Source organism: Rhinatrema bivittatum, chromosome 12, assembly GCF_901001135.1.
Source record: "Rhinatrema bivittatum chromosome 12, aRhiBiv1.1, whole genome shotgun sequence".
Lineage (NCBI taxonomy): Eukaryota > Metazoa > Chordata > Amphibia > Gymnophiona > Rhinatrematidae > Rhinatrema > Rhinatrema bivittatum.
Window position 1 is genome coordinate 29,557,515 of NC_042626.1, and position 121,896 is coordinate 29,679,410.

Sequence of the window (121,896 nt, forward strand, 5' to 3'; positions counted from 1 at the left end):
AAATAAACTAATAAGGATTAAAAATCCCATACTCTTTATAGCTGGGAACTTTTGATTCCTATCACCCTGAGATTGCCATGGATCAGGTAGGCATAGGGGTGCACACAAACGTTTTTCTCTCTTCTATAATAATCATACACTCTAACACACATGTTCATTCTCAAATACTTGTTCTCATGCTGACACACTTGCACGCTGACTCACAAACTCACTCATAATCTCACTCATGCACACTCACATGCACTCTTGCATATGCCCACTGATACACACGTGTTCTCACGCTCTCACACTGGCTCACAGACTCACACATGCACTCGTGCATGCTCACTGACTCACACATGCACTCATGCTCTCACACATGCTCACTCACATACATTCTTGCATGCGCCCACTGCCACACACGTGCTCAAACTCCCACTGGCTCAAATAGGTATTCAGTGCCTTACTCTCACTCTGACTAAGTTAAAAAAAATCTTTTACTTATTTTTTCATTGGTGGTCAGGGGATACTCAGAATAGGGTCTAGGTAGGTGCCCTGTTGCTGCTTCAGCAGGTAGTGATGATCCCTAACTGTAGGAGCTTTTTTTTTTTTTTTTTGTAGCTGTCACGCCAGGAGCAATGGGAAGTGCTCAGCCATGGAGAGGTAGACCCAGGAGGTTTGTGCCTTCGATTCTCTGGCAGAGGAGACTCGAGCGCAGGCGAGGCAGAGCAAAGCAGGTGTGGGGGAGGCAGCGGGAGTACTTCCCATTGCCACGGTGGTGGTAGGGGCTGAAAGGAGAATAGAGAGAGCAGGTCCCTGGAGCTGCCCTACCTCTGCCGTCGGGGAGCTGAAAAAATACAAAAAACTGCTGCAGGATCTGGTGGGGGCAACCAGTTGAGCAGCTCCCGTCTTTGGCCCTGCGGGCCTGGGCTCCTGCTGCAACCTGCCACAATTGTCTTCGATCTCTCTGGTGGTCCACAGCTCATTTCTTTGGCTGCGACGGCATGGAAGTCAGAGGCAGGCCTCCAGAGGAAGCGGCCAGTGTGTTTCCCGCTGCCGCAGTCCTGCGTGGGGGAAGGAGCGCAGGGAGCAGGTCCCAGGCCCATGTGCTGTCTCTCTGCTGAAAATGAAAAGGCAGCCTTGAGCGGAGAGAAGAGCTGCTCCGGGGTGGTGTTGGGCACAGCAACTCCACAGGCATGGGGGCCACTGTGACCACCACTAACTACGTGATTGGACTGACTGGCACACTGGGGCATGCCCAAACCCGATAGGCCAATCCGCCCCTGGCTGCCACATAGCCAGATAATTTGATGTTTATTTGACTATCTGGCTGCTTCCCGCTGCCAGATAGATGGATAAGTCAGTATTTATCTGGCTAGATGGTGACGGCGGCTGCCACCACTTACCCGCCCAGACATTCTTTCCCCTTTTTAATTAATTTTTCTGAAATGCTGAAAACTTAACCCCAGCCCTGACCCAGGCGTTATGTTTCCGGCGCTGAAGAAGGCGCGCTGGCCCGATGCAGTCTCTCTGCATCAGGAAGTAATACTCCATGCCCTCATGGGATTTCCCTGAGAGGGTGCTAAGTATTACTCTCTTTGAGGTTCGCACATTTCCTGCGCGCAAAACTCCTTCCTGCATCGGGAGTAAGTTTTGCCCGCAGAAAAGGCAAACGCAAATGCAGGCCAAAAGGTGCGCAGAACGCACCTTTCTGCATCGACCCCTCAGTGCTGTGGAACCAGCTGCAGTTCTTCCTTAAATACCTCAACCTTCGCCACAGGCGGTGAGAGGGAGGGGACACAGAATAACCAGCACAGAGGGAAGGATTGCTCAAGGGAACAGCTCTCATACTTATTTATATATACATCAATATATCAATGTACGCATGACTGTTTTATTATTTGTATGGACAGAAACCTCTGCACAGATTAGGAAGATGCATGTTCAAAGATTTTTAAGGTAGATTTTTATTAGCAGGAAAGAAGACACTTCTTTGCTTTCCAGAATTACAGAGGATCTATTTTTCCAAATAACATGCTGTGTGCGGTCTGGAGGTGGGGAGGGAAGTCTGTGAATCAGTTTTCTTCCCTCCTCCTCCCGCTCACTCATATAGCAAACATACATACTAGCAAGGACATCTGTTCAGAGCACGTTACAGCTTCCTTCTGACTGTGAGCCTGCCTCGATCGACCCTTCCTTTTTAGCCTTGACAAGGTCTTTTAGATACTGCAGCGCATACCCAGGTGCAGTAACCACATCAACAACTTTGATCCTGCTGGGGTCCCAGATGCAATCTTCCTCTAACCCGCTGGACACCATCCCGCAGCCAGGAGGCACCCAGGCAGTGTCATAACCATGGTCATGCCACGTTTTCTGAAGTGGGTGATCCTGTCTGTCTATCTTCTTCACTCTCCCCACATTAACTCTTAGCTTCAATACCACACATTCGTGGGGCCTGTTCAAGGGGTATCTTTTAGCTTTCGCTATATCCCTGCTGACGTAGACCCCTCGGCCCAACATGCCTTTTTCTGATGATTGTCTGAAGCCGTTCTGGATGATTGATGTGGCAGCGTCAACGGTGGTTCCATGGAACATCACATAGATCTTTCCATCAGTGGGTTGCTCATAGCTCTGAAGGGAGGCTTCTATAAAGAAAGGCGAGTCCTCTTCAGCCCACATTGTTTGATTGGAAATGTGTGTGAAGTTAATTGGGTTCTCTTTTGTAAAATAGAAAAAAAACAATAAAAGTGTGAAACAGACAACATTATCAAAAGGCATAATCTATTATATTCATAAGTTTAGTGTATTTAGTTATTACCTCATTATTGAAATACTGTCTAGATTTTGTGGAAAACCATTAAATAAGAACAGAACAGAAGACCCCTGACTTGGGGAGGATAACAATGTATAGAAGGCTGCTTGTCCCAAAAGAAGAAGAAAGTCAAAGAAGGAAGTTTTGTCAACCCAGGGTTCCAAAGAATTTGAGGAAAATGAGATGGAATTCCTGACACAGATTGCGACAGTCCAGTTGCTCTGACCCCCAGGATCGATAAATCCTCAGGGCCTGAGATTTCTTTCTAGGCTCTGTAAGATGGGGCAGAGGATAGGTTAAGCAGGTCGTACCACTCTGTTTAGTTACACTGACAGATAGATTGTAGTATCTATGTAAAAGTGAAACAAAAGGAGTAAGCTGGCGTGTTTTAGGTGAAAGAAAGTACCTTGCTTATTACTGTTATGTTTAGGGGTAGGGGTTACACATGGGTTAAGCGCTCCAAAGGAGGGAATTGCTTTGATATTGATATAAGGAGGGGAGAGTCCCTGGAAGGGAGTGCATGGTGATGGTGGCTTGGATGTTTGTGTTAGAGGGTTATTGTGTTAATGGGGTACTGTATCTCATACTAGGGTTTGGGGCTTGGAAAGTTTGTATAAGGGGTTGACTGGGCCATACGATGAGGAGGGGATTTATGTGTTTATTTGTTTAAATTTAGGTTCAATGATTATATCTGGATCCGGTTTCCTGCAGAACATTTGGGACACTTTTGCAGATTTTGGAGGGAGACCTTATACACCTGAGATAGAATATTTGCTGCAGGAGATTGTGAAATTCCTAAAGAGTTAGGATTTTAAGTGAGGCAGATAAGGTGACTTTGGAGACTAAGGTCTGCATTCAAGAGGTGGAATGGGCCATTGTCACTATTTCAGGGAAGAGTCCTGCTGAGGATGGTTTCACCATCATGATCTACAAGAGCTCTGTGCTTCTTTTAGCTCCTAAATTAGCAGATATCTTCAACAAAGTTGCTGGGGGCTCAATTGCCAGAATACGTGAGATGTGCAACAATCCCTAAAGAAGGGAAAGACCCAATGGACTGTTCCTCTGAAAATCCTATTTTGTTACTTAATAATGATGCTAAGATCTTAGTAAAAGTGTTGGCAAATAGACTTAAAGAATATCTTACCTCAGCTGATATACCCGGATCAGACAAGTTTAGTATCTGGCAGGCAAAGGGCTGAAAAAGTGAGAAGGACTATTAACCTTACTCATATGATTAAACATCAACCTTTAGATACAATTCTCATGGCATGAACGCATTGAATGGTGTTATCTGTTCTACATTTTAACTAGGTTTCGGTTTGGGGATCATTTCTCAACCTGGAATAAGAGCATGTATTCCCAACTGGAGGCGCAAGTTCATGTTAATGGTCATGTTTTCAAAATCCTTTACTTGGAGGCTGCCCACTCTCTTTTTTATTCTTTTTGCACTAGGACTTCAGCTCATAGCATCCAAAATTAGGCTGCAAAATGATCTCAGGGGGTTTGGTACTAAATCAGGGATTGAACATCAAATAGCATTATTTGCTGATGACATCTTATTATATAGTAGTAACCCATGCTCCTTGTTGCCAGCCATTGTGGCTACAATTGAGTGTTTATAAAATCAGGTTATAAAAGAGATGGAAATTTTAGAACTAAATATGAAGAAAGAGGTAAAGGAAGATCTACTTAAAACCTACCACTTTAAATGGTCATGGGATTTCATGGGGTAAATATTTCCAGAAAATGAGTCTATATTCTCTGAACTTTGCACCGCTCTTGAGGAAGCTGGAAGAAGACGTGGACGTGTGGTCCTCTTATTCAATATTGTGGCTGGGTAGAATTGCCTCCATTAAAATTAATGTTTACCTAGGGTACTGTTTCTTTTCTAAAATGCTCCCCATTAAGCTTACAAATGTATTCTTCTTACCTTGAACTTAATGATGATATCTAAATGTATATGGCAAAGGAAGAAGCGTAGAATACCTCGGAAAGTGCTAACTGCACCCAAAGATTCAGGGGAGAGTTCTCCCAGATTTTAAGCTCTATCAGACAGCGATACATTTGGAAAGCAAACCTGCGTGGCTTGTCTGTCCAGAGGAAAAACATTGGGTCTGGCAGGAGCTAGACTGGGCTACAGAGCAGGGGTGGAAGCTGTCTCCCTGGGTGTCACTTGAGGGCTTTATTAATAGTTGGCACACATCTTTTGTTTGGCCTTATTGTGGACACATTTATTTGGAATAAGGTACTTATTATTAGTACACAGATTTCATCAATTCCTTCCCCATTGTCTCCCCTCTGGGACAGCCAAGACTTTCCAGAGTATTTTAACACACGAGTCTTTATGGTTGGAGGGCTCTACAGTTTAAGAGGGTCCAGACAGATGTTCAATATTGTAAATATTGTTTCCATTCACCAGCTGCAAAGAATAGGGGATGTTGATAAGCTACTGAAGTTCCAGTATTTACAACTTAAAGGCTTCCCGACTTGGATGTCCATTAGAGATATTTTTGCAGTAGGGGGTTGTCTGTTTTTGAGGAGTTAGCATATGGTCCTTTTCAAAGCAAAGGACTAATATAAGAAATATATTGCTTTGTGCTATCAAAGAAGAGGATCTGCTTAAGAAAATAAAGATGAAATGGGAAGATATTTTGGGGAAGGGAATAACAGATTTCAGTTGGGGAGAATTTTTGGTCGATTTAAAAAGGGTAATTCCATATGTGTCACTACACAGGAAATTGGGTATAACATCCTGTAGCAATGGTATTATGCCCCGGAGAAATTAAAAACGACGGGTCTAATACTTGATATGATTGTGGGGAAAAAAACATCTTTTCCATATATGGTGGTCTTGTCCCGAGGTTTAATTTGTCATTAAATCCAATTAGGTGAGTCACTGGGGAATTTTCCTCTGGTTAGGGAGGGGGTTATTAGTGTAGCTAATCATTTGTTAGTCGCAGCAAGGCAAAACGTCGCCTGTCACTGGAGCTCAACTTCCGCTCCTTCCCTGATTGCCTGGTGAAAGCTGCTTTGGCAGGTGTGAATAATGGAATTCATCACCTTTCAAATGTGGGATGTGTACCCCCAAGGAACCCAAAATATGGCAACTTTTTCATACCAAAATAAATGTTCTTTTATTATCAGTGGTTTAATAAAAAGATGTGTGGTCTGGCATATTTGAAAACTGCTTAGTTAAAAAGTATCCAGAGTGCATATGGGCATAATAGGAAGGGTGAAATTTGTTCTCATTGATGTTTTTTATGATCAGTTGTGTTACTTGCAGCTTTGTATTAATTATATTGATGTTTCCTGTAATTCTTCTGGCATTGTAATGCATTCTGTTCAATAAACATTTCAGTTTTAAAAAATCGCTTTTATGCACATAAAATCTTTTGACAATGCAGCCGCTTTGAGTGAAGTTTCAAAAGAGTTGTACACATAAAAGTAATCACTAAATGTGATGCAACTCCAGCATTGCTCTGTGCTTTCACCGCAAGGGTTAAGGGAAACTGAATTCAAACAGCATCTGAGGGCCCTGACTTTTACGGTCTGCTAAACTGATAAGCATGGGAGTAACCTGCACAGTGCAGCAGATACTGGCATAAGCTTATTGGGCAGACTGGGTGCATCATTTGGTCTTTTTCCGCTAACATTTCTATGTTTCTGTGCATAAATCCTTTCAAAAATTACCTCCAACGAGTCAACAAATGTACAGGAAACTTGCGATCTGAGCATTCACGGGCCGTGCACCTCTACCCCACTCCTCCGTTATACATTACTGGGTTTTGCTTTTAAAACAGGCATGGCAATTTACCAAAATACAATTTACAAAAACCTTTCTCCAGTGATACTGCCCTCTCATATAGACTGTTATTTAAATGTACTACATATTCCTGCTGCTAGCAGAGATAATTTTGAAAAAATGAAAGATAAAACTCACCAGTGAGGAAAGATGAACTCTGGCTGAGGTGGGGAGAGGTTCTGGTCTTTTATAGCAAAGAGAAAAAGTTTCGGTTTCATTGCTCCTGCCCCCATCAACATCCTGTCTGATTTTTTTTTTTTTTTTCCTTTTACAGTCAACCAGAGTTATAAGTTCTGTTTTCCTCTAAGCGTGTATCAGAAAGGTAAACATTGGATAGCAGAAATGCAGATGTTCTTATCCACCACTGCAGCAAACTACACATTTCTCCATTCAATAAATAATTAAAAAAAACCAAAACTGAATTTAGAAATGATTACACAGCCCCCCTCCCCTGCCAGGGAAACGAGGGCCCTCGAGACAGCAGATCCCTCAACTCTGTGCAGCAATTAGGATGACATAGGGCCTTTCATCCAGACAGGATCCCCAAATACTTTGCTCTCAACCAAAGGGAGGGAGAAAGAATTAGCCAGAAAAACAACTAATTTGTGCTTATATATTGTTCTTAGGATAAATACAATGTTTGGTTTTCATGCTAAGCTCCTAGAAAAGCCCTGCGAACTTTTCCAAGTGCTGGTACCGTCTGCTCTTGGCTTTAACATATCCGCTTTTCTTGGGATAGAGCTGGGACGAGCCTGCCATGTTTAAACTTGCTTAGTATCTTGGTTGTGAGTAATAATTATTTTCTTGTTTTCCTCTCTTTCGTAGTCTTAGAGTTGTTTAGGGAAATGCAGCATTTGTTATGACTTGGGGAGGGGGGGTTGTTATAATAAATTATGGTGTATGTGTATATATATATATATATTTTATTAATGAGCTATAATTTTTCCATTTCCCCATGAGAGTTTACAGATGCAAACTCCCCTGACCGCAGGAAAAATAACTGAATATGAAACTTCCAAAGGAGGGAATAGGGAAATATTTCAGGTGGAGCACGCAGGCCCTTGCAATGTACGTTTCCCCGCATGCTCCTCTCTCAATGTTCTTCCGTCCTGCTCTGCAGGGAGCACCTCTGAGGGCGAGAGGGGTCATTTAGTCTCCATCTCTGTGCAGTCTTTGCCTCTCTCCTGAGACTGCTGACAGTAGAGGCAATTCGTGCAAAATTGCTATGAACTTTTTATGATGGGGATGGCTTTTCACTGTAAACAGGATTGAGATCAACAGCTCATTTCATACAGACTGCTACCTCGGTTTCAGGTGCTAATGACTGTCAATCTCTGCTACCCACCTTGAACCAGATTTGAACCAGGGAACTAGAGGTTAAAAAACAAAACAAAAAAAAAGGCTCAGTAGCCATGTTTCAGTTCCTATCCTGCAGAACAAGTGTGCGCTATACATAAGGAGAAAATACCCAAGCCGAGAGCATGACCTGACATAATAACCTCATGCTCCTGATGTTTTATTTGCTTCGACTACCCTGGTTTCTGGAAGCACTTGGTAGCATAAAGCTGAGCTGGAAATGGTTTAATTTCTGTAAATCCAAAGTGCACATTTTCAGCTTACGTGTTAAAGAAAAACTATTCAGTTTCACTTCTTCACAAGGCACCACCCTAGAGGCTGAATCGCAAACATTCAGATCCAGATTAGCTTCTGCCACATGCTTCAGCAGTAAGGTGCGTTGGCATACAGCAGGAGCAGGTGAGGCAGTGTGTAAACCAGCACCTGATATGGGCCACTGTTGGTTAAGGTTGCCAACTGGCCAGTTTGTGTCTGGCCTGGCTGGTTTCTATTACCAGAAGCCAGCAGCAGTCGGCAGGACCTTTAAATCAGCAGCATAGCTGTTAGCAATCCTGCCTCCCAGCTCTCTCTCTGCATAAATCCTCTCCCAACTTTCTGTACCCATGTTTTCAGCTTTATCTCACCTGGGATGGGATACAGCTGTAGGATTGGATTTGTTGCTATCAGAAGAAACAGCTGCAGTCACAGAGCATGAGCTGCTCTCTAGGAATAACTTTCATTCAGTGATGTGCTGGAGGGGGTTTCCATGATACCCTGCTTCAATTATTTTACAGAAAAGGATGCAATAGGTAGTAATGAAAGTTCCTTGCTAAGAAGCTGGTAGCACATCCCAGCTTGAACTCATAACCAAGAGCACCCATGAGCCAATGGTTGCATTTGTGCCCCACCCTTCCCCATCTTTTTCCTGTACATTTCAGTGTATAAAATTGGAAGTTACTCACAGGCCGATGCAGTAAAAATTGTGGGCAAGTGGGCGCTCTCCCGGCGCGCGCACAGGCCAGCGGGTTTGACAGCCGAAGCTCAATTTTGCCGGCGTCGGTTCTCAAACCCGCTGATAGCCACAGATTCGGAAACCGGACGCCGGCAAAATTGAGCGTCCAGTTTTCAACCCACGAGCTGCGGACCGATTTTTATATATATATTTTTAAAATTATTTGTAACTTTTGGGGCCTCCGACTTAATATCGCCATGATGTTAAGTCAGAGGGTGCACAGAAAAGCAGTTTTTACTGTTTTTCTGTGCACTTTCCTGATGCCGGCAGAAATTAACGCCTACCTTTGGGTAGGCGCTAATTTCTAAAAGTAAAATGTGTGGCTTGGCTGCACATTTTACTTACTGAATCGCGCGGGAATAACTAATAAGGCCATCAACATGCATTTGCATGTTGTGGGCGCTATTAGTTTCCGGGGGTTGGACACGCATTTTCGACGTGCTATTACCCCTACTGAATAAGGGGTAAAGCTAGCGCGTCAAAAATGCGGGTCCAAACGCGGGTTTACAGTGCGCTCCAGTGGAGCGCACTGTACTGTATCGGCCTAATAGGTAGGTTATTTGGATACCGGTCTGGCCCATTTTAGGTGTTCAGATCAAAATTGGGTGTGTGTAGCAGGGATCCCCACACACCCAGGAGAATCACTATCAAGCAGAAATGACTCAGAACTCTTCTGTTGCAGCATGCAAGGATACTTTACTTGGGAAAAAGAGAGAGAAAAATAATAAACATTATATACATAGTTACATGGTTCTGTATATTGAGACTGTGCTGGTGTGACCAAAGCCAATAAGTATCAAGAAAAGTTGGAGACTCGAGTCACTAATAAAGGTTGCATCCTTTCTAGGTAACTGTTACAGTCCCACCCCCTCCCATGCAACAACAGGTGACAAAGTTGGGGATTGTTAATCCCTTGATTTCTCAACTAGAAGATGACGTTTTGTTACTCATTCTTCAACACCCCTCTCAATTGATGGAATGGTCAACTTTTGAGACCCGCATTCTCCATGACATCCCTGAGGCAGTCTCTGGTGGAAACTACTCAACTTTCCATAGTTTGTCCTCTTGGAGAGAGTTTTTATTTCTTGTCCCATTCCCCGTCTCACTTCTGGGAGGTCTTTGCATGTCCTCTCAGGTTGACTTTTCTGGTATTTCTTAGTTTGCATTCTGTACAGGAGTCTGTGAGCACTATGCCCTTCACTGGCCGGGTAGATCCTCACAGTACCTCTATGAACTTGTTGCGACTGTCGATGCCCGTTATCTCCACTCCACCCACCTTACCTCTTTTGCGACTCCCTCTTTGGTTGATGGAAGTTTGGCTGCTGTGGCATCATCTTGCCGTTCTCCTCCAGCGTCCCCGGACCAGCTAGACGCTGCCTTCCGCCATGTTCTCCTGAAGCCTAAGGGTGCACGCGCAGCACGGCTCTGACTCAAGTACCAGCTGTGGCGCGAACCTCAGGGGCGTCCCTCTGGGATGACGTCATCTTCACCGGATACTTAAGGTCTTCTGTTTTGCTAGCTATTCGAGTTAGCAAAGGGTTAGGTACAGGTTAATGTTCCATACGTTTAGCTAGCTTCCTCCAGGTATCGCTGTGGATGGGATTCGCTCTCCGCATACCTTGCTACTCTGCCTCCTCGGACTTTACCAGGGATACCCTCTCCTTGGGGGCGTCGCAGTCTGGAACTGGTACTCGCTCCTCGAGGGCCCACGTTCCCAGACCTGCTACCGAATACGACGTCTGCCAGGAAGTCACCACTGCCTACAACACCAGTGAGTTACCATCTCTCTCTCAGAGCTTTCCCTGGAACCAGGTACTCGCTCCTCAAGGGCCTACTTCATTCCAGCCTCTGGGCTGCCTCAAGAGACTATTGTGTGAGTGTTACCATCAAGATTCTGTTCCTGAACTCTGCATACCCTGCCTACTCACTATATTCAGTTTCTCTACAGCTCTGCCATTCTGGGATCGCTGTTCCAGTATCTGAGGGACTACAGCCCAGCCCAGCTCACTACAGCCACCTCTGGTGGTTCACTATACAGTTTAATAAAAGATCTAGTGTGTGTCTGTCTCCCAATTCTGAGCCTGACTGGTGGCCCCTCTTGGGATCTTCCCCCATGGGCGTGGTCATCTGCCACCGGCCCAAGGATCCACCCACAATTATCACAAATAATAACAGGACGCCATCCCCACAGTGTCATATAGACTATCTGAAAACTCCTCCTTCTTTGTCTCAGCTGATTGCTCCACATTCTCGTCTAACTTTCACATCTGCAGTGACATGCAGTTGTTCTGCAGCTTCACCTTGGTTGGCACTAATGGTGACACCTGATTGTTCTTTGGCTTCACCTTGACCCATGTTGGTAGTGGTGCTCATGGTAACTATCTGCTCAGAGCTTGTTGTAGTCATGATTTTTGGCAAGGGTACCTCACCAACATGCACATTCTGGAATAATTTCATCTGGTCTGTAGCAAGAAGTCGGGCTGTGTTCCCAGTCTTGTTCCTGTATCCCAACAGTGTGCACTTGGTGGTTTTGCCTGTCATCTTGAAGAGCTTTCTTTTCAGGATGTATGTATAGGTCTTGCAGTCAAATATTCTCAGGTGATTTATGCAAAGTTTTTTACCATGCTACATTTTGTGTAGTATCACCTCATTGGCAGGAAATTCTACAGATAATTCACAGTCATTAGTGCCTCTCCTCTGAACTTTTCAGGAAGGTTAGCATCTAGCAGCATGTTCTTTGCCATATTTACCAGTGTGTGGTTCTTGCTTTCTGCTACATCATCCTGTTTGGGAATGTAGGACACTGTAGTCTAATACTCATTCTCTTGTCTCTTGAGGTACGCTTGAGTGTCTTTGTTCACATACTCTCCTCCGTTGGCCATAAAGACGGTTCCCGGTTTACACTGGAAATCATTGCTTGTTGCTGCCACATACTCCTTGAGTTTCACCTTTTTTTCACTTTTGTGACTCAGGAAGTAAGTCTTTGTGTACCTGGAGTAATTATCAATGAAGATCAGAAAATATCTGTTTTTAGAAGGGGTTGTTGTCTTTATATGTCAACATAGATCACTGTGGATTAGCTCCAATGGCTGACTTGCTCTGCTGTAGCTTGTAGCTGGCAGTGATGCACATGTTGCACAGTGATGCACATGTTGCTCAGACCGGTTAGCCTCACTTCGGTGGTGGGAAAAGTAATGGAGTCACTGTTGAAAGAGAGAATAGTGAACTATCTACAGTCGGGAGAATTGATGGACCAGAGGCAGCATGGATTCACCAGAGGAAGATCCTGTCAGACAAACCTGATTGACTTTTTTGACTGGGTAACCAAGGAATTGGATCGAGGAAGAGCGCTCGATATCATATACTTGGATTTCAGCAAAGCTTTTGATACGGTTCCGCACAGGAGACTGGTGAATAAAACGAGAAGCTTGGGAGTGAGTGCCGAGGTGGTGACCTGGATTGCAAATTGGTTGACGGACAGAAGACAATGTGTGATGGTAAATGGAACCTTCTCTGAAGAGAGAGCGATTTTAAGTGGTGTACCGCAAGGATCGGTGTTGGGACCGGTCCTGTTCAATATCTTTGTGAGCGACATTGCGGACGGGATAGAAGGTAAGGTTTGTCTTTTTGCGGATGACACAAAGATTTGCAACAGAGTGGACACGCCGGAAGGAGTGGAGAGAATGAGACGAGATCTAAGGAAACTGGAAGAGTGGTCGAAGATATGGCAGCTGAGATTCAATGCCAAGAAGTGCAAAGTCATGCATATGGGGAGTGGAAATCCGAATGAACTGTATTCGATGGGCGGGGAAAGGCTGATGTGCACGGAGCAGGAGAGGGACCTTGGGGTGATGGTGTCTAATGATCTGAAATTGGCGAAACAATGCGACAAGGCGATAGCTAAAGCCAGAAGAATGCTGGGCTGCATAGAGAGAGGAATATCGAGTAAGAAAAGGGAAGTGATTATTCCCTTGTACAGGTCCTTGGTGAGGCCTCACCTGGAGTACTGTGTTCAGTTCTGGAGACCGTATCTTCAAAAAGACAAAGACAAGATGGAGGCGGTACAGAGAAGGGCGACCAGGAAGGTGGAGGATCTTCATCGGATGACGTACGAGGAGAGATTGAAGAATCTAAATATGTACACCCTGGAGGAAAGGAGGAGCAGAGGTGACATGATACAGACTTTCAGATACTTGAAAGGTGTTAATGATCAAAAGACAACGACAAACCTTTTCCGTAGGAAACAAATCACCAGAACCAGGGGTCACAATTTGAAGCTCCAGGGAGGAAGATTCAGAACCAATGTCAGGAAGTATTTCTTCACGGAGAGGGTGGTGGATGCCTGGAATGCCCTTCCTGAGGATGTGGTGAAGACCAGAACTGTGAAGGACTTCAAAGGGGCGTGGGATAAACACTGTGGATCCATAAAGTCAAGAGGCCGCCAATGAAGAGTGGGTGACTCGCCAGAATGAGGGCTACTGCCTGGAGTCAATACCCTTATTAAATAAACATACACATGCTTACTGTGACTCCAACATCGCTCTAAGCTTCAACAGCAAGAGGAAATGTGGAAAAAAGGATTCACACTCACAAAGAGGGGAGTAGTTGGCTTGTTACGGCGGTTACTACCCCAAATCAAATAAGTCTGATACTTCACTTTCAATGCATATACAGCATAGTTCTCTGATTCAACGGCAGGGGAGAAGAAAAACCGATACTTCACACATCCAGCAGAGCTCTCTGCTTCAACGGCAGGGGAGAAAATGAGGGTTTGCACTCACAAAACGGGGAGTAGCTGGCTTGTTACGGCGGTTACTACCCCAAACCAAATGTGCCTGATACTTCACTTTCGATGCACATCCAGCATGGCTCTCTGCTTCAACAGCATGGGAGAAGACTGATACTTCACGCGTATCCAGCATAGCTCCCTGCTTCAACGGCAGGGGAGAAGAAAAACAACCAATAAGGGCTGTATAACATAGGCTGGGTAAAACAAATAAGCATGGGTGTAGCTTGCTTATTGCGGCGGCTACTACCCCGAACTAATCAAGCTAGATATTTCACTTGGATGCAGCTCCATCACTGCTCTCTACATTAAAACTGGGGGTGGAAGGGAAATAGAACCAAGAGCTAAGAGAAACAGATAAGTATGAGACAAAAAATGTGTGAAGTTGCTGGGCAGACTGGATGGGCCATTTGGTCTTCTTCTGCCGTCATTTCTATGTTTCTATGTTTCTATTTCAGACAGCACATGCAAGTCAATGTCTCTGTGTATGGGGATATCTTTAAATCCACCAACATCTGCTAGCACAGCAAGTCATGTATTGTATCTGAGCCTTTGCAATGTCGAACCCACACATAAGAATTGTTCTAAATGTGAACACTGCTTTTTAGAATCCCTGAAGCAAAAGATGCTTTAAGTAGAGCTCTCCAAGGTCCCTGAAGCAGACAATTGATGTTGAGACACGGCCGATATCGGGCAGGCGGCTTTGACTCATGGTGAAAGTCAACAACAGTTGGGTGGTCTTTGGCCCACATTACAGAAGCAGATAAGTACTGATCTTGAGAAACGTGTATGTCACATGGGAGTCGGGTTGACTGCCAGAGAGAGTGGAAATTTAAGAATTAAAAATAAAAAAATATAAATAAATAAAAGTTTTGAGAAAAATATATAAAAGAGTTGTTTTGAGAATAAAGATGGCAGCCATAAAAAGGTATAATCACATGATGGTTATTACATGTATATGGCTACTGCACATTACCACACATCATAAAGCTCCCTAGAAGTGGTTAGTAGTTGATAATATTTTAAGGTGGCGAACTGAGGTTTGGTTGTTGGTAGTTCAGTTTAGTTACAGCTGCTCTGAAATCTATACTGGAAGCCAGGCTCTCTGAATTAATTAATTCTCTTTTTGTTCTACTCACAGTTTCTTTGCCTCCGCTGAGTACCTGCTTTGCTCTGTAGCTTGTAGCAGCTTTCAGTATATCTGTGGATCAGCACAGCTTGGTTCAGAGCCTCTTCTGTAGGTCCACAGCCATCCCTGGGCCTATAACCTGTAGGTTTTTGTAGTACCAGTCTGGCCCATTCTTGTTGTTCAGGCTGAGAAGCAGGTATTTGCAACAGGAACTCCATACCTCCAGGAGAAACACTTACTGTGAAGCAAAAACAACTCAGTACTCTACTGTTGCAACGTGCAAGAATATTGGGAAACTGGAATAGAAAAATTTCAAAAATCCTACCCACATTGATCTTTCTAACACATGCAGTCATAACTAGAAATTAATGATACCTTCATAAATCAAAATGACCCAGTTAGAAGATCATTGCTTCAATTTCATGGCCAACATTGTTTTTATAGCAATATCTGTCCAGGTCACTTCTTATATTTAATAGAGTACCAATATACAAAGCGGTTCCCAATATAACAATGACAAATATAATTGGACCATCATAATAAGCACTACTTCTTTGCTTTATCCATAATCATCGGTCCTTACAATGTTCATTTTTTCTTTTTTCTGTTTTTTTTGTTGCAAATAAAAAAAAAATTTTTAAATATGTGCACAAACTTATCTTATATGCTGCAATTAGGTGCCGGGGATATTCATCATTTTTTTAAAGCAGCATTTCTCAATCATCCATTTTGAGACCTCCTTCGATGAAGCCGCTATCTCAGTTTGCAGACACATTTCTTTGACTACATTCCACAACTTCCAGCATATATACTGGATTCAGCTCACATCAGTATAATTTTAGAACAATACAAGGGGCCAATGAAGAGCTTACATCTGGTGACAATTGATATCACAGCATTATACACAAGCATAATCCCAAAAAGAGGTATGAGAAGTGGCAAAGAAAACATTGATACCAAGAGCAACTTTACAATTGGTTCCTAATGAATTTTTTATAGAATTGGTTTCAATAGCTCTACAAGAAAACTTTTCTTAGTTTCAACCGAATCCACTATAAACAAATTAAAGGCAATGCAATGGGGGCCTTTATGGCCCCTGATTTAGCCAACCTCTATGTAGAGGATTCTGAAAAGAAGTGGTTACCAGTTTGCGTGTATCAAGGAAATATCCAACTCTGAAAATGTTATATTAATACCAATGACTGCAATATACCAAACAAGTCCTCTTATTGCTCACACAGTCAAAAGATTCAACTAATTAAGATGCAGATTAAATGACCATCATACTTCGGTATATTGCAGACATTGCTTTCACGACTTACCAACAGTTCCATCACTGCGCGGCATTTATAGTAATGTTATGTTGATGACATTCTTATGCTTTGGGCAGGGGAAGTGGAAGATTTAGAGAAATGTTTATCTTGGCTTAAACCTTGTGATAAAAACTTGCACTTCACATCAACATCCAGTAAGGAAAGTGTGTCCTTCTTGGATATACAGCTTTCTCTTACTGACTAGGGTTTCCAATTTTCCACCCATCGAAAGAAAACAGATTGGAGTTTTCCCCCAAGACATCACTGTGATAATCTCCCATTAGGATAATTTCTAGTTGAAATGCCTCTGCTCTACAGATGAAGAGTTTAAGGATCAATCAGTAGAGATGAAATGATGTTTTCTACAACGAGGCTATCCAAATCACATGATCAAAAAGGCTTCTTAAAGAGTAAGATGGGCTAACGAACAACTGCTTCTGACTACAGCCTCTAAAGAAATTGAACAGCAGATCATCTGTGTTACTTTTTTCATTGCTTGTAAATAAGAGGTAAAAGGTATTAGAAAACACTGGCAGGTTCCAAGTATACATCGTATTTCAAGAGCCACCCATTTTTCCATGAGCCATGCAAGAAATCTCCGCAATCAGCTAGTCCTTTCAGCTTACCATAAATGGGAACCCAGCATACCATCAAATCAACCACAAGGGCACTTTCCATGTGGCCACTGTAACCTTTGTGAGAAGACGGTGCAAGGATCAGAACTTAGATTGCCTAATCGGAAACTATTTAAGTTTTACTAACAACTATGCTTTGTGGGGCCCTTATGGCTTGATCTATATTGGTAAAACAACCCAGATGTTTTGTACATGAATACAAGAACATCAGAGCTGTATTTGCTGTCATAAGGAAGAATCACTGGTTGTGGCACATTGGTTAGCAGCATCCTACACTGCAGATGATGTACGAGCAGCTAATTTGAATTCAACTGCAATGCTGTCCTAGAGGTGGGATTTTGACATGCACCATTTTCAGTCAGAACAGCACTTTATTTACAACTGGGGCACAGTTTCCCCTCAAAGATTAAACAAAGAAATAGTATGGCCACTTTTATTAATTCACCACAGTTACATAGTGCTCAGTGTATAGGTTATGATTGACATCTAGGTTAAGTAGCCAGCAGCCAAAGGGCAAATAGTGACATCCTCAAGGAGCGTAGCTTCATTTGGTCCACTTAGCTGCCCTTAAAATGAGGTAAGATGCCAAAGATCTGACCAAAATGGCAACCATGTGAAAGAAGCAAATTACTTCATAAGAATTGTGGTATAACTTTGTTCCGGATTAAAGATCTGATACATTTATGTGATATATGTCTATGTGTTCAGTACACTCTCTAGCCCCTGAAGCATATGACATTTGTCAAAACGCTGCCAGTGTTGGGCACAATACACTAAGCAGGACATTACAACTGAACAAGTGTGATAAAGATAAGTGCAACACATAAATCTAGCTTGCAAAATGTTTAAGTGGCATCGAGAGAGTTTCTAATATAAAAGTGAAACTAATAATGAAAAAATTGTCTCATAAAAATGATTTTATTTGCATAAAAAACTCAAAACAGAAAAATTCAGAAACATAGCAACACTGTACAATGCTGGAGTTTTGGTTCTAGCCAAAGGTGTGGCTGCTGCCTTAGTGTACCAGACAAAGTTAACCATTAAAGCTTTAACAACCCCCTTTTTTGTGGTATTTCCTGTTATATTAGGAACAACGTTGTACATTGGCAAAATTGTTTTTAATCAATGATCTCAATAACTTGTTTTTAAACTGTTGTTGATGCAATAAAACCAGTACTTTCCTCACTATAATAAAGTAATATCTGATCTGTATCTCCACTTCAGTAGTATTCAAACTTCAATGCTCATTTTGTCAAAAGAAACTAAGTTTTCTCCATGAATTCCAACCCTCCGACTTGGCTTATGTGTTTCAAGTCGCATCTTCTTATGTCACTGCTGGTTTAAATATCCACCAATGACATGATCATTTATTTATGTAGGTGTTTAATATACCGTCGTTCCAAAAGAAGATCACAGCGGTTTATAATACATATTCTTAGACAGTATTTACTAACTGGGTCAATGATCATGTTTTGGGTCAACATAACATCAGGAAGGAAATCAAAGATGTATTCAGACATTTTCTAGACTAATGTAACATTGTTTACAAATTCTAATTTTCCTAGCATTACGCTTTACTTAATTCCATTCTTATTGCTCATTCTACTAAGTATGTGTCTGGTACTGATGGAGAAGCACGCCGTTGTTCACATGTGTATACATCATTGCAGGAAATCTCCTCATTTAAATCATATGGATATTTATGGTAAATACAGTAGCTCCACTCTGCCTTGCTGCTGTTCTGTTATTGTTTGGGATAGTTGTAGGTGGATCCTTGGGCTGGTGGGAGATGACTACGCCCCCAGGGGAAGATCCCGAGAGGGACCACCGGTTAGGCTCAGAATTTGGAGACAGGCACACACTAGTTCTTTTATTAAACAATATATTGAACCACCAGAGGTGGCAGTAGTGAGCTGGAAGCGCCCGGCTGGGCTGTAGTCCCTCAGATACTGGAACAGTGATCCCAGGATGGCAAAGCTGTAGAGAAACTAAATATAGTGAGTAGGCAGGGTATGCAGAGTTCAGGAACAGAACCTTGATGGTAACACTCAAACAATAGTCTCTTAGATGCAGCCCAGGAGCTGGAATGAATTAGGCCCTCAAGGAGCGAGTACCTGGTTCCAGGGAAGGCTCTGAGAGAGAGATGGTAACTCACTGATGTAGTAGGTAGCGATGATATCCTGGCAGAAGTGGTATTCAGTAGCGAGTCCGGGAATGTGGGCCCTCGAGGAACGAGTACCGGTTCCAGACTGTGACCTGAAAAGCAAAAAAAAGAGTGAGGCCCCCGAGGAGCGGATACCCCTGGTAAAGTCCGAGGAGGCAGAGTAGCTAGGTATGCGGAGAGCGAATCCCATCCGCAGCGATACCTGGAGGAAGCTAGCTAAACGTATGGAACATTAACCTGTACCTAAACCTTTGCTAACTCGAATAGCTAGCAAAACGAAAGACCTTAAGTATTCGTTGAGGATGACGTCATCCCAGAGGGACGCCCCTGAGGTTCGCACCACAGCTGGTACTTCAGTTGGGGCCGCGCCGTGTGCCTCTAGGCCCTTGGAGAACATGGTGGAGTGCAGCGTCTAGCCGGTCCGGGGACGCCGGAGGAGGTCGGCAAGATGATGCCACGGCAGCCAAACTTCCATCAAGCACAGAGGGAGTCGCCAAAGCGGTAAGGTGGGCAGAGTGGAGATGTTGGGCAGCGATGGTCGCAACATGTTCCACTTATGTTACACCTTGGGGGGTCTTTTTGAAACTCAGGCTTGTTGCCATACCACAGACTTTACACCTTGGGGGTCTTTCTGCCACTTCTCCTTGCTGCCATACCACAGATTTTACACCTTTGGTTGTTTTTGCCACTGTGAGTGGCTACATTTCACCTGTCATCATGTTTTTGGTCTTCATGACACGCTTTCTCCCTCGGTTAGTGTCTGGGGGGTTTTATGCACAATTGCTGCTTTGTTCTCCCTTCATGGTGCCTTAGGATGTTTATGTCACTCTTGGTGGCAGTTTGCTCTTCCGGGTTACCTTTGGCGACTCATGCAAAGGTTATCGGTATGCTTGCTTGAAGCCATGGGGTGTTCTAAACGCTCTTACTGCTCTGATGGTGCCTTAGAGAATTCCTGACACTGCTGGTACCCTTTTGCCCCTTTATGGTGCCGTAGGCTACTATGCTACTTTTAGTGACACTTTCCTTGGAGTTCTCTTCTTCCTTCTGATTTTGTCTCCCCAAAGTTTCATTGATTAGAAAAACCCAATTTTGAGGCTCAGAATGGGCTTCATTACTTCCCCCATCAACTCTAATGGCAAACAAATGAATCAAACAAATCATTTGATTTTGTTTGAAACTAATGAAATGAATGGAGGTGACCTATGAAATGAATGAATGAACCAAAATGAAAATTTTGTCTCTGCACATCCCTACAATTTTCAAAACAAAGGCCACCTGAATCAGATTCTCAAGAATGAAGGGGTAGACTTTTAAAGAAGTGCACGCGCTTCCCAGCGCGCATTCATGGATGTGGTGATTTTATAACATGCGCACGCTGTTATCAAATACGAGGGCTGCACGCACAAGGGGGGGAACATTAATGCAAATTTTGTGTGGCGATGCATCCCGGCCTTCCCTAGTACCCTCCCAGTCTGCTCCAATTAAGGAACGGACTGGGAGGGAACCTCCCTTCCCCTTCCCCTTTCCTCCCCACCCCCTAAATTGTACCTTTTTTCTTTTTTTTTGTTTGTCTTCCAACTTACTTTAGGACCCGACCTGTAGTAAGTTGTGCGCGCCGGCAGCCGGGATAGCCATGAATGGTGCTGTCCTGGCATGCCCTCATGCCCGCCCCTTCAAAGAGGCCAGCCAGTTCTGTACGTAACAGGGGTTATGCGCGTAGCCGGGCTCCTTTCAAAATGCACGTGGTGCGCGCAAGGCCCGGCCACACGCGTAACTCCTGTTTTTAACGCACGCAACCTTTTGAAAATCTACCAGTAAGAGTTCATGATCAGCTGCATCATTTTGCCTGGTTTCAGTGAAACTGAGAGAGGTTTCTTTAATTTCTTCCCCGTCTCTTTTTGCAATTAAGACAGACATATGCAAGGTATCGAGTCAATAATTATCCCAAAGTATTTCACCTCTCCACCCCATCTAACATTTGACATTAAGCCTTATTTTCAAAAAGCGAAATGAGTTTGTTCCTTATTGTTACATTAATGTGTAATCCGGGCTCTGAATCTTTTCATTTACATAAAGATTGTCAATAGTTTCATTCTTTTCATTGAATTACAACTTTTTCCCACTGACTGAACCCACTCTTTCACAAATGATAGCATTGAATTTGCAAATGAGGTTGTAAAAAGGAGGCAGCAAAAGCAAAACAACTGTTTATTGAGGCAAATAAACCAGCCAGATCTTATCCTCTTCCTCATAGCCTTTCTGTGAACCAATTGTTGTGTTCTATGGCTGCGGGCGACTGCAGCCACGCCCCCCTACCTCACCACAACGGCGACCCAACGCGGCAACCTCAGGGGAGACGTCTGTTCTCGGTGCCCGTTGTTCCCGCACACCGGTGCGGGCCTCCGGGTTGGCTGCCGGGTCGGGAGCCATCCCTGCTCCTCCCTTGCGGCATTAGGCAGCTCTCCTCCGCGGCCCGATCCAAGATGGCCGCTGTCATCTTAGGCATGAGGCCGCACCTCCTTCTGAGATTTAAAGGGACCTCGCCCCTTTAAGTAACCACAGCTGAATCCTATGAGCCAGAGCAGAGGAAGTATATAAGGAGACTTCCTCTGCCTCTTCTTTGACTTGGCAACGTCCTTCCAGCATTGTTTGAGTCTGCTTGCTTCGGTGAGTCTTCTTGTGTTTCGGACCCTTGCTTCTTGGTTCCTGTCTCGTCTTGGTGATTCTTGGTGTGTGACTTTGGACTGGCAAGCGGCGATCCCTTGGTGTGTGACCTCGGACTGGTAAGCGACGACCCTCTGGCACTTGACCTTGGACTTCTTCTGAACCATTGTCTCCAAGGGCCCACCTGAGTCCCAGCGGTCCGGGTCCCTACGGGCTCCTCCTGGGGGGACCGCGGACTTCCAGTGGTGAAGACACAGTTCCTCTCCTTGATGTCACGACTCTTCGTCTGCCTCCACAACCGCCTCAGTCTCCAGTGCCGAGGGTCAGCTAGTCGCATCTTCTGCTCTGCCTCGCCACCCAACGGGAGAACCTTTGGATCCACCTCCTCAGGTCTACCATCCTCCCGTCGGTCCAAGGGTTCACAAGCCTGAGCATAACACCAATTGTTGGTCAATAATTGGGTTCTCTTTCTGAATTTGCCAATGGGCAGCTGACTCTCTATTTTGAAATACTGTCAATGCTTTTATCAAAGCATTTTTTCATTTAGATGGCACCGCTGGACATTCCTTTTCAAAGTAAGGAAGTCAATGTCTTGGCCTGCCAAGGCCAGATGTATTTTAACATCCTGCTGTCAGTGTGCAGATAGTGTCTCCAACCAGTCACCCTCACCTGATTCCTGCTCATTGCTTTTATGGCCTCCACTTGTAATTCATTGCCCTTGATGACTTCCTGGGGATCCATTTTTATCCAATTCTTATGGCATTGTACTGTCCACCACCTCATGTAGAAATCTTATTAGTCTGTAAGCTCTATTGAGCAGAGACTTTCTCTTTTGTGTGTTTGTACAGTGCTGTGTATGTCAAGTAATGTTATAGAAATCTTAAGTACTAGGAATGTAGAGGAGACGTGCTGATGTAATGGGGCCATGCAATTACTCAGTGTATCTACCAGATGGCAGCAGTGAGGGCCACATTCATGATGAGAGCAGTTCAGGAGAGCGAGATCCAGTTTTCAGTCAACTGTTGAAGGGGGGAATGGTGGCATGGTGGACTGCAGTGTGAAAAGGACTCGGGGAAGGCAGTGGGGATGGGTGAAGGGCATAGGAGGGTTCAGTGAAGACGCTTCATCAGCTCACAAAGATGGCACTGAGGGCTGCTTGTTGGGAAGGGTGCACTGTCACTTAGACATATACACATGTTCATAGCCAGATTCTTTCCCTGTCTCACATAGTCATATTTCTGCTCTGTAATGGAGACACATAAGTAGATTTCATCTCTGACATTCACACACACAGTCATTGTTTCTCACATATACATGCACAGACAAATTCCCTGTGGCACTCACACACACCCACATCCTCTTACACTCAAGATACTAACGTAGAAACACACATGCAAATAAATTTAACCCTGGTTAGGGTCTCCAGAAGGAGTATTAGATTTGTTCTTCCCAAAAAGATCAATCAGTTAGATGATAGAGAGATCTGTACACCCATTGATCTGCAGAGTGCAAGTTCTTTCCTGTGAAGGATGGGCTTTTGGGAGCTTCCCTGAGGTGGTGGTGCAGTGATGGTGGTGCAGTCAAAAACTGAACTGGAAACCGCAGCAAGCAGTGCATTAATGCAAAACAGAATCGCCATCTTTCCTCATAAAATATCAAACACATTAAAAAAAATATTGAACTTCAACCATAAAAGTAAAACCATACTAAAAAAGAATAAATATTTCAAAACAGCTGACAAATAGAACATCCAATCATTGGGAACCAGTAAAATATTCTAAAACAGACAACATATTTAATAACATCTAATAATGTAAACTAATAAGGATTAAAAATCCCATACTCTTTATAGCTGGGAACTTTTGATTCCTATCACCCTGAAATTGCCATGGATCAGGCAGGTATAGGGGTGCACACAAGCTCTTTTCTCTCTTCTATATATACACACTCTCTAACACACATGTTCATTCTCATACATAGTCTGTCATATGCGCCATCACAAACATGTGTTCTCACACTCACACACTGGCTCACTGATTCACACATGCACTCATGCTCTCACACATGCTCACTCACATACATTCTTGCATGCGCCCACTGCCACACACGTGCTCAACATCCCACTGTCTCAAAAAGGTATTCAGTGACTTACTCTCACTCTGACTAAGTTAAAAAAAATCTTTTACTTATTTCTTCATTGGTGGTCAGGGGATACTCAGAATAGGGTCTAGGTAGGTGCCCTGTTGCTGCTTCAGCAGGTAGTGATGATCCCTAACTGTAGGGGCTTTTTTTTTTTTTTTGTAGCTGTCACGCCAGGAGCAAGGGAAAGTGCTCAGCCACGGAGAGGTAGCCCCAGGAGGTTTGTGCCTTTGATTCTCTGGCAGAGGAGACTCGCACACAGGCGAGGCAGAGCAAAGCAGGTGTGGTAAAGGCAGCGGGAGTACTTCCTATTGCCACGGTGGTGGTAGGGGCTGAAAGGAGAATAGAGAGAGCAGGCCCATGGAGCTGCCCTACCTCTGCAGTAGGGGAGCTGAAAAAATACCTAAAACTGCTGCAGGATCTGTTGGGGGCCACCCGTTGAGCAGCTCCCATCTTCGGCCCTGCAGGCCTGGGCTCCTGGCTGCCGCATAGTTTAATAAACACCAAATTATCTGGCTATATGGCACTGGGAAGCAGCTTCCGATAGCCGGATAAATCGATATTTATCCAGCTATCTGGCACGGCTCACCACTACAGAGTTGGATAAAGTACTTATCCAGCTGTGTAGCAGTGATGTGCCGGAGAGCTGAATAAGTGCAATCTAAGTCTGTACTTATCTGGCTAGATGGTGACGGCGGCTGCCACCACTTACCCGCCCAGACATTTTTTCCCCTTTTTAATTAATTTTTCTGTAGTGCTGAAAACTTAACTCCAGCCTTGACCCAGGCGTTATGTTTCCGGCGCTGAAGAAGGCGAGCTGGCCCGATGCAGTCTCTCTGCATCAGGAAGTAATACTCCATGCCCTCATGGGATTTCCCTGAGAGGGTGCTAAGTATTACTCTCCTTGAGGTTCGCACATTTCCTGCGCGCAAAACTCCTTCCTGCATCGGGAGTAAGTTTTGCCCGCAGAAAAGGCAAACGCAAACGCAGGCCAAAAGGTGCGCAGAACGCACCTTTCTGCATCGACCCCTCAGTGCTGTGGAACCAGCTGCAGTTCTTCCTTAAATACCTCAACCTTCGCCACAGGCGGTGAGAGGGAGGGGACACAGAATAACCAGCACAGAGGGAAGGATTGCTCAAGGGAACAGCTCTCATACTTATTTACATATATACATCAATATATCAATGTACACATGACTGTTTTATTATTTGTATGGACAGAAACCTCTGCCCAAATTAGGAAGATGCATGTTCAAAGAATTTTAAGGTAGATTTTTATTAGCAGGAAAGAAGACACTTCTTTGCTTTCCAGAATTACAGAGGATCTATTTTTCCAAATAACATGCGCTATGCGGTCTGGAGGTGGAAAGGGAAGTCTGTGAATCAGTTTTCTTCCCTCTTCCTCCCGCTCACTCATATAGCAAACATACATACTAGCAAGGACATCTGTTCAAAACATGTAATAGTTTCCATATGACTGGGAACCGGCCACGTTCCACCCTTGCTTTTTAGCCTTGACTACGTCTTTTAGATACTGCAGAGCAGACCTAGGTGCAATAACCACATCAACAACTTTGATCCTGCTGGGGTCCCAGATGCAATCTTCCTCTAACCCGCTGGGCACCATCCCGCAGCCAGGAGGCACCCAGGCAGTGTCATAACCATGGTCATGCCACGTTTTCTGAAGTGGGTGATTCTGTCTGTCTATCTTCATCACCCTACCTACATTAACTCTTAGCTTCAATACCACACATTCGTGGGGCCTGTTCAAGGGGTATCTTTTAGCTTTCGCTATATCCCTGCTGACGTAGACCCCTCGGCCCAACATGCCATCTTTTGATTGTCTGAAGCCGTTCTGGATGATTGATGTGGCAGCTTCAAAGGTGGTTCCATGGAACATCACATAGATCTTTCCATCAGTGGGTTGATCATAGCTCTGAAGGAAGGCTTCTATAAAGACAGGCGAGTCCTCTTCAGCCCACATTGTTTGATTGGAAATGTGTGTGTGAAGTTAATTGGGTTCTCTTTTGTAAAATAGAAAAAAAACAATAAAAGTGTGAAAGACAACAGTATCAAAAAGCATAATCTATTACATACATATGTTTGGTGTATTTAGTTATTACCTCATTATTGAAATACTGAGTGTTTAGATTTCGTGGAAAACCCATTATATAAGAACAGAACGGAAGACCCCTGGCTTGAGGAGGATAACTATGTACAGAAGGCTCCTTGTCCCAAAAGAAGAAGAAGGTCAAAGAAGGAAGTTTTATCACCCAGGGTTCCAAAGAATTTGAGGAAAATGAGATGGAATTCCTGACACAGATTGTAAGCTGGCGTGAGTGTTGTAGGTGGAAGAAAGTACCTTGCTTATTACTGTTATGTTTAGGGGTAGGGGATACACATGGGTTAAGCGCTCCAAAGGAGGGAATTGCTTTGATATTGATATAAGGAGGGGAGAGTCCCTGGAAGGGAGTGCATGGTGATGGTGGCTTGGATGTTTGTGTTAGAGGGTTATTGTGTTAATGGGGTACTGTATCTCATACTAGGGTTTGGGGCTTGGAAAGTTTGTATAAGGGGTTGACTGTGGTTGGGATTGGAATGGGCCATACGATGAGGAGGGGATTTATGTGTTTATTTGTTTAAATTTAGGTTCAATGATTATATCTGGATCCGGTTTCCTGCAGAACATTTGGGACACTTTTGCAGATTTTGGAGGGAGACCTTATACACCTGAGATAGAATATTTGCTGCAGGAGATTGTGAAATTCCTAAAGAGTTAGGATTTTAAGTGAGGCAGATAAGGTGACTTTGGAGACTAAGGTCTGCATTCAAGAGGTGGAATGGGCCATTGTCACTATTTCAGGGAAAACTCCTGATGAAGATGGTTTCACCATCATGACCTACATGAACTCTGTGCTTCTTCTAGCTCCTAAATTAGCAGATATCTTCAACAAAGTGTTGCTGGGGGCTCAATTGCCAGAATACGTGAGATGTGCAACTATCCCTAAAGAAGGGAAAGACCCAATGGACTGTTCCTCTGAAAATCCTATTTTGTTACTTAATAATGATGCTAGGATCTTAGTAAAAGTGATGGCAAATAGACTTAAAGAATATCTTACCTCAGCTGATATACCCGGATCAGACAAGTTTTGTACCTGGCAGGCAAAGGGCTGAAAAAGTGAGAAGGACAATTAACCTCACTCATATGATTAAACATCAACCTTTAGATACAATTCTCATGGCATGAACGCACTGAATGGTGTTATCTGTTCTACATTTTAACTAGGTTTCGGTTTGGGGATCATTTCTTAACCTGGAATAAGAGCATGTATTCCCAACTGGAGGCGCAAGTTCATGTTAATGGTCATGTTTCAAAGTCCTTTATTTGGGGGAAGGCACTAAACAAGGCTTCCCACTCTTTTTGATTCTTTTTGCACTGGGACTTCAGCTCATAGCATCCAAAATTAGGCTGCAAAACGATCTCAGGGGGTTTGGTACTAAAGCAGGGATTGAACATCAAATAGCATTATTTGCTGATGACATCTTATTATATGGTAGTAACCCATGCTCCTTGTTGCCAGTCATTGTGGCTACGATTGAGTGTTTTGGCAAATTTTCAGGTTATGAAAGAGATGGAAAGATGGAAATTTTAGAATTAAATATTATGAAAGAGGTAAAGGAAGATCTACTTAAAACCAAGCCCTTTAAAAGGTCATAGGATTTCATGGGGTAAATATTTCCAGAAAATCAGAGAGTCTATAGTCTCTGAACTTTGCACCGCTCTTGAGGAAGCTGGAAGAAGACGTGGCAGTGTGGTCCTCTTATTCAATAGCATGGCTGGGTAGAATTGCCTCCATTAAAATTAATGTTTACCTAGGGTACTGTTTCTTTTCTAAAATGCTCCCCATTAAGCTTACAAATGTATTCTTCTTACCTTGAACTTAATGATGATATCTAAATGTATACGGCAAAGGAATAAGCGTAGAATACCTCGGAAAGTGCTGACTGCACCCAAAGATTCAGGGGGAGAGGTCTCCCAGATTTTAAGCTATATCAGACAGCGATACATTTGGAAAGCAAACCTGCGTGGCTTGTCTGTCCAGAGGAGAAACATTGGGTCTGGCAGGAGCTAGACTAGACTACAGAGCAGGGGTGGGAGCTGTCTCCCTGGGTGTCACTTGAGGGCTTTATTAATAGTTGGCACAATCCTCTTTTGTTTGGCCTTATTTTGGACACATTTATTTGGAATAAGGTACTTATTATTAGTACACAGATCTCATCAATTCCTTCCCCATTGTCTCCTCTCTGGGACAGCCCAGACTTTCCTGAGCATTTTAACACACGAGTCTTTATGATAAGAGGGTCCAGTCGATGTTCAATATTGTAAATATTCTTTCCATTCACCAGCTGCAAAGAATAGGGAACGTTGATAAGCTACTGAGGTTCCAGTATTTACAACTTAAAGGCTTCCTAACTAGGATGTCCATTAGAGATATTTTTGCAGTAGGGGATTGTCTGTTTTTGAGGAATTAGCATATGGTCCTTTTCAAAGGAAAGGACTAATATAAGAAATATATTGCTTTGTGCTATCAAAGAACAGGATCTGCTTAAGAAAATAAAGAAATGGGAAGATATTTTGGGGAAGGGGATAACAGATTTCAGTTGGGGAGAATATTTGGTGGACTAAGAAGGGTAATTCCATATGTGTCACTACACAGGAAATTGTGTGTAATATCCTGTACCAAAGATATTACACCCCGGAGAAACTAGGAAAGATGGGTCTAATGAGTCAAGATACTTGATGTGATTGTGGGGGAAAAAACCAAGTTTTCCATATTTGGTGGTCTTGTCCTAAAATACAAATATATTGGGCTGAGATTTAATTTGTCATTAAATCCAATTAGGTGATCCACTGGGGAATTTCCCTCTGGTTGGAAGGGGGTTATTAGTGTAGCTAATCATTTGTTAGTCGCAGCAAGGCAAAACGTCGCCTGTCACTGGAGATCAGCCTCCGCTCTCTGCCTGGTGAAAGCTGCTTTGGCAGCTGTGAATAATGGAATTCATCATCTTTCAAATGTGGGATGTGTACCCCAAGGAACCCAAAATATGGCAACTGTTTCATATCAAAATAAACGTTCTTTTGTTATCAGTGACTTAATAGGAAGATGTGTGGTCTGGCATATTTGAGAACTGCTTAGTTAAAAAGTATCCAGAGTGCATATGGGTATAATACGAAGGGTGCAATTTGTTCTCATTGATATTTTTTATGATCAGTTGTGTTACTTGCAGCTTTGTATTAATTATATTGATTTTTCCTATAATTCTTCTGGCATTGTAATGCATTCTGTTCAATAAACATTTCAGTTTTAATAAAGCTCTTTTATGCATGTGAAACCTTTAGACAATGCAGCCACATGGAGTGAAGTTTCAAAGGAGTTGTACATATAAAAGTACTATTTTCAAAAGGGGAATTGGATTCAGACAGCATCCAACAAGAGCCCCAACTTTTACGGTTTGGGGAACAGCACTCACCCTTAATCACTAAACATGATGCAACTCCAACATTGCTCTGTGCTTTCACTGCAAGGGTTAATGGAAACTGAATTCAAGCAACATCGGAAGGCCCTGACTTTTACGGTCTGCTAAACTGATAAGAATGAGGGTAACTTGCACAGCGCAGCAGATACTGGTGTAAGCTTACTGGGCAGACTGGGTGCATCATTTGGTCTTTTTCCGCTAACATTTCCATGTTTCTGTGCATAAATCCTTTCGAAAATTACCTCCAATGAGTCAACAAATGTACAGGAAACCTGCGATCGAGCATTCACTGGCCGTGCACCTCTACCCCACTCCTCCGTTACACGATACTGGGTTTTGCTTTTAAAACAGGCATGGCAATTTACAAAAATACAATTTACAAAACCTTTCTCCAGTGATACTGCCCTCTCATATAGATTGTTAGTTAAATGTACTACATATTCCTGCTGCTAGCAGAGATAATTTTGTAAAAATGAAAGATAAAACTCACCAGTGAGGAAGGATGAACTCTGGCTGAGGTGGGGAGAGGTTCTGGTCTTTTATAGCAAAGAGAAAAAGTTTCGGTTTCACTGCTACTGCCCCCATCAACATCCTGTCCTTGATTTTTTTTTTTTTCCTTTTACAGTCAGAGTTATAAGTTCTGTTTTCCTCTCAGCGTGTATCAGAAAGGTAAACATTGGATAGCAGAAATGCAGATGTTCTTATCCACCATTGCAGCAAACTACACGTTTCTCAAATCAATAAATAATAATAAAAACAATTGAATTTAGAAATGATTACACAGCCCCCCTCCCCTGCCAGGGAAACGAGGACCTTCGAGACAGCAGATCCCTTAACTCTGTGCAACAATGAGGATCACATAGGGCCTTTCATCCAGACAGGATCCCCAAATACTTTGCTCTCAACCAAAAGGAGGGAGAAAGAATTAGCCAGAAAAACAACTAATTGGTGCTTATATATTGTACTTAGGATAAATACAATGTTTGGTTTTCATGCTAAGCTCCTGGAAAAGCCCTGTGAACTTTTCCAAATGCTGGTACCGTCTGCTCTTGGCTTTAACATATCCGCTTTTCTTGGGATAGAGCTGGGACGAGCCTGCCATGTTTAAACTTGCTTAGTATCTTGGTTGTGAGTAATAATTATTTTCTTGTTTTCCTCTCTTTCGTGGTCTTAGAGTTGTATAGGGAAATGCAGCATTTGTTATCACTTGGGGGGGGGGTTTATAATAAATTATGGTATATATATATATATATATATATATTTTTTTTTTTATTAATGAGCTATAATTTTTCCATTTCCCCATGAGATTTTATAGATGCAAACTCCCCTGACCGCAGGAAAAATAACTGAATATGAAACTTTCAAAGGAGGGAATAGGGAAATATTACAGGTAGAGCACGCAGGCCCTTGCAGTGTAAGTTTCCCGCATGCTCCTCGCTCGATGTTCTTCCATCCTGCTCTGCAGGGAGCACCTCTGAGGGCGAGAGGGGTCATTTAGTGTCCATCTCTGTGCAGTCTTTGCCTCTCTCCTGAGACTGCTGACAGTAGTGGCAATTCGTGCAAAATTGCAACGTACATTTCATCCACACTGCTATATCAGTTTCAGGTGGTAATGACTGTCAGTCTCTGCTGCCTTGAACCAGGGAACTAGAGGTAAATTAAAAAAAAAAAGGCTCTGTAGCCCTGTCCAAGACACTAGCGTAGAAACACAGATGCAAATACATTTAACCCTGGCTAGGGTCTCCAGAAGGAGTATTAGATTTGTTCTTCCCCCAAAGGGAGATCAATCAGTCAGATGCCAGAGAGATCTGTACACCCATTGATCTGCAGAGTGCAAGTTCTTTCCTGTGAAGGATGGGCTTCTGGGAGGTTCCCTGAGGCGGACATTGTAGTGCTCAGTGATGGTGGTGCTTTCCCTTAAAAGGGAATGGGTTAGAAATGAGGATATAAAACTTGCTGTCCATGAGGCACAGGAGATTTGTGCTGCTTGGAGTTAGAGAAGGAGTGTAAGGGGATTTCTAGCCCAGGAATCCTGTCCGGGACAAGAGTGGATTAGTGAGTTTGATCAGTGACACAGCAATTGCACAACTTTATCTGAGCCTACAGAGAAAGCAAGTCCAGAACAGTACTTAAGATCCTGCTGTCTCAGTGCAGGGGAGCCAGCTGCAGCTCTTCCTTAAATACCTCAAAATTCCCCACAGGCGACCCTGCACTGAGGAAAAGATGACTCATGGGAACCGCTCTCATACATATTTACACATCTACATCAATATATCTATGTACGTATGACTATTTTTTGTATGGACAGACACCTCGGCACAGATTAGGAAGATGCATGGTCAAAGATTTTTCACATAGATTTTTATTAACAGGAAAGAAGACAGTAAGACACTTAAAGAGAATATATTTTTTTCCAGCTAACATGCTGTGTGCGGTCTGAGAGTGGGGACGGGAAGTCTGAAAACCAGTTTTCTTCCTCCCCCTCCCTCCCATGCACATAGCAAGCATACATACTTGCAAGAACATCTTTACAGAGCATGTAACAGCTTTCGTCTGACTGGGGACCTGTCACATGCTACCCTTCCTTTTTAGCTTCGACTACGGTTTTTTAGAAACTGCAAAGTATACCCAGATGCAATAACCACATCAACAACTTTGCTCCTGCTGGGGTCCCAGCCACAAACTTCCTCTAACTCGCAGCGCACCATCCCAAAGCCAAGAGGCACCCAGGCAGTGTTGTAACCGTCATCCTGCCAAGTTTTCTGAAGTGGGTGATTTTGTCTTCTTAACTGTACCTACATTAACTTTTAGCTTCAGTACCACATTTTCGTAGGGGTATTTGTCCAGGGGTATCTCTTAGCTTTCTCAATATCTCTGCTGACTTGGAGCCTTGGCCCCAGCTCGCCTTCATTTGATGATCTGAATCCATTCAGGATGATTGATACAGCAGTATGAACGGTGGTTCCAAGGAACATCAGATAGATCTTTCCATTAATGAGTTTTGCAGAGCTCTGAAGAATGGTTTCTGTAAAATAGAGCAAGTCCTGTTCAGCCCACATAGTTTGATTGAAAATGTGAGTGAAGTTAATTGGGTTCCCATTTGTAAAATAAAAAAAAAAAAACCAATAAAAGAGACAGTATCAAAAAGCATCATCTAGTACATTTGTATGTCATTTGGCTGTCTGTTCGGAATCCGATCACTTTCCCCAGTCGATTAGGTATAAATATGCACCAGTCAAGACAAAACTTCACTGCAAATATTTTAAGGAAAGAAAAACAAGAAAGCAATGGAAGACAGTAATCAGGGCTTCCCAAATTTGTCCTGGTGACCTCCCAGGCAGTTGGGTTTCCAGGAAGTCTACAATGAATATACATGAAATCAATTTGCATATATCAGAGATTCAATATGTGCAAATTAATCTAATGTATGTTAATTACGGATATCCAGAAACCGCCAGTTGGCTGTGGGATCACCAGGACAGCATTTGGAAAGCAAGGGATTTCAAATTACAGTTTGACTGCATCAAAAACTTGTTGAAACATTTCTAACATTTTTAAAAAATCACTTATTGGCTTTGCCTCTGTCTATGTGCACATTATCTCCCAAACCATTCAGCTACAGCAACCAAATTTTCAAGATGGCTACAGCTGTACAAAAACTAAAAAGTGAAATAATGCTTTTCCTGTAAAACTTATGGATCTAGGTTAAAATTAAAAACAAAATATCTTTTTTCCCACTAAACTTACGAATCTAGAGCAACGTTCTTCTTAGAAAAAAAGCACTCATAGGGACTGCTGTGGACTTCTTTTCTTACTTCATCCCACTGCAAAGGTTCTACAACACAGCTGCACTTTAACGTTTATTTATGTATTTGAAATTGCTCATAATCTGCTCATTGCAGCAATAGTCATTTAAAGTACACTTATGTGCAAAAAATACATCACAGTCACAAAACCCTTAAGAGTCAACAAATGTGCAGGAAACCTGTGATCCAAGCATTCACCAGTTGTGGTCCCCTGCCCACTCCCCCGTTACACATCAATGTGCTTTGCTTTTAAATAAAGGATGATAGTTTACAAACTTGTGAATGAAAAACCTCTCTCCAATAATACTAGACTCTCATAAATATTATTTAAATCTGCTACATATTCATGCTGCTACCAGATTTAAAAAAAAAAAAAAGATAAAACTCACCAAGGAGATAGACCATGTTCTGCCCTTGCTTTTTAGCCTTGACAAGGTCTTTTAGATACTGCAGCGCATAACCAGGTGCAATAACCACATCAACAACTTTGATCCTGCTGGGGTCCCAGATGCAATCTTCCTCTAACCCGCTGGACACCATCCCGCAGCCAGGAGGCACCCAGGCAGTGTCATAACCTTTATCATGCCACGTTTTCTGAAGTGGGTGATTCTGTCTGTCTATCTTCTTCACTCTCCCCACATTAACTCTTAGCTTCAATACCACACATTCGTGGGGCCTGTTCAAGGGGTATCTTTTAGCTTTCTCTATATCTCTGCTGACGTAGACCCCTCGGCCCAGCATGCATTTTTCTGATGATTGTCTGAAGCCGTTCTGGATGACTGATGCGGCAGCATCAACGGCGGTTCCATGGAACATCAGGTAGGTCTTTCCTTCAGCTGGGTGTTCAGAGCTCTGAAGGTGGGTTTCTCTAAAGTAAGGCGAGTCCTCTTCAGCCCACATGGTTTGATTGAAAATGTGAGTGAATTGGGTTCGCTTTTGTAAAATAAAAAAACAATAAAAGAGAGATAAACAGGCAACAGTATCAAAATGCATAATCTAGTACATTTGTGTGTGTAGTATATTTAGTTATTACTTCATTATTGGAGAACTGGAATATCATGTCCAGTTCTGGAGGGCAATCCTCTGAAAGGATATAGACACTAAAAAGAGTATTGGCAGACCGGAAAAGGACTATCAAAATGGGGCAGAGCCTGCACCATGAGCTCTATTAGATGCAATTTAAGGACCTAACTATGGATACCCTAGAGGGGAGGAGAGACTGTGGGGTTATGATAAAGCAGCAAAATATTTCAAATCTATAAATAACAGACAAAGTTGTAGACTCAAGCAAAAGATCCGAAAATATTAGCTTACAAAAAGGATGATGGATTCACGGAATGGTAGAGACAAAAATAGTAATATAATTCAAGAAAGCACAGAGGATCCTTGGTTATGAATGAGTGAAAGGAAAGCCGGAGATCAATTGGATTCTTCAGCTTTGCATCAGGAATGTAATTGGGCAGATAAGAGATGGGCCTAATGGTTCTTATTTACTGTTATATTCTGGTTTCTCAGGTCTGCATTATAAAACGTACAATTTGTTAAGATGTACATTTCTCAAGTATCTGATGCGGTAAACTGCACTGGTTCCTTTTTGTAGAACATGCTGATGGAAAAAATACCAGAGGCCTCAAAATGAATTAAGGCTCTGAAGAAAGAAGAAGAAGCAACATATGAACTATGGCCTAGTTTTGCAAAGTAACACACACATTAGCAGAATCCAGGTGAAACGTCAACAAGTGAGTCACAGGATGAGCATGAGATAAGAAGATAACAGATCTGAGAAAGGGTATCTGTGAAGATAACAGATCTGAGAAAGGGTATCTGTGAAGAAAGTTTGTGCATATGAAGTAAGATAAGATCAAACGGGAACAAAGAGTAGCTGCATTTAGCAGCAAGGTTAACTGAAATCTTGTGGTTTGGAACAAATAGTAGTTATCAATTAGCTTACAGAAAATGTATATAAAAAGAGCTTGCAAAAAGAAAAAATCAAGCAAATGTTCCAGACCATAGATGTGCTATGTACATGTTGTAAGTATACCTTTGCTTCCTAAGTATACCTTTGCTTATACTCAGTATAATAAATATATTATTGTGTGATTTAAGACTTGGTCAGAGTTGTTCATGCGCAAACATTTTATAGCAACTACACCCTCGCTTCTCCCTTTACAAGAAACCTTGATGGGAACTAAGACTTCAGTTTATCACCAACGTATTTCCGGTCGAGTATTTGGGGAAAACTAAATCCTTCTGTCACAGATGAACACTTTCTAAGAAATCAAGAGACTCATTTATTCTGTTCTGGAAGGTCAGATGGACCTCGATGTTTTCAGCCACCTTCCTGAATTTTTCACAAGGAATACAAATTAATAATAAGTTTGGGGGGAGGGGGGGGGGGAGAAATGGGCTTCCTAAAAGTCTTCACTGTTTTGTTTTTTTTCTTTCAGGAGCTGCAAGCTAAGATTCTTTTGTATTTTTATCTTTGACATGAGATGAAACGCAGTTATACAATGAATACATTTATCTTTGCATACCGTTTGTATATGCATTGAAGAAAATACTTTACAAAAGTAAAATCATGTCCTTTGATTTTTGGTTTGCTTTATCCACCCCCTTTAATGCCTATTAGCCTCTCCGCCACCTACTCCTTTATCTACTTCCATGCACACTTTGGTCCTGGATGTCTTTGCTCTTGGAGACAAAATCAGATTGCCCTTCCCTTCCCAACAATAACCTTTTCCACCCTGGATTCTCAACAAATCTTAACTTCCCTCCCCTCCCTCCTACCACTCAGAAACCATACAAGAGCTGGATCAGTATCCCCATCCCAAAGCTGTGTTGAAAGTCCCCATCCTGAGCAGATCATATATAAATGAATGCCTTATTTCATGTTAAGCCTTTCTCATGTGCTATTTCCTTTTGACTCCCTTTAAATTACCTGCCTGCCTTTCATCTATTTCCTTAAGGGGGAGTGCAATAATGCCTGATTAAGTGAAGTTTTATAATTTACTTATTTGAATATGTGGTTGTGCCTTATTGCATTTCTGTTTTCCTGTAAGTGAGAAGAATCTTGCTGTAATGATTAAAATGATTTATTTATTTATTTAAGGTTTTTATATACCGGCATTAGTATGCAAACATCATGCCGGTTTACATTGGAACTAAAAAGGAGGAAAGGCAATACAATGAACAGGGGTATTGGGAGGGGGCATAGCATAGGCTGCAGAGGAGATGAAGGCAAGGAAGCGGACAGTAAACTGTGATGAACTATGTACAGTATGGAGTATAACTATAAATACATTATAAATACATTATATACAGGGCTGTGGATCAATTGTGTTAGTCAAGAGGACAGAGGGGGCAGGGTGGAGCGGGAAAGAGAGGTCTATTCGAGGTAGGCTATTCGGAAGAGCCAGGTCTTTAGTTTCTTTCTAAATTTTGCGTAGCATGATTCGAGTCTAAGGGGGGTCGGAAGGGAGTTCCAGTGCCTGGGGCCTGCGATGGAGATTGCTCTATCCCTTGTAGAAGAGAGGTGGGCTTTTTTAAGGGAAGGTATGGTAAGGGTACCTTTATTGACAGTTCTGGTGGGCCGGTCAGAGCGTGTAAAGATGAGCGGGTCATCAAGCCAGTCAGAGTTATGGGAGTAAAGGGATTTGTGGATAATGGACAGGGTTTTGAAGAGGGTACGGGATGTGATGGGGAGCCAATGAAGGTCTTTGAGTATGGGGGTGATATGTTCAAATTTCTTGGTGTTAGTGATGACTCTAGCAATGATAAAAATAAAATTTAAAAACAAAAAAGAAAGTTCCAATCATTAGTTTATAAAGTTTTTTTTAAATCAAGCTCAACGAGAGGCGCTGTATTTAGTTGTCCCACATGTCCAAAAAAAAAAAAAAAAAAGTCATCTATATGTAATGCCCCCTTGACCACTTATCTCGCCCTGGGGCCAACCTGGCGGGAATCCCCCTCCTAGGGCAAACTCTGTCGGTTCTCACGGTCTTGGCGCCTGGTGCCTCCCCCTGGGGAAGAAGGTGTTAGTGGTTGTGATTTCCCTCCCTTCACCTCAGGAAAACGAACGGGACTGTGAACAAGGCTGGCAGTGTGTACAAATATATATATATATATATATATATATATATATATGGCCACAAGTGGAGAAAGGCCATGGCCGTTTCACCGCGCACTTGTATAGTCTAATAAACCTGTGTGTGTGTGTATATATATATATATATACACACACACACAGGTTTATTAGACTATACAAGTGCGCGGTGAAAAGGGGAAACGGCCATGGCCTTTCTCCACTTGTGGCCATAGGAATTGATGGGCAATTCTTTTCTTACTTGTTTCCACTGCAGATGTTCTGTAACACAGCTGCAATCAGGGGCGGTTCTAGCACGAAGCAGGGTGAGGCACCCGCCTCAGGCGGCAACAGTTTTCAAGCGGCAAAAAAAGTGCCCCCCCCCCCCCCCCAAACGCTCCAGTGCCACCAGACGAGAACCCGCCCCGCCTCCGAAACATGCAAATGTTCTCTCATGCATATTCATTGTGGGTATCCCGAAAACCCGACTGGCTGGGGCGTCCCCAGGACAAGGTTGGGAACCACTGCTTTAAAATGAGGGATGAGTTTACAAATGAAAAGCCTTTCTCCAATGATACTGCCCTCTCATATAGATGGTTATTTAAATGTACTACATATTCATGCTGCTAGCAGAGATAATTTTGAAAAAAATAAACTCACCAAAAGGAAGGAAGGATGATTGCTGTGGTAGAGAGGGAGAGAGATTATGGTTGTTTTTTTATAGCAAAGTCCTTAAGTTTCAGTTTCACTGCCGGCTGCCCCCTTCAACATCCTGCCCTTGATTTTATTTTTTTTTCCCATTACAGTGGACCAGAATTATACATTCTGTTCTCCTCCAGGTGTGTAACGGTGAGAAACAGTGGATAGCAGAATTGCAGATGTTCTTATCTACATTTCCAGAAAATCACATGTTTCTCAAATCAATAAATAATAAAAAACAAAACAAAACTGAATTTAGAAAATGATTACACAGGCCCCCTCCCCTGCCAGGGAAACGATGGCCCTCGAGGCAGCAGATCCCTCAACTCTGTGCAACAATTAGGAACACATAGGGCCTTTCATCCAGACAGGATCCCCAAATACTTTGCTCTCAACCGAAAGGAGGGAGAAAGAGAAAACAGAGAGAGAGAGAGAGAGAGAGACAGAATTAGCCAGAAAAACAACTAATTGGCGCTTATATATTGTACTTAGGATAAATACAATGTTTGGTTTTCATGCTAAGTCCCAAAGCAAAGCGCTATCTTACAAAGTGAACCTTTCCAAATGCTGGTCAGTGGCTTTGTGAGCGATATTTTGGAAAGGTTAGAAGGAAAGGTTTGCCTTTTTGCGGATGACACTAACAGCTGCAACAGAGTAGACATACCTGAAGCTGCAGACAGAATGATGAGTGATCTAAGAAAAGTCGAGGAGTGGTTGAAGGTTTGGCAGCCGGGATTCAATGTCAAGAATTGCAGAGTCGTGCATCTGGGGTATAGAAATCCAAGGAAGCTGTAAGTGGGGGAGGGGAAGGGAAAGACAGGAAGAGAGACCTCGGGGTGATAGTGTCTCATGATCTGAAGGCAGTGAAGCAATGTGACAAGGAGGTAGTTAAGGTCCGAGAGTTGCTGGGCTGCGTAGAGAGAGGCATAACCAGTAGGAAAAAGGAGGTGATAATGCCCTTGTACAGGTATTTGGTGAGGCCTTACCTGGACTACTGTGTCCGGATCTGGAGCCCGTATCTCAAAAAAAGATAGAGACAGGATAGAAGGGGACCAGAGAAGGGCGACCAGAATGATATGGGGGCTGCATCAAAGGCCCTATGAGATGCACCTGAACATGTACACCTTGGAGGAGAGGAGGGTCAGGGGAGAGATGATACAGATTTTTAAATACCTGAAAGGAATTTAGTGATGCCCGGGAATCAAACCTTTTCCAGTGGAAAGAAAGCTGTACAACTACGGAGTCAGGATGTGAAACTCTGAGGGGACAGAGTCAGGAAAGGGTGCTGGATGCCTGGAATGCCCTCCCAGAATAGTAACAGAATCCAAAAGGTCATGGGATAAACACAGAGGATGCAAGAAGAGGGGAAGCCTGCTCGAAGCGGCAGTTACTTGCCTAAAAAAATAATATTTCTGGGCAAAGTGGATGGATCACTTGAGTCTTTGTCTCTGCTGACATTTACTATGTTACTGCTTTTTACTTTAAAATATCCTTTTTTCTTGTGATTGAGATGGGACCAGCCCGACTAGTATCTTGGTTGGGGAATAAGACTTTTCCCTTTTTTCCTCTTTTTGGTGCTCTTGGACTTGTGTAAGGAAATGCAGCATTTGTTATGGTGTTTGTTTTGTTATTATAAGCTATGGTGCATCTTTTTTTGTTTTTTTTCCAATGAGGTGCACTTTTCTGTCCCACTGGTGGAGCTTGTGGATGTAAATGCAAGCTTATTTTGAAATTTTCTTGTCTGGTGGAGACAGTGGGTATAGACGTAGATGGGATCTCCCTGCCAGGAAGTATGTACAAGGAATTTTTAAAAATATTTTTAATTCTCCTTGTGTGCTCTGCCTCCCCTCCCCCCCCCCCCACACACATGGAGGTGGGGGGGAGGGAGGGTAATTTTGAAATGTGCTTTCTCATTTGGAAAACAACCCTTTCCTTATGGAAATTCTGTTTTTGAAAATTGCTCCCCGGCTGTTATACATTTTTCCTTTCCTGTGTAATTTTTCATAAACTATAACGTGGAAAACAAAATCCTGAATATGAAACTTCTTCCAAAAGGAGGCAAAAGGGAGAAGGAGAGCATTTCAGGCTCAGCTATGGAACAGGTGCAACACCGGCGGCTGCAGCGGCATTACAAGCCTCTCTCACACCCCCACCTTGTCCCAGCACACAGGCAGCAGCTGCTCAAGTTTTCCCCGTGCTCTCCTGCCACTGTGCCTCAGCTCTGCGCTGCAGGGAGCACCTCTGAGGGCAGGAGGGGTAATTCGGTCTCCATATCTGTGCAGGCTCTGACAAGGATCCCATGTCTGGCAAGATCATTCGTCCCCAGATGGATGATAAACATTAATACTGGAGCCTCTACTTTCTTCTGTAATTGCGTTGACTCTCTGGTTGGTATTTCTACTGGCCGAGGATCCTGGAAGGCATTTAACTGTTGTTTCCCCATCAAAATGAAATTGGTTCCTCTGATGACCAAGTCTCCCAGCAGAAGCGGCTTCCTTTTATGACCTTTGATAATGTTTAAGGGTTTTTGGGTACACAAGGTGACTACGTCCCTTTTAAATGGGATTTTATGGGATTTAAATGGGATTAAATGGGATTTTTTAAATGGGATTAAAAGGGTCCCTGAACATCCTCATGAACAATGGACCTCTGTACCTCCTCAAGTATTTAATAAGACCCACCCCTGAGTATACAATTGTTTACCTCCTGGTTTACTGCGTTCTTAAGCCTTTCTTTCCGGCTGTCTATGCCTCCAAGTTTACCTACCTTGTTAAATGTAACTTTGCTCTTCCTGTTCAATTTACTATTTTTTACTGTTTTTTGTTACAGTCCCCTGTTCGATGTAAACTGATCTGATATGGTCATCTAACCATGAAGGTCGGTATAGAAAAGTGTTAAATAAAAAAAAATAAATCTCACCTCATTTTCCATTCTTGGAGCTTCTTCGTTATCCAGTGCAGAAAAGGTTTGATGTAAGGGCAACGGGGGTAGGGGGTGGGGAGTGGATATCTTTTCAATTGCATTTCCGCTCCTCCTCTCCCCTGTTTTTCTTGTAGCAATGCTTGGGAGTAAGGTTTCAGTGTGTAAAACCTGGAAATTATACATATAGGTTTTTAGGGTACCTGTCTGGCCCAATCTAATTGTCAGGGTCAGAACTGGACACGCGTAGCAGGGCGTGCCAGGCCTCCAGGAAAACCCCTAGTATGAAGCAGGAATGACTCAGAACTCTTCTGTGGCAGCGTGCAAGGATACTTTACTTGAGAAACAGGGAGAGAAAAACAGTAAACATTTATATACTTAGCTACATGGTTCCGTACATAGAGGGTGTGCTGGTGCGACCAGACCCAATAAGCAGGGAGAAAAAGTGGAGACTCAGATTCATAATTCAGGTTACGTCCTTTCTAGATAATCCTTATATACCCACCCCCTTCCCGTGCAGAGCCAGAGCTAGCCTATGTTCAATAGGGTCTTGGCCATGGGGGCTACTGCTCAAGGACACTGCCAGCCCATGAGGATTGGGGGGAGGGGGGAGAGATGAGGTGAAGCAGGGAGACTGGAGAGCGAGAGCAATGGAAGAACAGAGATTGTTTCATGGGGACTGGGTGGAGAGCAGGTGGAAGAATAGAGCATGAACAATGTCTGGGGGAGAGATCAGACGGGGGACTAGGCCCTGGGGGAGAAGAATGGTAAGGTTGGGGAAATGGGGGTAGAAAGGCAGGGTAAGAACTGGGACTGGTGGTGGAAAAGTGGGGAAAGAATGGGGATTGAGAGGAACAGGTGAAGAACGAGAACGGACAGGGAAGAGGAAAAAAGTTGTCATTTGGGGACTTGAGGGGGGAAAGTAGGTGAAGGATGAGGACTGAGGAGAGAACAGGTGAAGAACGGGGCTCAGATACTGTGGTGCGAGATTAGGGGAAGAACAAGGAGACTCAGTGACTAGAGGTTAAGATCAGGGACTTGGGGACTGGGGATAAGCAGGGATTCGGAAGGGAAGGGAATCTGAGATAGAATTGGGAGGGCAGAGCAGGGACACTGAGACTGAGCAGTGATTTGGGGCAGACAGTAGGGCAGGGGTCGGGAACCTATGGCTCGCGAGCCAGATGTGGCTCTTTTGATGGCTGCATCTGGCTCGCAGACAAATCTTTAATAAAAAAAGTAAAAATCTAACAAAACCCCCCACCCTCCTGACGCCCCCCAAGACATCCAAAATTTATTTACTACAACCCCTCACCTTCCTGACCCCTCCAAGACCTGCCAAAAGTCCCTGGTGGTCCAGCGGGGGTCCAGGAGCAGTCCGGGAGTGATCTCCTGGACTTGGGCTGTCGGCTGCCAGTAGTCAAAATGGCGCCGACGGCCCTTTGCCCTCACTATGTCACTGGGGTCGACCAATGGCGGCGGTAGCCCCTGTGACATAGTAAGGGCAAAGGGCAGATGGCTGCCAGTAATCAAAATGGTGTCGATGGCCCTTTGCCCTTACTATGTCACAGGGGCTACTGCTGCCATTGACATAGTGAGGGCAAAGGGCCGTCGGCGCCATTTTGACTACTGGCAGCCGACAGCCCATGTCCAGGAGATCGCTCCCGGACCCCCGCTGGACCACCAGGGACTTTTGGCAGGTCTTGGGGGGGGGGGGTCAGGAGGGTGGGGGGATGTAGTAAATTAATTTTGGAGGTGTTGGGGGGGCGTCAGGAGGGTGGGGGGTTTTGTTAGATTTTTACTTTTATTAAAGATTTGTCTGCGAGCCGTGGACCTCCGCTCGGCCACCAGGGACTTTTGGCAGGTCTTGGGAGGGGGGGTCAGGAGGGTGGGGGGTTGTAGTAAATTAATTTGGTAGGTCTTGGGGGGGGTCAGGAGGGTGGGGGTTGTAGTTAGTATGGCTCTCACGGAATTACATTTTAAAATATGTGGCGTTCATGGCTCTCTCAGCCAAAAAGGTTCCAGACACCTGCAGTAGGGATTTGTAGGACTGGGGGCCTGTTAGATATTAGATGAGCTAGGGAAGGTACGAGTGAGGGTGTGAATGTCCTGCAGTACTGGAGAGAGTATGAGAGGCAGTAGAAAGGGTGTTGTAAAGATGAGAGAGAGTGGGAATGGCAGTGAAAGAGGCCAGGAAGGGGAAGCATCACAAAGAAGGGAGCTGGGGCTGATGAGGGGATGAGAGGCAGAGGAAGACAGACGAGGGTTGGGGAGTGCGTGAGTACAGGAGGAGGAAATGGGGACTAGGGAATGTGTGAAAAACAGAAAAGGAATAAGAGGCTGGGAAAGCATGAAAGATGGGAATGGGAGATAGCTGGCAGGTAGGTGAGAGATGAAAAGAGGGAGCTTGGGGACTGGAGCATTAGAGAGGGGTGAGATGCTCTGAGATTAGAGAGTCAGAGCTGTAAGGAACAGATTCGTATCAGAGGCAGGTATAGAAAATGAAAGGAGGAGAAAAAAGAAATGGAAAATGGAAAGCAATGCTAGTGAAACTTCTGTCTGAGGTGGCTGGGCTGAGCGTTGCGGGGCCGCTGGCTGTAGAAACAGCGAGGGTGCCAGGAAGGGGTGAGAATGGGAAAGGGAGAGGGCTGTCGCAGGTTGGGGAAAGGCTGGCAGTAAGCATCAACGTTTAGATACTGATGCAGCACTGCTGGGGCGGGGGGAGGGGGCAGTCACTGAGCACAAGAGAAGCAGCACCGCAGCTAATGCGAGTGTCCGAGTCCCCGGCTGGCAGGGCGGTTCTCTCATTCCTCGGCAACTGGATCAAGAGCTGATTGGTTGGCAAAAAACTTTAACACCAGGCCAGGAATCCAGGACACATAAGAGCTGGAACCAAACTTTGTGGGGGGGCCCAATGGATTGCATGGATGGAAGGGGGGTCTGCAGCTCAGTGTGCTCACCCCTGATCTAGGATGTGCTCCACTTAGTTTGTTAGGAGAAATGTGAAATTGTATTTGGAGAATTTGTTGTCTCAGTTCTGCCAGCCTCCCGTTGTATCTTTCAACATTGAACTTGGTGTGCTTTTGGGAGCTGTTAAGCACGTGATCCACAGAAAGTGCACGAGTGAGTCACAGATACCCCCTGGGCTAGTTCCGAAAAAGATCCCCCCCCGGCTGATAGTTGCCTGCAAGCTGCCCCTGACCGCAGTGACTGGGTTATATGAATTGGGGGAGTGTGGACATAAAATAGAGAGCAAAAACTCCCCCGGCTTGTTGCGACTGAAGGCTCATGGTGCTGATCCCAGCCCTGGATGCAGTGGAGCTGGACCCGCAAAGGAAGAGGAGGAAAGCGCCAGGTCACAAAAAACGTACAGAGTTTCAGATTTATTTCTTCAAACAGACTCGCCCTGCAAAGCTTCGGTTTTAGATTAGTTCATGGCACATATTAGACAGTGCACAGGCGAGGCCGAGGGCCAAAACCAACAAACTGCTCTTAGACCTGATGAGTCATCGAAAACAAAAAACAACTGTGCAGCAGCTTCTCTTACGGATATTCTTCTCTAATTCTGCGCCTACAGGAAAACGTTTTGTTTTCTCTTTTTTTCCATTTTCTTGGAGATGGAGCCCCCCTCCCTCTGCACAGTCTGGCCATCCGAGGGGTTTCCTAGAGCAAGTCTCTGCCGCCAGATGCTGCCCAGAGCCAGCAATGCTCCAGGTTTGCCCTAGAGCTGGGGGGAGATTTCAGTGGAATCTCCAGGCCTCTGGGCGATCCCTGGGAACTCTGCGCCCCCGCCTGTTCCCTGAGGGCTTGATGTAAATAAGGTATGCGGTAAAAGTGCGCGCTGAAATTCAGCAGGTTTTTTTTTAACCTGCGTGGAAAAAATAACAATAAGCAGTTGCTAGGCTAATACATCAGGAGTTTAAAAAAAAATCTACATACCAGAGATAAAATGGGCATAGGCTAAGCGCACATTTTAACTCTGAAGGCGTTTGGGTGCATGCAAGCTTCTGTGCTCACACCTCCCTCTTGCAACCTTGACCGTGACTTTGCCTGGCACAACTTCTGTGCTCACACCTCCCTCTTGCAACCTTGAGCATGACTTTGCCCGGCACACAATTGATCTTCCGTGCACATTAAAGATGATTTGCGAGCTGGGAGAAGTGGCAGCCGTGGGTCAGGATATTTTTATACTGTTTAATGGAAACTACCAGAAAGAGTCTGAAGCCATATCAGCTCTCCAAACCCTCCACTTTGTGGCAGGGGCAAGGCCAGAGGAGGTAGCAAGATCCGGTGCTGCAGGAAAAGGAAAGCACAGGGCAGAGGAAAAGCTGCCTTCCTTCCCTTTCTGGTGCAGAAAACATGCTTTGGGTGTTTGCTGCACCTAAAATAGGATTCATACACACAAAAATGTCTTCAGGGCTGAAAACATTCTTCTGCACATAAACCCCAACTACTGGTCCCCGCACTAGAACTCCAGCTTCTACCCACAGATTAAGCTAGCACTGCATTAGGGCTTAATAGCTAATGCCATCATTAGCATGGGATTTGCATAAGATGGCACAAAACTCCTTGCTGCATTGGCAGTAGTTTGTGCAGAAAACATGTGGGGGTTAAATTGTGCACTCTGGGCCCTGAGCGAGGGGAGTCACAAGAAGAGAGAGCAAAGGGGCTCTTCGCATTTCTGTTCATGCCAATCTCACCCCCTCCGGTTTCCTGCAGGACAGGAGGGGAGGGGCTGGAATACAGAGCAGAGTGACTCTTCTCTGATCTGCTTGCACGTGTCTTGGTTTAACACTCCACCTCCCCCTTACCTGCACTCTGCCTGGAAGGGACCGGAAGCAGAAGTCTGACTGCTGCCGAGTGAGATGCCTTGGCTGCCCTGTGTACCCATGCCCTGCTCGCCGGAGACTGCTGAGGTCAGGCAGAGAGAGAATGCTGCGGTCATCGTTGGAGGGCGCAGACAGTGAGAGAGCACGAATGTGTGTGTGTGTGTGTGTGTGTGTGTGTGAGAGAGAGAAAGAGAGGCTATGGGGGGAGGGGAAGAGAGAAAGTTGAAATGAACCTTCTCTCCCAGCCCCTGTTAATTTGCAGCAGACCTCAGGGTGAGCACAATTTATTTATATCCCACCTTTTGTGACACATCAAAGTGGATTACCTTCAGCTAATGCGCACTCTGCCTTCCACAGTGCATGGACGTTTAGCTAGACTGAAGAGAGGCATTGCTAAGGGAGTAGTTAGGGCAGGGGAGTAAATAGCGCATGTGCCTTTGCAGATTTTTTTTTTTTCAGGGGATATGTGCCGATACCCTGTATATGTGTTTTGCCCTTATTCTGCTGGCCACAAAAAAAACACACAACAGATGCCAAGTACATGGGCATGTGTATTGTTCCCCTTTGAAAATTCACTACAGGTACAAAATTACCCACATACTTTGCAACAATGCAGGCTACTTAAATTGGAGAGAGCCTAAAATATGGCTTTCAAAGCTAGGCAAAAAGGGGTTAAATTAACATAACACAAGGAAACTCCTAAGCCTTTGTGGGCTCACTGCCATGAGCAGCAGGAAGGGAGAGGGAGGCTCAGACAATGAGGCTTCTTGCTGCTTTTCCTCTCTCTCTACAAACTAGGAACTCTGAATCAACTCCCAGATTATCAGCTAACAACCATAGTAATATTAGCCAGCAGAAGATATTCAGCTTTGGAACTAAACCTGCTTCTAAGCTGTCATGGAAGAGAGATTCTGACCTCTCGCATCACTTTCTTCCTGGCTCATGGTCAGGGGCTGTAGGAACATCACTTAGTGCAATGAAGTCATGAGTGATGTTTCCAATACAGGACTAGCCGAGATCAGCACTAGAGGAACAGTTTCTCTTATACAAAAATCTACCAATAATTACCAGCAAAGATCAAGCGTAAGGTCTGAGTCAAGAGCAAAGGATGGTCTTTTGGCCTCTGCTAAGAATCTGTACGTGGAGGGGTAGTAAGGTCAGGCCCACTTATCCCATTGGAGACATGAAACTGTTAGGATCCTGGCCACACCCAGGAGGGAATTAAATCTCCCCTTTAAAAAGAATTAACAAGTAATTGCTCTCTGCCTAAGGAACCAGAGACAACCCCCCCCCCCTCCCTCCTCACAGGGAGGTTCAATTAAGCCACTGATGACATCTGCTTCATACAACATAGTGACACTGTCCTAAGAATAAGGCATTTTGCACTCTGAAGAGTTTAAAATCAGGTGAGTGGGAGCCAAAATACTAACCAACATTACTTCAGATTGCTTGAATTAATTATAGCTTGGGGTTTCCCCCCCTCTCCCAGACCTCCCATGTGTTATGGCATAATGACTATCCATATGATAAGGGTTCTCTACACAGTGCTGGACACACACCTAGTCAGTCAGGCTTTCAGGATATCCACAATGAATATGCATGAGATGGATTTGCCTTCAACTGAGAAAGTGCATGAAAATCTATCCATGCATATTCATTGTAGATATCCTGAACCTCTCAATGAAAACACACATCAGCAAATTAAGACAGGTTACGCCAAGTTACGTATACTACAATCGGCTGAAACCATTAACTATCGCGGGCTTCCGTACTGTATAGTAAACTCTAATCTTCTCAAATCTTGACTTCTGTAACTCCTTACTACCAGATCTTCCAGCAAGTCATTTAAAACCACTACAACTACTACAAAATGCAGCAGCAAGACTAGGATCTAGGAAATATGATCACATTATACCATCACTGATAACACTACATTGGTTACCAGTACAATCCAGAATCTACTATAAAGTAATAACGATAATATTCAACATCAATAACACTGGCTTATTAGGAGCAACACTACAACCTTAATGAACACTAAGATCTCAAAATAAAGGACTATTGACTATCCCCACAATACGGAACACACATCTGACGCAAATAAGAGATAGAGGGGCAGATTTTAAAAAAGTACGTGCGCATGTACTTTTGTTCGCTCAACCGGCGCAAACAAAAGTACACTGGATTTTAAAAGATACGTGTGTAGTCGCGCATATCTTAAAATCCAGGGTCGGCACACGCAAGGCTGCGCAAAATCGGCAGCTTGCGCGCGCCGAGCCGCACAGCCTGCCTCCGTTCCCTCCAAGGACGCTCCGAAATTGGAGCAGCCTCGGAGGGAACTTTCTTTCCAGTGCCCCCCCACCTTCCCTTTCCTTCCCCTAACTAACCCGCCCCCCGGCCCTAACTAATTCCCCCTCCTACCTTTATTTCAAAAGTTACGCGCGCCGGGTCAGCTGCTGGCGCGCCATGTTCCAGTCCGGGGGCTGGTCCAGAGGCCGCGGCCATGCCCCCGGAACACCCCTGGGCAGGAACCATGCCCATGGCCCTGCCCCCGGAACGCCCTCGATGATGCACCGGCCGCGACACGCCCCCCCCCAGGAAAGCCCCGGAACTTACGCGCGCCGCCAAGCCTATTCAAGATAGGCTCGGCACGCGCAGGGGGTGGAAGGGGCAGCTTTTCAGAGGTTATGCACGTATCTTACGCGCGTAACCCTTTGAAAATCTGCCCCAGAGTGTTTTCAACAGCAAGGCCAAAGCTCTGGAATTCCCTGCTCGAGGTGCTATGCATTCTACCAGAAAAAGATTTAAATGTGAACTAAAAACATGGCTATTCAAAAACGCATGTAATTTAACTTAAAAACATCAGAATATACAGAAACTTAAAAATAAGAAGAACAAAAAACTAACAGAATCTTGAAGAATAAATCAATCAAATGACAGAATGGAAGACTCTCAAAACAACACACTGACTAAGACATGAAAACCACCATTTTGTTTGCAATTATCCTTACTCTTTGCCTCATGTACTACAACAACTTTAATATGTACTAGTAAATTTCTATTGATAGATATCAATGCCTGAATGTGACTAACTTCTCTGTAACCAATCTCTGTTTGTTGTTGGGTGAGTTATAATTATGAATCTCACCTTGTAAACCTTTGTTATCTTCATATGGAATGACGGTATATAAAATATCTAAATAAATAAATAAATATCCTGAAAACGTGATTGGCTAGGTATGACCCGAGGTCGAATGTTGAGAACCCCTGCATTATGTTACAATGGCTACAGACATGGACACATAAAAAAAAAACGCAGATGCACAGCACTTGTGTTTTTCCCCCTTTGAAAATTCACTACAGGTACAAAATTACTCACATATTTTGCAATAATACAGGCTACTGATAGTTGCTCCTTAAATCTGCAGATGACTAAAATGCAAGTTAACCCCATCTTAGCTTCCAAATCTAGGCAAAAAGGAAACAAACTTTTGTGGGATCCCTGCCATGAGCACCAGGAAGGCGAGAGCATATCTCCTGACTTGGAGGAGGAAAGAGCCTAATGCTGCTGGTCAAAACCAGGCCAGACTGGTTTGGTAAGGGAAATGAGCAAGGGTCTAGGAATCTGAGAGCACAGGCCAAGTCCTTAATCTCCCATGGAAGTGACTGCTGAGAGAGGCAACAAAACGGCAAACAAGGGGAGTTCCAGGCCAGGAAGACAGAAAAACAGGAGATCTTATGTCAACCAGCATAAAAAAAAAAAAAAAAAAAAGACAGAGAAAACTTGCTTAGGCAAATCTGGCCAAAGAAACGTTTGAAAGCGTGTTTGACTGCCTCTGTGCAGAGAGCTCCCCAGTCAGACCTGATGCAACATTCCTGGCATGTTTTCAGAGATTCCCGGTATTGTACAAGGCAGAGGCGGATCAAGGAGTGAAATCAAAAGCCTTTCACAAATGCTTTCCTCCCACAATTGGACCAACCTAAAAAATAACTGTAACTAAAAAAACCAAATAAAATAAACTAAGCAAATGTGACATGCACACCATCCGAAATCAAGAGTCTTTTTATTGTGAAATTGTTGTGTCCTTATTGCATCATAATACCTCAGTGCAACTGTGGTTCTGAGGTACAAAATGACAGAGAATTTCACAAATATTAACTGGAAGGTGATAGGGATAGAGTAGCCCCAAGTGGCAAATTAAGTTACTATGTTCCTGTGGAATTACTGTTTTCCAGGCCATATATTCAAATTTCACTCAAAACGTCCTGTTTTTCTTTTATAACACAAAGCAATACACTCCTGTGCAAGAGAGATTATTTTATAACTATTAAACCGAGAAGGTAAGGGAGTCCGGCTTCCTGGAGAGCTGATATGTCACCGATACCCCAAATGCACAGAAGAAAATGGGCCTGTAAAACCAAGGGATGGGCAATCCCAGTCCTTGTATACACAGGGTGATCAAAATATGCAAAAGAAGCCAGTTCTAAGACCAAATACAGGCATTATCATCTGCTGAATATTCATTTTGGAAACCCCGAGAACCAGATCTGGCTGCCCCTCTGTAGGGCCAGGCCTGTTCACTCCTGCCACAAGCTGACACGGGGAACCATGAAGGTCTGATCCAGTGGCCGCAAACACTGGCTCTCATAGGCAGCTAGAAAACCAGATCTGGCTTTCAAGAGCTCTGCAATGACTATTCAGGAGATGTACTTACGTATAAGCGAAGTCAGTGCATGCGTATTCATCCCCCTGAATATTCTGCTATCCTGAGAAGCAGAACGGTTTCTGCAGCTTTGAGGCCTGGAGCTTAGCTCACGGAATTGAAATCACGAACAGCAATAAAGCTAACAATACCGCTAGTCTGCTTATACTTTGTCCCTTTAGGTAAGGAGATGTAGAAACATCTCCTCAGTTGCTGTTTGCTTTAAGCCTAACACAAAACAAATGAAACAATTGCCTCTTAAAGTACTTTTCTGGGCAGTAAACTGGCTTCTAGTGGTAAGAAAGTGGACCAAATGTTGAAGAGTCTCAAGCTTTGCACTGTTTTTGGTCAATCCTTGTTTAGTATTTCCTCTCATGTGCAATTCCTCAAAATATGATCAACTGCAAGAAAGGCATACAGGCAGTAATTTTATGATCAACAGTTTTGTGTTTCCCCACCAATCTATATGTTTCAGTAATTCAGTCCTGTTTTCCAGAGTTTCGGTTAAATGTATTTTAAAAAGGGGGGTTGGAGGGCATGGGGAGGTCACACCCATGGTCAAGTAACTTAAGTCAAACTTGTTTTCCTTTTTATTTTTTTTTACAGGTTGTGAGATTCCCCTGGACAAGAAGCCTGCGGCTACGGTGTTTTCCCCTTTAGTCTTCGTCCGAGCTTTCCTCCGACCGCTCGTCGTTTGCAACTTTCCAGTTCTTTCGTTTGCTTTTCTCTCCTGAGTCTCTGGGTCATGGCGAGGCTGAGCGCGGTGGCGTTTCTTCTTCCTCCGTTTGGTCCAGCTCTTCTTCTTCTCAGGGGGCTTGCCTTCTCCCGAGCTGTTGGAGGTCTCAATGGTGGTGTCGGAAGACTCGCTCTCCGCTCCGCAGGAAGGCGGCGGCCGCCTCGAAGCCTTTTTCCGGGTTTTCTTCCTCTTCTGCCTGACTTTCCTGGCCTTGCCTGCGCTCTCTTCCGAGCTCTCGCTGTCGCTGGAGGACTCGGACTGGCCCTCCTTCCTCCTCTTCTTTAGCTTCTTGTGCGACCGCTTCCTCTGCTTCTTCTTGTGCGATTTCTTGGGTCTCTTGCGTTTGCGAGATTCCTGGGTGGCGTGTTTTCCAGACTGCGGCTTCTCTTTCCCATTGAGGGCGAATTTTTCATCTCTCCCTTGTCCATCACTGGGAAAAGAAGAAAATAATGAAAGGCAATAACATGATTCGGAAATATATATAAAACTGTCAAAAGATTTTACTAACAAAATAATAAAGATTTGGCTAGGAAAAAGAACTTAATGTGTGATGAAGTCTGGCAACCGTCATATATTGCCACAGTGAACTCTGTGGAACAAGATAAGTGCTTACACAGTAGTTGATTCACACAGTGTTTGCACAGTTCGTCTTTATGCAACCTATGATTAGACAAGCCCAGTGTCTCACGGGCTTGATAATATAAGCCACAGAGTTCACTGTGGCAATATATGACGGTTGCCAGACTTCATCACACATTAAGTTCTTTTTCCTAGCCAAATCTTTATTATTTTGATTGTTCATACTTTTTGGCTATTATTGAGTAATATTTTATTTAAAAGATTTTACTATGCATACGTAGTCTTTGTAAAGGCAAAAGCCATAAAGTTATTATATTGTACAATAATTTAATTCACTATATGCAACAATAAGACAAAATTACTGTGATATTTAAAAATTTAAAAAAACAAACTGGTGCCAATCAACATAGTTTAATGAAGAAAATATTTCTTTCCTCGGTTACTTTTATACATTAATAAAATGCATGTCATTCATCAATACAGCTATAAACCTTTACGCCAGTGTAGATCTTCATGCGCATCAGTTTATCCACATCTACTATGCTTATACAATCCACCATCACAGTTCTCCTCTTCTTACAGAAGTCCACTGCCTAGCCAACATTTCCAGGAGTCGGTATTAAAATGCAATTGTATTTATAAATAGTAAATACCTTTGCCCAACTTACCTGTCGGTATCAAATTCCTCTGGATATAACTCCTTGTATCCACTATGGCCCCATCTACAGAATAAAAACCCATAGCAGATGTCAGAGACAGATATAATGAACTGGATGCTGCTGTACATGTACAAAAAACAAACAGATCTTTGTCAGGTACCTAAAATCCAATCTGTGCATTAAAATGCCGGGTTCTTTCCAATCTGAATTCTTCACTTTCATCACAAATAAGCTGTGCGCTTTGCCTTTATTTCAACTGAATATGTGTGTACCACAGGCTGTAGCAGTACCCAGGCAGTGGTACAGAGGCTTATGGAATGGGCAACTACTGCAGAAGACAGGAATGTCTGAGAGTACACCCTCCCGCACAGGTTCTGTCCCAAAATCCTGAGATTCAGACGCAAAACTAGCAACAGATACATCTGCCCTGTCCTTGGATGAACTACTCACCTGTCGGGAATACTGGCCTCACACTCATAAATCCTTCTATTCCAGTACTGGGCCTTGCGCAAGTCCTGCTCCAAAGCTTCTGCAGTTTGGCCCAAGGTTTCCACTCGTCTGTCTTCTCGGTGACTGCCATCATCATCAAATCCATCTGAGCGCATTCGACTTCTGGAGAGATTTCAAATACAGATTTCATTCAGTGATAAAAGGCTTTGAAAGCCCAGTAATCTAAAGTAGTCCTTTACCTTGTAAAAAGCCCAGAACTATCCCATGATAAGACTTTTATGTTGCCTTATGTGCCTGCTCTATGAATTCCATGTCACATTTGCAGAGTATAATCAATGTCACTTTTTTTTCCCCCGATTCAAACTAGCAAAAGCTGCTTCTGGTGAGCGCCTGCTCATGACAGCTGACAATTACAGAAAACACTAAAGCAAGTAAAAAACACAAGGATAACTTGAAAGTCACAGAGGAGATACACATAAGCAGACAAAATAGCTCATAATTAGTAGGAGAGGGTGTCTGCCATTGGGACATACAACAGTTTATGCAGTCTGGCATAAATGTCTTTTACTTTATTTAGTTTCTGATATTTATACCTTGCTATTTCCATAATATGCCCACAGCAATGTACAGTGAAGTTGAAATACAATAAATTTATCTACTTTTGAGCTTATATATTGCCTTATTCCCCCTCAAGAAGACCCAAAGCAGTTTACATCATCTAAAATAAAATACATTTGAACAGCATAGTGTAATATGCAAAATAATGTAAACAATCCCAAATGCAGCACTATCCATCTTCCATTCTCACAAGAGATGGGATGCATCACAGAACTATAAAAATAACACTCCTTCCAATTTCATTACAATAAATATTACAACATTCTAATAATCAATCTGTAATAAAACATATTTAATTATCTCACTATCTTACCTGCTAATTTTCGGTCCTGGAGTACCACAGATCAGTCCAGACTCCTGGGTTTTGCCTCCCCGCCAGCAGATGGAGACAGAGAAAAAGTTTCACTGACACTGCCATATAACCTAGTGTGCCACCTGCAGTCCCTCGGTAGTGACCTGTACCCAAGTCAAGACAACTATTGAACCAACACTATGAATTTTGAATCCAAACCCCTACAACGAGCAGGAATCTAAACAAATTGAAAATTTGTTCCAAGAAGACAAAAGGAGAATGTCATTGAATTCCCTGACAACTCTGCATTCTATACAAACTATCAGTACGAGCGGACTCTGCCCCCCAATGGGTGGGACTCTGGACTGATCTGTAGTATTCCAGGAATGAAAATTACAGGTAAGAAACAACTTTCCTTTCCTTTTCATAAACCAGACCAGTCCAGTCTCCTGGGATGTACCCAAGCTCTCCTAAACAGGGTGGGACTGCAAGAGTCCTGTTCGTACAACACTCACCGAAGTGCATGGCATCCAGAGCCCAGATATCCAACCGACAATACCCAGCAAAAGTGTGCAACGACTTCCAAATTACCTCCCTCAAATCTCTTGCGGGGACACTTGTTGGGATTCGGCCCAAGAGGTTGCCTGAGAACGAGTTGCATGAGCCCTCAACCCCTCCAGCACAGGGCAACCTTTACAAACATAAGCCGAGCCATAGCCTCTTTCAGCCAATGCGCAATCGTAGCTTTAGATGCCTTACACCCCTTTTTTGGACCACTCCAAAGCTCAAAGAGGTGATCCATCCTCTAGAAATCATTAGTAAACTTAAGATACCTCAATAATGCCTGCCTTACATCCAAGGCCCGAAACACTTTCGTGTGAAGCACAGGCGACTCCAAATTCCGAAAGGCCGGAAGCTCCACAGTTTGGCTTAAATGGAACGCCAAACCCACACCCCAGATTGGTGCAAGTAAGCCATCATGAAAGACTGTCTCTGACTTGCCCCTCGAATAGAAAAGGAAGATGAAACTCCTTTGATAACGGATTCCCCTGGGAGAGAAGAGCTCCCTGAAGGGGTTGCAAATGCGCAAACGCCCAAGACACCAGCTCCGTTGCTGATGCCATAGAACCTAGGACTTGTAAATAGTCCCAAACTCTGTGCATTGAATGCCCTAACAGGTGCCAAATCTGACCCTGTAACTTCAGCATCCTCTCTTCTGTGAGGAACACCCTTCCTATCTGTGTGTCGAAAGAGCCCCTAGTTACGCCAGGGCTGAGAGGGAATGAGATGGCTCTTCACCAGATTTACTACCCAGCGCAGGAGAATTTAACCGTAGCAGTACATGCTGCACTGACTGCCAACGGAGGTCCTCCGACTTCGCTCAAATGAGCCAGCCTTCCAGACATGGATGTACCAACTTCCCTGAGGGTCACCATCACCACCACCATCACTTTGATGAACGTACGCAGAGCTGATGCCAATCCGAAAGGGCATGAAACTGAAAATGTTCCCCCAGGATCATGAACCTTAGAAACCACTGGTGCTCTGGCCTGATGGCTATATGCAGATATGCTTCTGTCAAGTTGAGAGATGCCAAGAACTTTCCCTTGCCCCCTCCAAGTCAGACCCTTCTTGTGAAACCTTGATCCCAACCTCTGTAAGGACATGCGGCATCAAGGGCCAAAGGTCCTCCTTGCAAAAATAAGGTGTACCACCTTAGGGTCATCCTCCTGGGCTACCGGATCGTCCTCTGCTCCTCTGTCTGGCTCCGACCCATTCTGCGCTGATCCTGCTACCAGATAATCCTCCACAGCATTGGAGTCCTCTGGTCGAGAGGACAGACCCTGAATTCATTGAACACTTGTTGACCATTTTTCTCTTGGCCAGCCCTGATCCCTTTACAGGCCAAGAACCATTAGTGGACCAAGGCGTTTGACAAAGTCATAAGAGGCTTCTAAGAAAACTAAAAAGTCATGGGATAGGAGGAGATGTCCTTTCGTGGATTACAAACTGGTTAAAAGACAGGAAACAGAGAGTAGGATTAAATGGTCAATTTTCTCAGTGAAAAAGGGTAAACAGTGGAGTGCCTCAGGGATCTGTACTTGGACCGGTGCTTTTCAATATATAATATATATAAATGATCTGGAAAGGAATACGATGAGTGAGGTTATCATATTTGCGGATGATACAAAATTTTTCCAGTCTTGCAAGATCCTCCTGTAATGTATCACAAGCAGACTGTGATACATTACAGGAGGATCTTGCAAAACTGGAAGATTGGGCATCCAAATGGCAGATGAAATTTAATGTGGACAAGTGTCAGGTGTTGCATATAGGGAAAAATAACCCTTGCTGTAGTTACACGATGTTAGGTTCCATATTAGGAGCTACCACCCAGGAAAAAGATCTAGGCATCATAGTGGATAATACTTTGAAATCGTCGGCTCAGTGTGCTGCAGCAGTCAAAAAAGCAAACAGAATGTTAGGAATTATTAGGAAGGGAATGGTTAATAGAACGGAAAATGTCATAATGCCTCTGTATCGCTCCATGGTGAGACCAAATACTGTGTATAATTCTGGTCGCCACATCTCAAAAAAGATATAATTGTGATGGAGAAGGTACAGAGAAGGGCGACCAAAATGATAAAGGGGATGGAACAGCTCCCCTATGAGGAAAGGCTGAAGAGGTTAGGGCTGTTCAGCTTGGAGAAGAGACGGATGAGGGGGGGATATGATAGAGGTCTTTAAGATCATGACAGGTCTAGAATGGGAAGATGTGACTCGGTTATTTACACTTTCAGATAATAGAAGGACTAGGGGGCATTCCATGAAGTTAACAAGTAGCACATTTAAGACTAATTGGAGAAAATTATTTTTCACTCACGCACAATAAAGCTCTGGAATTTGTTGCCAGAGGATGTGGTTAGTGCAGGATGCTGGGCTTGATGGACCCTTGGTCTGATCCAGCATGGCAATTTCTTATGTTCTTAAGACTAGGGCCGAGGGTTGATATTCCTCGCTGCTTTCTTAACCAAATATACCCTATGCATAAGAAGTACAAAACTGACAAAAAAACACTTGCAAATCATCTGAATCCTGGTCTAGAGAGAGAGTCAACCTTGTGCCAGAGCCTGTGTCCCTCTCTGGGGCCAGGTACTGTAGGAGATCAGAGAGGTGGGGATTCCCCTACCTCCCCAGCCAATCCTGCCACTTCTGCAAAGGAATTCAAAATGGCCACCGTTTCCCGTCCTGACAGGAAAAACCTCAGCGCTTAGCCCCGACATTTGCTGAGCTCGCTTAGCCTTTAATCCCAGTGCTCAAGTCCCCCGAAATGCCTTCCCTGCCAGAGATGCATCTCACGCATAAGCTGCCCCGAGACAGGCATGACTATGACTCACCACAGAAGGGGCAGTTCTTGCTACGTGCAATCTTCACCACGTGGCGCTAGGAGCCACACGCCACTACAGTCACCTCTTCACTGAGCCACTCAGATACTAAGGAGGTGAACAGCTTTGCACCCTGCGATTGTTCCCACCATATACTGGGCCACCGCGACCCCAACACACAGCGAGTGAGTGATCACCCTTTTTTTTTTCCCCCCCAAATTAACTTTAATGTCGCCAGCACTGGTAAAAATAAAGAAATACTTTTCTGCTTAGCCAGGACATTCAAATGCGGAGATGCCAGTGCAAATCAACCCTGCCTCATGGAGGATGAGAGAACTGGACCACCAGATGTACACCTCCACGGAATTCAGGACAGAGCTACCAACCCCCTGCTCATCCACCTCAGACCAGGGGGGATGGCCACACCAGGACCCAACAACCCTCTGGGAGGAAAATGGAAACCCTTATTTTTTCTTTTCTTTCTTCATTTATATACTCCTGACTGCAAGTCTTACATCGCTACCATTTGCTGGAGACAGGGAAAAACTGAGGGACGGCAGGTAGCACACTAGATTACTTGGCAGTGTCAGTAAAACATTTTCTGTCTTCATTTGCTGAGAGGGAGGCAAAACCCAGGAGTCTGGGCTGATCTGTGTTATGAAAGGAAAGCCCAGCTTATTTTCTTTCCCTTCAGAAATATTTACTTATTTATATTCAAATATTTATAATCCACACCCTCCAGAAGTTTGGACTGAGATACGATGGACAGAGTTGGGGGCTGCTAAGAATGATAATGGAATATGCTGTGGGGTGTTGTAAAGAAATGCAATCTTAGATCCATGAACTATCCAGAAACTGGGGTTTCTCCAACTGATGGGCAAGGGCTGGAATCTAGGGTTCTTGGGCCTGTCTCTTTTCTTGTAGAACTGGCAAAGGATCAAATCCCCAAACCTTTGTGAACCAGAGGAGAACATGACCTTCAGTAACAGAAACAAAAGGGAGTGCAACTCTAGTAGTGATGAAGACAGCTGCACCTTATCTCATTGTTATAAGGTCATGGGAAAGAAACTGGGAGTATAGGGAGGACAGGCACAAATATACAGCACTAGCAATTATAAAAAAACAACTCTTGTTTTATGTTATGACTAGACTATTTGTGCCAAGAATATATCAATACAAAACGCATCTAAGACAAGGTCTCAATTTCTGCTCACTAAATACAACAATACTCATTTAATTCTTACAATCCTTCTTTTATTAGTTTATCTGTTTCTTCAACCATATAGATACCACATTGAATGGTAATCCTCAAATTTTCAAATATTTTAAAACTTGCAACCATTCATTCATCCCGATTCATACTGCACACCAATCACATACCCCCAACCCTGTAATCCATTGATCCTCAACAATCTTAAACATATGAGATCAATATTACAAATCCAAATAGTTAAATCAATTTCTCAAACTGTATTTTCTCATCATTGTCAATAACTTCTTGCATTAGTCGAAGAGCACTCTGAAACATCAAACAACTTAATCATTTATTGGCATTGTGTTTGCACTTGCACAGAGTCATTATCATTCCTGATGTTTCACTCTGTTCATATCACCTACAGCAGCAATACCCCGCTCTCTTGTAGAATGTATACCAAGGTCCGTTTCTTTCTCTTGTGCAGAAATTGTAATCTTTCTTTTGTAGAGCACTAAGTCTATAGTTGAAGCCATGGAGCCCAGCACTTGGAGGTAGTCCCAGGCTGTGGGGAGAGAGAGACCCCTGAAGCATTGCACTTGAGCAATGAGAGAGTCTGCCCGATCCTGACGTAGGAAGACTTTCCCCTGTCTGGTGTTGAAGTGGGCGCCTAGAAAGTCTATGGTTTGTGATGGGGTGAGATGGCTCTTGGCGAGACTGACGACCCATCCCAGGGATCGAAGGAGGCATAGCACCCTGTCGACGGCACAGGTCCTGGGACTTCGCCCGGATGAGCCAGTCGTCCAGATAAGGGTGAACAAGGATCCCCTCTTTTCGTAGAGTGGCGGCTACCACCACCATCACCTTGATGAACGACCTTGGCGCGGTCGCCAGACCGAATGGCTGAGCCTGAAATTGAAAATGCTGTCCAAGAATCTTGAAGCGAAGGAAGCGCTGATGTGCTTGTAGAATAAGAATATGCAGATAAGCTTCCGTCAAGTCCAGGGACGCTAGAAACTCCCCTTTGTGGACTGCCGCGATCACCGAACGTAAAGTTTCCATCCGGAAGTGTGGAATCTTGAGGGCCCTGTTGACCATTTTGAGGTCGAGGATTGGACGGAAGGACCCCTCCTTCTTGGGAACCACGAAGTAGATGGAATAGTGGCCTGACCCTTGCTCCGGCAAGGGCACAGGGATGATGGCCCCCAAGCTCAGGAGCTGATCTAGTGTTTGCCTCCCTATGCCTTGCTTCTTCACCGGGCCACAGGGGGAGAAGACAAACTGGTCTCTTAGGCGCCGAGCAAATTCTAACGCGTAGCCGTGATTTAGGATATCCAAGACCCACTGGTCTGAGGTGATCTTGACCCACTCCTCATAGAAGAGGGACAGCCGCCCCCCTATCTTGGGAATTGAAGAGTGGGCCAGCAATACTTCATTGTGTGGACTTGGAAACCCCTTGGGAGGGGTTATCCCTGGTTTGTCTTCAGCCACGAAAGGAATGGGATCAGGACTGTGAGCGAGAGGAGGCCGGACTCTGAGGAATTGGTCTGGACTGATGAAAACGACACTGGCCCCTGAAGCGGGAGCGCGTTGAGCTGAAAGTCCTGTAACTCCGAGGTCGATCTTCGGACAACTTATGAACCTTATTCTCTCCAAGGGACTGGATGAGCTGTTCCAGCTCTTCTCCAAAAAGCAATTTGTCTTTGAAGGGCAAGGAGCCCAGCCGAGCTTTGGAGGAAGAATCTGCCGACCAGTTATGGAGCCAAAGCAGGCGTCTAGCCGAGACGGCGGAGACCATGGACCAGGCCAGGACTTGTCGGAGATCATACAGTGCATCCGCCCCATATGCAATTACCGCCTCCAGGTGGTCCGCTTGCTGTGCTTTGTCCGGGGAAGCTCTTGAGCACCTAACAATTGCTGCATCCAATGAAGCCCTGCCCGTTGCATGAGAGAGCTGCAGACCGCCGCTCGGACCCCCAGAGCAGAAACTTCAAAAATTCTCTTCAAATACACTTCGAGTTTGCGATCCTGGATGTCTTTTAGCGCGGTGCCGCCAGTGACCAGGATAGTTGTCCTTTTTGTGACCGTGGACACTGATTCATCAACACTGGGTACTTTGAGGAAATCCAAAGATTATTCTGGGAGTGGGTACAGTTTGTCCATCGGTCTGCCGTCCCTGAGGAAACCATCAGGAACATTCCACTCTCTCGACAACAACTGAAGAAGCCTGGGATGAAAAGGAAAATTTTTCGCTGCTGGACGGAGACCCGCCAGGACAGGGTCCCCCTTCCTCCCAGTCACACTGGGCCCTGCAAGTTCTTGCGGGGCCTCAATATCTAATTCTTCCAGGACTTGACGGATGAGCGGGTCCAATTCGTCCCTCTGAAATAGCCATAAAACGCAGGGGTCATTCCCTTCCAGTTGCGGAGTCGGATCATCCAGGTCCGGATCAGGATCCTGAGGAGGGAGGGGGTCTGGGTTGGCTGGATGGGAGACCACCCATACCCAAGAGGGTCCCTGAGGGATACCTGGCAGTTGTGTGGCCCCTGTTCTCGGTAATTGTGTGGCCTGTCCCAGGGTGGTACAGGTACCTGGGCGAGATCCGGAGAATTCCCACTCCCTTCAAGCCTGGGGATTTTGGGGGGAGTAGTAGCTGCTGCATCCTGAGAGATTCGTGCTAAGTAAGCATTTTGAATCAGTAAAATAAACTCTGTAGAAAATGGTCCCGGAGGGGCAGCAGGAGGAACCACATTCAACTGTCCCAATGGTAAAATAGCATCGGGTGGGATCGCTGGAGTGAGAAGCGGGGGGGACAAAGATCCGGAGTCGTCAGTCAGATCAGGAGGTGTAGAAGCAGGTAGCTCTGAATTCAAGATGGCCACGTTCCCTCTTCAGAAGGGAACGGGGCCGACCTCCCAGAGGGCGCGCGCGCAGAAGCGTGCACAAAATCAAACGCCCCCTGGCCTTAAGGATCCCTCCCCGCTGGGGAGGCACATCATGCATAGGCCATCACGGGCTCCCCGCAGGCTGAACATAGCGTCGGACGCGGCATGGGAGAGGGAGGAGAAACCGAGCCAAAAAACTCTCCCGGAGGCTGTCAGCAGCAGCAATACACAAAGGTATGTAAGTTAAGGAGATAGAGGAATGGCGCCTCTCTGTCTCAACTGCCCTGAGGGAGCGACGTCTCAGGGCAGGCTGCTGGGGAGGGGGGGGAGGTTGGAGCCTCCAGAGTGCACCCAGTGACAGCTAATTAGAAATGCTGAAAGAAAAAATACATAAAACTTACCACAAATGTACAGACAGAGAGGAAACAATTGAAAACTGACCCTAACAGGTTCTGTCTACAAGTCTCAGAGACGGGAGTAGATTAAGGAAGAAATCAAATAAGCATTTTTTTTTTTAAAGTTGATCCATACAGGAAAAATTAAAGAAAGTGAAGGAAATAGAATCAAAGTCTATCAAAAAGTACTGGGGAACCGCAGGTGCCACCTTTCATCTGCTGGAGTCAGAGAAATACTGAAGGGATGCAGAGGGCGCTCCAACCTATTAGAGGCCGCCCTTACAGTTTTTGCTCTGACTCCATCTGCTGGAAGGGGGACACAACCCACTGTCTGGACTGATCCGGGTACGTACAGGGAAAATACATTCTTTCAAGAATGTCTCCTTGTGATATCTGAGGAAGAGAAGGGATCTGGCAGATGGACCCACATATTCAGGGATTTACAATGTATATAACTAGCAGGATCCATAGTATAATTCCAGCACTAAGAAGGCTGAAAACCCTGTAGGAATAATTTTTGAAGGTCTGATCTTGATTCTGCAAAATTCCTGGTATGTGTAAACAACCAAACATTGGGAAATATTCAGCCAGTGTTTGTTTGTTTTTTTCATGCTGCAAAAAAAAAAAAAAATTTGGAATACATGGGGGATATTTATTTATTTTATTTATTTAACACATTTCTATACCGTTTTACCAGTAATATTACTGTTCAAAGCGGTTTACAATAATAAAATAAGAGTATAATAAAATAATAAAAATAAACCAAAATAAAACAGAAATGCAGTAAAGTAAGAATAAAAATACAGTGTAATAGTTATCAATAACATAACTTAGGATGGTATGAGGGAAAAAATTGGCGACTACATTATAAAAATTCAAAGATCAGAAAATCATATAAAGGTAATTAATTAAACATTAATAAAGCATCACTAAAGAAACAGGGCCCATCTAGTATTAGCTCTGTCCAGCAGAGATTTATTTGATCCTTGCATGATTTCTGCATATCTCTGAATTTTTCAGAATCTAATACCTTGAAAAATAATGTTATGCTGGGTCACAAAATTATAAGCAAAATGATTTCACCATGTTTCAAACACAGTTGCCTTACTTGCCGGTATTAAATTCCTCTGGGTATAACTCTCTGTATCCGCTGTGATCCCATCTAAAAGGGAAGAGAAGAAAGGCTCTGTTACATACACATACACAATGTATGCTTGCTGCTTACAATACATCACTGGGACTGATGGAAACGATGCAGACACTTAGGCAATTTGTGACTGGGTCCAAAGAGAAAGAGATGCAATGATATGAAACTTATTACTCTATTGCAATTTGATAAATTGAGGCATACGGGAGTAGCTTGTTCTAGGCCTAAGAGAAAGCCATATGCCAGATCTGGGCCAAGAATCCAGGGCAAAACCCAGATCTGTTCTCTCTTCCACATTCAACCCATCCACTGCATTTCTCATGTGCTATCTCTGTGGCATGAAGCAATTTACTCTGCTGCTCTCTATCATGCAATATCTCCTGGCAACAGTAGTGGCACACAGGAAAAGATGCTAGCAAATTTTGATGAAAGCATGGGTAAGAAAGAATCTGATAGCAGAAAAAAGACCTGTGATAACAACAATAGCTAGGGGCCTTATTTAGAAAGGATTTCATTATTTGAGCAACTTTTTTTTTTTTTTTTTTTTAAATCAGGCCCCTATTTAATTAGGGACTGGTGAATTAAGTGGAGGCACACAAATAAGTAAGCCACATATTTTAAGAGGCTGAACTGAAAATACTTCATTCTATCTGGATTGCTTTGCAAAACCTGAAGTCAACCTGGCGACATTTGGGGAAGATGCCCTGCGCTTTGTGCTATATGTCTCCTCCGTCTGCTTCTCCAGCTCTCTGATTTTCCACATTTCCGACTCTTCCTGGATCTGGGAATTATCAAGAAAAGAAGTTTGGTATTACAGAAATAAAGTGCTTTATTGTATAATCATGAAAACCTCCCCCCTACATTTCTGTGACTTGTGCAAGAATGTTATTTCTGCTACCAGAGATATCAAGCAGCACATTTGTTTTAGGACATTCCACTTTTCATTTATTTGTACAATCCTGACAGCTAAAGAGAGAACTTGAGGCCCTAAAATCTCCACAGTGTACCTTGTTATGGGCATCTGTTTGGCGAATTACATTTCGCAGAAGAACCTTTCCAAGAGGAACCCTGGACATCTTTCAACCTGTTAAATAAAAATAGGTTAGTATATATATATATATATTATCACTGATATAAACATTTTTTATACTAATTTCCTATGGGGGAACTGGCCTTTATAAAACCACTGTTTCTTTCTGTCTGCCCTCCCCCTCTTTTTTAATAACTTCTGAATCATTCATCCAATTTAATTCAAATTTGGTACCACAGATGCTAGAGCACAGAGTGATCTTCGGCTCATACTTTGCATGTGCCCGACACTTAAAATCCCTTCTGCTTTAGGAAGGATAATTTTCAAATGGTCTTGTCAGGTAAAAAACAGTGCTTTATTCACAGAAATGGTCGTTTTACAAGTCTGCTCTCCCAAATATACAGATAATCTTATGCATGCATGTCAAATTCACACATATGTTTTCTCAGACTGAGCATAGGTGTTCCTGGAGGCAGAGTCGAGATGGGGTTTGGACTTGCATACATACATTTGGATTTTTACAAAGTATGCACATAAAATCCCAAGGAAAATTTCTGTATATGCGCAGGTGTAAACTTGTGTGGGATAGATCGGGTGGGCAAGTCCGCTTTGACAACTGGAGCAAGTTTTACATATTTCTGCTGACTTCCTTATGTGGGCTGTTTGAAAATTACTCCCTTTGTCCTAAAGGGAAGCGGACCAACTCAATTCATTTATTAAAATTTATTAAATCGCCTAACACAGACAGGCCAAGGCGATATACAATAAAAACATACATAATAAAGATGTCATACATGTACTCAATCATACACTTAACACACAAAGACCTTTAGTTTCACAGAAACTAAAAATAACCAATACCATATAAAGGTAAACTAAATGGCCATTACCTCTAAGTCCCTTAATGATATACCTCACAGCTAAATTTAAGAATTATTCTCACCTGAATCTCTCTAACATACATTAAAGGCACGGTGGAGCAAATACTCTTTCAATAGATGTTTAAATTTTTTTACATCATCTAAGGACCGGAGTTCAAAAGGAATAAGATTCCACTGAGCTGGTGCAGCAATAGAAAATGAGGTCTCTCTAGTGCAAAACAAATGTACTTGCCGCACTGATGGAATTTCTAGGAGATTCAACTGGGAAGATCTTAAGCTTCTCTCAGGTTTATAAATTCGCAATAATGCGTTTAACCAGTATGAAGAATCTGAAGCTAAAAGCTTGAAAACAATCATAACAATTTTGAAAATGATACGGTCTGTAACTGATAACCAGTTAAGTTTACACAAAGGGAGAAATATGCTCAGAGCGTTTTGAATGAGAAACAAGCCGTGCGGCTGAGTTAAGCAATAATTGCATTGAGTGTAATGTCGCCTTGGGAAGTCCAATATAGAGACTATTACAATAATCTATGTGAGGGAAAATAATCGCTCGTACGACTGTGAGAAGATCATGATCATACAGTAAATGCCGTAGAGCTGCAATAAGCCGAAGTTTGAAAAAAACAATTTTAATGAGAGCTAATCTGAAATTTGAAAGAAAGTGTCGCAGCAAGTAACACACCCAAACTCATAATAGGTTTATCTATAGAAAATGGGATATTATCGATACAGATCGAATCATAAAGAGGTGTAGAATGCGGACGATGGATCAGCAGAATTTTGGTCTTATTAGTATTTAACGAAAGTTTATTTTGTTTTAACCAACATTTAATAGTATCCATACATAAATGAAGAGTATCAACTGTTTCCTGCCAAGAATTTTGAACCGTAATGTAAAACTGAATGTCATCAGTGTAAATTTTAAAGCCATCAGTAATGATGGCCAACAATTTTGCAATGGGGGCAAGATATAAGTTAAATAACATTGCTGACAAGGCAGAGCCTTGTGGCACCCCAGCTTTTAACAATTGGAGCGAAGAAAATTGTTGATTAAATCTGAAAGATTGATAACAACCAGAACCAGGCAAGAACTGTACCAGATATACCACATTCTCGAAGACGAAATAAAAGAATCTGATGATCGACAGAATCGAACGCAGATGTAATGTCGAGAGAAACCAGAAGAAATTGTTGTCCTCCATCAATTCAGTTCAGTTCATTGAAATTTCAGAGAGGTCTGCGCACATTGTGATGTCATCCAGCATTTTTAAAGCTACCCTCCCATTAACTGATAATGTGCTTTTAAAATTTTGCCTTGCCACTGGTTGGTGCCTGTGGTCCATTTATTGTTTAGCTTCCTATAGTGAAAAAAACTGTATCTAATATTTAATGATATATTTAATAAACAAAAATTCACATAACAAATGTGATCATACTGGAAAGTGGAATAGCTTTTCATTTGTGGAGGGGGTGCCGGGCTGAGCCAACCAAGCTCCAACCCTCCCTCTTTGTCACCCACCAGTCTCTTGCTCCCCCTTTCCTTCCCCAATCACCAGTAGGAGAGCAGTGATGCCTTGAGTCATGTCCTCCTCCTCCTCTTCTCACTGGCTAGAGTGCTGCTTTGAGCCATGCAGCTGTATAAAGCCTTGTGTGGCTCAAAGCATTAGTCATGCCCAGAGGAAGAAGATGTAGTTGATGCACTGCTGCACTTCTCATCCTGCTGGCAAACTGCATCTGTCTGCCCAACCCAAAATCTACAGGAACAAGATTTTGTCAGACCATGTTCCCTGTGGCCCATCCCATTCCAATGCCTATGTTTTCATAACAATGTGTAAATTTCTGTACCAAAGAAGAAAACCAAACATCTCATATATATTACACCTCATCTGATAATATTCAAATAGTTCAATCATCTCAGCTGAGTAGCACATTGCTAAATTTTACAAGGACTGTCCCCACTTGAATACAGAGTATGCTCTAACTTTGTCCCTCAATATCCACCATCTAGCTTTCTGTCCTGCAAATGCATATAACAACAGACATAGATTTTGTACTGAGTGTACTTACCATTTACCCTTGTGGTATAACAACAAAAGGCAGAGCTGACATCTTACTGCACACCCCACGAAAGCATTGTCATCTACCTGCCTAAGATCCGAGCAATGCAGATTTTGCACTATTATATGTATTTAGAGGACAGAAAGCCATATAATGGAGATTAAGGAGTACTTGCCAGGTACTGATGGCCTGGATTGGCCACTGTTGGATACAGGATGCTGGGCCCGATGGACCCTTGGTCTGACTCACTATAGGCATGTTCTGACTCAGTATAGGCATGTTCTTATGGAGGCCCAAGTTAGAACAGGCTGTCTTCAAGTGACAACAGGTCTTCGCTTTCCATGCAGTCAATTTTTTTTTAACTCTCAAGCGTCAGAATTCCTGGAAACAGCTGCTTATTTTACAGCAGCATAGACGGGTAAGCATGGGGAGGGAGGATCACTGGGGAGCAAGGACAGGGGAAGTGGGCTGGGCACTGGCAATGTATGGACGGAGAGGGAGTTTAGTGACAGGGCAGGGGGAGGATAAATGGAGGAACATTGCCAGTGCAGGAATTGGGAGAACAAGGCCCTCTCCCCTCGCCTTACACCTCACAAGACACGGCAAGGCTGCAGCAGCCCATCCAAGGGTAGAACCATTAAGAGTTTAGCCAGGAGAAGGTGCACAGCCCCGGGCGCTTCCTTACCTCCAGCCAGTCGCGCTTCTGCAGATACGACTCACCTGCTCCCCACCCCCCCCCCCGCGGGTTCCTCCGCTTCTCTCGCTGTGCCCTGTCCTGTCCGCGTGTCACCATGAAATCCTTCCCCCCTCCCCACAACACCGCCTCTCCTGTCAACGGACCAGGGACGGGAAGAGCGACACTTCCGCTTCCGGGGCCTGGCTGGCTGGTTGGCCGGCCGATTTCCATGGTAACGCAGGGACCCGGAGCTGGCAAACATTGAGGCAGGTACGTATTGGTTTGGCAAATGAATTCACGATAATTGAGCGCGTCTCTCCCCAAGCTCCGGGAATTTGCCTCTCTTTCTTGTTCTTATTCCCAAGTTCCTCTTTTTTCTTAAATCACTTGTGTGTGTGTGTGTGGTGTGAAGGTGACCAGTTGATGATGATCCGTACAGCAACACCCCCTCAATTTATTGCGGTTTATAATGTAAAGGAGGAGCTATCAAAAGCTTTAACACTAACGTTTATTCATTAATTAAAAATGAAAGCAAAATAGGGATCATAATAATTTTAGCTGCTAACTCATTAATCAAACTTTTTTTTTAATTGTTGGTACTTGATAAGCTTAGGTGTGTGGTTTCAAAAATATCTTTTTTTTTCCTTTTCTTTTCTTTTGTGCTCTGCAAGACTATAATCAAGTCATGACATTTTCAATTTACTAAGACTTTTTTTTCCCATTCTGAGGCATATGCAATACAACTCATGCTAACAAAGTTTCATTGAACGTTTTAATTTCCTGTTAAAATGGGACTTAATATGCTATGACATCACAATAATGGCCACGGTACTAATATAGACGTTAACATAAAAATGTGTAATGTTCACATACTAATTGCTGCAAAAGCCGTGTACTAAATGGCCTGAATGGAAGGACTGGTTCAGGGGGGGGATTTCATCCTTCTACCTCCTCTTCCCCTGCAGATCCCATTCATAGTAAAGTCCCAACCCTCTTTCCCCAACTGCCACAACTCAAGAATCCCACTCTGGGGTTTTCCCCCCTGCACAAGCATGCAGAAGCCCCATCTGTGGACTACCAAAGACTCTCATATCCTCATCCATTCCAGAGGGGTCTGCAATTTTTTTCCCCTAGCAGGATGATTGCAGAATACTTCTGGGAGCATGGCTACCGAACTCAAAATGATATGGCTTACAGGAAAATTGGTTCTTACCTGCTAATTTTCATTCCTGGATTACCTCAGATCAGTCCAGACAAGTGGGTTTTGCATCACTACCAGCAGATGGAGGCAGAGAATAACAACTTTTCAGGCATTGCTACATAACCGAGAGGGCTACCTGCAGTCCCTCAGTATTGACCTGAACCCAAGCTAAGATGTTACTCCCAAAACCCAATGTCCGATCTCGGGCGAGCAGAGAATCAAAGTTGGAGCCCCCGAAAACCAGGAGCCTCATCATCCCCAACTAGGGCAATGAAAACTTCTAACCTTAACTGTTTAACATATGTACCCTCGAATATCGGTATAGAAAAGCTAATAAATAAATAAATATGTACAATCTTTGCAAAAACTGCATTATTGGCATCCAGAAGCGAGGAAGGTTTTTCGAAAACAAGGGGACAGGATTTGGGACTGATCCATGGTAATCCAGGAACAAAAATTAGCAGGTAAGGGCCAATTTTCCTTTCCTGTTCATACCCCAGATCAGTCCAGACAAGTGGGATGTACCCAAGCCTTTCTACACTGGGCAGGAACCTGAAAGACCCATACCCGCCATACTTTCCCCAAATGCGGCTTCCTCTGGCACCCAAACATCTAGGCGGTAATGCTTGGTAAAAGTATGCAGTGAAGACCATGTCACCACCTGACAAATCTGCTGTGGAGAGGCCAGCTGACACTCCACCCAAGAAGCTGCCTGTACCCTAGTAGAATGCACCCGCAACCCTTCTGGAACTGATCAACCCTTACAGAGATAGACCGAAAAAAAATAGCCTCCTCCAACCACCATGCAATCATGCTCTTAGAAGCTTTACATCCTTTCTTTGCTCCACTGAATAAAACAGAGATGATCTGACCTCCAAAAGTCACCATTGGTCTTAAAATATCGCATCAGAGACCAACAAACATCTAATAAAGGAAGGTCCTTTGCATGCAGCATATCTGGCCTCAAGTGCGGAAAAGCCAGCAGCTCCTCTGTCTGGTTGAGATGAAACGAGGATATGACCTTCGGCAAAAAGGAAGGAACTGTACAAAATAATACCCCATCGTCTGAAATCCTTAGAAAGGGATCTCTACAAACAAGGCGTGAAGCTCCAAAATCCTCCTAGCCAAACAAATGGCCACCAAGAAAACAGTTTTCAGGGTGAGATGCTTCAAAGACGTCTTTCTGAGCGGTTCAAAGGGAGATCCACAGAGTACCCGAAGAACCAGATTAAGGTTCCATGATGGACACATCCTATGGTCCGGTGGGCACAAGTGCTTCGCCTCCTTAAGAAAACAAATGATGTCCAGATGAGAAGCCAACGGCCTCCCCTGAAGCTTCCTTCGAAAACAGCCCATGGCTGCTACCTGTACTCAGAGCGAATTATAGGACAGTCCCTTGGCCAAGGCCACCTTGCAAAAATGTCAAGGCTCAAGCTCGTTCTCCAAACACCATGGCTCAAACACTCTCCACTCAGATATATGCCAGAGAAGTGGATGGCCTCTAGCCTAAATCAAAGTAGCAATCATTGGCTCTGAATACCCTTTCAAGCAAAACCACCACCACCTCTCAAAAGGCAAGCCGCTAGACACAAGCAATCCACCTGCTCCGAAAAGATGGGCCCCTGATGCAGCAACCCCTGCAGATGGCCTAATCAGAGGGTACCATCTATTGCCAGATGAATCAGATCCACAAACCATGGACAGTGCGGCTACTCCGGTGCCACGAGATTCACCCTTCCTGGATGTTGCTCAATGTGATGTAACACCCAGCTTACAAGAGGCCATGGGGGAAACACATACAGTAGAAATCTTTTCGGCCAAGGTTGAACCAGAGTGTCGATACCTTCGGAGCCGACCTCCTTCCTGCGGCTAAAAAACCTGTCTACCTCAGCATTTCCTCGAGACACCATGAGATCCAACTGAGGCAACATGAGATCCCGAATGAGGGCAAAGGCCTCCGCTGATAACTCCCATTCCCCTGGATCTAGTTGCTGCCTGCTGAGATAATCTACTTGCACATTGTCCACTCTGGCCACATGAGATGCCGCTAATCCTCCTAGATGTTTCTCCACCCAGTCAAACAGCTCCTGGGCCTCCTGAGCCATTAGGCAACTCTTCATCCCACCCTGACGACTGATGTATGCCACCATTGTTGCAGTGTCTGAGAATACTCACACTGCGCACCCCTGGATCTGCAGAAAGAAAGCAAGTAATGCCCTGCATACTGCCCTTGTTTCCAACCAGTTGATTGATCAGGACACTTCCATTGGTGACCACTGACCTTGAGCTGACTGTCCTTGTATGAGAATGAACAGGTAGGCCTCCGTTAAATCCAACGATGCAAGAAACCTTCCTTTGCAAACCACTGCTATCACCATCCGCAGCGTCTCCATACAAAAGTGTGGTACCCACAGTGCTGCATTGACTTTCTGCAGATTAAGAATGGGCCGAAAGGTGCCCCCTTTCTTGGGAACCATGAAGTAAACTAAGTACTTTCCTAGTCCTTGCTCCTCTAAAGGCACCGGGACAATGTCATCCAGGCGCTGCAGCTGCTGCAACGTGTCCTGTACTGCTGTTCGATTGGCACAAGAAGTGCAATGGGACATTATATAGGCTCTCTGGCCGGGCGTGAAAATTCTAAGGTGTAGTTGTCTCTTATCACCTCCAGAACCCGTTGATTGGATGTGATCTTGGTCCATTCCTTGTAAAAGAGGGCTACTCTCCCCCAACGGCTTCCTGGGACGAGTGGACCAGCTTGCCTTCATTGGGATGCCTTACCTCCTCCTGCCCGTTGGTTAGAACTATCTCAGGAAGGTCTACATGCCCCCTGAAAGGACTGCTGTCTTCCTGAACCTTGCTTCTGCGTCGAAGTGAGAGAACTCCTGTTGGAGCAAAACCTCATCTCTCAAAAGCGAGAACTCGGTGGAAAGTTCTTCTTGCCAGTCTTCTTATCTTCGGGCGACTTGTTCCCTTTTGACTCCCCCAAATGCTTCATCAACTGCTCCAGATCTTCTCAGATCAACAGCTTTCCTTTAAAGGGGAGATTTCACAGCTGTGCTTTAAACCACATATCCCTCGCTCAATTCCACAACTACAGGAGTCTCCATGCTGCCACTGCAGAAACCATATTCCTGGCTGATGTCTGGACCATGTCATCAGGGCATCCATCACATAGGCCACATCTGCCTCCAACTGAGCTGCCTGGTTGGAATCGGTTGCAGATCCTGATGTCTTCTCCTGCGCCTTCTGCACCCAGCACAAACAAGCTCTCTGCATCAGGCTAGCACAGACTGCAACTTGAAGGCTCAAAGCCGAGACCTCAAACAGTCTCTTCAACAGGATCTCCAGCTTCCAATACTGGACATCCTTCAGCACAGCCAACCCTGCTACAGGAATGGTCGTCTTCTTGGTCACCACAGACACCTCCGCATCTACCTTTGGAAGTCTTCAAAGATCCAAGGTCTCCTCCGGCAAAGGATACAACTTAGTCATAGCCCTCGCTATCTTCAGACCTGCCTCAGGAGAATCACACTCCCAGTCAACCAACTTCTTTACCTCCTTCAGCAAAGGAAAATCTTTTGGTGGCCTACATAGCCCATCCAGGACAGGGTGCATCCCTTCATTGTCTAAATCTTCCTGCATGACCTTGATCCACAGCTCCTCCAGCACATGGGGAATGAGAGGACGTAGTTCTTCCTTACTGAATAATCTTACTACCCTTGGATGATCCCCTTCCACAACAGGAACTTCCTTCATATGAGGCACACTGCTCTGCTGGTGTGCTCACAGGATCAATGCCTGGATCTTCTCGTGGACCCTCCTGTAGACCTTCACCTTCTGAATCTTAAAGTCTCCTCATCTTCAACCAATGGGCATCCCAGTCCCAGGAGCTGAAGAAGCTCCCTGACCTTGCCTGCGTAGCTGCTGTAGGCCTCATAGCTAAGTGCTGGGACTTCTGGGTGGACAAATGCTTACGCGCTGCTTCTCTCTTTGCCAGATAGGCCTTATGGAGTAACAGGACAAAATATGTGGGAAAGTCCTCAGAAACATTGGATCACTTATCCACAGCTTTCTCATCTGGCTCTCCTGCTCCTTCCCTGTCCTCCACAGAGTGTTCAGCTACTGGAGAAAGTGGAGGACTGTCCCTAAACTCTCTAGCAGATGCATGCCTCCTTTCATTTGGAGGAAACATGATGGCCTCCATCCCTTCTGCCGCCCCCCCCCCCCCCCCCCCCCCCCCGGGACCCTCCTGAACAGGTCCTGAAGAGTGAGTGCAGCGATTGCTTCCTGTCACTTCCATGGAGGCCCCTTCCCCTCCAGAGGCACAGCCGGCATGCAACAAGGCCACATTGAGGTGCAATCATCTCAGTCTGCAGGCCTGACACACTTTCCCACGCTCAGTAGGAGGCACCATGCTTGTTGCAGTCAGCATTAAAAATAAGCTCCCGAGTGCTGCGATCTCCGAGTTGTTCTTGCCGGCGCTGTCCCGGACCCGCGGTGCTGCTGCCAAGCCGCGTGCGTCCCTTCTCACCTGCACTACTGGCCTTACCGTTCAGATACCAAAGCCCAATCAGCCCTGCTCCTTTAACTGTTTGCTTTTTTTTTTCTTCAAGAAACAGCAATCAAAGAAGCCAAGTTAAAAGAAGATATACTTCCCTGCTTCTGGCTGCTAGGTGAGAGTGAGAAGGCCTCAGAGGGAGCGAGGGAACCAGGACTCATGGCTTTCCCTCCCTCTGGAAGACTAGGGCTGAGCCAGATCAGGGATCTCCAACCCCCCTGCTCGCCCTGCTCTACTTGAGGGATGGCCCATGAATGAACCTAACAGCTTGGGGAACACCACTCTACTCTAGTTGTTCTTTTCTTAATGTTCCTTTTTTTTTTTTTAACTCCAGACTGCAGGATTGCACCTCCTCCATCTGCTGGAGACAGAGAAATACAGGCCAATATTGAGGGACTGCTGGTGGCACTCTTGAGTTATTTAGCAGTGCCTGAAAAGTTTTTATTCTCTGCCTCCATCTGCTGGTAGGGATGCAAAATCCGCTTGTCTGAACCAATCTGGGGTATGAACAGGAACAGCATTTCACTGTGCTTGATATATTGTGAAATGCTGCTAGGTGGCATCATTCCGAGCACGGTATGTCATAGCTGCTTATGGTTTTCGTTTTGACCCCACAGTTTGGGCCTCCAGCTCAATCAGATCCACGATTGGGATCTTGTTGCCACGAGCCTTCATTCACAACTATCTGGGGATTTTTCCGCCTATTTCATGATGCTTCCAATTTATATAATCTGGTATTCCTGTGCATACCCCAGATCAGTCCAGACAAGTGGGTTTTGCATCCCTACAGGTCAATACTGAGGGACTGCAGGTGGCACTTGGTTATGTACCATGAATACCGGTTAAGCTCCATAGGCTAACAGCCTGAGTACTTCAGCTCTGACCAGGAGTTAAATTTCCAGGGTTAAGAAACCATGCATTGAGCCTGTGCAGCTCTCTGTATTGGGAATAATAGCTAATACCATCATATACATGGGATTTAAATAGAGAAGTACTAATTTATGCAGACATTTTTTGCTCACAAAACTTCTTGCTGCATCTGAAGTAAAGTCTGCGCACAAAAATTGTGTGCATATTTGCAGATAAAACTGTAAACAGCCTAGCATACCTTATTCCATCAGACCATGAGTAAATAAATGTGCCAGAGGCATATAAAAAACCTATGAAAATCAAAGAGATTTTGATAAACTGTAGTGTAATAGTGTTGGTCAATTATCAATTTTCAGGACATGTGTTTTTTTTCTCCAGGGGAGAAGTTGCACAGCTGACGTGCACAGTAAAAGCGATTTATGTCCATAATGGAAGCTAAGTTTCCCCCAAAGGAGCTGCTTACCCAAGTCGAGCAGCTGTGGAGCCTGCTGGATGACATGGCTGAAAATAACCCAGAGAGCTATCAGAAGTTTATACAGCACCATCTACAGGAAGCAAAAGAACAGCTTGCGCCTCCTGAGCCACACCTGTGTCTGCAGACCAAAATATTGGTAGACCTTTGTTTTTGTATTTTAAAAGTTTAGCTCGTTTTAAACCTTTCTCATACATAAAGCCCTTTTGCAGGGCCAGTACGTCCCATTAGGCGAACTAGGCAGTCCCTAGGGCGCCAGCCATGTGGGGCCACGAGCGAAGCCTATCCCGCTCATGGCAGAGAGGAGTAGAGACTCGGGTTGCGATTGGCACCCATCCTGCTCGCGGCCCAGAGGAGCACAGAATCGGTTGGCTGCAAGCAGTGCCCATCCTGCTCGTGGCTGAGAAAAGCACACACTCAGCGGGCCACGAGCAGCATCTCAGGGATTGAGGTCGGGGACGGGGACTGGGGGGGGGGGGGGGTGCAAAGCAGAAGGTTCGCCTAAGGCGCCTAATACGCTTGCACCGGCCCTGCTCTTTTGTATAGCCAGTAAGGTTTGAATTTGGGCTACGCTTGCCTCAGTTGTAGCAACTGAAAATGCAACATTTGTTGTAATCTGCCTTGAGGCTGGTTTTGGTAAAAAGCAAAATATTAAATGTCTATAAATAAATAAACAAATAGGTATCAGAAGCAGGGCTACCAGCTTAACAAAATTGGTTCTGGGCTTTGTCTCACTGTGTGTAGGGAATGAATGCATGCAATGGGCTGGAAGTGTACAAATAGTTCCCTGATGCCTTGAGCCATTTTACAGGGCAAAATACTAAAGAAAAGTAAGCAGTAAACTTGCTAGCAATCTCCTATTAGCTCTGATGATTCTCATCCCCAGTGGCTTATTAGACTATAGCAGTGAGAGGTATTTCAGTGCAGTGCTACCTGGTGTGTGGAAGTCTGTTAATGAAGAGCAAATATTTCAGAATCTCATGTTTACAGAAATGTGTTTTTGCTGTATTTTAAAGATATTTGAGTTCATCATTTCCAAATAAAATGAAAACTTTGGAAGCTATAGGAATTTTTTTTTGTTGTTTTGAAGGCACGATACAGATTTATTTTTATATACCGACATTCAATCTGAGATATCACATCGGTTTACATTCAGGTACTGTAGGTATTTCCCTATCCCAGAGGGCTTACAATCTACAGTAAGTTTTGTACCTGAGGCAATGGAGGGTAAAGTGACTTGCCCAAGGTCACAAGGAGTGACAGCAGGACTCAAACCCTGGTCTCCTGGTTCATAGTCCACTGCTCTAACCACTAGGCTATTCCTCCTCCCATTTGAGAGCTGTTTATCACTTTGTCTCTGGCAGTATTATCCTTAGCAAATTATTGTAGACATTCATACAGACTGAGGCATTCACTATCAACAGGACATAAAAGGAATGTAAAAAATCACCAAACAGAAAATCTGAGCTTGTGTGCATTGCTGTGGTCTGAGCTGGTCAGTCGCTGGCCTTGTATAATTAATAATATGGAAGTTTCCCAAGTTCCCCCTGCCTGTCCTCAGGAAAATCACATAAGAGAGCCCTTGGGAGGATACATCCATATCTGTTAGCCTGTTTTCTCCCTCAGTGGTCTCTACTGCCATCCTCTTCCCCTTTCTCATAGGGCCCTTACCAGCTCAAAGGGCACCTCCTCAGAGGTACACGAATAGCCATCTAACTTCAAGGTGTCACAAAAGCTACTGCGGCATTTGATGGTTTGTGATTCAGATTGTAGCACTGCCACTAGCTTGTTCTATCTGTCTCCATTTAATTAAGAAATAAAACAATTTGGAACAGAATCTTATTTCCACAGGAGCCCACAGAAAGGCCATTGTTCATTAATATTTGCAGCTGGAGCAGGATCCCAGTTCCAGAATCAGATGCCCATCCGGTACCTCTGAGTGCTGGGAAGCTGGAGGATGTGTTGAAAGGTTCAGGTGTGTAATTCTACAAACCAGGTTTATAATTCACATAAGAAAAGTTCTCCGACGAGAGCCGTAGACAAGTAAATTGGTAACTATTCCCATTCAAAGTGATCTTCAAATGTCGGCATAAAAATGCTTCTGCCAATGCGTCCTTGCTCTGTCCCTCCTTGAGTAAAATTTGATTGATTATTGGGCATAGCATCATCAGTGTAACTCTCTTGTCTTAAACAGTTTACATTTTATTTTTGGAGAACAGAGAAGGTAAATGATATGTAGACATCCATGGTTCGTGGTGCTGACGGAGTGGAAATATAATTTCCCTGTATGTACCCGGATCAGTCCAGGACAGCTGCGTTTTGCCTCCCCTCCAGCAGATGGAGACAGAAAAAGACTTTGCGGACTCTGTCCTATACCCTTGAGATGCCACCTAGTGTCTGCCAGTATATTTCTGTCTCCAGCAGATGGCGGAGGTGCAAAACCTAGTGTCTGATAGAGGTGCTGACTTTAGGATTGGATTTGGTCTGACTTTAGTCTCTTAGTGCTTGATTTTACAAAGAAGCTTAGTTTAAGGATCCCTTTAAATAAAAAAAAAAAAAAGTTTGGTTAGAGCAGTGATCGGACAGTTGCGAGTAGCCTCCCAGGGGGTTGGCAGGTCCTGGTGGGACCATCCCACCTGGTATTTGAGGCTGAAGAGCAGAGGGTTGGGAACCCAGAAACTGCCATGGCGAGGGCTGATACCGGGGGTCCCGGCTCACTCACCCTCAGCCAGCCTGTCTTCAGCCGTGCGTTGGCCGTCGGCTGTGCATCCGCTCCATTTTCATTGATTTTCGCTGCTTTCCTGGCCCGGTTTTTGACAGGGAAATCCGTCCGTTTGTCGTGGTTCTTTTTTCAGGGAGAGCCAAAATCGAGGCCGGGGATATGCCTCGTGGTGCGGCCTGCTCGGCCTGTGGCAGTGCGCATGGGGGTCTCCACAGCCTGTTTATCAGGCGGAGAAGGTCCATCAGCCCCCCCTTCCTTCCGATGCCATTTTCGCCGTCTTTTTCAGTTCCTACAAGTTCCCAGGGGTTTGTCTTGGTCGAGCTGGTTCTTTTTTCGGGCCCCGATCCTAATTTAGCTCAGGGATCATGCCGCATGGTGTGGCCTGCAGGCTGGAGTTTGTACCGGGTGCTTGTCGGGAGGGGAAGGCTCTTCGGGGAAGCCGATTCTGGTGAAATCACATCACAGCAGCTCTAGAGCACGCAGGGACCCTGGGAGGGCAGAATTGCTGCGGCAGGCTCAGGTCCCTTTTCTTCTCAGCGCAGGTACTGAAGCCTTACGGCGAACTTTCAGGGAGCAGGAGAAGGCTGCCCTGGGGGAGGGGGAGCTCGCCACCACCTCTTTCGCCGCGTCCTGCTGCATGGGGGGGGGGGGGGGGGGGGCGGCGACTTGCAGGCAGCGCAGATCTAGGACTCGGATGAGTCTTCTTCCTCATTCTCCTCAGATTTTGTTTTGTTGCTGCATAAAGCCTTCAAAGCACGAAAAGCAGCAAAGAGCCAGGGTACTAAGGTACCCCGTGAGGTTCTGCTGTCGCTGGGGGCTGGGACAGGAGCTTCATCACTCCATAAGCGTACCAAGACACACAGTGGCAAAGAAACCCCCAAGGCCAAACGCCTTCTCTGGTCCTTTTCCTGTCAGGTGGACAGTTCAGATACGGACGGGGTGGATGAAGGCGAGTCTCCTCCGCAAGCCCCTGGTGAGGGACCGGATGCGGATCAGGATCACCAGCTCCAGCCGGCCAAGCCAGTAGATGCGCCTTAGAATGTTTCTGGCTCTTTACAAAAAAAAAAAAAATTTACTCAATATTGTGGAAAAAAGCGGCAGAAGGCGCAGCAGTTCTTTTGAGCCTCCCAGGGGGTTGGCAGGTCCTGGTGGGACCATCCCCCCTGGTATCAGAGGCAAAAGAACAGGGGGTTGAAGACCCAGGGACTGCTACAGCCGGCGGGTGATACCGGGGAGCCCGGCTCACTCACCCGCGGCAGGCAGCTCAGCACATCTTCGGAGCACTGGGAAAATAAATAGAAAAAAAAAAGGTCAGCCGGTCCAGCGTTCTCTCCAGCTCCTCTCTGCCTGCTTTACCGCCACGTTTCGGCTTGCGCGAAGGCCAGTAGCTGATCAATTTTTCTGCAAGTTTTATTGAATGCCCCCCTTTTCAAGGAAAGGTTTTGTGCATGTTGTTCATTCATTCATAAGGTTTCCGGTGTTTTCATTTCCTCTGCTCTTCAGGGGGAAGTGGTTTTATGGTAGCCGTTATGGTTTTTCTAATTTCTGCTTGGGTACAGTATAATACTGGCAGACACTAGGTGGCACCTCAGGGGTATAGGACAGAGTCTGCAAAGTCTTTTTCTGTCTCCATCTGCTGGAGGGGAGGTAAAACCCAGCTGTCCTGGATTTATCCGTGGTACTACAGGAACGAAAATTAGCAGGTAAGAACCGATTTTCCTTTTGACACACTGGCAGCCTAGCCTTAGAACTTCTTCATATAGTTGAATCCTTTCTTGCCTGTCATATATTAGCAAGGAAAGTAAGCCCTCTCTTAGCTCAGTGCTAACATACAACAAGTACTGCAAAAAGTGATTAATTCCTGGCAAGTCTACTGCCACTTGTAGCTTTGGTAATAGCACAGGAAAACATGTCCAAAATAGCAAACAGCGGGGACTCTTCTGACTTGTGCTGGAACAGTTCACAGCTACTTTCAGCTGCATTTCTTCCCTCCTCAGACCTGTGCATACCACTTCCGTTATCACTTTAATTTGAAACTTTTTAAAAATGTTTTCCAGAGTTTTACAGTATCATCACCATTGCTTACAACCCAGAGCTGTTAAAGAAGGCAGATGACGATCGCAGAGAAATGGACCAATTGATCCAATTGGCAATGAAGTACACTGAGAGGACATACAAGCTCACTTTGTGCCATTCTTTCCACATCACTGCCTTCACACTGAAAGGAAGTTTAAAGAAAATGCAAGCTAGTCTTAAAGGAATGCAAACTCAGGCTCCAGTTACCAAGAAAAAAGAAGACAATGGTAATGGAAAAGATTGGAATTATTTGTTTGGACAGATTATGATGCTGAATTTCAGCTTCTTGACCCTAGACTAAGACCAGTTCCCTGAATGGAGCACTGATGTGTGTCCCTAAAAAATGATGGATGTGACATTGGCTTGGAAAATTACAAATTATATTTACAGCTCTTTTGCATTGGTAAAGCTTTCACTGCAAAACAGAAAACTGGCATTGGAATTGGTTAAATATTGATTACGTCTTGTCAGTGACTTTGTAAAATTAAACTTTTGAGAACTGCTTTTCCTCTTCATCCAGGCAGGCCAGTCCACATAAGTGGATTGTGCATTCTAACCAGCAGATGGAGACAGAGAGAAACTGACTTGATAATGTCATTCATATAGGACTGCACTGACATCATCCTGTCAGTATGTTCCAGCTCTAGCCGATAGTGGACATACATACATACTATGGATGTAGGCCTGTCAGGAGTGGGACAGGTTGGCGGGTGGGCTCCTGGAATGATAGCCGTGTTCCCTCCTTCACTTGAGCAGATATGGAGCAGATTCCAAATTTATAAAATTCTGAGGAAGCTCGGCAGTGAAAGCTATTAGCCCTCTCCCCAAACTGACACCAGAATTGCTTCCAGCTGAGGTAGGAAGGTATGGGCTCGAACACTCTGTTCATTCTTGGCTTTCCCCCTGCATGTGACATTTCTCTTTTTCATGGTCGGGACGGTGCAAGATGGCCACGGCAGGCAGAACTTGGGGATCACTTTTTTTTTTTTTTTTTTTTTTTAAGGTTCAGCAGCACAACTCAAAAGTGAAAACGGCAGCCTCTCCAGCTAGCAGCACTGACACATCTCATTGGGAAAGCTGTTTTCGGGAGTTGAAACAGTTGGGCATGCAGTTGTCATGTAGCGGACAAACACAGCTGCCATTTTAGGCTGCAGCAGCATTGTGTGTGTGTGTGTGTGTGTCTGTGATGGCACCAGCAGTAAGTGCGGGAAGAGGATTCTAATATGCACTGCCTGCCATTTGCGAGCAGTGCAGCCCTCTCTCTGCCTTAGCTTGTGTCAGAAGTGCTTTGAGGCTCCAGGGGAACTGCTTTCAGCAGAATTTGCTCCCGCAGAGGCCTCTTTCTTGTGGTTGGAGAGGCCAGCCGAGGGGAACCCCCATGAAGGGGGGGGGGAACCTGACTGAAGCTCCCCTGGAGGGAGAGGAGCTCTCCCCTACACCCCTGTTGCCTATACCTACAGGAACCTCAGGCAGTGGTTCAGAGATTGTGTTGTCCAATCCCATGCTGCCAGGAATGGATCTAGCATGCTTCTCATGGACAGAAATTTTCAAAGATCTGCAACCCTGTTGCAGAGGACAGGAAGATTTAAAGGGAAACTCCAGCAGACGCCACTCTCCCCAAGAAGCAAGAAATGCTTGAGTCCTTCCTCTTGCCATCCAAGATATAACAAGCACTGGTGGGGTAGGGGGTGGTGGAATAAGAAGATGTTTTTTCGGACATCTCCTTTGTGGAGTCTGGATCTTTTCTGGGGGACTTGGGAAAAATGGCCTTGGGAGGAGGGTGAAATCCTGCTGGACATGGAACTCCACCAAACCATGTTGAGGTTATTTCATCAGGATGAATTGCCAGGCTTGCTGTCCCAGATCTTGGAGGCTCTGGGAATGGAAGCATTTGAGACAGACTCAACAAATATGCAGATTATCGGCCCATCTTTCTTCTATTTATTTTGTGGTGTCCAAAAAGGAGGGTACTTTTTGCCCCAATTTGGATCTAAAGGAACACCTTGCCTTGTGCCACATCAAACTGGACTCCTAAATAGGCCATAGTCTCTGCTGGCTGTAACTTGCTTTTGGCTAGATTCACTACCCAGCCTAGCTCCAGTAGCAGCTGTACCACTTTGCAAGACCCAACCTGGCTTTCCTCCGCCATCTGATCAACCAGTCATCTAGATACAGATGAACCAAGATACTTTCCTTGCACAGGGCAGCTGCTACCATTACCATGACCTTGGAAAAAGTTTTGGATGCCATTGCCAATCTAAAATGCAACTCCTAAAATGTAATGCCGACCAAGCACTGCAAACTGCCAAGAATCGCTGATGTTCCTCTGAAACAGCATATGCAGATAGGCTTCCATCCAAGTGAGAGAGATGAGAAACTCTTCTTGCTGCACTGCCATAATCACTGAGTGCAAGTGCACTCAGTGGGTCTTGCAAAGTAGTACAGCTGCTACTGGAGCTAGGCTGGGTAGTGAATCTAGCCAAAATCAAGTTACAGCCAGCAGAGACTATGGCCTATTTAGGAATCCAGTTTGATGTGGCACAAGGCAAGGTGTTCCTTTCGGAGCAGTATATCATGAAGCTTTGGGGACAAATACGGGCCCTGAGGGCACAGATTCAGCTGACAGTATGGGATTACCTGCAGCCATTGGGATCCATGGTGGCAATGTTAGAGGTTGTTCCATGGGCCTGAGCACATATCATCTACTTCACAGAACGATGCTGTCTTGGTGGAATCCTCAGTCTGAAGAGTACATGGTATGGCTGTCCCTTCCGTTGGAGGTGAAGCGGAAGTTACTGTGGTGGATGCAAAGGGATCATCTTGTTAAGGGGGTGATTTAGACATTCCCAATTGGAACAAAGTCACTACAGAATCAAGTCTCCAGGGCTGGGGGAACCCACTACCAGGAGCTAGTGGCGCAGGGGCAGTGGTCTCCCAAGGAAATGGAGTGGTCCATCAATCAGCTGGAGGTTCATGTGATTCGGTTTGCAATCTTGAAGTCTGCAGACTGGATAAGCAAAAGAGCAGTAAAAGTGATGTCTGACAACTCCATGGTGGTTGCATACATAAATCATCAAGGAGAAACCTGGAGTCAACAGGTTTCTCTGGAAATGGACGAACTACTGCTATGGGTGGAGCAGCATTTCAAGCACTGTTGGCCGCTCACATCACAGGGTGCGAAGGTGCAGTGGTTTTTCAGTTGCAGGAGGGACTCTGAAACGCTTGGGATTTATGTTCTCATTCGGACATGACCGAAGGAAGATTTTTCTTTATATGTTTCCCCTGTTGTCAATGATTGGCCAGTTACTGCAAAGGATTGTGCAGCATCCTGGTGGTCCCAGATTGGCCACAGAAGCCATGGTATGTGGATCTCAAGCAGCTGATAGTCACTGGGCTGTTGTGATTGCTGATGCAAAAGAACCTCCTGCATCAGGGACCAATTCTGCATGAAAATGCAGATCGGTTTTGTCTTATGGTCTGACCCTTGTGAGAGGCTCAGCTTTTGAATCACAGTTATTCCTTGGTGGTGGTGAGCACCATGGAAGAGGCTCCAAAAGTTTTCCACATCCTTAGCTTATGTTAGGGTCTGGAGAGTTTTTGAGGGTTAGTGCAGGGAGCAAACTTGTCACCCCTTAAAAAAAGGGGTCCCTTTAATTTTAGATTTTCTGAAGAAAGGTTTGGTTAAGGGATTGGCTCTCAATAAGCTCAAAGAGCAGGTCACTGCTTTGACTTATTACAGAGGATGAGTTCAAGGGGATGGAACAGCTCCCCTATGAGGAAAAACTAAAGCGGTTAGGGCTGTTCAGCTTGGAGAAGAGACGGCTGAGGGGGGATTATGATAGAGGTGTTTAAAATCATGAGAGGTCTAGAACAGGTAAATGTGAATCGGTTATTTACTCTTTCGGATAATAGAAGGATTAGGGGGCACTCCATGAAATTAGCAAGTAGCACTTTTAAAACTAATCGGAGAAAATTCATTTTCACTCAACGCACAATTAAACTCTGGAATTTGTTGCCAGAGGATGTGGTTAGTGCAGTTAGTGTAGCTGGGTTTAAAAAAAGGATTGGATAAGTCCTTGAAGAAGTCCATTACCTGTTATTCATAAAGTTGACTTAGAAAATAGCCACTGTTATTACTAGCATCAGTAGCATGGGATAGACTTAGTTTTTGGGTACTTGCCAGATAATTATAGCCTGGATTGGCTACTATTGGAAATAGGATGCTGGGCTTGATGGACCCTTGGTCTGACCCAGTATGGCATGTTCTTATGATCTTAAACCTCTCTGTTCACATCAGGATGTTGCTAGATTTTTGAGAGGGGTTAAACATTTGGCCATATTGTGTATTTCGGTATCTCTCTGGGATCTGAATCTGGTTTTGTCTTTTTTAGTGGGTTCCACCTTTTGTTCCCTTCAGCAGCTTTCATTGTGTTTGCTCACTATGAAGACTGTGTTCCTGGTCACTATATATTCAGCAAGGAGGATTTCAGAACTGCTGGCCCTTTCATGTCAAGGGCCTTTTTGTTGATTTCCTCAGACACAGTGCAGATTAGGACTGTGCCTTCCCTTCTTGCCAAAGGTGGTTTTGGACTTTCACTTTATTTATTTATTTATTTTATTTATTAATTTCTATACCGGCTTTCACGACCAAAGGTTGCATCAAGTCGGTTTACATTTAACAAGTCGTGTAATAAACATAGAACTAGGGTAATTGAACTGGTGCAGAAAATAATAGTTACAATGAACAAGGAAATTACCAACTGGGATAGGAGAAAAGAGAAAAGGGACAGGAATATTTGCATAGTAAAACGCATTTACAGTGAATATTTACATAGTAAGCAATAAAGGATCTGTGTCAAGAGGATGTCAAGAGCTAAATGTAGTCAAGGACGGGGAGGGGTATGGGCTGGTGGGGTTTACACTAGGATAGAGGGAAGAGGGAGGTTAGGGGTGACAGATGGTGGTTGAAAGGGAACCTGGATCAATCTGAACTCTGGTAGGCTTTTTTGAAAAGCCAGGTTTTTAGTCTTTTCCTAAAAGTAGGTAGGCATGGTTCCTGGCGAAGCTCTGAAGGGATGGAGTTCCATAGGCGCGGTCCTGCTGTGGATAGAGCTCTGTCTTCGAGAGATTTGTGTTGGAATGTTTTGGCTTTTGGAACATGAAGTGATTCTTTGTAGTGTTCTCTAGTTGGTCTGACAGAGGTGTGTTTCTTGAGTGGTATTTGTAGATTTAATGGTGCGAGTTGATGTATGACTTTGAAAATGATGGTTATAGATTTGTACATGATTCTGTAGTGAATGGGAAGCCAATGAAGGGTTTTCAAGATGGGGGTGATGTGGTCGAATTTTCTAGAGTTGGTCAGAATTCTGGCGGCTGTATTCTGCACCATCTGAAGGGGTTTTGTATGAGCGGCAGGGAGACCTAGTAGAATAGAATTACAGTAATCCAGCTTTGAGAAGATTATTGCTTGAAGAATTGTTCTAAAGTCTTGTGAGTGGAACAGTGGTCTGATTCTTTTGAGGATGTATAACTTGTGAAAACAGTCCTTGGTTGTTTGGTTTATGAATGATTTAAGGTTTAGGCGGTTATCGATGATTGCTCCTAGGTCTCTTACGTGCGAGGTTGGCTGGTAGGTTTGTGGTGATGTTGTTGTTTTCGGGTGCTATAATGAGGAATTCTGTTTTTGAGGCATTTAGAATAAGGTTAAGACTGTTGAGGAGGAGTTTGATTTCAGTCAGGCATTTGTTTCTAATGTGTTTCTAATGTTTATAAATCAGTCCATTTCCTTACAGGCTTTGGATAGGTGCCAGGATGAGCAAGAGTACTGAGTCTTGTGCCCCCCTTGGATGTCAAGGGGCATCTTAAGGTTACTAACCCTTTGTGGACCACAGCTTGTCTCTTTGTCCTTTATAGGGGAGTTAAGGAAGGGGAAGCGGCTTTACGTGGCATGTTAGCTTAAGGACGTGATAACTGTGGCTTATATGGCAGACGAAAAGCCTTTGTCCAGGTAAATTAAGGTTCATTTTACTAAAGTGCAGGTGGTGTCCTTAGTGGAGTTACAATTGCTATCTCAGTCAGAGATCTATAGAACAGTGACATAGTCTTCCTTGCATACTTTCTTCAAGAATTATCGTTTGGATGTTCGAGCACAGGACATGTCATTTGCAAGGGTGGTTTTGAGGGGAGCGCAGGCAGCCTCCCACCCTTCTAGGGAGTAGCTTTGGTACATCCCACTTGTGTGGACTGGCCTGCCTGGATGAAGAGGAAGGTGAAGTGACTTCTTACCTGATAATTTCCTTTCCTCCAAGCCAGGCCACACTCCTGCCCTGGCTGCCTCTGCTGCTGATGCATTGTCCTTTCTCAGGAACATTATTAACAGGAGAAACCGGAGGCCATCAAGAAATTTCTGGTTCAATGAGGATCTGGCTAAGCGAAGGCCTTCTTTTCCTGCTACTGTTATTGCTTTTCTTTTCTTGACCCTAGTGTTTTGTTTTGTTTTTTGGTCTCTTGGAAGAAAAAAAACAAACCTTTTTTTTTGTGGGTTTAAAAAAGGTTTGTTGTTTCAGTTTAAGTGTTTTCAGTTGTCTACAATTGGCTTCTCCAGGAATACGTGCAAGATGATGTTGGTGCAATGATTATATAAGAGTGACATCAGCAAGCCAGTTTATCTCCATCTGCGTAGACTGACCTACCTACCTGTCCTAGAGGAAAGAAGTAATTTCATCATACATGTCCTGCTAAGTAATCTGACTTTATATCTAAACAATTGTTTTACTGCACCCTAAAATTGTCTTTGGTTGTATTAGTCAAGGAAGAGTCTTTGCTTCAGCAGCTGAGAAACCTTAAGCTACATGAGGAGGACCAGGAAGAAAGAATCTCCCCGATTTGGTTAGCTCAGGAACAGCATGCCCACGTACCTGTGAAAGCGGATCTAATTGAGGAGATTTCCAGCACCGAACAACCAGGAGATGGGCTCAACACCCCCCTGTACAAGCTGGATGTCCTGAAGGATGAGATGGGAAAGTCAGAGAAGCTGGAGCTCAGAGTTCAGCTTCCTGGCGTTAGCTCTGTGTCTGAATGCGAGCTGAGTGTTTCCAAGGTATGACTAGAGCCTAGTAACATAATAACTGACAGCAGATAAAAACCAATTGGCTCAGGCAGTTGAGCACATAAACTCACACTTAAACCAACAATAGTTGGTATCAGTCCAGGAGAAAACCAAATCTTTGTACATCCTGGAGCACTGTAAGAATTATCCAAAGATGATGATGTACATACATGAGCCGTGCAGTCTGCACAGGTCACCATCTGAATAAAGAAACTGTGTAGCCTTGAAAGTTCATGCAAAGCATCATCTTCAGGGAATTCTTACGTTGATCCAGTCAGGTAGGTGGCAAGCACATTTAATTAGAATTAGCAATGAATTTGACTTTTGTACAATAACTGACACTGAATTCAAGCCTCTTCTATTCTATTAGAATAAATGTTTTGTTAGTAATACCTGCTCTGAAAGAACACAAGAACATATGCAGAATATATTGAACAGAGTTAGCACAAGTTTATAACATGAGCGGCAGAAGACATGATGCCATTGTCCCTGCCTTACAAGTTATTGGCTTGTATTAATTCACAATCTTTGCTAACATAGCCTGTTTAACTTAATATACTTTTCCCTGTACGTACCCGGATCAGTCCAGACCATGGGTTGAGCCTCCTGACCAGCAGATGGAGACAGACCAAAATTGAAAGGGTATCCTATATCAGGACAGAGCCTACCCTGCAGCCCTTTCTTAGCCCTTGTTTGTGGGGCTTTTCTTTTTCTAATCTATCAGGATCAAGCAAGTATTATTATTCAATTAAGTTTTCAGTCTAAAAAAAAAAAAAAGATTTAATTAAGAAAGTTGGACTCTGTTTTTCTCTCTCAGGAGACAGTTCTGCTCCTCGCTCTTGGGGAGCTTGGCCACTTGTTTGGAAATAGCCTAGGCTTCCTATTCCCGGTGTACCTCGGCTGTGGGGCAATACTAGTGGTCCAGTCACTCCCCCTATACAGCTCTCTCTCGCTCTCTCCCGGGACGTCTTTTCCCCGGCGCTGCCAGCAGGGACGATTCATTCCTCTGCACTGCTCAGTTAACTTATTAAAAAAAAAAAAAAAAGAGTGTTACTTCGGGTGTCCGATTTCTTCCCAGGCAGTTGTGATTGAGGGAGAGTACAGAGTTCATTCTTCTGCTCCCGCTCCCTCAGGCACTGCAGCTCAGCTGCTTCTAATTGTTTTCCCTCTGCCTCATGCCACGTTCTAACTTCTGTCTGGCCTGCAGAGAGCCTTCGATCAGGCTCTCCTGCGAAAGCCTTTGCTCGGGTTGTCTGCCGAGGGGAGAGGGCCCCTCCTTGGCAGCGCACAAATCTGTATCCCGGGGCAGGTCTGTAAAACGCATGGCCAGGCTGTTCCCGGGTCGGCAAACCGCGGGAATGGCGGCCATTTTGGGTATATCTGCAGCTCCTGTTACCGGGCTGCAGGACACCGAGGAGCCTGATTTGATTAGTTCACCCCCCGATTTGAGCACCAAGCCCTCTCCTGAGGAAGGTAATGACACCCCTCCTCATTCCCTCCCCACCCTGGTAATTCTCGACCTCGTTTTTCTTCTGAATTTGTGCTTCTTATGCACAAATCTTACCTAGCTAGCTTGCAAGAGGAGGTAGACCCCTCCCCCCCAAAATCCCTCAGATGCTCCCCCAGCCTGCTCCAGGTGCGCAGGGGTCTATCAGAGTGCTGGTGGTTCCGGTGGTCTTGACTCATTCTCAGGTGACTTCCTGGGCTGAGTCACAACAGGCATCTCCGCATGAAATTTGGAGGGCAGCGACTGGGAAGTCAATGCCTAGCAAAAGTGTGCTTTAGTTATATAATGTTCTACGAGCAGAATTCCTCAGGTCCCACCTGAGTTAAGGGGAGCTTAGATATATCCCAGGCATCTGGACTGATCTGGGTGCATAGAGGGAAAGGAAAATTGGTTCTTCTTACCTGCTAATTTTCATTCCTGTAGTACCACAGATCAGTCCAGAGATCCACCCATTTACTGGAGGAGAGAGTTCGCTGCTTGTACTGTTGCTTTGTATATAGTGCAAGTTGCTGGAGGTTTTTCAATGCTGATTGCTTATGTTAAATTTGGGAAACTTTTCCATTGTCTTTTTGAGCAACTTCACCTTCTTCTGGCTTGTTAGAGGGGGAGCGAGCTTGCTTAGAAATTTAAGGTTCCCTGTACGTACCCGGATCAGTCCAGACCGTGGGTTGAGCCTCCTGTCCAGCAGATGGAGACAGACCAAAACTGAAAGGGTATCCTATATCAGGACAGAGCCCTTCAGTATTTGTCTGTCTCCAGCAGATGGATCAGCGCACCCTGATCTCAGCTAGTCAGCCCTTGTTTTTCCTGTTGCTTTCTTTCTCTCTAAAAGATCAAACAAGTAGTAAATTATTTCTAGTGTTATATTAAAAAAAAAAAAAGTTTAATTTGTTTGTGATGGACTCTGCCTGTTTCTTCTTTCACAGGAGATGCTTCTGCCTTCTGGCTCTTGCGGAGCTTAGGGGGGCTTGGCCCCTTGTGTATGGCATAGCCTAAGCCCGATGTTGCCTCCTCGGTGTGGGGGGTGAAACTGGTGGTCCACTCCCTCACCCACCCCCCCCCCCACCACCACCACCACCACCACCACCTGCTCTGGCTGCCCTGGGGGCTCAGTGCTCCTCTTTTTCTTTCCCTGCACTGGGAAGGTTTTCACTTTCCTCTCAGTTTGAAAAAAGAAATTGTAAAAGGGAAAGACCTAAGTAAAATAAATCCACAAGCCAGCCACCAGAACCTTTAGTGCAGAAGAGCATGCAGGGTTTATTCCTCTGCCTTCGCTCCTGCCGGCAGCTAATTTTTTTTCTTCTCAACTGATTTTAACTGCAGATCGCGGCTCCTCTTCAGTGAAGATGCTGCGTTCACATTCTGCACTGCTTGTGGTGAGCCCGATGTGCCTATCGCGCGAGGGGTTCTGCTCTGCGTGTCTGCCGGGTGAGGAGGGGCCCTCCTCGGCAGCGCTTATAAATCCAGCCCGCGGTTGCGTTCCTCACCGCATGGCACGGCCGTTCTCGGGTTGGCAAACCGTGGGAACGGCGGCCATCTTGGGTGTTTCGGCAGCTCCCGATTCGGGGCTGCCAGGCGCTGAGGACCCGAATTTTTCGGAGTTTCCCCCATGATTTGAGCCCTGTGCTGCTCCAGGACGGAGTCCCTGACCACCCCCCCCCCCCCCGGCAAGGCTAGGTCCCGTTTTTCCTCGGAATTTGTGCTTCTCATGCAAAAATCTTACTTGGCCAGCTTGCAGGAGGAGGACCCTTCCCCAGGTCCCCTGCCGGCGAAACTCCCACAACCAGCTCTGCCGCCTGCTCCTCCAACTCCGGAGCTGCAGGGGCCGGTCCAGGTGGTACCTCCCATCCCTGATCCTCCGACGCCTCTGGTCACTCCGGATCTGGATCCCACCACGGATTTGGCGGGGCCACTTCCCCCCCTGGTTTCCACCAGAAGGCTTCTCTGGTTGCGCAACTGGTCCGCGGACCCGTCATTCAAGGCGCGGTCGGGCACGTTGCCTTTCAAGGGTAAGTTGCTTTTTGGAGAGGACCTTGAGCAGCTTATTAACTCCTTGGGGGAAAACAAGGTTCATAAGTTGCCGGAGGACCGTCCGAAACAATCTCGGTCATTTGCGCCCTCCCGTCCTCAATTCCGGGGTCAACGGCGATATCCACCTCATGGGCACGGTAGCTCCTCCAGAGGTTATTCTTCCCAGTCTCAGTCTTGGTCCCAGCCTTTTCGTGGGCGCCGGCCCTTCCACGAGGGAGCGTTTCAGTGCGCCACCCCAAAGCCAGCCCCTCAGTGAATTTCAGTTGACCCATTCCTCGGTCCCCTTTCTGGGTGGTCGTCTCTCCCTGTTTTTCGAGAAGTGGGTCAAAATCACGTCGGACCAGTGGGTTCTCGAGATTGTCAGACGGTTACGCTTTAGAATTTGCTCGAGACCTACCGGACCTCTTTGTAATCTCTCCTTGCGGTCATCTCAAGCGGAAGGCGGTGGACCAAACACTCACCAGGCTTCTGAGTCTGGGCGCCATTGTCCCAGTTCCGGAGGAGGAACTCGGCGCCGGCCAGTATTCCATTTACTTCGTGGTACCCAAGAAGGATGGTGCTTTTCATCCGATCTTGGACTTCAAGAGGGTCAACCGGGCCCTCAAGATCCCACATTTTCGCATGGAGACCTTGAGAGCGGTCATCGTGGTGGTTCATCCCGGCATGTTCCTCGCCTCGCTTGATCTGACAGAGGCCTTCCACATTCCGATTCACCATGATCACCAGAAGTATCTTCACTTCCACATCCTCAACCAGGATTTTCAGTATCGGGCGTTGCCCTTCAGTCTGGCCACCGCGCCGCACACCTTCACCAAAGTCGTGGTGGCTGCCCTCCGCTGAGAAGGAGTCCTGGTCCACCCCTATCTGGATGACTGGCTTGTGCGGGCCAAGTTGGAGAGTCGCTGCCGGCAGGTGGTAGATTGGGTTCTATCTTCGGGTTCTCTCTCTCCTCTCTTCCCTCGGGTGGATAGTCAATATTCCCAAAAGCAATCTTCAGCCTTCCCAGGTGTTGGAGTTTTTGGGGGCCCGCTTCGATACTCAGATCGGCAAGGTGTCCCTACCTCGTGCTCGGGCTTTTAAACTTATCGACCAGGTGCGAAACCTTCTCTCGCTCCCTCTCCCGACGGCGTGGGACTACCTCCAGTTTCTGGGCTCTATGGCCTCCACCAGCGACCTAGTTCCCTGGGCGTTTGCGCATATATGACCGTTACAGAGAGCTTTGCTAGCCCATTAGCAGCCGGAGTCGGAACAGTTTCACACGGTTCTCCCACTTTCGGCCTCTACCATCGCCGCCTTGCAGTGGTGGCTTTCACTTCCTCATCTTCTGTGGAGAATGCCTCTTCAGACTCCACAGTGGATGGTAGTAACCATGGATGCCAGTCTCTCCGGCTGGGGTGCAGTATGCCAGTCCCAGATCACGCAGGGGATCTGGTCTCCAATTCAGTCTCGGTGGCACATCAATCGGCTGGAGGCCCGGGCGGTGCATCTGGCTCTACAAGAGTTTCTGCCCCTGATCTGCGGCAAGGAGGTGAGGGTTCTCTCCGACAACTCCACCACCGTTGCTTATATCAACGGTCAGGGGGGCACTCGCAGTCGCCTGGAGGTTCTAGAAGCCAGCCATCTCTTTGCCTGGGCGGAGCATCATCTGGATTGCTGGCGGCCTCCCATATAGCGGGCAAGGAGAATGTACAGGCCGATTTCCTCAGTCGCCAGTCTCTCGATCCGGGAGAGTGGGAGCTCTCGGAAGAAGCCATGGATCTGATCGTCGGCAGGTGGGGTCCCCCTCACCTGGACCTCGTGGCGACCTTGTGCAATGCCAAGGCCAACAGGTTCTTCAGCCGCTAGAGAGAGCACTGTTCGGAGGGAGTGGATGCTCTAGCTCTCCCCTGGCCCGCAGACGTCCTTCTCTACGTGTTCCCTCCGTGGCCTCTGGTGGGAAAAGTTCTCCGAAGAATACAACTCCACCAAGGGCCAGTGGTTCTGGTAGCACCCGAATGTCCTTGCAGACCGTGGTTCGCGGATCTCGTCAACCTGGCAACGGAAGGACCGCTCCGGCTTGGCCATCTTCCTCATCTGCTTCAGCAGAGGCCCGTATTTTTCGACCAGGCCGATTGCTTTTGTCTAGCAGCCTGGCTTTTGAATGGAGACGCCTGAGCCGTAAGGGCTATAAGGAGGAGGTTATCTCCACTTTACTGCGGGCTCGTAAGCAATTGACTTCTCTGGCTTATGTACGCGTTTGGAAAGTTTTTGAGACCATTTGTGCAGAATCGGGGATCTCGGCACGCTCTGCTCCATTTTCGTTGGTACTTTCCTTCCTCCAGAAGGGGCTCTCCAAGAGTCTTTCCTTCAGTTCCTTGCGTGTGCAAGTCTCCGCTCTCGTCTCTCTTCTCGGAAGGGTCAAAGGTCATCCCTTAGCGGGCCACCCGGACGTGGTTCGGTTCTTGAAGAGCGTCAAGCACCTGCGGCTGCCCGCTCACTCCACTTGTCCATCGTGGAATCTTAATCTTGTCCTTCGGGCTCTCTGTGCAGCTCTGTTCGAATCCCTCCGTCGGGCTACGGTAAAGGATCTCATGCTCAAGGTGGTTTTTCTCGTTTCTATCTCTTCCGCTCGGCGGGTTTCAGAGATCCAAGCATTGTCCTGTCGGGAACCTTTTCTGCGTTTTTCCGATTCAGGTGTCTCTCTCAAAATGGTGCCTTCTTTCTTGCTGAAGGTCGTTTCCGCTTTCCATGTCAACCAGTCAGTGGAGCTTCCAGCGTTCTCTCAAGAGGAGATTGCGGGTACCGCTGGGGCGATCTTCGTAGGCTTGATGTTAAACGTGTTTTACTCCGGTATCTCCAGGTTATCAATGACTTTCGGGTCTCGGATCATCTTTTTGTCCTCTGGAGTGGTCCAAATCGGGGCAAACCGGCTTCTAAGACTACTATTGCTGGGTGGTTGAAGGCGGCAATTTCCTCGGCCTAACTTTGCCAAGGTCGGGCTGTTCCTGAGGGCCTAAAGGCTCATTTGTTGCGTTCTGAAGCTACTTCTTGGGTGGAGTCTCAATCGGTTTCTCCGCAAGAAATCTGCAGGGCCGCTACATGGACGTCCCTGCAAACTTTTGCTTGACACTACCGCCTGGATGTGCAAGCATCGGTTTTTGGTTCTTTTGGTCGGCAAGTGCTTCGAGTGGGACTGTCTCGGTCCCACCCGGTTTAGGGAAGCTTTGGTACATCCCACAGTCTGGACTGATCCGGGTAAGTGCGGGGAAAGGAAAATTAGTTCTTACCTGTTAATTTTCGTTCCTGTAGTACCACGGATCAGTCCAGACCCTTTCCCTGTTTGCTCTTTCACATCGTCCACTCGAAGCTTTTCCTACAGGTATTAGGATGCCAGTACTGTATTCTTCTCTTCAGAACACCGGAAGCATTGGTTTTGATGACCAAGTTTATGCAAGAGTGTTTCTTTCTACAGAGTTCCTTAAAAGGTTGTAGAGTTATTCAATTGAGTTTTGTAGTTACTTGCTTGATCTTGTTCTTTGTGGTTTTTTCTGCTTTGATAATGGTTATACTGAAGGGCTGCAGGGTAGGCTCTGTCCTGATATAGGATACCCTTTCAGTTTTGGTTTGTCTCTATCTGCTGGACAGGAGGCTTAACCCACGATCTGGACTGATCCGTGGTACTACAGGAATGAAAATTAACAGGTAAGAGCTAATTTTCCTTTGTTGCTGTCATCTTGGCTTGAGTACAGGTCAATACTGAGGGACTGCAGGTGGCACACTGGGTTATGTACAGTGTTAGTGGAACTTTCTCTGATTCCATCTGTTGGCAGGGAGGCAAAATCCAGGAATCTGGACTGGTCTGTGGTACCACAGGAATGAAAAGTAGCAGATAAAAACCAATTTTCCTATAGAGTGCCAAGTTCTAGAGAAGGACCCGACACCACCCACCCCTGTTCTAATGTGTATATTTTCTGCTTTGCTTTTTGTTCCAGGATGATGTAATGATTGAGGTCACTGCAAAGTACAGACTCCAGCTGGATCTGCCAGAAACTATTAATGAGGATGCTGTTAAAGCAAAGTTTAACAAAGGGACACGTGTGCTGTTTATCACAATGCCAGTCTGAGAGGTGGTATTCTCAGAAAAGGCTAGTTTTGTAGCTCTGGCTCCAAAAGGATTCAATCACTTAATAAAATAGGTGTCAATAAGGGTTAGATCAGTACCTCAAGAATGTTCAGTTTCACATTTTTATTTCAGGTGCAGCAACTTCATTACAACCAAATTAGTGAACTCCCTCCTGCCACTTTTGTTTGCAGCATGAGATACTCAGCCATGGCTGTGGCTTAGAAATTTTTTTTAGACGTTAGGCCAGCTGACCAAGTTCTTTTCACATTCTCTGAAAATAGGCAATTCTGCTTCAGTAGTCACCAAGTATTTTTTTGAACTGTTAAAATGTAAGATGTTTTGATTTTATTAGTGGAAATTTCTTTAAGTATCAGTAGTGGTATTAGCAAACACCCACCTTCCTGTTTCTGACTGACTTTTCCTTAAAAAATAAATAAATAAATAAATAAAAAAGTAAATATGTATATATATATATTGCATTTTTCCATTGATGTGAGCCAGATCATACACAAAACTGCTCAGATTCTAGTTTATTTTTAAAGTATAATTAAAAAATATTTTGTAAAACAGTTCTTGTTAAGAGTATATTAAAATCAGACTGACTAGTCACTGAGGGGTGGGTTATGCAACAGTTCTGCTATAGGGTCAAATAGTTAAATCCTAATATCTAATTAAAATACATAATTCTGGACAAATTGTTTTTCATAGTTTTCCTCCACTGTCGCAGAAAAGTTTAGTTTCTCTTTGAAATGCAAATGGTACAATGATTCTTCCTCCCCCCATATAAAACAGATCACAAAGGAAAAGGAAGGGGCAGCCCCATATACCAAAATACAGTACACGGCTATCACTTAGAGCCAAAAGTAAACATGTACAGAAATTGGGCAAAGCTATTCCCTATCAGGCCGAGCAGTCAGAGTGGGCAAATGAATAGGCTGAGCCTGGCCCTAGCCTAGAGGGCCAGTGAGGGTGTAGGCAGTAGTGGTGGTGGGGTGGATGGAGCAGTGAGCAGAGGGGCAGGGCACCCTTGCAGGTGTAAGGGATGGCCGGCTTTTGCTGCTGCATGCCACATGGTGACCTCCTACAAACCGCAGTTTTGTTACCTCTGCTCTGGACCCTCTTCAGCACGTGCTGGGTGCTTAATTTATACTTCAGAATTTGTAATAATGCAATGAGTTATTTTCCAAGGGACTGTTTTCAACCATAATGTATAACCACAAGTGAAAAGGGACTCATGGACTATGCCAAGCTAGAATGCTTCATTAGGAAAGGAGGAAGCAGCATTTACGCTATTTAAAAATCTAAAATGCCCAATTATTTTGCATACAACTTGTTGCGTTTTGTCAAACGTGACTGGACACAACAGGTGCAATTCAATGGGATTTAATTTATTCAGGCAAATGTGTACAGCGGCCAGATAGTTTTCTTCCTCTCAACACAAAAGAAATCACGGTTATTATAAATAAGGGTTTTTTCCAGTTCCAGATATTTTATTAGCTGTACTGGGACTCCTTATCATGATGAATTTTAGGTTTTAAAAAATATAAGTACTCTACATTTACATCCCACCCCATACACATAAGAGCCACCACTGCAACATTAAAGACTAAAAATAAGTCATACATAATCAGGAAACATCTGGCCTCCAGAAGTACAGTATATTTAATGAAGTCCATAGCATAAATTCTTGGAGCAAAATGTAACTTTAGCAGAACAGGGTACAAAGTAACAAATCACAGATTTTTTTTCACCTTGACCACTTATTAGAAGTAACCTGTGAGCCTTCTTTTTAAATTCATGTTTAAGCTTGTGTTACTTTATGTATCCTTACATTCACCTTGACATTCAAGCAAAAAAAAAAAAAAAGAGTTTTTAACTTGCTTCTCAAACAATTGGAAGCATTTTACAGGTTAACATATATACACAGCCATTACAAGGTCCAGTGCTGCTGAAAATTCTATATAATTAAGAGAAAATTTTGTTTACCCCCAGTTGAAACGCCATGTGTCTGGTGCCAGGAAAGGTTACTAATCAATTACACTGCAGTGTGTAGAAAGACAGAGTGAACTCTACAACCAGTGGGCAAGTCAATGAAGTTGGCATTTGCATGCAGGTGTGAAAAGCTGCCAGTTACAAAGTGCTTTATAAAGAAATGCTTTGGAGCTGCGCCCCTTCCTCGGCTCACTGCTGAAAGTTCAGTACTGAACTCTGGAAATAGCACCTCACTGGTCCCTGTACGAGTTCAGAAGTGTAATATTCACCAGGAATACTTATTTTAGGGTGGTTACTTATCCCATCTCACAATCAACTTACCCATGGATATGAAACTTTGCTCAGCTAACCTTTTCTGCAAGATTATGTTTGAAGTTTGACATTACCACAGTTCTGAGAATGAGGCTATTTCCACCATTAGAATGGATTTATCATTTGAATTTATAAATGCCATTGCTGCCAACAAAAAAGCACATGTAAGTAATAAATATAAACAAGTTGGCTTTCTGTTCCCAAGGCTGTGAGAGTAATTGTAACAATTATAATTACCTTATAGCTAAATAAGCAACATTGTGTAAGAATGGGCCCTGTCATGGAGGAGGTCTGGGTTTGGATCTCAGGCCAGCCAGGACTGGGGAAGCAGCCGCACAGCGCCCTAAGGAGGTGGTGGAGGGAGTTTCAGCCACCACTCAATGGCGACACCTAGAGGCCAGACTTAGGGGCCACATTAGCAGAGGAAGCTGCAATTTGTGGCCCCTGGCTGATGACAGTCCCTGTGATGCCTAAGTGGAAAGAGGCTCTATAAATAGAGGGGAAAGCCCTGGGTGAATGCAAAAAAAAAAAAAAAAAAAAAAAAAGGCCAACAAAGGCAAGTTACAAGTGAGCACGAGGAAGCTACTGGACCAAATGAATAAAGCCATTTCAGACTTGCCGACCTAACAATCCAAAGTGATTTATTGCACAGCACTTTGTAGATGCTAGCTTGGTCTCCCATGAGAAGTCAAACTTAGGACTGAATCTCCATGATTTCAGCACTGGCCTACAGACTTACACTAGGTATTATAAAGGCCCTTCAATCTTAGGTTTTCATAATTTTAATTTATTCAAGATGTATCTGCATTGATTTTGAAGTGCAATGTAAATCATAATTGTATTCAGATTTTTTTTTAATACCTATAATACAGTTTTCATATTCAACCCAGCAATATGCTGGCAGGGGTTACAGATTTGAATGCTTGTATGCTTGAGCCAACTAGACACCCAAACAGATGGAGGTCTAGGTTGCACCAACAGGGGGATAGATATTCAAAGCCTATCCGGGTAACTAAGCTGAATATAACATCTGGTTATAACATATTCAGCAGTACAGCTACGTAGCCGAATAAGTTGTATCCGTCTAAGTGTAAACCTGCTCAATTGCAGGTCTTTTTTTTGACATGAACATTTTTATTGACACAGCAAGTAACAGCAAAACAGCAATAAAATAAGCAACACAAAAGGATGCGTCACTGTGTCATCATTTCATACCCTCCCAGATTCCTTCCCCCCACCCCTCCCCTATTCCCAGAAGGAAGCCCCCACCCAATGTTCCAAAAGCAAGGATACTATGATATGATACTATTCAATTGCAGGTCTAATCTAAGACTGACAACCTATCTGGCTAAGTCTCAATACTGCTACTTAATCGGATAAGTTATCCAGTCCGCCCACTGCCCTCCCACAAAGTTCTCTGGTTAAAAGATATCCGGGTCTTACCTGGCTTATCTAATAGCCACTGATTGCAAACGGATATTCAGCGGCCACGAGATAGCTGGATAAGTCCTACTTATCCAGCTATCTGCTGGCTGAATATCGGGGCCAGGGAAACGAGAGGCAGAGTTGGGTTTGTAACTGGCTGTTTGCTCTCACGTTTTGGGGGGGGGAATGATAGGTAAATCAGTAAAGACTTCACAGCAGAATAATAAAACATGAAAAAAATTGAATTTATTATTACTTTTTAATCTGCTGGTGCCCTTTAGACTGTCTGTAAAAGGTGGTTATAATATCTAAGGCCACAAACAGACCTGGTGGTGATCAGGATGTTCTCAATATATATTCCTCTGATAGATCTGCAAACGCTTGGTCCAAGAAATGAGTTAATTCACCTATATTGGTTCCTCTGACAAAAATAAGCCCTGTCTGCAGCTCTCAAGGACTAGTATCAAAATCCCCAATTTAGTTTTCTTACTGTCAAAATGGATGAAATTAAGAATTATAATCAATAAACCAGAATGTTCTGATAAGCTAAAAGCATCCCCTGCTGTTACATAAATCAATGAAATAAAATGTTAACTATAACCTGGAGATAGTTTCCACATTAATTTGTTTCAGACACAATGCACAGAATAAAGCTTGTACTTAGCCATTTTAGGAGTAATTTTTAAAACTGTGCAGGCATCTTACATTTATTTTCAAAGGGAAAGCTTGCACATACCTTTCCTTTGAAAACTGCCCAAGGAAAAAAAGTACCAGCAGAGATTTGCACCTACTTTTCGTCCAAAACATGCATAGTTTTTAAAATGCAAATTATGCATAGTGTTGCCTCCTCTGACCTAACCCCACTCCAGGAACACGAGAATGCAGGTATAAGTGGGCACACTGTGGTACCTTTATTAACACACAGGTTGGGCAATTTTCAAAAGGCTTTTTTTACTTGGGTAAATTGGCTTTTGAAAATTGCCCTCTCACGATATTAAGAATTACTGTCCTTTTTCATATATTAGATTGTGAGAAGCAGATGAAAATTCTTAATTCAAGTCATGTGAACTGGTGAGCACCAGTTTATTTTGGCAGAATGGCAATTCCTCTGAAACACTTGAAACTGGGACTTATTTTTAGTTTTTAAATTCACTACAGCACAAAATTTCCAATATCAGGGGTTCCACCATATAACAATAAAAAAAAAAAAGTCAATATTGAAGTGAAAAACAGACATTTAAATTCAGAGCAGCAAATTATCAATCCAACCAGAACATTTAGGATCCAATTCACTGAGCCTTCCTCCCCCTTCTATGTCTGTGATGGTAGTGGGGGTTGGGGGAAGGAGGAAGCTTATTAAATCAGGCTCTATGTTTTGATATTTAAAGAGATTGGACTGGCCAATCAGAAATCCACATACTCAGATAAATGCCATATTAAGTAGAAGTTACTCTACAGATAACAACTGCATTTTGACGGGCAGAGCAGACTCTTCTCTGAAGAGCGTATTATTAAGACATTTCCAATTGGCTGGGCTGCATTCAATTTAGTATTTCCTGTACCTCCTAAATAAGCTTTTCAAACTATTAAATTTCAAATTCATACTGTATATCATCTTTGCATAATTTGAAAACTCAATGGAACTGTCTTTTGTGTTCCACTGGAAGTTAAATTTATTTACTAACTGTAAAAAATACAGTTTTTTGTTATTCACTCCTATAACAGTAATGCTTATTATAAACCCTTTATCTGTACAGATCAGATAATACAAAATAAACTAGTTAATGTCCCTTTTGATCTTTTAAATAAAAAAAGGAGCACTTGCTGGAGTCTTTAGACACTGAAATATATAAATATCTTGTTCACAACAAAACAATGACCTAGGTAGGAGTTTTTCTGCTTAGATGAAGTTATAGCAGCATATTGGTTGGTTTCTCTAGGAGCGTTTTGAACTCCACCAGCCACTGAGCACCAACCGATCCATCCACCACGCGATGGTCACAGCTCAAGGTCACAGACATCACAGTGGCGACATCAAAGCTGTGGGAGGACAACAGAAAGCAGGATATTCATTAACCAGACTGGTCAGTTCAGAAGTGTTTAAAAAAAAAGGGGGAGGGGAGGGGAGATTGTTTGTTTTATTATGGCCTTTATAATAATTTGTCTTTCCTGAACATACCCAGATCAGTCTAGACCAGTGGGTTGTGTATCCCTACCAGCAGATGGAGTCAGAGATCAAAACTTTGGGCACTGCTACATATACGAGAGTGCCACCTGCAGTCCCTCAGTATTTCTCTGATTCCAGTAGATGGTAGTGGTGCACTCCTGCAGTCTTAGTTTATCAGTTTAGTTTCGGGAGATAGAAATTTCTCTCTTATTTTCCATTTCTTCAGTCAGCTTCCTGAGGTGTTAGGCACCTTTGTGGGCTATCCCTCATTGGAAGCCGGGTGTCCTGGGGGGGGGGGGGGGGTTGGACACCCCTGACTAGGGTCTCGCCCGCTCCAGTTCGGTGGTTGAAGGCCAGGGGCTCCTGGCTGCTCACCTCTGAGGCTGCTCCCTCAATTCTCTGCTTTGTGAGCTTATTAAAAAAAAAAAAAAAAAAAACCAGATCGTTTGTTAAAAAAAAAAAAAAGAGCAGGCTCAGCTCACAAGGCACTGCTGAATCTGAGGTAAGGAGTCGGGAGTCTCCTCCTGTAGCTCGGGGGGGTGTGTGAGGTACCTTCCCCCCCGGCGTTATTGCCTTAGCTCCCGGGACCCAGGTTGTGGAACTGGGCGGCGGATTTGTCCTCAAAATCCCAACTCTGTAACTTTCCCTTTAAAGTAGATCAGTGGACCACTTACGAAAGCTAGGAGCTATAGTCCCTGTTCCTCGGAAGGAGCAAAGAACAGAAAGATATTCCATCTATTTCATGGTTCCAAGAAGGAAGGACCGGTTCAGCCAATTTTGGATTTGAAGGAAGTAAATGTGGCTCTCAAGGTTCCCTCGATTCTGCAGAGATTCTAAAGTCAGTGATTGTGGTGGTATGCAAAGGAGAGTTCTTGGCATCTTTCAACTTGACAGAGGCGTATCTGCATAGAACCATCAGACCAGAGCACAAGAGATTCTTGAGATTTATAATCCTAGGGGAACATTTCCAGTTTCAAGCCCTTCCCTTCAGTTTGACAACAGCTCCCCATACTTTCACCATGGTGAGGGTGGTGGTGATAGCTATGTTGTGAAGGAAGGATGTGCTGGTGTACCCGTATCTGAACAACTGGCTCATTCGTGCAAAAACAGAGGACCTCTTGTCGACAGTAAGTACAGAAGGTACTGATGCTCTTAGAATCTCTAGGATAGGTGTTGAATCTAGCAAAGAGTCAGGTGGTCCCCTCTCAGACTCTTGTGTATCTGGAAGCTCAGTTTGACATGCTGGCGGAGAGAGTATTTCTCATGGAAGAGAGTGCTGGAATTGTAGAGTCAGATTTGGCATCTTTTAGGGTTTTCAGTACTCAGGGTCTGGTACTATTTACAGGTCCTGGGCTCTATGGCATCTACATTGGAACTAGTGCATTGGGCGTTTGTACATATGCGGCTTCTTCAGAGGGCTCTCCCTAGAATCCGCTGTCATCTTCTTCTCCTGTTGGTAGGGGAAGGCAGAACAGTCCTTCATGGTGGCTTGCACCAATCTTGAGCGTGGTGTGGAACTGGAGGTTCCAAATTGGGTATTAGTCAACACCAATGCCAGCCTCTCAGGATGGGGGGGGGGGGCAGTGTATCAGGATCAGTCTATGCAGGGGCAGTGGTCGAAATGGGAAGCCTCATGGTCTATCACCTGGTTAGAGACAGAGCGGTGATTTCACATCACTTGCCTTTCTGCCACAGTTACGCAACTGTCCAGTATGGGTTCTATTGGACTATGCAACGACGGTGGCCTACATCAACTGTTAGGGCAGAACTAAGAGTCAGGCGGGGGTTTGAGATGCATGGGATTTGATACTCTGGGCGGAACAGCACCTGGAGCAGCTGGTGGAGTGTCACATCTCTGGGGTGGACATTGTCCAGGCGGACTTTCTCAGCCAGAGGAAGTTGGACCCCGGGGAGTGGGAGCTATTGGAGGCACCAATGCGTCTCATTCACAGAAGATGGGGTATCCCTAATTGGACTTAATGGCAACCAAAGAGAACACCAAAGCATCACGGTTTTACAGTTGCCAAAGAGAACACTATGCAGAAGGAATCGATGCTCTGGTTCTTCCGTGGCCTCGAGGAATTCTTCTTTATTTCAACCCTCCATGCCCTCTGGTGGGCAAGGTATTACAGAGAACAGAGAAACAGCCAGACGATGTAATTCTGATAGCTCCATAGTGGCCACATGAACCAGGGTTCACAGATCTGAACAACATGGCCATAGACGGGCCGCTGAAGTTTGGACATCTATTGAATCTTCTCCACCAGGACCCAATATTTTTGGATCAGGCAGCTTATTTTTGTCTCGTCGTTTGACTTTTGAGAGGAGACGACAGATGGGATATTCCGAAGCAGTTATTACTTTATTGCAGGCTAGTGACCTTCTACATCCTTGGTGTATGTGTGAATTTGGAGGACCTTTGAGTCTTGGTGTGCTGTTAACAGAGTGCAGGCTGTTCAGGCTATGGTGTCGCATATTTTGGCTTTTCTACAGGAAGGTCTGATCAAGGGACTGGCCTTTAATTCTGAGTCCAGGTAGTGGCACTGGGTTGTCTCCGGGATAAGATGCCAGGGTATTCTCTGTCCGCACATCCGGATGTCATATTGTTTCTTCCAGAAACTAAGAACTTGTGGAAGGTTTGTCCGTCTTACAATCTGAATTTAGTCCTTAGGTTTGTGTGAGACACCGTTTGAACCAGTAAAGAGGGCATCGCTAAAGGACTTGACTCTTAGTGGGTTTCCTGGTGGCTATTTGTTCAGTCAAGAGAATTTCAGAGCTCTAGGATTTCGGATTTGAGGGTAGATTTCGGATTTGAGGGTATCTTTTCACATGGTGCCTTTTCTTTTGCCTGAAAATTTCCTGCGGAGACACGTGTTGTAACTCAGTCCACGAGGTTGCTTGAGAATGTTTGAGTGCATCCTTAAATCCTCTGGACCTGACAGCTTCCTTCAGCCACTACACAATCGTAGCCTAGATGCCTTACTTCCCCTTCTTTGGCCCACTCCACAGTACAAAGAAGTGATCTGATCTATGGAAATCCATTAATGTCCTTTAAATACCTCAATAATGTGCACGCCTTACATCTAAGAGCCTAATCTCCCTCACATGAAGCATAAAGAAATCTAAATCCATAAAGGCTGGAAGTTCCACTATCTGACTAAGATGGAACACTGAGCCCACCTCTCATTGACCCCAGTTGGATTGCTGGGTTTACCAATAGCTTTCCTTTTACCCTGCTCATATATAAGGGGGTTCATATTTGACCTTAGCTTGGTTACAGATTACACTGAGAGATTGTAGGTGGCACAGTATCTTGTGTACCAATAGCACAGTAAAGCCTTTCTTCTGTCTCCATCTGCTTGTAGGGAAGAAACCCCCCTCCCCCACTTGCCCTTTTCTTCACTCGGGGGGGGGGGGGGAGGGGGGTGTAACCAAAAACCCCAAAACACCATCCCTCTAGGATTTCATCCACCAACATCACATTGCAGGTTTAGCATCTCTATCTTGTGTTAGAGACAGAGAAATACTGAGAGGCTGCAGGTGGCACAGTTCTTCTTATAAGGCTGTTTCCAGTAAAACTTTCATTTTCTGTCTCCGTCTGCTGGTAAGAGAGAAAACCCAGCAATTGGACTGGTCTAGTAAGACCCAGGTTCCTGATCATCCTATGTCCAATGCCCCCAAGGGTTTCCCTTAACTCCCATAAAAACAGATCCTGCTCTGTACTGTGGCTTATCTATCATGGTAGGACCCTGATGAATGAAGACAGACTCAGAACTGTAGGACTGAAGACATTACACAGTGGAGGTTTGAGGCTTCATATATAGGAATTTTCTCCTTTTCTACTCTTCTGTCTTAGCTAGAGCTACTGAGGTCTTACTGGGCTCTATTGATGCACCATCCCTTCAAGGCTGCTGTGCTCTAAAAAAGCTGCTAGAAGGTGCTGGAAAGCAACAGACTGAATGCACCTCCCTCCCTAGAAGCTGCACACTCTGGTTCAGCATCCACCCCATTCCTAAATAGATCAGTGCAGAAATGGTAGGCTGGAGTCAGGGTCACCCAATCTATACTTCCCTATAACAATGTGCTACTTACCCCTTTTCATTATCTGCTGGGACCAGCCTGTTCTCCGAACTACCAACAGCCAAGATACAGGCTTGGGGAGGATTAATTATGGCAGAGAAGTTCTTAACCCCAAACATTCCCAAGTTAGAGACAGTGAATGTACCTCCCTAGGGAGAACAAAAAAGCTAATGAAAACATGAGCCTTCACTACAGAGCTCACTCTGTATAACAATCATGCTCGTAGATAAACTATTTAACTTTATTTCTTGTGAGCAAAATGCATGCTGATCACTGCCAGATTAACAAGCATAGCGGAGTTCAAAAAGAATTTGGTCAAGTTCCTGGATGAAAAATCCTTAAGACATGTATTTTTTTTTGGTAGAGCTGAAAATCGTGTATTTTGTCATGCCACATGAAACATTATGGTGTTCCGACCAAATTCATAAGAACAAAAGAACTGCCCTACTGAGTCAGACCAAAGGTCTATGAAGCCCCAGCATTCTGTCTCCGACAGTGGCCAATCCAGATGACAAATATCCGGCAGTCCCAAAGAACAGATCTAATCCTTCTTACTAATAACCAGGGATAAGCAGTGGCTTTCCTAAGTCTACATGGCTAATAATGGTCAACACACAATCTCTTCCTTACAGTTTCACCCTAGAAACCCGAGCTTCAAACTACATATTTTTACACTAATTGTACAATTTAATGTCTCCAATAGCGAATCTGAAAATAGAAGAAATATATTTATATTAAACTTCATCTGTCTGGAGAGCTCAGCTCTCCCGGACCGTTTGTTTATTATGTAATCTGCCTTAAAAACTAATAATAAAAACAAAAAACAAAAAAAAAAAAAAACCACCAAAAAACAAAACAAAAAACACTTCATCTGTTAGATTTTATCAGGGGAAACTCCTGCAGCACACAGACAAGGCCTGAATGTTGGGTTTCTTACCTGGAACTCATGAGGCTGCAATTTTCCGTCACGCGCTTTGGCTGCCAAAATAGAGACATCTTTGCTAATTGAGGCTAGTCCCTTGATGTGCGCATTGAACACAATGGGCGTTATGAGACCAACAGGAGTGCTCACTGCAACACTGACATCCACCACATGATTCCTGCAGGAAAGAGCACAGGGACAGAAATCTGCATCGCTTCAGGCAGAAACTGGAAACATGCAGCATGCTACACCTGCTAAGGGATTCTGTTCAGCAAGACCCTTAAGCACAAAATCAAAGCATGACAGGACTGGAAGGGACCTCCAAGGGTCCATCTGGTCCACCCACAGCACCTAAACCACCCCATAGAGATGTTTCTCTAATCTGCAAGGCTAAACTGAAACCTTGTTGGTCTGCGCTTGTCTACCTTACAGAGGGGACATGTGAGCTGAACAATGCGACTGGCAGATTTAGCCACCCCCAAAGGAAAGAATGGCATGGCCCAAAATGGTTTTGGATTAATGAGTTCTCTCAATTAGATTCTATGAGCAGTCAGAGGGTCACCTTATCAAGTCCATACTTCAAAACTTAAGTCACTTCATAAGCAGCTGCAAGGTTTGCATTTAACTTCCAGCCACAAACTTACTGTCTAATGACTGTGTCCATCCAGGAAGAATTGGCTTCGGGCACTTTCACACACGCCAGAGCAGAAGCCTTAATGATGAAGTCATTGACAGACAGCTTAATGTTCTCAGATTTCACTTCCTATTAGAAAAGAGAGGCGGGCCACCATCAGGAGGACACGTTTGGTTTTCTACCTGCGGTTTCTTTCCTCACTGATTCTAGTCCCTGGAAGGGAAACCTCCTTTGGAGTGGTAATGCTTCATATTCCCCGTACGTACCCCGATCAGCCCAAACTCCTGGATTTTGCCTCCCTTCCAGCAGGTGCAGACAGAGAAAGTTTTGCTGACACTGCCATGTAACCTGGTGTGCCACCTGCAGTCCCTCAGCAATTCTCCGTCTCCAGCAGATGGTGGAGGTGCAAAACCTACAGTCTGGAAAATTAGTTTAAAAAAAAAAAAAGGGAAAGAAAAGAAGAGAGGATTTCCTCCCAGAAGGTTGGGAGGGACCATCCCTTCTGGTGCTGAGCAGGGGGTTGGGGACCCTTATTTGGCTCGGTCCTTTCACTGCTGGGGCCCAGTTCCCTCTCCCCCAAGAGGACTTGTGAAGCCTGCTGCCCATCTTCAAGGGAAGTGACTTTTTTTAACTTTAAAGTTTTAAAAAGAAGAAAGGCAGCCTTGCAGGAGCACGGCTACGGCGGCTCTCGTGTCACTTCTTTGGAGTCCTCCGAGTGGCTGTCGGTGTGCGCGGCTGAGCAGACAGGAATCATGCCGCGCGGCAGTAGGTGCTCCGCGTGCGGTGATACACGCACGCGTCTGTCCCGTGCTGGCATGTGTTCCCGCTGCCTCTATGGGGGAGAGAGCGGCTCGGGGAGGCTGCAAGAGCCTGGAGGGAGGGAGAGGGATCTCCCTCCGCCACTGTCCCCGGCTGATCTGAGCCCCATGGAGGACCGGGGAACTCAGGGGACGCTGTCGGGGGGAGGATAAGGACCCTCCTAGGGGAGAATCCTGAAAGCTGCGGGCCGGCATTTTTCCAGGCAAGAAGGATCGCTGGGCCCGCAGCCTAGGGAGAGGTCCAGGTTGTCGCAGGCAAGTGATGTGACTAGGATTCGGCAAGTCCTTGGTAGGTCTGCACGATCAGATGCTGCGGACGAGGCCTCGGAGGATGGGGAGCCTCCAGTGAAGGATCCTCCAGAGGCGGATTCTTCTCCGGAAGGACAGGGTCCGGAAGAGAGGCAGGACCAAGCCCCAACTGTTGAAGGGGACAATCCGAAGGTTGTTCGTCTTTTCCACATGGAAGAGCTATGGCCCATGATCCCCTATGTCCTTAAAGAGCTAGGGATAAAAGGTTCCACGAGAGGAATCTGATCAAGAAGAGTTGGATCCAGTCATGGATGGCTTAAGAAGTCCAGCAAAAGCCTTCCTCTTCCATAAATTGATGAAGAAATCAGTGGTCAGGGAGTGGAGGCAGCACTTCTGGAACCAGTCCTTTCGAGGTAGAAAGCTGAACAGAGATGGTTCTGGCCACGGTGCTGGTGGAGCCAAGTCCGTCCAATGAAGCGAGGCCAGTCCACTCCTCAGTGCCAGCTGTAGGGGGGGGGGGGGGGGGGGGGGTCGGTTGACTTTTTTTTTTTTTTTTTTTTACAAGGAGTGGGCCAGGATCATGATGGACCAGCGGGTCTTAAGTGTAATAAGACAAGGTTATGCTTTAGAATTTGCTTGCCTGCTAAGGGACTTGTTCATGGTCTCTCCTTGCACTTCCGCAATCAAAAGGCCGGTGGTACAAGAAACCATCAATCGCTTACCAATGCTGGGAGCCATTGTCCCCGTCGAGGAGCGGGGAACGGGAAGGTATTCCATTTGTTTTGTGGTCCCAAAAGAATAAAAATCGTGGCTCTCAAAGTTCCTCGTTTTCAGATGGACTCCCTGCGCTCAGTCATTTCAGTGATGCGCCAAGGAGAGTTCTTGGCTTCCCTAGATTTGACACAGGTATACCTGCAAATAGTGATCCGGCCAGATCATCAGAGGTTCCTGAGGGTCATGATCCTCGGGACACATTTTCAGTTTTGCACCCCTCCGTTCGGGTTGGCAACTGCTCAGAGGACCTTCATCAAGGTGATGGTCATGATGGCAGCGGTTCTCAGGAAGAAGGGCATTCTAGTTCACCCATATCTGGATGACTGGCTTATTCGAGCAAAGTCAGAGGTTCTTTGCAGTCAAGCGGTGGCGTTGGTACTGCAGCAGTTAAGATCCCTGGGTTGGGTAGTGAATCTGTCAAAGAGTCATCTTATCCCTACTCAGGTGTTGGAGTTCCTGTGGGCACGTTTCAACACCAGTCAAACCTGACAGAAGCTCTGCGCAGGTCCTGCAGCTCCTGGGGTGAGTGATCCGGGCTCCCCGGTATCATCCCGAGCTCTGGAAGTAGGAGCAGCGAGAAGGGCCCTCGACCCCGAACTCCAGATGCCTCAACTACCAGGGAAGATGGTCCCCTCAGGACCTGCTCAAAGGCTCATTGTTGCTTCCTCTTCTTTTTTTTTTTTTTAAAGGGCTATAGGTTAGTCAGCTAACTTCCTAAACCTGTTCTCTTTTTTTTTTTTTTTTTTTTTTAACTAATCCCTAATTTTCTTCACAAACTGTAGGCTTTGCACCTCCACCATCTGCTGACGGACTGTAGGTGGCTGAGGGTATAGAACAGAGTCGGTCAAAACGTCTGTGTCTCCATCTGCTGGTGGGGAGGCAAAACCCAGAAGTCTGGACTGATCCGGGTACGTACAGGGAAAGGAAATTTCCTTGGCTTGTTTTACTTTACAAAGCATTCTCTTATGTAAACTAACTCCTTGTGCCTCAAAGTTCTGACAGTGCTATCTTTTCCCTTGATAGATACAGAGATGGCCATTGAGGTGCTCTATTAAAAAACGCCACCATATTTTGCACAGCTGTCGCTGCTAGCCAAGAACTGCACGGCGAAATGTCCTTGGTTTCCCACTGCCTTCTCACACACACTGACCCTCACAATGAAAGTTAAAACCCACTTCCGCCTCCCATGAAGGCCAAGATGTCTCACCTCATTGAGTTCTTTCCTAAGGTGCAGGGTCTTCCCCATGTTTATGTCGATAGACAGATAATAGTGAGGTATTGTCTGTTTTGACTGCATCAGCCGCTGAGCAATAACCTTAAGGCAAAAGTGAGGACAAATTCACTCAAGAGAATTGTACATAAATTAGTATAAATCATATTAATACACCTACATTGCTAAAGCAATACCTCACTTATAGGATCATTTATCAAAATGCATTATGGCATTAACGCCATAACGCATGCGAAAAGTATAGTAGCACACGGTGCGAATGCACATTTTTTGAGGGGGTGGGATCAGGAGAGGAGTTTGGGCAAGTTTTAGTTAAATGAGGAGTTATATTGCACCGTGTGATAGCATAACGCATGCTATCGCATGGTTTTAACGCCAGAAATAAGTACACCTTTTTCCCTGGCATTAAGTTGTGCGATATGTCCGAAATGGCCATAATGCAATCGTGATAAATTTTTGGAATTGCATTTTGGCCATTTCTGGGCTTGGTGGGGGCAGAGGAGAGAGAACCTAAGTTAAGTACTCTTATCTCTATAGGAGGGCCACCAGATAGGTCGAGGTAAGGTGTTCTCTCACTGACTTTCCTTAGCGCAGGACCTGAAAAATAGGGATTCTCGTATGGTGCGGTAAGTTTACCAAACCATGCGATAATACCTATGTAAAGCTCTGCTGAGAGACTGCAGGTGGCACTCTCGGTTAGGTAGCAGTGCCTCAAAGTTTTGTTTCTCTGACTCCATCTGCTGGTGGGGATGTATAACCCACTGGTCTGGACATGTTCAGGAATTTACAATTTTCCATAAACACGCCCCTTTTTCATAACGTATGCGTTATCAATGCATTAGTAACGTTTTTTGAGGAATGATGGGGTTCATGACTTAAATCATGAGATTTTTCAGTGGTTTTAGAAAGCATATATTTCTAAACCTGAACATGGTTAAAAGGTATTAACTTAAAACTGTGTGCACTTGTCCATACACGACAAAATAGTGTAAAATGGAATTTGCTCTGAAGCAGAAGCTGATCAAAACTTCGAACAAAAGTCAAGCAGCAACAGAAAATCTATTAATACAGAGGATACAATCAGATTGTATGGAACACTAATAAAAGATAAGACTCTCCCAAGAGCAGCTGCTATTCGAGCAAGCTTGTGTTAGAAAACGTGTGGTGTGCACCGTCCGTGCTTACCCTGCGGATATTGGTGATTGGGATATCTGTGAATACACCAGTGGGAATGGCTGACACTGCTGGGGATGGTGTAGTGGGAGCTGCTGCGGTCACCTGCACCTGCGTACAACACATTGTAAGGAAAGGTTAGCCTTGCATTCGTTACCAGTAGCTGGCAATCCCCTCTTCCCCAAAAGCCAAATATCTCCCTAGTTTTCAAGCAGCAGTGCCTTCCATTCAGTCCTTAGGATGGGAGGAAGCAGGAGTGTGGGGAACTGGGGCTCTACCCTGGTGGTCAGAGGAAGGGAGAAGATGATGATGATGATGGGTTGCTGGTTTTACTTGCTACAGTGGATTTTAATTTTGCTGTATACTTTTTTTTTTACATAAGTTATGCACACTACAATGTCTTCTTTACAGAGTTCATCTATACTCACGGGAGCAACCTTTGGGGGCACAAATGACTCAATATCTTTCTTTGTGATTCTACCATCAGGCCCGGTACCTGTAAAATAAAATAAAAAATTATGGAAATCAACCCAAGAAATAGGATTTTTCTTCATGTACTCCTCCTGATCCCAACACCTCTCTAGCGCTGATTTGTCACCCAGATCCCCCTCCCCTCCAATCACTCCGTGCATTAAAGCTGTTTCCCTTCTTCCATCTGCCGGGTCTATTGCATCATGTTAAGTGAGGCACAGCTCCAGCAGCGCCTGCATTAGGCTGTACAGAAAGATAGTAAAAACCCTGTCAAAAATTGCAGCACCTTCAGTGCAGGTAAATGTAGATATGCTGAATGCACGCTGTTGACTTTTACCCACCCATAAAACAGGGCGGAGGAAGGCTGAAGAATGGAAAGGAATACTGGAGGGGGGTATCATTTTTAAAGCCCTATGCATACTTTCACATCTGCTTTGAAGCAAGTGCAAATGTATACAGCGATAAGGTAGTCCTGTTCTGCAGCTGGCCCTATTTTCAAAGGGAAACTCCAAGTAGGATTTCCCTTTGAAAATGGGCTTGCAGGCCTGTGGAGACAATTTCCCCATGGACATTCTCAAAATTGTTCCCAAAATGCCACAGAAGAGCTCCCCAGAGCAAGGATGTGTGTGTTCACTGTAACCAGTTACAATTTATTTGAGGTATCCCTATATCCAAAATAGAATCAGCCAATTAATAACGAAGTAGAAAACCAAATCTTTACAGAGGGAGAAAGAATAGTGGCAACTGACCAAAACATTTATGTAAAGGTATACTCTCTCTCATCAATTAACTTTTCTGCTAAGGTAGGAATCATTTTATAGAAGGGAAACACCACATCTTGTCAATAAAAGTAGCTCACCTTTCACTTGTGTGAGGTTAATATCCTTCTCTGCTGCCAATTTCTTTGCTAATGGGCTGGCAAAAACTCTTCCCTTAGGGGCCGAAACTGATGGAGGTGCTGGGGCTGCAGGCTGTGGAGTAGGTGGTAAAGGTGCAGCCTTCAGGAAAAAAAAAAAAAAAAAGGTGTCAAATGTTTATTGCTCTTGTAAAGCTTTAGTCTCAATGTTTAAAAATATCACCTGGATGATGAAAATACGTGCATAACAGAGGGCAACAAAAAAAAAATTCTCATAAAAACAGGTTAGTTGCAAACTTTCTTCAAAGTTTTGTGAACCAGACACCAAGGTAAAACTCGCTCAGCTCCCAAAATTCCCCCACAGAAGCTGTTCGTTGGAGCCCCTCCATCGCCCAACCCACAGACACAAACCTAAAGAACACATACATCTGACACTGAAATGTCTCAGGAGCAGGGGATGGAGAGAGGCTAGGCGGCAGCCCAGGAAGAAGTGAAGACCTTCAGGTGAGAATTTCCCCAACAGGTAGCCTGGAGGGAAGGTTGCTCTCTGAGGACACTGTTGGTGTCTATTACTAAAGGGAGGGAATGCATGCATATGTGAGCCAAGATTATGAACGCAGCCCCCATCTTCTAAAGCATGGAGTCCTTGCAAAATATTACAGATTTCATCAGCACATGACGACAGAACATGGGGAGATTCTGGTCAGAAAGTTTGGGAAGCATGTTGCTTCTAAATCATTAACAGGTTCACGGATAATAATGTACTTGTAAGGGCAGGCCAAAGTGTCAAATACAGAACAACCATGGGTCATCTACACTTGTTGCTTTACTAAGCTGCCAAGACAAAACGTTTTGTTAGGCGCACTATTGTTAGTAATCTGTTGGCTGAGAGCAGTGACTAACAAGAACTGGTTACTCCATTCAGGTCTATAAACTGAATTTGTACACGTATTATAAATTAAAAAAATAAATAAATAAGATAGACCCTACATATAACAGATGATCAGTTGCCAATCATGGGTTATGTACAGCTAGAGAAGTAGTTTCCAACTCTGTCCTGCAGGCACTTCTAACTGGTCTGGTTTCCAGGGTATATAATTAATATCCATGAGATATTTACATACATTGGTGACCCACTGTATGTAAATCTATCTCATGCCTATTCATTCTGGCTATTTTGAAAACATGACTGATTACATGTGCCTCCAGGACGGGGCTGGGAAACACATTTAGAGATCACCAGCATTTATCATGTATGACTGTAAATTGCCAAAGTAATTCTATTCTTGCAGCATGTTGGCTGTTACATTTTACTTAGCCACCATTCAGAGAAACAAAACTATCCCACTGCTAGGGCAAGTACAGTCGGTTCCAGTTAATGACTGAGCAAACTGCAGACATACAGAGCACCATTCAGATAAATCAGCAGATGCTGGCCAAGCCTTTGGACTGCCTACTAATAAAGTAGTGCACGTACTCTGTATTACACAATTGTCTGGCTGAGGCAGGTTCTGCACATGCTGCTATGCAGGTGATCTACAGAGCAGGCACTACTGCAGCAGCAGGCTTAGAGGATCAGAACAAAAAAGTAAGGTTTTAATAGCTCTGTCTTAAAATCTGCATCCAGCAAAACTTTAAAGAGAAAATACAAAGCTGTTCAAGAAGTAATCTAGACCAGCCTGGTAGCTCAGTGACAGTGCTGCACACTACCATGCGCAGGGTCCCTGGATTGGACCTTCCTCATGCCAGGTTGGCTGAGGATGCTGCATAGGCACCATTCGTAACCCTAGGAGTGGAGGAAGGAGCCATGGTTACTGTTAAAGGTGGCAATTGTTGGCTGGATTTAGAGCCCATGATACAGGGCTCTGGAAGGAGCCCTTGTGTTTGCCTCCCGGCCACAGGACCATTGCTTCAATGACTGGATTAGGAACAGTGGGAGGGTGGACCTGTTAAAATAAGGGAAACTTTCCTGGGTAATTGCAAATGAAGGCACCAGATCTCAGCCCTGGTTCTAACTAAGCTGGAAGAAAAGTATTTAAGCAGGAACAACTGGGTTAAAAAAAAAAAAAGGCAATCTAAACTCTTGAGATTGTTCTGTTCCATAGGTGCAGGTCTCTTGGGCCCCTCAGTTACTTCCATTGATTTGTCAAACAGAAGAGTGCACCAAACCACTGGTTGCTTTGCCCATAAGTAATCAAGAAGGCCGAGCAGAAAGATTCCAAGAGACACCAGGACCTGCAGCTCAGCACTTTCTCAGTTTCAAGAATGTGTGTGCTTAAGGAACTTGATTTTAGCTTTCCAGGATCTTTTAACGTGAACCTGGTGAAATTTTACTCTTCACTTTGATATTATCAGTTCTCCTGTTTCAGCTTTGCAGTGAGCAGGAGGCACTGCAATTTTAGGCCTTCCTTGGAGCCCAGCAAAGCTGCTGCAAAAAAATAGGAGAAAATTAACAAAAAACCCACCATGGATAAAGCATATGAGCAGCGCACAATATTCTTACTTGGGGTGAGGGAGGAGGTGCTTGTGGTTTGATATCGGCCACACCAGCAGTCTCCTGGTAGTCAGCAAAGGTGGGAATATCCGACTCCTTCTCTACAATAATACAAAGTGGCGTCCCCAGAGGCACATCTCTCGTCCCTTCTGCGATAAGGATTTTGGCCAAGTACCCCTCCTCTTGCACTTCAAAACCTTACGGAAATAAAATATTGTTCCACTCTACAGCTAATCTTGGTAAAGACCATGAACCAATAAACTCGGTCCAGAAACTCAAATATCAAATCTTAAAACAGAGGCTACATATATTTAATGCTGACTTGAAAAAAATCCAAAACTGACAGCAATTTCCAAAAAAATCATCTCATCAAATCAAAGACAAAAACACATTTGAAATGTATATGACCATCATCTAGGGACATATATATTCTTGCTCACATCTACATTTTGAGTGGGCTGAATTATCGGCAGCTACTTAGCTTCTTAAAAAATAATGATTTTGTTAACAGATTATAAAACGAAGGGGGTCTTAGAAAGACTGATAATAAAGTCCACTTGAAATGTGGATGTGAACAATATAGTTCTCTAGATGATGGTCATATACATTTCAAATGTGTGTTTTTGATGTCTATGATTTGATAAGGTGAATTTTTTGGACGTTACATATTTAATGCACCATCAACTCTCTTCCCCAAATATGTGAATGAAAACTACATCACGGACCATCACAAATTCGTTTTTCACATTTTTAAAACAGTTGATTATACTTGCTAGACTAAGATATTAAGGGAATAATTTTGAAATGCTCTCTGGTCTTTCTATTATCTGAAACAGTAAACAACTGATTCACATTTCCCCATTCTAGTCATGGCATAAGATATGTCACCTTCTGTGAGGGCAGAGAACTGGTAAGTATATCAGTCCTGTAACCCTGCCAATAGGAGCTGACATCTCTTATTTCATAAAAAATAGCCCTCAAAGTACTTCTGACTGTACAGAACTCATCTGGCCCCTAACATTTTTTTTTCTGGTGCTGTCCAGCAAGTCTCTCACCAGAGCTGGTTAGACGTACCTATTGTGGCTTTGTCTGTCTCAATCTCTGCCAGCAAGTCTCCTTCACTCAGTTTCTCACCAACCTTCTTCTCCCACCTCTGCACAGTCCCCATTGTCATTGTTGGGGAAAGAGCTGGAAGAAGAATCTACAGAAAGAAGATAGTAAAGCCTCACAGTCCATTTCCTATACTGTCAGGAATAAAATTCTAGTGCCTGACAAAATATTTGCCAATCTGTGGGTACCCTTACCAGAGACATGCACTGAAAAGTATCAAAATGGGCCAATGCAATTAGCCTACTTGGCATTTTTCAACTCTTGTTTCTTATCTGTGCAGGACAGCTGCCATGAACTGGCAAGGCTGGAGTCCAGTCCTAAAAGAATTGCGCTTTCACTGCATTAACATGGTACAGTAGCATCCTAGATTATCAGGAACATGGAAGACATAACTATGTGTTGGGGGGGAGGGAATTATCAAGGCTGAGATAATAGTATGGTGCCAACTAAATCAAATCCCTTCAGTTATAATGAACCAAAAGGAAACCATCATGTCCTTCTTGACAGACAACTAAACAGTGTTTGATTTTCAAAAGCTGAGAAATGATATTTTATAACCCTGAAAATACAGTAAGTGCCATCTACTCTTATCCCACAATTACCCTTCACCCTCCATTCAACGCAATATGGTTTTCATGTTAGCATCAGCCTGGCTTTACACTTCAGAGGAAGCAGACCGTGTACAAACCATCTACCTTCAGATGTGGCGGGTAGGTACTACCCGGAGCCTGAACTGCAGGCTGAGGAGCTGCTGGGCTGGGAGGAGGAGGAGGAGCTGCTGCTGGGGGCGCTGCTGAAGGGGCAGAGGCTGCTGCTGAATCCAGGGTAAAATCTTTAAAGGCATCAACAAATTCAGGCCTAGAATACAGAAGTTAGGAGAGGTAAAGGACACGGAGCAACATATTTCAAATCTTTATGGACAGGTCGCCTAAATCTAAAGCGTTCACACACACATACAGTATGTGGCAAACACTATGCTACTTCCAACACATATTCTTAGTAACAGTCTTTGCTGGTCATGTGCCTGAACTTCAGATAGCCAACCGTACTAAAATGTATTATCCTCACCGATCTTTCCTCAGTCCCACTTTCTCACATGCACCTCCCCTACACAGCAAGCCAGAGTGCAGGAGGCCCTCAAGAGTCAGTTCAGGGAGCAGTCTGAAAGCACACTTCTTGGACACAAGTTTAGTAGGGTCAGAACTAATTAAGTAAATTGTTTTTTTTATGTGCACTAAAAAAGGGGCAATAGTAGGACAGTCTGGGAAATTTTTCTTCTTCGTTTCTGCACAATGAATACGAAGGAAGGTGTTGCATTACTACAAAAATAGATTTTTGTTGGCAAATTCTTTAGCATTTGAAGCCCTCGGTAGTCATGATCATAGCTGCAACCTCTCAAAAGACAGCCAAGCAAAATGTTGCATTAATGTTATAGAGCTTTTGCTGGTTTTGTCTCTTCCGATACCAACTGGCATATCTATCTATCTTTTATTTATTTACAGCAATATCTAACCTGCCCAATTACCAGACCTCTGTTCTGGGCGGTTAACATAATCATACACACAAAAAACATCTTAAAAACAGCATAAAACAAACAAAAACTCCATACAACTTATCCAAAAGCCTCATGAAATTAAATAAAAACAGCAGCCCCTCTGAGCCACAGAATCAAAGTTGCTGATGCTAATATATCCTGCATACATGTCCTCTCTCTTATCAAACATCAAGAGAGCAATTTTCAAAGGGTTTTCCCATCCCTCAATGTAACTAAAAGCCTGCACATTAGCTGCATTGCAAGGAGGCATTCATGGAAGTACACATGTAGATGGCACTTTCAAATCTTCACCTGTACTTTTCCAGCAAAATTCTACCCACAGAAAAAAAACAGGTGCAAGTGGCCATGTGTACTTTGTCACTAAAGACATTTTCAAAGAGTAAGTACATAAGTGTGTTCCCCTTTGAAAATTGGTGAAAGGCCTGTGGAGAAAAAGTATGCAAGGACTTTGTCCCAATGCAATTTGAAAATTGCCCCTAGGAATCATAGGGATAGGAGACACCTAGACATACCAAACCTGATTTATCAACAGATTTTCCCTGTTGGCGCAAAAGAGGAAAGAGTCTTTGATAAATTGGCCCTGTAGTCATAGGGGCCACAAAATAAAAGAGACTACAAAAATCTGAATCATGTATTTAAAATAAATAAATATAAAAAAAAGATAAACAAGGAACTTGCTAATTGCAAGTTTTGTCTGCTGCTTTATTGCTACCAGACCCTCAGCTTCTCTATAGCAGTTCACGTTTGGGAATAAGCATGTGTTCACTAGTGTGTTCTTAGGAGGCTCCTACATCCCACTATTTCTATATAATGCATTTTATTTTTTTTTTAATTCCCAAGGTGATGTAACCGATTTTGGTTCTCTATTTAAAACTATTTGGGAAATTATTCTTGCATTTTTAGGTTCAAACCCAAACGTTTATACATTTGACCCCATATACTTATGGTTCTAAATATCAAAAGCGTAGGCTTACTTCTCAACTGTGATACATATAATGGAACCAATCGGAATATCTCGTGTCCCTTCTGGATACAGAATCTTGGCTAGATAGCACTCCTCCACATTCTCAAACCCCACAGTTGCTTTGTCTGTCTCCACCTTTTTATAAAAAAAAAAATCACATTACAGTAAGAAACAAAATGTATATAGATGGATATTAAACATGTATTTGATTGTGTGGGTCTTTGACCCATAGCTAGGTCTAAAAACAAAGATTTACAATCTCCTGGAAAAGGCACAAAAGCTGACATATACAACACGAGGAGGGCCCCTAAAAAAAAAAAAAAAGTTTTTTTTCTGGGAGAAAATAAGAAATTAGTATACATAAAGGTAGCCACCATAGCCAAATGAAAATTGGGACTAAAATGTAGATTATGATGGACAGGCAGTGTCCTCATGTCAATGGTGGACCTTTATTTGTGAACTTTTCTTTTTCAAGTGATTCCTTGGTTGTACAGTAGTTTGTCTGCAATGGATCATATTACTGCAGCATTGGATGGAAAAGTCTTATTCATAAATTTAACTTTGGAGTAAGTTCTGCGTTTTTGGCTAACTATACTCCAAAGTTAAATTTATGAATAAGACTTTTCCATCCAATGCTGCAGTAATATGATCCATTGCAGACAAACTACTGTAGCCACTTGAAAAAGAAAAGTTCACAAATAAAGCAGTAATATAAGAACATAACTGAGAGGTTTAAGATCATAAGAAAATGCCATACTGGGTCAGACCAAGGGTCCATCAAGCCCAGCATCCTGTTTCCAACAGTGGCCAATCCAGGCCATAAGAACCTGGCAAGTACCCAAAAACTAAGTCTATTCCATGTTACTGTTGCTAGTAATAGCAGTGGCTATTAAGTCAACTTAATAGCAGGTAATGGACTTCTCCTCCAAGAACGTATCCAATCGTTTTTTTAAACACCGCTATACTAACTGCACTAACCACATCCTCTGGCAACAGCATCAGCCCCGCTGGCATGCAGTAAGCCCTGCTGAAATCCCATTGCCCCTGAGGCAGCTCTCGACCAAAGAGTGAAACTCGGCCCGAGTCGGGCCATTTCCAATAAAGGGCTTTCTTATACACCGATCTCCACTTTCTCATGTCAATGGTGTACATTTGTCCCCTATACCAGTGGTCCTCAACCCTGTCCTGGGGGCCCACCAGCCAGTCGGGTTTTCAGGATATCCACAATGAATATGCATGAGAGAAAATGTGCATATTATGGAGGCAGTGCATGCAAATTTTCTCTCATGCATATTCATTGTGGATATCCTGAAAACCCGACTGGCTGGTGGGCCCCCAGGACAGGGTTGGGGACCACTGCCCTATACTACCCAAAATCTGGGTAAACTGGTCAACAAACTAAATTATTTTAGCAGAAGTGGCATCAGAAATCTGGGTAAAAATCCAAGATCCAATAACATGGTATCAAAATCCAAGAATTTATCATTTAAAAAACATCCCAGATAAATGAAGCTCTTTTTTTTTTTTTTAACTAATATTGCTTTTTAATTAATAGTTAACACACATCAACCACAGCAAACCTTGAAAAATAAAGCGGAGAAAATAGTTTTCTACTTTTCCATACTCACCTCTGCTATCAGATCCCCTTCACTAATTTTGTCTCCTTCCTTCTTTTCCCAGCGAGCTATGCTTCCCATCTGCATTGTGGGGGAAAGGGCTGGCAAAGGCACCTGGAAGAATATCCATTTATAAAACAGAAAACTGACAGATTTCCAATTACCTTGCCCACCTTCTCACACTCTAGCTACAGCTACGGACATACAAAAATTGCCATGCAACCATATACTTAAAGAAAACATCTACAGTAAGACACAATCTAAAATCTGTCAATGAAAATCATTAATGGAAAACACTATCATCTATTATATGAATGACCCTCGTTTGGACTTTTAAATACTGAGAACAAAACAGAGACCAATGAAGTATGGTCACCTGCCCTCACCCAAAAAAAAAAAAGTAGCCACATCATTGTAGAGTTAAGGTATAAACATCACAATAAACTTTTATTGAAACTTTCAATATTTGGAGGAAACTATGGGACCTATTCACTAAAGGTCTTCTCTCATTCTGGGGCAGAATTTCAAAGCCCTACGCGCGTAAATCCAGGGGGTTACATGCGCCGGGACTATTTTCAAAAGGCCTGGTGGCGTGCGTATGTCCCGGGGCTTTTTTGAATGGGCGGTCCGGGGCGGTCCAGGGTCGTGGCCAAGGACTCCGGCACAGCGACCTGGGGATCGAGTGTACATTTGTGCACGCCAGGTAGCACGCACAAATGTACTCCACGCGCGTAACTTTTAAAATCTGCCCCTCTGTGTCTATGGAAAAGATGCTTAGTAAATGATCTCCTTTATTGTTCAACGTCCTATTCAAATACTGCCTACCCCAGGGAGAGTGTTATGCTGCAATAGGCATTTACCTTACCCCTTTAACAGTAGCAACTATGGGCACATCAATATTCCTATCTCAGTCTCGTACCTCTCCAAGATTTGGAAACCTTGGTAGAGAAATGTCCCAAATCCCTAAAAAAATACATCAGGATATATTTATTTGATTGTTAAAACTTTCATTTCCACAGATAATATACCCCATATACACTACAGATCTTATACCCTATGCTTCCCTAGCATCACTCTTTTCTGTATCTCTGTGCCATCTTAATAAGCAGCATCCCACTTAGGACCTCAAAATTCCCTTTAGCAATTGATGTCCCATATCTTAAGAATGGGAATTTATGTAAAATAAAGTGCAACAATTGTAAGGTAAGTTGGAAGGTAAGAATACAATTTATAATCTACTTATATATTTGAGCAACGTCATCTTTAACTCTTTCTGCCCTGACAGGCACACAGCTCTAAATCAGAAACCATTTAAGTTGGTCCAATAAAAAGATCTCCTCTACAATTTGTTTGTTGACCTTCCTGACTGAGGTATTTACGTGGATTAACATGGTAATCATACTATTAATTACAATGACAGGACCACAGATCTCACCTCATTTCATCTCATCTTATCACCTGTCACTGCTGTTCCAGGGAGAGAGTCCTGATATCCCTTCAGGCAGAAAGTGTGTTGTCCCTCCATCCTATGAAAGCAGAGTTATCCCAAAACTGATCTAGTGTAGAGAGAAAGAGTCCTATCACCCCCTCCCCTCTCCCAAATGATCCTGAAGGGAACAGAGCTGACACTGTGCCCTTTCTCCTCTTCCCCAGACCTGAAGCTCCCAGGTTGGGTATTCGGGCAGCAGGAACTTCCCCCCCTGCTCCCTGCTCTGCAGGTCATACATCCCCCGCAGCCGGCGCTACGCGGCCACTCTCACCTTCTGATGGGGCGGCAGGCTATACCATCTCCTGGTGGGGCCAGGTCGCAGGCTGCCACGGAGCAGGGGGCCCCCGCTGGCCCGCAGACGGGAGAGGCCGGCGTGACAGCGCCGGAGCCTCGCAGCGGCCCATGGCCTAGGGGCCAAGCAGCGAGCGCAAGGCCTCAAGCGCAGGGCTAAGCGGAGCATGGTGAATCGGAGCGGGGCACCGTATAACCTAGGAGAGCCGCCACCGCCCGCTCGCTCTCTCCGCCTTCCACAATGACCTCCGGGCAGCGCTCACTGCGCTTTACGGCAGCGCGCGCCCCCAGCTGTCGCGCGGAAGTGTCGTAAACCTGGATAGGGAGAATGAATGAATGAGACGGCGTGAGTGGCGTAGTGACAGTGAGTGAGGGGAAGAGTATGTGAGCGATAGGGAGGGACAGCGTGAGTTGTAAAAGACAGTGATTTTCTGCGTGGAGGGTGTGCTTCAGTGATGCTCTGTGAGATAGTATGGTGGTGACAAGTGGCCATGGGCAGGGCAGTTGCTAAACAGAATCCTGGGCAATGGTTGCTTTTAGCATGCCCTTCCCCTTTATGCTCTCAAACTTCCAGATTGACTCAAAAGGATGATGTGGCATCCTCTCCATCTTAGCAGCCAGGGCAGTCGCCGTTCTTTCACAGTCCTTGCAATGGGCCTGACTGAGGACCACATACTTTCCTTCAAAATCCTCATAGGAAAGACAAGAGGTAAGGTTAACACCTAAACCAATATCATCCATAATTTTGCAAACTCAGATTGGGGAGCATGCGCAGTATGTTTGTCCTGTGTTAACCCAGTGCTGAGTACCTTTGCCTAGTAAAGGGAACCGTCTGTCTGCTGAAAATCAACCTGGGGCTGAATAACAGCTACATGTTATCACAGCTGCTTTAAACCAAACAATAGTGTAAATCTTTGCTGGAATAGCACCACCACACATCCAGAACTGTGGCCAACCATAGAGAAGGCAGCAAACAGGACACCCTCTGTACAGCACAAAAATGCCTGAAATTGCTTAGGAACTTACTTTCAACAAAAATAATTAACTTTACATCTGTGAGATGTGGAAGGCAGAACTTGGAAATCTTGTCCCTGGGAGTAGCATGAGTATCGGTGCAACTAACCAGCTTCCTGCAGGGTCAGAGCAGGAATGGCCCACTTGAATCGTCTAACAGTGACGACAAGGAGAATCGGATGATAGCAAGCCCTTTATTAAAATGCCCGACTCTGGCCGAGTTTCGCTCCCTTGCACAGAGCTGCCTCAGGGGCAATTCATTTATCCAGGACTTGGTTTGATC

The 121,896-nt window shown here is 44.6% G+C and overlaps 4 protein-coding genes across 7 annotated transcripts; 1 reads left to right on the forward strand and 3 right to left on the reverse strand.

Annotated features, from left to right (window-relative positions):
* Positions 1 to 31,947: 31,947 nt before the first annotated feature.
* On the reverse strand, positions 31,948 to 45,798 carry LOC115074559. The gene is made up of 4 exons (XM_029574126.1): positions 45,622 to 45,798; positions 40,814 to 40,984; positions 33,504 to 34,047; positions 31,948 to 32,333 (listed from the first exon to the last, which is right to left on the reverse strand). The coding sequence occupies exons 2-4, from the start codon at positions 40,823 to 40,825 to the stop codon at positions 32,122 to 32,124; spliced, it is 768 nt and encodes a 255-aa protein (XP_029429986.1). The 5' UTR covers positions 40,826 to 40,984; positions 45,622 to 45,798; the 3' UTR covers positions 31,948 to 32,121.
* A 5,065-nt stretch (positions 45,799 to 50,863) lies between these two features.
* Positions 50,864 to 67,437, reverse strand: NKAPD1 (NKAP domain containing 1). Its single transcript, XM_029573590.1, is given in 8 exon segments — positions 50,864 to 51,070; positions 51,073 to 51,508; positions 52,326 to 52,379; positions 52,767 to 52,928; positions 62,643 to 62,696; positions 63,362 to 63,462; positions 63,689 to 63,765; positions 67,339 to 67,437. Coding segments are annotated over 7 exon segments (948 nt in total). The 5' UTR covers positions 63,758 to 63,765; positions 67,339 to 67,437; the 3' UTR covers positions 50,864 to 50,998.
* On the forward strand, positions 63,655 to 96,825 carry PIH1D2 (PIH1 domain containing 2). 3 transcript variants are annotated; one of them, XM_029573587.1, is made up of 7 exons: positions 67,490 to 67,599; positions 73,144 to 73,203; positions 74,337 to 74,569; positions 76,282 to 76,405; positions 79,210 to 79,455; positions 86,035 to 86,327; positions 93,846 to 96,825. In XM_029573587.1, the coding sequence occupies exons 3-7, from the start codon at positions 74,378 to 74,380 to the stop codon at positions 93,975 to 93,977; spliced, it is 987 nt and encodes a 328-aa protein (XP_029429447.1). In that variant the 5' UTR covers positions 67,490 to 67,599; positions 73,144 to 73,203; positions 74,337 to 74,377; the 3' UTR covers positions 93,978 to 96,825. The 3 variants fall into 3 exon arrangements, with proteins under 3 accessions (XP_029429449.1, XP_029429448.1, XP_029429447.1); XM_029573589.1 differs by lacking the exons at positions 67,490 to 67,599; positions 73,144 to 73,203 and adding an exon at positions 63,655 to 63,782; XM_029573588.1 differs by lacking the exon at positions 73,144 to 73,203 and having other exon boundaries at positions 67,483 to 67,599.
* DLAT (dihydrolipoamide S-acetyltransferase) lies at positions 95,604 to 120,879 on the reverse strand. Of its 2 annotated transcripts, none has more exons than XM_029573585.1 (14): positions 120,580 to 120,879; positions 118,832 to 118,933; positions 117,214 to 117,338; positions 115,380 to 115,542; positions 114,649 to 114,775; positions 113,584 to 113,771; positions 111,084 to 111,222; positions 110,182 to 110,249; positions 109,766 to 109,864; positions 108,557 to 108,664; positions 105,519 to 105,637; positions 104,890 to 105,052; positions 103,965 to 104,101; positions 95,604 to 99,745 (listed from the first exon to the last, which is right to left on the reverse strand). In XM_029573585.1, the coding sequence occupies exons 1-14, from the start codon at positions 120,766 to 120,768 to the stop codon at positions 99,616 to 99,618; spliced, it is 1,857 nt and encodes a 618-aa protein (XP_029429445.1). In that variant the 5' UTR covers positions 120,769 to 120,879; the 3' UTR covers positions 95,604 to 99,615. The 2 variants fall into 2 exon arrangements, with proteins under 2 accessions (XP_029429445.1, XP_029429446.1); XM_029573586.1 differs by lacking the exon at positions 120,580 to 120,879 and adding an exon at positions 120,255 to 120,376.
* Between the last annotated feature and the right edge of the window lie 1,017 nt (positions 120,880 to 121,896).

Bases quoted from the DNA above. Each gene is read 5' to 3' on its own strand.
- DLAT (XM_029573585.1), bottom strand. From the start codon at position 120,768: ATGCTCCGCTTAGCCCTGCGCTTGAGGCCTTGCGCTCGCTGCTTGGCC. The intron at 117,339-118,831 runs GTGAGTATGGAA...TTTTATAAAAAG, and splicing joins AAGGGGATCTGATAGCAGAG to GTGGAGACAGACAAAGCAAC. The intron at 105,638-108,556 runs GTGAGACATCTT...CTTTTCTAATAG, and splicing joins TTAGGAAAGAACTCAATGAG to GAAGTGAAATCTGAGAACAT.
- LOC115074559 (XM_029574126.1), bottom strand. The intron at 32,334-33,503 runs GTGAGTTTTATC...TCTATTTTACAG, and splicing joins GAACATGGTCTATCTCCTTG to AAACCATTCTTCAGAGCTCT.
- PIH1D2 (XM_029573589.1), top strand. From the start codon at position 74,378: ATGTCCATAATGGAAGCTAAGTTTCCCCCAAAGGAGCTGCTTACCCAA. The intron at 79,456-86,034 runs GTAATGGAAAAG...TGGTTGTATTAG, and splicing joins CAAGAAAAAAGAAGACAATG to TCAAGGAAGAGTCTTTGCTT. The intron at 86,328-93,845 runs GTATGACTAGAG...TTTTTGTTCCAG, and splicing joins GCGAGCTGAGTGTTTCCAAG to GATGATGTAATGATTGAGGT.